The 144179-nt window shown below is 32.8% G+C and overlaps 1 protein-coding gene and 1 long non-coding RNA gene across 3 annotated transcripts in view; one reads left to right on the forward strand and one right to left on the reverse strand.

The window, feature by feature from the left end:
* Positions 1-26251: 26251 nt before the first annotated feature.
* On the reverse strand, positions 26252-87726 carry LOC143229216 (uncharacterized). Its single transcript, XM_076461219.1, has 2 exons — positions 86717-87726; positions 26252-28498 (listed from the first exon to the last, which is right to left on the reverse strand). Exons 1-2 carry the CDS (start codon positions 87336-87338, stop codon positions 27180-27182), a joined length of 1941 nt encoding a protein of 646 aa, XP_076317334.1. The 5' UTR covers positions 87339-87726; the 3' UTR covers positions 26252-27179.
* Positions 87727-124368: 36642 nt separating this feature from the next.
* Positions 124369-144179, forward strand: part of LOC143229218 (uncharacterized) — a 260314-nt gene continuing 240503 nt past the window's right edge. For both annotated transcript variants that reach the window (XR_013015752.1, XR_013015753.1), the window contains exon 1: positions 124369-124580. This is a non-coding gene — a long non-coding RNA (uncharacterized LOC143229218). The remainder of the gene's footprint in view (positions 124581-144179) is intronic.

A 144179-nucleotide genomic window follows, 5' to 3' on the forward strand; every position in this document is an offset into this window, starting at 1 on the left:
TCAATCAGACAATAGAATAAAATCTGTAAAGTGTTAATTATTTAAATATACTCTTCAGTTGTATACGCTCTTTACATCAAGTGACAACGTATAAAATAATATAGGAACCTGTCACTGTATCGTATAACCGCAGTTTAAATGTAAAAAGTGTTGTGTTTTCAAACAAAGGCGTTAAGAAGTTTAATATTTTTTGTCAAATTCACAACAATGTTTCATTCAGTAAAAAGTTAGACTAAAAACACGTTCAAAAAAGCTTATTTTTTAAAAATTAATCTTCTGTTTATTTTTTATAAATATTACTCTGATTGTTATGTTTACAGGGGAAATCGTTTTCAGACAAGATCCACCTAAACTAGAAATTCATGATAATATAAATGGCATCTAGTAAGTAATTTTGTAATCACGAGAAGTACTGAGTTAAGAAATTTAAAACCTAACAAAATAATAAGTAAAATACGATATTTATAGCTAACTGACAACTTAACTTCATGTGTTAAGCATTTCTATTTTAATGTTCAGCCACTGGGTAACTGAAAGTACCATGATCCAGAAGATATGTATTATTTTGATGTTTAGCTGAAACACCTTTGACTCTTTTTCTACAGACACTGCTTGGTTTCAAAAGTTTTACTAAGTCATAAAATAAAAATAATACCACTCTAGCTAAGTGTTACATTATTTAATATAAAAATATTAACTCAAACTAAAAAAAATCAAATATTGGAGGAAAAAGTGTACATTTGATAATATTAATATTAAAAACATCTCTCAATATAAAATAAATCATTTTATTTTCTAACCACAGTTATAAATAAATCAGATATAGTAAGACGAGTCAATTATTTTACGACGATTTATAAGAAAGTGGTCATGAAATTCCGTGAGTGCAAAAATTACTTTGCCTTCTGCGATTTATATTTATATGTTAAAAACGTTTCGAAAAACGAAAGAGAAAGTGAAAAAATGTGCAACTTCATATGTAGTGAAGAGACTTAAAAGCTACTAACAAGTAATATTGTATCTCAGATACGTTAAGATACAACAACTAGCTTTCCCTAATCTTCCACTAAGATTTATTATATGCGTTTTCATTGGTTCATTGCTATAATCATCTGTCGTGATTTGTTATTCCGTTCTCTCTGTTTATAATTATTTTTCAGAAAAATATATAATAATTAAATTTCCATAACTGTTGTTAGTGTTCGTATGTGTAAGAACACCAATCCATGAACGATCAAGAAGACAAAGAGAAAGATAAACAAATAAGAAACAATAAAAACTTTGACATTGAAACACACAGATAGAGATTTGGAGACAAACTGTTTATTGTTTGTTGAATTTTGATTAAAGTTATACCAAGGATTCTTACGCTAGCCGTCCCTAATGTTGAAATGATAGACTGGAGGGAAGGCTTCTAGTCAACGTTTTCCATCAACAATTCTCGGACTGCTATTTAAGAACGAAGAGTAAGATTAACCGTTACGACCCTTAACTTGTGAGCACTCTAACCGCCAGACCAGGTCTCATCGACAACTATATGCATCTGTATAGATAAAAAATAGATATACAGCTAAACACAGATAAAGAAATATATACAGGACGCAAAATCGAAGAACAAAGAATTACTATTGAATATTTCCCAGGTATACCCATTGTTTACGGTGTATATCTAAATAATTTTTAATTACGCTAAGTTGAAATACAATTTCAAATATTTCTTTACCCACTAAGCCTAATAATCATTCAAATTTTAATATTATGACAAATTACACTCAATCTGTATGTGAAAACTTTACTTGTCAATTTGTATTCAATGGTATACCTATAAAATAGATAAGATGGCATTGCTTTACATGTTTTTTATGTTGGTTCTATGGTTTTAAACTTCTCGTAAATCGAAATTTAACACGTTTTCAATATGAACAACTGGCCTTAACATTTTTCTTCAAGTGTAATTGAATGTGATAAAACAGACATAAAATAATTCAGAAAGTATCGTAAAAGATCTTGACGTACCAGATAAGGAATAGTAAAAAAAATACTGTTTACAATATAAAAATAATCCATTGCTCTAAGGTTTGTGCAGTGAGCCAGACGATTGTTTGTGGTATTTTCATCCCATTTCTATAAATTAAGGTTAAGTAGTTAGCATACAGAATCACCTACAAAAGAGAATATATATTTCATTACACTCATTAAACATAACCCTTTATTCTTCGAAACAAGAATAGTCAACTATTCGAAAGCGCTGAAGTTTTTCTCTCGTTTTGAAAATATGATCTTTCTATATATGCCCCCCGCTAGTACAGCGGTAAGTCTACGGACTTACAACGTTAAAATCAGGGATTCTATTCCCCTTGGTGGGCTCAGAAGATAGCCCAATGTGGTTTTGCTATGAGAAAATTGTTTGTTTGTTTTGAATTTCGCGCAAAGCTGCTCCAGGGCTATCTCCGCTATCAGTATAAGACTAGAGGGAAAGCAACTAGTCATCACCACCCACCGCCAACTCTTGGGTTACTCTTTTAACAACAAATAGTGGGATTGAACGTCACATTATAATGCCTCCACGGGTGAAAGGGCGAGCATATTCTGTGCGACGGGGATCCGAACCCGCAATCCTCAGGTTACGAGTCGAACGTCTTAAACCACCTGACCATGCCGAGCTAGGCTATAAGAAAAAACAAACATTTCTATATATACACTAACAATAAAAATAATTACTCATAAATTGTTGGGATTTAGAGATGGGAAAACGATTACAAATTAGAGGACATTTGGAATGAAAGGAAAAATTTTCCATCCCAAATTTTCTATATTTTCTGGTCTTTTACCATCGCAAATTCCCAACAATTTTATTGCGATTTTTTTTAATTTGATTTGCGCTTAGTATCTTATGTGGCGCCATCTACTGGTTACAATAATTGTATTGGTAAATATTAAATAGTCTGTATCATTATATACATTTTGGACTGTAACTAGCCTATCGTGGATCATTTAGGGCTCTAGTCGAGAAATCACATTTTAAGGAGTAGTGAAACGATCCGGTTTGCAGGCTTGAACTAGTTTACGAGTTACAGCTGACGGAAAGGAAGAAAGAAGAAAAACGAAAACCGAACTTATCCCTACATAAGCATCGCTATCACGCTGCTTGATATCTAAAGACAGGACGAGATGACCAGGAAGTGTAATATGTACCAGAGTTTCACTACTGGATTAGACTTAAATATCTATTACTACAAACTAGACCATTCTATACTACGTGTGATGTAATAATAAACGAGGTTATGAGTTGAGAATGTCATAGAAGGTTTTATAAACGTTTTATAGTTATTTAAACCTCTCTTTCTCTGTTAGTGTTACTTGTTTGTTTATTTTCTTTGTAAAACCACCTTTATTTATCGGTTTCATATAAGCTTCATTAGAAATATAAGACGGTTTGAAACTAAGACATAAGCTTATCTCAGCTTCGTTAAGAACCGTTCTTTGTTATAGCCATTTACATTCAGTAGAGAACAGTATTGTTTATCAGAAACAAAACTGAATAATTTCGGACTCAGACACCAGAAGAAGGGTTAAGTAGGCAACAACCTACCAAAAATCCCTTCCATCCACTATTCCCAACTCTTTGTACTATTCTTATGTTCATATTAAATCTTAAAACATGGTGTTCTATCGTATTAAGGAAGACGTAAACTACCTACTTAGTTGTGCTTCAATAAAAATGTCCATAACTTTGGTATACTCTGAACAACTGGTGATATCATAAAGAAGCAAATGCGCAAATACAGTGTTATATGTGTAAGTAATTATTCTATTGAATACAGTTTCAAAATAACTATCATTAGGAACCTGTTGAAACACTTCGATGTTTACGATAAATAAATTATTTCATGTATGGACTTGTCAAATTGAATCATGCATAAGACTGATTAAAAAGTTATTTAATGATAAACGTCTGAAACGTGTATTTGCACAAAGGAATTACAATAGAAATCCTGGTATTCTTAAAAATAAATTCTAAAGTTATGAAAACAATAGGGAGCTAAATTGAAACTATTCAAGAAATATATAGGCTCATGAGTAGGAGAATGGTAAGGTAAACCAGTCCAATAACAATCATAAGCTTTCATAACTGTGAAGTCTACATAATGTACCATTCCGTCGCTAGGATCTTTTAATCTCGTTGTCAGAATGAAAGCCAGATAATCATGTTCTATGAAAAGAAAATCTGATTAGTCTCATAAATATGAGTATTGTCAGGGAAACAGATTATATTGAGAAAAACACGTATAGTTCTGTAATCAAGTAGATAGCGAAATAAACCGGTATTACAAGAAAGTAATTTGTTATTATAGTCAAGAGAAATAAATAAGTATAATTCTAACAAGTAAGCACGTAGTTTGAAACACAGTAACATGTGGATAGTGAGATAAGTCACTCCTGTAAAAATTGTCTTGTTTCTTAGTCAAAACCATTCTACTTTTGATATACAAAGCAGAGCAATAAACAGAAAACAAATAACAAAACACGAGACTCAAATTATTAAAGCTCTTCATTAATATTTCCTCAGCTAGCTCTATATGGTGGGGCGGTGAGTGTTACACTATTCTTTCTCTTTACTAATTAAATTTCGCATTGTTTATAGGGTCAGCTTGAACTTGGTATAACTCTTTCTCTATATGATGATGTTCGTTACAGTCCAGCCTTCTTTGAGCTCCTTAAGAATTCTCTGTGGAAAAATAAAGATAAAATTAAGAACAGATGTCTAACTTTTATAATTATACCTAATAACAACATGTAAGTTTGGTCAAGTGGTTTATTTTTCTCTTTTAATTTGTATAACTTAACCTCCTCACTTTTGTTTGAAATATTTAAAAGAAAAATAGAATCTTCAATAATGATAATCGAGAAATTATTACACATATATTACTTAATCATAGCATTTCTTATCACTCCCTTTAATCGTTAGCATTTGAAAAATTGAATATCTCGTATATTATCAAATACACTTATGTATTTCGGTTCACATTATCTTGAAGTTATAATGACATAAATATATATATATATATATATATATGTTTTTTACTTTTGCAAAATGTCAAGGCATGTTTACTTATGTTATAAAAAATTTAGAACCCTTACAACAGCTTACATATAGTACTACGTTTTGGTCAAGTTTTAAATTAATAACTGTTTTACAATATATATATACACATCGTGTTGATACATTAATATTTACGTTGATTTATTTAGGGTAAAAAATGTGGGAGAAAAACATATATCAGAATCTCTGACGATTTTTTTATCTAGAAAAGATACATAAAAAATATCCAAAACCAATTTACAGAACGCTATTCCAAAAATAATTCATACGAATGTCTTCACTTTTTTCTTGATATCTATTTTTGTATTTATCCGTCATTATTATAATATTTAGTTTTACAGTTCAATATTTAGGACTAAATTCTTTACCAGCAAGCTTACTTCGCGTCATAATTGTTTCTTCCGTTATTAAATATAAATTACATAAATATAACATGGCTTTTCTGTTTACACTAAAATTATTTTTTTAAAGTTATCTGATTTATTTCAAGTTATGAAAAATGAAAATTTCAATAAAATACGAAACTATGAACTGCATACCTGGCAGACGCTTTAGGGGACGATTTTCCATATTATTTGTACAAGTAAAGTTTCCAACTAATATGAATTATAAGTTCAATCAAATCTTAAGATACGTATACTCTATTTCAATAAGCATGCTTTTTATTAACTTATTATATATTTTTCTTCTCTAGCCCGGCATGGCCAGGTGGGTTAAAGCGTTCGACTCCCGGTCGCACCAAACATGCTCGCCCTTTTAGCCGTGGGGGCGTTATAATTTACAGTTAATCCCACTATTCGTTGGTAAAAGAGTAGCCCAAGAGTTGGCGGTGGGTGGTGATGACTAGCTGCCTTCCCTCTAGTCTTATACTGCTAAATTAGGGACGGCTAGCACAGATAGCCCTCGAGTAGCTTTGTGCGAAATTAAAAACAAAGAAACAAATATTTCTTCTCCATAGACATCTATCTCGACATACAAGGTCACATGATTGCATTATTTCATTGAATAGGATTTGTTTTTCGTTTTTATAATCAATAATTAGCCTAAAAACAGCTACTTCTCAATGATAGGATGTTAGAAATTTACTCTTTTTCATGAATAAGAAAGTTAAACGTGTTTCGCTTTCTTTTATACAAGTAGTTAGATGTGTTAAAAAATTCTTGTTATACAATCTATAAAAGTCTTTGTTCAAACTTCGAGATTTGAAAAATTCGTCCTGGAAATATTGCATTTATGTTCTTTAATGAAAGAACAAAATAGCCAAGAATTTTTAAGAGGGTCAAAAATGAAATTTAACTTATCTTACTTTCCACAAAAAAAGCTTGACATCTGTCAATGTAAAGTCCCCAATTGGGACAGCGGTGAGTCTACGAACTTATTAAGCTAAAATCCGACATTCAGTTCCCAGTATTGGAAACAGCACAAAGCCAATGTGGTTTTGCATTAGGGTAATCAAGCAAAAAATAAGCCAGTGTAATTGTTACATTTTCATTCTGTTCCACCTTAAGTTTTAAATACGTTATATAGTTGCTCGTCCCATAAAAGTTTTCATTTGTACTTGAGCAATAGATAATAAGTAATGTTCTCAAACTTTAGTGTCGTAAACCTTGATGGATGCCTCTAAGTAACCAGAAGGCTTAAACATTTATAAATACAAATATTGCGTAAAATAATTTCATATTGATGAAAAACCTGTTTATCGTTTAAAATTTTTATTTATGTGCCTATTTTAATAAAAAGTTCTGATTGAAAAATGCCAAAAGTTTTACTCCTTATATATTTCCTAATAATTATATTTATAATATCTTTTATCTTCGATTACATTTTTATTTATGTTTAAATTATTAAACGCTGTTTCAATATTTTGTACGATATGCTTAATTCTCCCTTCTCAATTACGTTATATAAACTAAAGTTTACTTTATTACATTATATGAACTAAAGCTTAATTTATTACATTATATAAACTAAATTTTACTTTATTACATTATATAAACTAAAGTTTACTAAATTATATTATATAAACTAGAGTTTACTTTATTACATCACAAAAAAATCTGTGTAATTATAATTAGAATCCAAACTTTCCTAGGTGTGTTACTGTTTTTAAAACTTTGTATATCTATTTTAGTTCGTTTTCTGTAATTAGCTTCCCCAACTTCTATTTTATTTTAAATTTTATTACTGATATAAAGTACTAAATTCAGAATAATTGTCATATAAATTGACTTTCAAACCATATTATAGGTACAAAGACAATAGTCATTGCCTTATTTATAATGTTTATTTGAAAAATACATTTTATATTATCAACTTTATGGACTTAATTTCGATTATTTGTTTATTATTTATTCTACTTTCTCAATATCATTCAACAGCTTATCTAAATATAAGGTTTCTCCTTACTTCCTAATAATATTTATTAATTTAGTTATTGACTTCTTCGTACCTTGAAATTCTTTAATTATCTCTCGAATGATTTTTTAAAAATGTTGAATATGAGATTTTTCATTTTATCTTATATTTTCTGTTGATCTAAAATCGTCAATTTAAATCATTTCTTTCTTCTGCGACTTATAATTATTTAACACTATTTTAATATTTTCTTTAAACAAACGAGTATTTAAACATCCATAACTGTAAAGTTCTGTTATATATTACAGCTGAGTGACTTGTATTAATAACTGATATTGTATTGTATTACATCTCTTAATAAACGTTTAGACTATATCACGAATAACCACTTATAACCTACTTTTAATAATTCGATTTTATACGTGCATTATTTACGTCCAGATTTGGTTTCATAACAATAACTTCATATATTGATTATTCCTACTCATTTCTTATCCATCAAGTAGGACCTTCTATAAAAATAACTGGATCTTACACTTCCTCACAATCATATACATACATATTTCTACTCTATATTTCTTAACCTCCAAATAACTGTTTACAAAACGTATTTTCCTTTCTTCTAAAAATCATACCTTTATTACTCATCTTGTACAATATTGGAACGTTTGTGTTTCATTTAAGCATTTATTTCTTCTATTTCTTGATCATAGGCGAAATATAATAGTTCATTATTTTACAGAACTTTGTTTTCCAATTCAATAGCTATCTCAATATCCTTTATTTTCAGTTAGTCATTCTATGATATCCTTACCAAAGCTTCTTTCACACTCATTAAACTTAATTTATAAAAATCTCTTTCTTAATACTTTTCTATAGTTTTATAAATTTCCATTACTTGCAGTTCCACATGAATTGATTAATACTGTCTCTTTAAAATATCTACACTTCCAGTATCTGTATTCTCATTTTTGTTAAGTTACTTCTAACTACCTGACTCGTATTCCTTCACTACGTTATCAAACTTATTCATCAACCAAAACGTTCTACCCTCCACCTTTTCTTAAAATATTAAATTATTTACCTCTACGAGACCTTTATTAAGGTTTTTTAGTTTCCTTCACGTGTATCGTTTCCTACCCTTGAACTTCGCCTAAATCACTCGCTGTAGTACACGTTGAAGTACATTTGTTTTAAGATTTGTTTTTGCTTATGAATTTTGTCAGAGTTCTGACATTTCTACCTTGGAGTATTATATACTCTGCAATTACTTACTTGATGTAATATGGCAGCTTACACAAAGTAAAATATACTCATATATGAACTTAAGTAACGCATATCTTCACTAGACCATAAATAGTAATCTACTTTTTCTAAGGGACTTTTACAGCCATAATTTTCTAAAACAAAAATATATTTCAAAGTGAAAATGACTTTCCTTTCCCGAAATTAATGCCTTTCTTTGAATTTCAAAATTCAAAGTGGACCTTTAACGCCCTTATAATGCATTTTGAGATTTGAATCTGTGTGTTACTCATTTTACTCTTAAACATTCGATATTTATCGAACAGTATCGAAAAAATACCTAATGTATTTCTGATAGTGCAATCACCTACAGGGTTGCCCGTAAGTCCCTACCCATCCATATATCTTATGTAACCAGTGTATCTGTGTGCTGTCCCTCATTCTCGCTGCATGATATTATGCGACGCCATGTTCTGTGAAACAATGGGCTTACATCGGCCACATTTCTCTGAAAAAAAGAAACAAATTTATAATACATGCGTAATTGAATATAACATAATAACATATGGATGGGTAGGGACTTACGGGCCACCCTGTAGATAGTTGTGACAGGAAAAATAAGTGTTACTTTTCGACGTGGCCTCCAGCATGGCCAGGTGGTAAAGGCACTTGACTCGTAATCTGAGGGTCGCGGGTTCGAATCCTAGTCACACAAAACATACTCGCCCTTTCAGTCTTGAAGGCGTTATAATGGGACGTCCAATCCCACTATGTGTTGATAAAAGAGTAATATAAGAATTGGCGGTGGGTGGTGAAAATACCTGCCTTTCCTCTAGTCTTACACAGCTAAATAAGGTACGGCTAACGCAGATAGCCATCGTGTAGCTTTGCGCGAAATTCAAAACAAACTTGTCAACGTATCAGTGTAGTCTGAATGTCAGTGAAAATAACACACAGTTCGATGTTTGTGTAGTTTACTGGCGCTATTTAAAATAATACAAAATAATCGGATTTTTTCAGTATTTTCTACATTCAAACACAAATGAGGTTCTAGCTTTTTTCCTTTTTTTTCGAAGGAAATTTATGAACTATAGTGTTTATATTACTTATAAGCGATTTTTGGTTAATGTAATGCGTAATGAAATATTGTAAAACCAAACATGTGATTTTAAAAGCTTTGTTACTTTTGTGATATAATGAAAACATTAAAAATTATTTACTTCTCTGAGGCTCAAGAGCACGGAAAGTTACAAGTCTATCGACATTTATTTGATAATATAAGACTTCTCGTGTATGGTTATAATATATTTTATCTGAAAAAGACTGTTCTGTATTTTAATCTAATTAAAGTTTTAAAACCCGTACCAACCGTTTTGAGAATACATTTTTAGGTCTACAGATATTACCACGCGATGGCAGCACTTTACCTTAGAATATTATGCGCTTGCTATATTGCACTGTTTTGAACCTATCACGGCAGTTCAAGACTTTTTTTAAAGCCTGGTACTTAGGGGGGCGGGGGTTGCCTATTCGAATCTCAGTCGCACACACACACACACAATTCTGGCAGTTGTTTATAAATAAGATCAATGTTTCTATGAAAATATTAACCCCAGGGGTGCTCGAAGACTAAAAAGTCCTCCTTCAACCTCGCACTTGGTAGAAATTTAAAAAAAATTAACAAAAAAGTTGACTAAATAATTATTGATAATTTAGGCTAAATTGATTGATAAGATTAACACGGAACTTGTCAATACGAGTCTGGTAAGCGTGGCAGCTGACAAAGTGAAGGTGAAGTCAACGCCTGATTGAAGTAGAAGCTAGAAGAAACAGGTAGTCAGATAAAATATCAACAAAATATCAGATTCACATGGACCAATTCAGAGCCGGGCATGGATCGATGGACCAAAGTGCTCTAGTTGAGATCTACAGATTCAATGCCTAAGATTTAGATGTGGGGGAAAACGGGAGTACCCCGAGAAAACCCACTTTCACGACTTGGGTGAATCTTCGTCACCGAACGTGCTCGCCTTTTAAGCTGTAGGAATGTTATAGCGTCACAGTCAATCCCATTAGTTGTTGGCAAATGAGTAGCACACGACTTTGCGGTGGGTGTTGTTGATTAGCTGTTTTCCATCTAATATATCTCTGCTAAATAAGGGACAGATATCGTAGATAGCCCTCGAATCGCGTTGTACGAAATTCAAACCAAATCAAGAAAGTTCGAGTACAATATTTTGTTTTAAGAGAGAAGTAATACATGTACATGAATTTATTTCACATATGAATTTATACTTCCATTTTAAGTACCACTCAGAGAAATAATTATTAAGTATTCAACCATAAGTTTAAAAATATATTTGTAAACTTATAAAATCTGTTCACATTTTTTAAACATTTATTTTTGTTGATACTTGCTACCACAATTTAACAATAACATCGCTTTGAATAATTTTATTGTGTGTGTTAATCACTGAAGTTTTTATGAATATTTTTACACACATACATATTTATACATTGAACGTACTTATTTTATCTTTTAAAATTCTGAACTATTGTGTTGTCTCTAGAAACAGGCTTTGTTTTAGTTTTCATAACTGTGATTATACTTTCCAGAACAAAAGTGTATGTTGACTGAGTTAATTTGAGCTTTCACTTTTGCATTTGCCTGGAAACAAACCTGATTACTAATATTTTCACTACTTATCAGACGATGTTCTTAATTTTACGAACATAAAACACCCCCATGCAAGGCTTAGTAAACCTAAAAACTGGTTTTCCGTATTTATAGTGGGCACAGCATAGATTGCCCATTGTGTAGCTTTGCTTTATTAAAAACAAACAACAAAACTTACATCAACATCAGTTTTATGCTGTGCTGTCTTTAACACACTGTTACTGTACTTTACAACTAAAAAGTAATGTCTAGATATTAAGTTAATTTAAAGTGACTGTCATTCATTCACCACTAAACTTTAGTAGATTCGCACACATTTATATATTTCATACTGGTCTCGCTTTTTCAAAAATAAGGAACCTCCAACATTCTACATAATTAATAATAGTTTTCACATGTTTTATAAGTAACATCATATATTGTTCTTTCTTTAGCGGTAATTTGATTAATGGTATTGGTTATTATGTTTGATACATATCAAATATATTTATTTTTATTATTCTTCATTAATTTATTGAACCTCGTCAAATGGTATCTTGTATTAAGATCGAAAATGTTGATAAGCAAGGGTTCAGATTATATTTATTATAAGTGTTTTTTTTATGACTTTGCATGTTTCTACTTATACCAGTAGATTAACATAGCTACATCACTTATTAGGTTGATTCGTAGTTCTTATCTATGTGGCTAGCTTATTTTGATCAGAAGTTATTGAAGTTTTATTTCAGTTAGAAACGTACGTTACAAACAACGATAAGAAAAATTCAGCTGACGGTACAAGACACTAGCAATCTTCAAATACGTAACTCCCATGGAAAATATATTATCCAACATGTCTGCAAGAGATTCAAGTTCTAAAACAACAGTTCAACATTAGTTATCTTCAACTACCTTTATTTTGCCATAACAACTAGAGACAAATAGAACTGTTTGAATAATTAACCTTTCGTGTATTAATATTTTATTTTACATCCAAGGGAAAGACTAAGTGTCTTAGTTATTAATTTTGTGTAAGTATCAGTATGGTGGATGTACGTTTAACATTAAAGTTGTAACACTCCAGATAAACTAAGATGGCGGTTTTGCATCTGTGAGTTATTTAGATGTTCGCTTTAGTTTCACATACTTAATGTCCTTATGGAAATAACAATAACGTTCGAATTAATTCACTGAAGTTGAACTGTCTGTAAATCTATACATTTCTGTAGTTTTCTGATTAATAGACGTTAGTGAGAATTACAGTGTCCTAGGCATATGGCGTGCTGACTGCAGCTGTCCAATAATATTAATCTTGTCTCTCGGCATGTCAGTTTATATATATATCAATCACACGAAACTAGAACATTCACCAGAGCTCGAGACAATACTTCCAATCACTAATATTACATACGCATCTAGTACATTGTTAATTCTTACGCACACGATCGTTCTACAAATTTCGGGAGCAGGCGGAACTTGCACAATACAAAGTCAAGAATATACGTCACATGCAAAAAAAAATTATACTGAAACAAACGTAGGCGCTAAAATAAATGTATAATGGTGAATGCGTTACATAAATAATCACTAATACATAGTCGTTAATTAAGAAACAATATGATACGGTTTCTTTGAAGAAATCGTTCGTAGCGCTATATGTCATGTTTATTATGAATCTACATTAATTCATGTTAATGGGACCGTTCTAAAAGATAACTGTAAACCTAATTCCATAAGCAACGTTCATACCGCAGGAGCAGTGCATTAAGCCCAAACTCTCCTACCTACATTACCTAAAATACTCTTCACACAAAGTCTTGTTCCTTGGATAAAATATTTCGTGCTGTAAAAGTCATATTTCTTTTCTGGTTCTTTGGTGAATATCACACCTTACGTTTTGTTTTATAAGTTCATCATTAGGTCTTCGCTACAGTTTTTGTTGATAACAACCTGTAGTTTTAGCTTCCACACTGCTTTCTTCCTCTTTCTGTCTCTCTTCTTTCCATCCAAAACCTCAAGATGTTAGTGAATGTAACAGAAAAGACGATTCACTTTTCACAACTGTCTTGATAGCTTTTTTTGTTACATCTCCAACCCAATATTACCGGCTGGAAGTTTTAAAACTCGTCGGTCGTTTGTTTATACGATTTGGTTTTTCTATAAACTGCACCAAAATGGTCTCCAACTCGTAAAGACAAATATATTTTGCCAGCCAACGTGACTCTGCTGAAACGGAAGCCTCTTTTCTATGTACAGAAGTCTGTTGATTCAACGGGAGATTTCCATCAATCTGTTACCAAGCGCCAGTTAACACGATTACCTGTGCTTAAAAATATAGTTAAGAGTGCAAGAGTTTCTTGGCGGGTTATACATGATATTTAACCTTACAAAACACGTGTCACTTCAAAGAAGAAACTTTGATTCATGGCGAATGTTTCTTGTTATTTCTTAATTGAAGACTGTTATTCTTAAAATCATCTTCCTTCTCTTCATTATATTCAAATGTTACACATAGTGGTCTTGGTATTCCTGCGAAGGACCTTGTCGTGGTGGTAACTGGAAAAAAAAGTACTTGTTGAATGTGCGGCTACTGTAATAGACACTTAAAGCTATAGTACTGTAAACCTCCCTCTAGGTGTGGAGAAACATATAACTTATTAAGAACTATTAAATGTGAGCATTCGCTAAAGATTTTTTTCTTCCATAAATTGCCCCTCGGTGGACTCAGCAGAAAGCTCAATGTGGCTTTACTATAATAAAACACACACACTCTTTCATTAACACAGGTACCCAGACCCCACATGCTTCTGTATTTAAAACGTATTTCTGGCAAACATGTGTATATGGTTCAGTTCTTAATATTTAACCGTACGATGCTATGATACAACGTGCTTATAGTCAACACTCACTATCGAAGAAACATTTGTTAGTAAATCAGGAAAAAGAAAGCTTACGTAAAAGGTACATGTATTACCTCTTTTTTTTTAATATCATAAGCTCACAACTTTTAAGAGAAAATGTATCAGGGTTGAGGAAGAGGTAAAACTATATCATGTATGTTATAAACACGCCACCTAGTAGAACTACAGAGTCTGAGATTGGGCTTTATGTTAAAAAAATCGTATTATCGCAAAAATCTATCATAAAAATATCCTTCACGTCGTACACGAGTCACCATTATGTAGGCTTTAATTAAAGCTGCGCAACTTGGTAAGTTAGATAGAAATTTTCCTGCCTGTAAATATAATGAGCAACAGATGTAATGAGGTTTTTTAACGAGGACTTTCTATCACAAAGGAAATTATGATTAATAGTTGTAATAAAGCAAGTTTTTTTAGAACTTCATAATTACAGGAGTTTTGTTTCTAAATTACTAAACACTGTATTTTAACCTGAGATCAATAATGAAATGATAGGTACATAAACTATACATCAATACTGAAGGATAATGGAGGTTTGGGTAATTGTTAACACCGACCAAAGAGTTTAATCAACACGGAAACACTTCCATTACATACTTGTAGTATATAGATTTATATTTCATCAATACGTTTATAAGATTCACTTTTACAGTTCCCTATATTCACATGCATTTACAGTTTGAATTTTATCTTCTTATTTCAGTTAATAAACAACTTTCTATGATGTACAAGGCTATACTTAAAAGATACCTCCCACTGGCTCACTGGTATGTATGTGGACTTATATAACGCTGAAACCGAATTTCTACAATCGTGGTGGGGACAGTAGTAATAATTTATAATGTGTTTAACCATAAACAATGCCAAAAATATATTATTTAAACACTATAGCATTTTTTTAATTATAATAATTAAGGACAAAAGATATAAACCATAACAAGTTATAAATTTCAATGCAATAGTAAAAACTGTTTTTATTATATTTCTCAATCTTGCCTCTGGTTGGTTTGATTATATTCCACATCTTTCAAACATGACTTACCAATGCATTGTAAACACTCTTATTGGCTGCGGTACTTTCGTGTTTCCAATCGGTTGGCTCTATCAGTAACTGTTTAAATCGCGTTTTTGTTGTTTTTTTCTGTGTTTACTTGGGTCAGAAAATATGGTAAAAATAACGTGTTTTCTTCAAGTAAAATAATAGTTTACTTATCTAAACAACACCTTGCGCACATAATGGGTTGAACGATCAGATAAGAGACTCCAAAGTGTAGGTATTGACGTCCATAATTTTGAACTACGTGTCATAGGGAAGGCAACAGGTCGGCGACAATCGCCGACTGAAACGACTACCCCAATAATGGTTTGGTTTATTGAATTTCGACCAAAACTACAGGAGGGCTATCTGCGCTGGCAGTTCCTAATATAGCAGTGTAAGATCAGAGGGAAGGCAGCTAGTCATCCCCCCCACCGCCAACTCTTGGGTTACTTTTTTACCAACGAATTGTGGGATTGACCATGGCATATAACGACCCCACGGCTGAAAGGGCGAGCATGTTTGGTGTGACGGGGATGTGAGCCAGCGATCCTTGGATTACAAGTCGAGTACCTTAACCACTTAGCCATGCCGGGCCCCCAATAGTGGGACTGTTTTTATTTTTATTATGCAGCAGAGAGTATAAAAAGCGTTTCAAAACCACGATTCAAACTAGTGACTTTTAGACTCACAATCTTTTGCACTAAACATTAAGCCTTGTCCGGGTCAGTAAAATAATGAATATTACATTCAGAAGCATTGAATATAAAGTAGAATTGTCTCTTACCTTATTCAGCAAGTCTGTTTTTGGTTTTGCATTTTGAGACAGTGACTATTATAATTCTATTATATTATACTTTTAATATGCATGACGCTTAAATGGTAAGTAAAACTGAAAAGGGTGTTCATGTATGGGGTTCTCAAAGTAAAAATTAAAATCTGTATAATCGCATTTGGTTTTTGACTATATATAATTTACCGAATTGTAAAAACTTTCTTAATGTATAATTATTGAAGAAAAAAAAAGTGTCTTTATTCACATTTTGTAAGATGAAACATGTTTTTTATAGAAACTCTCATGACATTAAACTTAGCTAAACTTCAATCAATTATGATGAGATAAGCATTATTTGTGGTTCGTTTTATTAATTTTTTTATCATACATTGCGTGTTCCCCGCTGGTATAGCAGTAAGTCCATGGATTTACAACACTAAAATCAGGGATTTGATTCCCCTCGGTGAGCTCAGCAGATAGCTCGATCTGGCTTTGCTATCTGCAGAGTTTATCATACAGTTTTCACTTTTTATTTATTTAAGTAGGTTTCCTTTCAGGTTTGGCTTATATATCTAAGTATAAAGCAGGCCTATATTTTTGTTGTAATTCACGTTTAGTGAACGCTATCGTAACGTGATTGCCATAGTATAGGAACAGTATTTTTTTCAGTTTTACGAAGAATAAATAAAAACAAACTTAAGTAAAATAAATGCTATCATCATAGATACTCTTAGCATGAGAATAAAAGAATTCCGGTTACCAAGTTTATATCAGTTACTTGTTTTTTGGCAAACGTATCCACACATTGAAATTCATTAGGCTTACCAAATTTTTGTTATTCGGGTTATAAAGTGTAGTAACTAGGGGTACAACAATATCGACAGTAGTGGTTTAATTATTATAAACTCTTTAGCTCTGGACTGAATTTGTTTGTACCTAATAAAATGGAGTTATTAGAACTCTTATATATATAAATATTTTCTCAGTATTACTATACTTTACACCTCAAATTTAATTTTGTTTACAACTCTGATAATTTTTAATCCGAGTGACCCTTACATGATATGAGGACTAACAGAGGCCAGTTTGAGCGACTTCAAAGATCAGACCTAACTGAGCTGCTAACTAAAGAAAGGGCATCTGAGACAACTCGCACATACACAACCGATGTTAACTAAACCGTAGAACTAAATTGACTATATAGTTATAATGCATCCACTACATGTTAAAAATTTATATTAAAAAGTTGACAAAACGTTGCATGGTTAACACTCTTAAACGTTTAGCTATTTTAATATAAAAATGATAAATTTAATATTTTTGATCTTTTATTTAGTTTGTTCTCTTTTCATAGTCTTAAAATTCGCTGACAGATAAGAAGTAGAAATAATAAAAACATGGTAAACAATATCTTCTTAAATTTAAGAAAAAGCTAAAAATAGACTAAAGATGTGTTGTTGAAGGTACTTCAACTGAGGTAATCAAAACTGTATAAACTGACGCTTGTCTTTCGAGGACTGAAACTTCCATTTGTGCAGCACTTGAACGCCACCTTTCTATAAAGACTGATATAAAAACCAGTCAAAATTTACGGGTAACGATTTTTAAATGATTAATGTAAATTATAGAATTTAACTGAAACGAGTTTGTGTATAAGTCTTACACTGGTAAATTACGGACGGCTAGCGTGTAGCTTTGCGCGAAATTCTGAAAAAAAAACACACACTAAAACATGCCTGTAACTCAAAAATGCACCTGCTCTTTACTCGAAATAACTATTTAATCACCACGTATTTAGTAAAAACTTGACAGAAAAATGAAATGTTATCGTGAACAGAAGTACATGTACACTGTGAAAAATACTAAATAACAATCTTGAGTCTTTTCACTGTATTCTAGGTCAAAAAATAGAAAACATAATGTGACATTCCGTCAAAATCTTTCAACTCTTTCGACTGTACAAAGGATAAAAGATACTTAATAGTAATGAACGTCTACTTTTCTTAATGTTTTAGGTCTAAGTAGATAGTATATGTGATAAAATACCAAAATAATATTTATTAAAACTTTATAAACACTGACTCTACAGACGTATTTGTTGTATGATTTAAACATTGGGTCAAACACATAAACAGAAAGTAAAGCTTAGCTGAAACACTACTTGCTAATTTTATTTTGCTTTTGGCTACAACTCAATATCATAAAACTTCTGAATTAAACTATATTGCTGGTTTATCACCAATGTTATCAAAATGTAAAGAATGAAAACAAAATTTTCTTACAAATTAATGTGAATATTGAGTATTTAACATAAACATCATGGTCGGCCTAAGAACAATCAAGTAGCAGTTTTGTTGATAAGCGACAAGGTATATTGTAGAGCACTTAACCTGGGGGTCGTGACCCCCTCGGGGGTAGTTTGAAGTTTCTCGGAGGGTCACGGATGGTTTGAGAATTATTGGGGAAATCACAGAGCAGTTTGTAGTTTTTGTGGCAAGTGCCTGTAACTGCCCACGAGTGAGAAACACGCTGAAGTGTGGCAGTTGAACAGCGTATAGTTGCTTGTTGCGCAACCACCTGTCTAATTTTGAGTAAAAATTTTCATATATTACAACGTGTCGAATTACCTAAATTTTTTAACTATATAATATAAATACATCGAACTTAAAAGTTAAATATCAAAGTTTCCATTGTATTTAGTATATTTTCTCATTGTATATATATATTAACCCTCACACTGAGTGAATAAGTACGTTTTATATGATGTTCAGTAATTTCATGGATTTTGCATTTGCTTAGCACTTGTAGCATTTCTCAAGGTCATTTATTTGTAAAATTTTAATAAATTAGGATCTTTATATAGTTTTGTTTTATTCTACCTTTACGCAATGTTCACCATTACAAAAATTATTATAAGGGTCACGGTATTACCCTGGAGAGTCTCAGGGGGTAAGACGATGAAAAAGGTTAAGAACCACTGTTGTAGAGCTTTATCAAATAAAGAAGAAAGAATCGACAGGATGACAATTAGGATTAACCTTAATACTGTTATTCTACAAAAGATTAAATGTCAGAAATGTACTTCTCTTTTACACATATAACAGACTCCATTTTCAACTTTTTATGACATTTGTAATACTGAATGGAGCATAGTACACATGTGTGTTTTTCTTATAGCAAAGCCACATTGGGCTGAGACCACGGAGGGGAATCGATCCCCTGCTTTTAGCGTTGTAAATCAGTAGACTAACCGTTGTACTAGCGGGGGGCATAGTATACATAATTACAAACAAATAAAACGACAGTTAATCCCAGATAATCTCACGAGCTCCATTATTTGCTCAACCTTTCAGCCTTTCACCTCCATCATAGACAAACAGTTTGAGTGATAGAGTTCATTACATAAATTGTATGCTATTGGTAAATAAGTATTACATGAAGATTGAACAAATAAAATAACTTGTATCATTCTCTGGAGTTCACGGTCGTTTTATTAATTTGTTATCTTTGTGTTTACTTGTTGAGAAGAGTTAAATAATTACATAGAATAATGCGCCACTGATAACATTTCCTGTTTAGCTACATTTATATGTGTAACCAGCTACAAAGTTTTATTTATTGTTGTCATTATCGTTTCTTCATTCTTTCTGAATAGTCTACCTTTATACAAGTAACAATGACGGTTGAGAAAATACTTACTTCAGATTTTCTTATCTATTTTGTCCCCTGAACGAGAAAAAAAATATCTTGTATTTATTAACTGAAAATAATGTAAGACCTCAGAGTTTTTTATTTTTGTTTTTAGTATCGTCTTAGGCAAGTTTTGAAATAGTTTGTCTCTGGGACGGGGGGGGGGGGAATAAATACATAAGTAGATAGGTGTTATTATACTATTATTATTATACTATTTGCTTATTTGAGATTGAAAAGTTTATATTTTTTATGAAAAATACAAAATTTAGAAACTTGTGCCCCTTTCTGCCCCTGTATAGTTTATCATTTTAAAATTGTTTTTATTAGTATTATTTCGCGGTTAGGTGCACTCCAGAGAAAGCAATTTTACCTTTTCTCGATTATCTAATTTTTACACAAGTTGTTTGACCACCCACATAAGGAGATGAAAATATAGACTTTTTAGTTTTTCCTGTGTTTCGATACTTATTGTCCCTAGAATTACTGTGTGGTTTTAAAAAAGAACTGCTGACAAGTTGTTGCAGCGTGACGACCACGGCAATGCATCATCGTTAAGTCGACGGGAAAATCGTTTGAGTATTTTGAGTAGGAAATAGTTTCTACACTCGAGGGCGCTGCTTGCCACAATCATGATGTTACCAGTGGCGAAGCGATGTTAACTTTGTGAATAAAAGCAGACGAGTATCGATGCTGCAAGTACTTTTACTGGTCCAACTTTTTAACCTAACGTCATTACTTTAGCTTTTTTTTTTGTAATGCATGCCGTTTGTTAGTAAAAATGAAATGTATATACATTTCCTCAGGTTTCTATCCTTTCTATTTAGCAGCGTTTTCAAACTCTGTTTTCCTATTCCGTGTACAATATCTTATTGTTTGTTTTTGTGTTTTTTTAATTTCGCGCAAAGCTACTCGAGGGCTATACGCATTAGCCGTTCCTAATTTAGTAGTGTAAGACCAGACGGCAGACAGCTAGTCATCATCACCCACCGCCAACTCTTGGGCTATTTTTTTACCAACGAATAGTGGGATTGACCGTAACTTTATAACGCCCTCACGGCTGAAAGGACGAGCATGTTTGGTGCAACCGGGATTCGAACCCGTGACTCTCAGATTACGAGTTGAATGCCTTAACCCACCTGGCCATGCCGGGCCTAATATCTTATTAACCTTTTTTCCTTCTATACACACCGCCTATATAGACCTCTTAGAACCCAGCCATGTGAATTTGGAATTCTGTACCACCAAGAAAGAAAGAACCCCTGTTAAAAACTCCAAAACTTGTTAGTTAATTTTTTCGCACTAAGCTACTCTAGGGCTATTTATGCTAGCCGTCCCTAATTTACCAGTGTAAGACTAGAAGTAAGGCAGTTAATCACCACCACCCACCGCCAAATTTTGGTCTACTCTTTTACCAACGAATAGTGGGATTCACCGTCACATTATAATGCCCACACGACTGAACGAGCAAGCATGTTTGATGTGATTAGGATTCGAACCCGCGACCCTCAGATTAGGGGTCGAGTGCCTTAACCATTTGGCCATGCCGGGCCAACTTACTAGTAAAACCATATAAAAACGAAATCTGTATTTATTATTACATATCTGAAAATGAACCTGTAGTTGTGAGAGTTGTTTATTAGTAAATAAGACAGTAAGAGAATTAACAAAAATATAACAATTGGAAGTAATGAATTTTAAACTCCAGTAATTTAGGAAAAATCAAATGTTATGATCCGTTACATTGAGTAGATACATATACATACATATGCAATATAAACGATGTTGTATAAAATGTGATTTAAGCTGCCTACCAGTAATTGAAAACTAAGTACTTGGGTAATGGAGTTTTTTCTTGAAATGTTTCATGGAATGTTTACAAACTTGAAATTTATATTAACTGCTTTATTAAATAACATTCTTCGCTCTCTTTTACAATTTCGTGTAAAGCTGCACAGAGGTAATATATGTATATAGTTATTCTTAACTTTGAACTGACGGATTGAAAAGAAGGGAACAAGTCAACAACATCTAAGCAACAAATTTTGTACGCCCAAATAATAGGCTTTTACAGTCACTATTACAAAGCTCCCTAGGCTCTTAAGTGTACAACGTGTTTTTGCAGCAACGAGACCCAAACATTCAACCCTGTGATTCATAAGCCGATTATGATTCATTACTTATTACGTTTTCACTTCCAAGGCAACTATGGGTATGAATATGTTAAGAAAAGCAGATATTCAATATCTATAATAAAATAAAGATGACTTCTACCTTTCCAAACAACTAACATCGCAAATAAATTTATAATTTGAAGAGTAATTTTAATTATTAAAACATAAAAGTTTCAAAATTATTCTTTTTCATGGAGTATTTATATTCCCTTGAAACTTTATCAATAATTTTTATTATGCTTTGTTTCCAGTCACATGTATCGCAATATGTGACCAAGTTTCTTATTCGTTTGAACTCTTCAGTTTTAACTTTAATCAGTGGAAGATTATACTTTTTAGTTTAAAATTTAAACTTTAAATAAAGCTGTCCAAACATTTATCCAAAGACTTCAGTCAGTTTTCGAGTTTTTTATGAAACAAAAACTCTAAATAAGGTCACTGAACCAATAGTAGATCGTTCCGAAACGTTTTGTGTGTATGTGTGTGTGTTCTTGACGATTACCATTTATACTTCTGTGAAAGTTGAAGAAATGTACCAGGATTCTTTAGTACTAAAGTGATAATGAACTTAACTTGTATTACAAGTATGTTGTTTTACTTGATAATGCCTTTATTACTTCGATTTTAAGTTAGAAAAAATAATGTAACAATGAAAAATATGAATGTTAGTTAAATTTTTCAAGCTAGTCCTGTCAGATGTCCAATGAAAAAAGTATTTCTATGATTACTCTCTGCAAGTTTGTTTTGAATTTCGCGCAAAGCTACACGAAGGCTATCTGCGCTAGCCGTCCCTAATTTAGCAGTCTAAGAATAGAGGAAAGGCAGCTAGTCATCACCACACACTGTAAACTCTTGGACTACACTTTACCAACGAATAGTGGGATTGACCGTCATATTATAACGCCCCCACGGTTGAAAGGGCGACCATGTTTAGTGTAACGGGGATTCGATCACGTGACCGTCAGATTGCGAGTCGAGTGCCTTAACTATCTGTTCATGTTGGGCCTTCTCTTCGCGAGATGCAAGAGCTTTGAGTAGCACTTGACTGTGCTAAGCTGTAGTAGCGTTATAACATAACAGTTAATTCCACTATTCTTTGGTAAATGAGTAACTCAGAAACTGGCGGTGGGTGGTGGTGACTAGCTGCTTTCCCTTTAGTCTTTCATTGCTGAATTAGGAACGGCTAGCACAGATAGCCGTTGTGTAGCTTTGCGCCAAATTTAAAAGAGACCAAACCAAACTATATTCCAATAGTCACAACACAGGAGTTTTGTTTAACATTTAGTTCAAGAGAGCTATATTTATGTGAAAGAACTAAAAAACTAATGGAAGTTTTGGTGATATTTTACTGCAGTAAAAGTTGGTTTGCAATGTGAATTTTCGATGAGTTTTCGAAAATCGTTCGATGTATTACTAGTTCGTCTTAAAACGGAATAAAGACTTCTGAAGTTCTAGAAAGCAGTATATTTATACTTGTTTTTACAAAATGATGTGTGATTCTCAGTTTATTAATTTCGTGTTGAATAATTTGCATGTCTCATATTACAATGTTCATCAAACATGATGCTGAAATACACACAAACAGCTTAAAACATGAGAGTCAAACAACATTTTAATGAATTATGTGGTATATTACAACCAGTACTTTTATGGTATAGCAATGAGAACATAATTTCTCTTTACCCATCTACTTACTTTATAATTTTTTCTTCTTGAAAACATTGTATATAGAAAAAAAAATGAAAAATCCTTTTCCTCAAATGGTGTACAATTTAAATACAATGTTAACAAATATTACCAAAGTGTAAATATACAAACAAATTGTATAACTCTGAAAATATTCCATTTATAGCTATGTTTTGAGCACAATCAACACTTAATTGATGTATTTTACTTGTTTCTGTTCATTAACAAATACGTAACTTGTAGCTCGTATACTTGTATTTCGTATGTTTCTAAGTGCCCAAGAGATGTTCAAATAGAAGTGTAATTTTGCTTCCCAGACATTGAACATAGGTACATTCCGGCCAACAAATGGAATAGGTGAATATTTATTAGGTACTAGCGGCACCATATATTTTGTGTTTCCACTGCGAACGTGCGCGCGACACATTTATAAAATGACAAATTCAAGAGACATTGATTTCTAAGAACTTGTTGTAAGCAATATTGTAATGAATAGGTGAGAAAAGGCAAAGGCAGTCTGAAATAAACAAAACAAAATATATGCGCCAAAATAAATCTTTATCACAAATACATAAGTATGAGTGGGTCACAGTGGTGACCAAGTCACTAATTGCAGTGACTGAATGATGAGACGGTCACAAAAGTTGACAATACGACAAAAATATCGAGGAATCTGTGTCATTGTTCAGTCTACGTAAAACAGTACTGTGAAAGTTATTGTATGCAATTTGGTTCGTAACACCACACCTACATGTTGTCGAACCATTATGATGAAGCTCACGAAATCATGGAGGAAGACACGATAGACGATTTCCCGTATGCTCAACATTATTAATACGCATTTGGTGTTTGTAATCCAATATGACTGGCCTGTAAGGAATAAAACCTCGTCTCCTTCTGTACTTCTCCATTCCTTGTATCAACGCACACAATATATATTTAAAGAGAAAACAATACTTCGTTTCTTACCGCCTTTTGTACTTGTAAAACTTTAATTAGGCCATAACCTAAGTTATGAGAAGGTTTTTTACGGCTCCATAAAGAAATGTTTGCTTGAATGTTATTTCGAGCATATGATAAACATAAAGATAGTTTGACTTGTATAACATTCAGTTTTAAGTTTCTGTTCTTTTTCTAAAAGATTCCAGTAGAACGAATTTTGGCTAAAAATTATTTACGAAAACAATGTGAACTTTACAATTACGGTTTGATTTGTGCAATATTAGCACTATCATTTGTTTTTTTTACCTTATGAATATGCACGTCTACATTTTGTTACGTTGGAGGAGAGTATACGATGAAAACAAAAAGCAAACTGATTTTTGGAATCAGCATTGGTACCAACACTTGACAGCGAAAAATGTTTAATGGTGCAGAAGAACTCTGCGAAGTATCTACTTAGAGATACGGAAGCACCATCTATTAATATTTTCATGTCAAAAGCTGTAAATTCGCCCAAACTAAACACATTTCGTGAAGCTTAATACGTTTTCTTGTAGAAAGGAACACGGATGTATGGGCTACAGAAGTTTACAAGGTAAATGTTAGGCAAGTCTGATCAAGTTCTGATGATTTTTCACCTTTCACAATACTATATGTTTTCAGTGATAATTTTACAAGTGTATCGTTATCAGAAAAGTTGCTCAATTTTCATAAATCTAACGTATCAAGCAGTTTGTGGCACATATAAAAGGCTTTGAAAGTCTAAGTATCCCCAAAGAATGTTCTCTTACAGAGCATTATTCTCATTAACTCATAAATGTCATATTGTATAAGTAAAGAAATTGATAAAGTTGAAGAGATTGTATGAGTAAATTGAACAAAATTCATTTATTTAAAAGCGTGAACTAATTATACCAAACTCTATGACCTCCACACATAACAGAATAGCCTACCAAAACAAAAGATTCGAGCGTCCCCAAGGCAAACAAGTCTTATGATAAAGAAATTTTTCGATGACTGTCTTAATATAAGACAGGTCTTTTTTACGTATGCCTTGTGTTCGACACGGTTTATGTTAAATATGTGATCAACTTGTCTTATGTAAACATCCCTATCGTTATAATCTGTGATGACGAGAAACTCACTTGTAGAGAAAATTACATATTTAAAAACGGCTGGTATGGGTACAGAAAGCACTAGTAGAGGAGCAAACAACGTTTTGCTCCTCTACTAGTGCTTTCTCTACCTATACCAGCCTTTTTTAAATATATAATTTACTCCTTTCGTTAAGTAACTTACTTTAAGTCAAGTTTTATGCTAAATATGCCACTTGAAAACTGGTTCCTGTCAAATAAATATTCTGTCAATTATGACCTATGATCAGCCCGTTTTATGGTAATAACTTTTGTATCGATTATTTATTATATTTATTTTTTCTGTTTTAAAGCACATATGTTTCAAGTTAAACATGATTTTCGTGAAACAGGCCATATATTTGGCATCTTTTAAGCTAAACATTTCTTACCTCAAGCAAGATTTATGTGAAACATATTTCATATACTTTCTAATTCATTTGCATTACACAACGATTAATAGATGGCCTGATTTGGTTTGCTTTAACTTTTAAAAAAAGTCGTATCTAGTAATGCAAATTAAAATTGTATAAATTTTTGAAACTTTTAATATGGACTTGTAAATATCAACTATATTGTGGTAAATATACTATTGTGTATATATTTACAGAAAACAATTTTCTTCCAAAAGAAAAATAAAAACTAATCTCATGTACTAGAACATTTTCATCCAAATAGTTTAACTTTCAAAAGCAAACCATTAAACTTTAAGCACATAGATAGGTTGACGAATTCTAAAGATTAAAAGCATAAATTTATAAACAAGTCCTAATACCTTTAACATGGTTATATTGGAAGACAGGCATTAGATTTTGTATAGATATGGAACACAACAAAATACGAAATATCACTAAATTAGGTGTTGTTCTCAATTGAGTTTTTGATCAATTCCTTTTTGTCTTTTTGTTTCTTAAAAACATGATTTTTCTTTCAGGAATTGACAAGGTAATCTCATTAATCGTTATTAAAAATCTAGTCTTAATTTGAAACCAATATGAAATTACATTTTATTCATTCGGATATATTTTAATGTACTAATAGTTTTTAAAGTAATAATTGTCATTAAAACTATATAAACATTCCGAATGATCAATTAATTTGGAGTCTACTATACATTTAAAAATGATTTTCCATATTACAAACCCTTTGTGTTTTCAAACCAACACAAATCATGAAGTTTCTTTACTATCAAATGATTGCTTTATTAAAGGCACATGTCAAATTTTATCACTAATTTGCAATCTGATCTCCTATAATTTCGACTTTACGTCCTATGTGAGTAACAAATAAGGCACTTTTTTAAAATTTACAGCTAATAGTTATGGTTTAAGCTGGTTTTTTACTCCAGAAGAATTTTAATTCAGTACGTTGGTACTTTTAAGTGTCACATGATGGGAAATGTATTGGTATCATGGTGGAGTGATACAACAGAAATGTTCATAATACAAATCGGCCACGAATTTCACGAGAATATTTGTCGAGTTTCTTTCAGAGCCGCGATAACTCCACAGGTATCGTCTACACTGTCCTGTTGAGAAGAGTTGATGTCGGATCCTGGCTGGATGGAGCAAGAATCTTTGCTGGGAGGCAAACGGTTCTGCACTCTGTAACTACCGTTGAAAGAATCCGGCTGAGAATCTGGGTTAGTGAATGCTGGAGACGCCTGGCTATCATAGGATCGTTGAAAGTTGAAATCAAGATTATAATCATATGTCCCTTGGTACTCAGTTGGATATAAAGTCGAGCCCGAGGAACCCATATCCGGATAAGACAACATTAGGTTGTCTTTTAATCCTGTATCCATATCTATTATACCCGAGTCTATGCAGTCTTGTCGAGAAGAGTAGCCGCTGATGGGTGCAGAGTAACGGGGATAACGCGGTTGTGAAGTCTTTGGTCGGGAATCCAAAGCTTGCCCTTGTTGCAACGAAACATTCTCGAATGAGGAATAAGGTCCTTGGTTGCACATGGACAGGAAACTGGTTTGACGCTCCAATGCACACGATGGACGATGTGTGTCGTGAGACAACTTGATTATAGAGGAAGATGGACTTCTTGCAGAGAGTGAATAAAAACCTTGTTCAGCTGACTGCTGAGTAACTGAGCTACAATAATTAGAGTTGTCCATTATAACAGCAGAAAGATTAGAAGTGGGGCATGACATATCTAGCTCTCTGCCTTCGCAAATTCGGCTTTGAAAAGGAGGTTTAATTTCTTGTAAAAAAGAGGAGGAGTCACTAAATTTGGCCATTAGCTGACCCACTGGGTTCCTCTTCTTAAGATGTTCCTTCAGAGCATGATGAAAAGCAAAATTATCGACTTCCATTTCGACAGGAGACATTTCTGGTGTAGGTAAAGAACGGATAGTATCAAGACCTATACCACCTTTACTGGATGAATCAGTGTTAACTTTGATGCCAACCCTACGACTTGGAATCTCGGAACAAGGACTTCCACGAGGGGAGGAATCGGGTGTTTGCACACCATTTAATTCATTGGTTGCTGGAGGACGTGATCCTATTGAAACAGAGGTTATGCCAGTGGTAGCAGGATAGTATAAAGGATAAGTATTTTGGCAGCTTGATGTCCCTAATATGGATGGACTCTGAACTGATAAAAGAGGATTGGTTCCTTTTCTAGCTCCACGTTTAGAATGCTGTTTCCGTCGACGCGGCCGATACTTGTAGTTTGGAAAATCATGCATGTGTTGAACACGTAAACGTTCTGATTCTTCCACGAATGGTCGTCTTTCCTGGGGTGTTAGGTTGCGCCATTTCTTTCCTGTTACGAAAGAAAAGAAAAACAATAAATCAAGTTTATTAAATTTCTGGAGACAAATCATTTATCTTTTGCTGTTAGTAATAATATAGCATGCACTGAATTATAAGAAAAAGCCATATTTAGTACAACAATATTGAGTACATTTTAGCTTCTAAACAGTAATATTTGTTTACTGCTAAGCTGCAAAGCTATTTGTGTTATGCTCACCACAGATATCAAAACCCGGTTTCTTGCATTATAGGTCCGTAAACATAAGACATATCACTGTAACACATGGGGGCAAACAATAATAATACCAAACAGTTTAATTCATAGACTTATATTTGACATTAGTTTATGAACTATAAACTGAAATGCCCTGATGGGAAATGTTTAAACTTGACTGAAACAATGTAAGTTTAACAGCAATCATGTAATCAGTATTAACTTGAACATAAAGTATCTCAAATTTTAAAATTGTAACAAAGCCTCTATATAAACAACATTTACAGTTTGCTGTCCATTTACGAACAAATAAAGATTTTGAGATGATCCAACATTAAACACCATACATCTCATTGACTGTGAGAAAGGCATGATTGTTTACAAAACAGTCTAACAACTTTCATAGTCTGACCTTAAATCCTTTAGAACATTGTATGAAGGGTCAACCTGCCAAGATTGTTTGAGATTGGTTCAAAAGGATTGGAAAAATTAACCAACAGGCTTTATGAAACAGAATAGAGTTAAATTCAATATTAACCACCTGAGAGTATGTTCCAATAGTTCATAGTGTTTACGTGTAAATTTTGTTTGAAATTGGCTCAATTGGCTCTGAGGAGTTGGGATAAAAACATACATTTCGTATTTATATACATATGATAGATATTAACGATGAAAAGTTTAATAGAAAATGGAGAGGTAATGCTTGATAATAAAAGTTAGACGTTTTATCACAAGAAATTCTAAATGAAATCGTTTCATGAATGCTCATAACAAAACGTCGTTATAAGTGCCAAAGCTACTTGATGTGTGATAACACTTACCACATACTATATAGTTGAAGAATGCAAATCTTTATTGCTTTATAAAGAATAATAATTACACTTTTGGATAAAAGACTGAATAGACAGTGCCAATTAGGATTGTTTCAAACCTGCCTCGTATAAAGATGCATATTCAACTTTACTGTGTGATTATAATGGTTGTCTGTGTTAGTTTAACATTAATAATAATGGTTTTGTTTAATAAAATGATGTATAATTGATAAATATTGTTTCTTAGAACTTCTGTATCCATATAAATACAACATTACTTTCTGTAGGTCCTGCATGGCCAGGTAGTTAAGTCACTCGACTCGTAATCTGAGAGTCACTGGTTCGAATCCTCGTCACACTAAACATGCTCGCCCTTTCAGCCTTGGGAGCATTATAATGTGACGGTCAATCCCACTATTCGTTGGTAAAAGAGTAGCCCACGAGATGGCGGTGGGTGGTAATGACCAGTTGCCTTCCCTCTAGTATTACACTGCTAAATTAGGGACGGCTAGCACAGATAGCCCTCGAGTAGCTTTGCGCGAAATTCAAAACAAACAAGTACTGCCTGTTGTATGTCTACATAACTATTTCGCAGGGTGCGAATGGATCTTCATGAAAATAGTTGTGGGATTCATTATGTCCGTACAGGAATACATACAAATTCTTAGGTTTGCGTTTTGCAGTTTTTATGGACGATTTTGCGACTTTTACTACTACTTCGCCCCTGTTGATAAATCACCAGGAAATGTGGCACGAATATTTGTTGAATCCATGGGGAAATACACAGAAGTTTTCAATTTTACAATTTGTTTTTTGCTGTTTTTATCGGCGTTTTTGTTTTTTACCACTACTTCACCTCCTAATGGTGAATTTCTGGCATGAAGGTGTGTTGGACCAATGAAAACACACACTGCAGTTCCATATTTTGCATTTTGCTGTTTTAATAGGTGTGTTTTTTTTTTTGGGGGGTGTTTTAAGGGAAGTAACTTTTCATGTGCACGATACCTTTTCATTATTTATGAATTTACATAATTTCATCCAGAGGACGGGTACTCCAGCTTGTGCTAGAATAAGACATAGCACACAACATAAAACTAAATACACAAATAAAATGCCTCCCGCTAGTACAGCGGTAAGTCTACGGACTTACAACACTAAAATCAGGGGTTCGTGTTCCCTCGATTGGCTCAGCAGATAGCCCGATGTGGCTTTGCTATAAGAAAACACAAATAAAAACATTTTAATTAATTAATAAGAAATTGGCTCAACATGTTGACGATAGTTCATAAACGATACTAGGGCCCGGCATGGCCAATCGTGTTAAGGCGTGCTACTCGTAATCTGAGGGTCGCGGGTTCGCATCCCCGTCGCGCCAAACATGCTCGCTCTTTCAGCCGTGGGGGCGTTATAAAGTGACGGTCAATCCCACTATTCCTTGATAAAATAGTACTCCAAGAGTTGGGTGGTGATGACTAGCTGCTTTCCCTCTAGTCTTACACTGCTAAATTAGGGACGGCTAGCACAGATAGCCCTCGAGTAGCTTTGTGCGAAATTCGAAAAAAAAACACACAAAAAAACGATACTAGATAATTTAAGTAGACGGCACATTTTGTGCCATTGTGTTACAGAGTTCACATTACTTCAACTCACTTTGTTCGAGTCATTATGTAATGAATTATGTTGTACTTGAGTCTTAAGTAGCCAAAATCCTCAACTCGTAATCCATGTTATATTTACTGAGTTATTCTCAAAACATCAAAACAATAACACGTATTCTTCTCATTATACTATTTTCTAAGATATAAACATTTTGAAGTAACATATTCTAATATTGTATTTTCAAAGAGAAAAAAAAACGATTTTGGATTATAAAAAAATACTTTTTTATACATAATCAGTGTCAGCTTTATCTTCATAAAGGGAATAGCTCATTTGTTGAGAAGAGGAACAAAACAACACGAACAGAAATATACATTTTTATAATGTCCCAAAACAAGATGTTAACCGTACCCCTGAATATAGGTTCACTTTAAATAGTGGTACATGAGAATTGAATTCTATATTGATAATGTAATAAATATACTCATTTCTGGAATCACTGTTATAACTTGTACGTGTGTCTGAAATTTCCTTCAGTGGCTGAGTTGTTAGATTGTGTTCCTGGTGAACCAACAAAGAACTCATACTGAAAAACATTTAAACGAGTTACTTGTTATTCATATGCGAACCTGAAAAATAAGAATGGTGGCTATATTGTGCATCTTATGCTTTCGATCGTACGTTTTTCAAACACTTGAAACATGACACAATGAGTCACCTTTTAAAAAGGAAAAGTTGTAAACTTTCAAACTATCGAAGTTCCACCGATCAATAAGAACATGTATGAAACGACCTACTCTTGTGACTTTCACAAATGTGTAAGAGCTAATAATACTTTTTTTTATGAGCTATAACGATACAGTGAGAAAAGCAGATCGCAACGCCAAACAGCATTAACAAAGTATAATCATATAGCAATCTGTATTCCTTCGAAAATGTCGAGTGACAGCTGGCATCCCTGTTACCGTACAAGGCCAGGCCAAACACTCACCTCCAACCACATGTCCCAATATCTTCCATGGTTGACTACGTAGTTCTCTGATACTAGGTTATTTTATTTTATCCTATAAATGTACCATGTCTTATGATACAGCCAATAAATTGCAACGAATCTACAAGATGTCTAACTATAGGCCCTTCAATTTTGTATGCACATAAAATTACATATAATCTTCTTACGCTCCTACTCAGAAACGTACAGCACTTCCGGCTGACAAACCATCAATTATCTTGTGAAACAGTAGAAAAGCCAGAACTGGTCGTTACCTGCAATAAAAGGAGGAAAGAATTTCTCTGTGATAATAATAATTATTTTTCTGACCCTCAAGCGAATCTTAACTCTATCGTCGTGTCAGATTATTTATTTCAACTTCAATTAGTTTCCTAGGACAAGCAATGATCTTATTTATGTTCTTCTGTAATCTATTACGATACATAGATAGATAAAGTAGGTTTCTGTCATTTGAATAAGTGATTATTTTTTTTTAAATCTGTGAGAAAAGCGAGCGCTAATATAAAACCAAATTAACTTGAAATTTTATGAAATGAAGAGATGCTATTAAAATGTTGAGGGTACTTCAGTTGAAGTCATAAAGAAATTAATAAAAAAAAAGATTTATCATCACACATTTCATTATCTGGTCTTGGTTCGTGCTAACTCTTCGTCTTCATTACTACGTTCAAGAACTGTAGCCAGTACCAATTCTAGTTTTCTTTATTTTAGTGATGAATAAAATATGTATTATATAGAAACTTAAAACTATAGTGTGATAATCTTATCTGGGCTCAAACAAGGTCCCAACGACTTAAAATTTACAAAATCAAAGAAAATGTACGAGGAATAAGAATTTATACAAACATACGAAAATATAACGTTTAGGACTTCATGTTTACGTTGTTTATTACAATGGGAACAAGAAAAACTAAAAGAGAAAAATAATAGGAGCCAAGAAATTGCTGAAGTAGCTTGAGTCCTTGAAACCCATGACATGAGTGTAACTGTTCTCAACAACAGCAATCTATTTATGTTAATACTATTATCGTTATTGTAAGAATTATTTTAATATCATTATAAACTGTGGTTTTGACTGGTATATTTTTAGGCTTTCTGTAACACAATCAAGTTATAAGATATAACTCTCTCGAAGTAACCAGTACAAAATGATTGTTATACAAACAAACCGAATAAAACAGTTGAGGTTTAGTGACTAAACCTCAGTTTGTTTTATCATAATCAATATCTGGAGAGTGAAGGGCGTCCATACAAACTTAACTGTCAAACGTATTGAACAACTATAAATTGTTTCATTCACCTTCTACATCAGTAATGGCGTGGACAATTCTATCAGTAAATTATTAACAATATTTGTCTATCTCTATATATGTCTACTCTAATAATCACAGAAAATAATGGCAGTTTTGTTCAGGCATGACAATGATGTAGAGTATACAAGTAACTTTTATTTCAATTTCAACCATGAAATAATGGTTTGGTGATGTGGTGGTTTGACTGAAATAGAATATATGAATAACTTTTAGTTTAATTTAAACTAGTTATTATCTCTCATACGTCTAGGCACGCAAAACTTGTAAGATTATTAAGTGCTGTCTTCTCCGGGTATCTCTTCTAATTGATTTTTTTTATTATATGAGTAGTTTATAACATTTTATTTTCATTTTCGCCTAAACACAGTTTGCACAGGAAGAATATAGATTACTTATGGAACGTGAGATTGTCAGAGGACTTTAAAACGTTTTCACAAATACATCACTAGAGTTCCAAACATAGAATATATTTGGTTAATCTTTCGACGTACTTGATAAAGTAACATTTTAAATAAAACAACTGAGATAAAGGTGGTACGATAACTCTCAGCCAACATGACGTATTTGATACTTTAATTTTCAACCTAATGTATACAGAGAAATTTATAAGACTTGACCATAAAGGCAGATATTAAACCATAACTTTCAACCCAAAAGATAGAGATAAAACTATGACATTACCCCCTCCTTCCCTCACCCCTCTAAAAATAAACCCAACATGGATGGAACTATATCTTTAACCCATTAAGTATTTTGACGGTGCTATATCATTTAAACTCTGATCACAAATATCTTAAATATCACACTATATTTCTCGATCCGCCCTCTGCTCTGTCAGCTCATAAAATACATATTGTTCTGTAAACTGTAATGCGTAAAATACAACGTTAACTTTATACGTATTACATATACGATACACATGGGCTATATAACTCAACCAATGTAATCTTAATAATTTTAAAAAGACGTGAGCTAAATTTAAAATTTGGAAAAATAGAACAATAATAATATTGTAGGGCTATAAAAATTTTGTTCGCTGAAGACGAAAACTTTTATAAATGAGACAGCTTCTTGCCGTGGATCATGTTTATAAATGAGACAGCTTCTTGCCGTGGATCATGTTTATGTTTTAAACTAGAAAATACATTATTGTTTTAACTAACAGACTGTGGCTGTTCTAAATGCGCGTGGAATTTGTACAAGCCGTACGCTGTATACGGCACACTCGCATTCAGCTACCGTCGACGGATGGTACCCTATATGGCGAATCAGCAGCCAATGGATTAATTAAGTTAAAAGTAGAAAACTAATGAGCGCTATGTCGTAAATCTTTTGTTAACGTCAATCTTTAGGGAACGATTGGGGTACTACACATAAAACATAAATCTTTTCAAACGTTTAGGAGTATTATTAGCTTCATTCCACCCACCCTTCTAACGAACCCCGCTGTAAATTGGTAAGAGTCGCTTACCCCGTCTTAGGGACAATGGAGACAGCTGTAAAAATGTTATCGCTTAAGAATACGGTCACGTTTCACTGCCCTCTTTAGAACGTGCTTTCCATCACTATATTCTATTACTTGCCAAACATTTTGTGATGGTGATTACACCTTATGAACATCAGTCGATTGAATGTGACGTACTGAAACTACAATACGTGATTTACATATTAGACATACTTGCAAAACGAAAACACAAGAAAAGTTAACGTAACATGAGTAGCAGTGTGAGTTACATTTTTTGAAAACATAAACGTTCTTTTATTTTTTTTTGGACTGAATAACATTTATACAAAATATTGTTGTTATAAACTTTCCAAAACTATATAATGTTTCAAAAAGTTAACGCAGATCATCTCGTTGGATTTTATTAACTGCAAGCAGTTGTTTAGTCTTCTCATACACATAGGTGAGCACCTTAAGAAAACTTCCACTAGGTGTTTGCACTGCTGAGTACTTATAAAATGGTACATGAACGAAGCAAAGTGAAATCAATGTTTACTGATAAAATCAGTTCTAGAATATAAATCAAACTGCTAACCATATGATTATTTAAAGTTTTTATGTAACATCGGGATAGCACGTATAATAATTGGGTAAATCATCTTCTCAACTTTTTGTCATGAAATATAGCAATGCGTGTCTTTAAACCATTCACTTGCATTCAGTTAAGTCTCCCAGTTATGATAATAATTATGGAACATGTATGTCAGGTACCCTAAAAGTATTGTCATAAAAACTTATTACAACTGTCTAAAAGAGGCGTTATTTCTGAGGATAATTATCACGTGATAATTACCTTAACCTGCTCCTTAATTTGACGCTTCTAAATGTTCGTATTTCAATAATACTTTAGAATTCTTGTCTATCGCTCATTGAAAGTGGGGAGTGTATATGTGTTCCTACCACATAAAGGGCGATTCCATTAAGGTGAAACCAATAGCACAAACCACCCGGTCGCCATTATCACTATTTTGAATACCCGGATGCATCAAAAAACAAATTATTTATAAAGTTATTCGATGTGAATAACAAGGATATACGATAATAATTTATATGCAAACAAACATCAAGTTTTCAAGGTTTTGTATAAAAATCGTATCATTTTTGCTAATAGTAAATGTTATTCCATGAAGATACACAAATATTACATATTCTTATTACTACAAAATAGACAGTTATCATCATATCTGTGCAGTTATTGTGTTTCCTATTATGAAACACACCTGTAACTACACGACATCTGTGAATTGGTAAATAAGTATGACCTGTACTTCTTTTTATACAGTACTATCATTTGTTTTTAAGCACAAAGCTGCACAATGACTCTCTGCACTGTTCCGAATGCATTAATTTGATCTTCAATTTTAAGGTTATAAGTCCTCAAGTGTATCGCTCAGCAACTAAGGAAGTTACCTGCAGCATTAAAAATAGTTTGCAAGAAATGTAGTAGGATGTAAAAAATTCTTCATACCTTGAAGACTTACATTTTGACGGCGAAAACAAAACTCTACAGTTATGATTCTTACATGGCAAAGCCAAACTTGATTTAAAAAAAAAATCCTCATTAACTGATTCTAATTTCAACAAGAAATGCTAAGAAAATTTTAAAAAATGACGCTTTTAGACAATGGTGTGTCTAAGACTGTAAAAGATCTAACAAACAACTTACTGTATATTTGCAATAAGAATAAAAAATGGTGTTTTATTCTATAAAAGACCTGTGTGTGTTTTCTTATAGCAAAGCCACATCGGGCTATCTGCTGAGCCCACGGAATCAAACCCCTAATTTTAGCGTTGTAAATCCGGAGATATACCACTGTACTAGCGGGGAGCAATATAAAAGATCTAACCAATAACTTGTTCCCCTTTGGTACAGCGGTAAGTCTATGGATTTATAAAGCTAAAATGAGGGGTTCGATTCCCCTTGGTGGACTCATCAGATAGCCTCATCTGGGCTAGCTATATGAAAAACACAACACAAACACGAGCAACTTTACGTTTGCAAACAAACTTTCTAAAACGGTGTTTGTATAAAATAAATTTATTAAATGACGTAACTTAAGGGACTTAAAAACAATTACTCTAGAAACACAAAGGGCTAATAGTACTTTATTAGAACGGCCCTCATACAATGATGCAGTGTCGCGTTGTTAAAGATGTGAACTATAACGTCTCGGATAACATGTTTAGCATCTACCTCGAAAGTTATGAAAAACATTTTAAATTATGTGAACCCAAAAACAGGATGTTTTAAAGAAGGGGATTTTTCAACTGACTTTATGGAAGTTTACAAGATTTGTCTAGTATAGTGTTTACCACATCGACGAGTTCCAAAACCACATCATAACAAAATTAGAGCAACGCTCCAATCTTCAAAGTGAAGGATAATGCTAAGAAAGAAAGCCCTCCAACACAAAATGTTATTTTGAAGAAACTTCCCTTATCTTCTAGTGCAATTAAGATAAATAACATATGAAATTTGATAAAAGCTCACGAGATCGAAATTTACCATCTTCCAACTACTGTTGAAATCAACAACTGTTTTGTTTAGGAATACGGCCAAAGACAATTGTCTTGATGCAATTACAATAGACCTTTGTAGCTTTGGTATTTAAACATATTCTTAAAAAGTCAGTGTACTAATATTTAAATGAAGTTGGAAGATGAAGATGAAATTCTTCATGTGAAATAAGAAACCATACCCTTTCGCGATTTTTTTTTCGTCAGGCTGGATTTGCCGTATGAGAAATATGACTGGTGACATGTTATACGTGAACTTTACATTCCATGTAAGTGAATATGGCCGAACGCAAATAATGCGACAAAAGACAGACAAAGGTGAAATGGCATCGAATATCTTTTTACCGTAATGGTTCTCATTGTGCCAGAAGAAGAAAAAATATTATAACTACTTTATTCTTCCCTTATAATAACGTATAACACCGAATAAACTCAATACTCAATATGAAATAACATTTTAGAACCTACATATGAGAACATGTTTCATACAAGAGTTTAGTTTTCATTAAAACCTTAAAACTGGACTTATGTTTTGAAATACACGATTTACATGAAAATGTATACGATGCAGGAAGTAATAGTCTAACAATACCCACCAATCTCCATACATACTGTGTATAAATCCTTGCCAGTTCAGTTAGTTTTGGGTGATCGAAAACTATTTAAACGTTGTATCTTTTACCTTTTAAGTTATTTTTTTTTAAATCACCAACATTAAACTACAAAAAATATTATAGATATCTTATTTCCACTTCTTTTAATTCTGTTAGGAGAAAAAGTTTTCAGTTTCTAAAGGTAGTCCTAATATTTTTAAGTACAATCCATATAGGCGATATTAAGTTAGCAAACATTTAATGTGAGCGAACAAACTACAAATTTTGATGGAACACTTAGTATGTTCTCCCTAAATATAAATATCTTTACTATGTTTAGAAATCATTGTTTGCTAAAATATTATTATATTAGCATAATGTTCTTCCTCATTCAGTCCATATATGTAGTAAACTATACTAGATAGTAGTTAATTAACAATAATTTGGACATTTTTATAATGTGATATATCTATATATTAATTACTTAAAATATTTTTGATAAGAATGTAAATTACCGATAATATTTATTTCAGTATATATTACTAATATTTAAAGAATTCTGATCAAAGAGAGATGTGCAACAGTTGTATTTAAACTATTTTTTCTTATCTTACATATTTACAGGTTTAGTTTGTTTTGGTCTGTTTGTTTGTTTTTGAATTTCGCACAAAGCTACACAAGGGCTAACTGCGCTAGTCGTCCCTAATTTAGCAGTGTAAGACTAGAGGGAAGGCAGCTAGTCATCACCATCCACCGCCAACTCGTGGGCTACTCTTTCACCAACGAATAGTGGGATTGACCGCACATTATAAGGTCCTCACAGTTGAAATGGCAAGCATATTTGGAGCGACGGAAATTCAAACCCGCGACCCTCATATTACAAATCCAGTCCCTTAACCACCTGGTCATGTTGGGCCTTACAGGTTTAGTATACTTGAAATTATTATTCAAAAATATTTTTAAAAAACGAATATAAATAACTAGTTTCTGATATATGAAAATTTTACAATTGAGGGCCAGTTAGAGACGGATAAAATAATTTTGGTAAAAAGGAGTTTATATTTAAAACAAAATAATTATAGTTGTCAAAAATATGAACAGTTCCATAGATTATCTTCATTGAACTCAAACTGTTTATTTCAGTTCATATAAATACAAAATTATCTAACTTTACAAATTCTTTGCATGTCCTGTAAAATTTTGGGAACAAACAAACATCAAAAAGAATAGGTGTAACTAAAATAACTTACTGTAACGACATGACAACATATGTATAACGTTATTTGTTTCGTAAAAGAAATATAACCAACAGATTACAAGTTAGAAATCACAATACGTTATCACGCAGATAATATAGAAAATGTTGAAACAGTTTAAGCCACATGATTTTTTATTTTTCTGTTAATTATACTTGAAGAACAAAACTACTTGTGTCACGATGAATTTCTTTTATCTCAAGCACCGACCTTTGAATGTAATATGTAGCTGTTTAACAGATAATTATTGTCTTAAAAACAGCTGATAATCAGCACGTGCCTGCTAAATAAGATAACTTCTGATTAATGCGCGTACTGTGCCCCTTCACTTGTCAAAGAAATAGATATTTTCATTATGTCATATATCACAAATGAAGACAATAAGTGTATAGTAAGAGCATAAGAGAAAAACAAAAATATTTAGCGAATGTTGTTGTAAATTATCATTCAACCCTTATATTTACATTTTCTTTCAAGACACAATGTTTGTTTGTTTTAGAGCAAAAACACTTTGGTGTATCTACTGTGTTTATCGCAGGGAGTCAAACGTCGGACATTATCATTGTAAGTCCGTAAAGTTACCACTATCCCATCGAAAAACGATAGAACGTCCATCTTTAGTTTGAAAAACACCGATCTGAAAACAAACTGTTACGTTCAGTTAGGAATTTTTTATCGAGTAAACTTTACTGTCCAGTGTGATCAGAGATTTTTCAGATGTTTTAATAGCATATATTCATTGGAATTATTTCAGCTCCGACGAAGTTTTATTCGTTCACAACTAGAAACTGTAGATGTCAAATGAACAAAAGAATATCACAAGAAGTTATTTTGATACTGAATAACCAATACAAAAAATATACGCTTAGAAATATATACATTAAAAGAGTCAACGAATTTTTTGTGACAGTTTATAGCTGCATGTGAAGTAGAAAATTAAAACAACATTTATATTGCTTTTACAGATGAATAATCTTACTTTATATTGGAAATTTTCATAGGTAAGCCATTGTAGCCATATGAGCAGTTTGTAGTTGATTCATGGGCACATTCCTGATTAAAATGTCGCCACAAATAATATACAGTTGTATAAATTTCAGAGGAAAGATATTCAAATATCAAATCTGTAAAACAACCAAAGACCTCAACAGTTCGATGACAGAAGCTTTAAAAATTCTTCACATAAACATAAAAACCTGGACAACAGAGTCCCTAGGTTAGAAACTGGCTCCAAAACCTCACCATAAACTAACCTAGACCAACGCCCTTATCTACAAAGTCAAGTTTGTCGTTGGAAGAGCGACCTCTGTCAAACAAGCTCTTGTGATAAAACTCATATTTTCTTGTACTGATACTTAAGAAATTGAAGTTAATTGTCCCGGGTAAAACGTTCACAAACTTTCAACCACATCTTGATCAATAGCTGTTTTCATTCAAAGTTCGCGAAAAAGTGGAATCCCAGTTTATTTGTTTGTTTGCCGTATTTCACGCAAAACTACTTGAAAGCTAATTGCGTTACCCTTTTTTGATTTAGGAGCGATAGGGTAGAGAAAAAACAACTAGACACCGCCAACTCTTGGGCTACTCTGCACAAACGATAAAGTGAGATTGACTGTCACGTTATAACGCCACCACGGATGAAAATGCTACCAAATTTGGTGAAAGGATTCCATCCTACTACTTGCAAGTTTCAAGTCGAATCCTCTAGCAATCAGGGCCTAGGAATCACAGCAGTCCAACACGACAAATGCTTGTTACGTCTTCTGACTCATCTACAAAGAATTTTTTGTTTCTCTGATATGCTTAAACGAAGGCTTGGAAGTCGATGTCCATGTGCTATGTAAGGACTATGAAGAGTTATCAAGCTGATCTCCAAAGCCTTCACAAAAGGTCAAGCAATAGTGCCTAATCCAGGAGCAATTGAAAATGAGAGATGTAATTCCTAGAATAGCATAGGGCTCTTGCAATGTCCAACTAACTTTCAATAGTATCGCATTGGTGTTATAGAAAAATACATGTCGTGGCCAGGTAGTTAGAGCACTCGACTCGTAATCCGAGGGTCGCGGGTTCGAATCCCGTCACACCAAACATGCTTGTCCTTTCAGTAATAGTGACATCATAATGTGAAGGTCAATCATACTATTCGTTGTTATGAGAGTAGCTCAAGAGTTGGCTGTATGTGGTGACGACTAGGTGCCTTCTTATAATCTAAAACTGCTAGATTAGAGACGGCTAGCGAAGATATTCCTCGTGTAGCTTTGAGCGAAATTCAAAAACAAACAAAGAAAAATACATTTTCTTTATAATGCAAATATGAAATTTTGATTATTACTTTATCAAAGATGTATATCTTTCAAATGCGTTTTACATAATTAAGCGACAATTATTTTAAATGTTATTCGCTTCTCGGTACACAGCCACTTGAAACACAAGTATCGGTAGAAAGGATAAGCCCATTTTACTCGTGTTTTTTTCACTTAGTTTACAAAATATACAAACCACAGTGAACCATTATATCTTTACGGATGAGTAAAGTCGATTGAAGTTTTTGGTATATTCTATAAAATAAAAAAAAATTAACCGGATTCATTTATTGAGTTTATTTAAATCTGATAATGATTACCAAGAAATTACTCATGAGTAGAATAACAAAATACACAACAGTTACCTTATTCATTTCATCAAATAGAAGTTTCTATCGAATGACGTTTAACAGTTAAAAAATAAAACAAAAACACTCAGGGAACTGACCAATTATTAGCAGCTTCATAAGTCTGCAAGTCATAGTTTAAAACAAAATCATAACAAAATTGTATATTTTTATTATTTTATTCAAGTTACTTTAAGCTATAGTGTGTGATCAAACGTTCATTCTGTTACGTTTTAACTAACAGAAGCTCTCTACGTTTACAAGATAATATCAGTTACTTTTCACCTAATAAAATCCAAAGTAGCTTTAATAACCTCTTTGTTTTCTTTTTAAAGCTGAATATTTAACAAACAAATGTTAATAAAAACTCAAGACACTCCTAAAGTGTTCTTAGTTTTTCAATTAGTTCTACGCGATAGTACAACTTTTACAACACTTATTTTTGAAACTCACGACTACAGCTTTTTAATTTTTTTTTAAATACGGAAGTATTTTTATTTCTTATATTAAAGGCAAATTAAGAGCCATGCTTCTGTTGTCGATGTAAACTAAAGACCACCCGTAGAACTAATTATTCCCAACGAATACACACTAGAAACTACTGCTTGCGGGTGGCAGCAGCCGTTCAGGTATCACAGCCATTAGATGGGCTAAATACAACACAAAGGCGACCTTTGCGTGTCCATTTTCCTGGTTAAAAGGCGTCACAAAGGGAGTCGTGACTCTATGATATTAGAGATGTTTCTTAATTCTCTTGTAGTTATTGTTTCAAATTAAACAATAACAATAAAAACATACACACGAAAACTTACTGAAGGCGGAGAAAACAAGTTGTTCATGTTCTCCTGACGATTTTATTCATTTTCGCCTCCAAAATACGGTAATCACTATAATAATATTCTATTTCTTAACTGACTGAAAAGTTTTCGATTAGAAAGAAATATTTATCGAGAAACCGTAGACACTGTTTTTTAAAGATAGACAAGTCATAACACGTTATAATTTAGAAACAAGTAAGAACAGAATATTGTATAATACACTTTCTATATTGATCTTCTAATATCCAAGATATTTCAAATACTCATGATATTTAATACTGTTTCTTCTGCCTCTATGATGCAACGTAATGTAACCAGTTCTGCACATTAGAATAGCGTGTTTCTTTTAGTTTGGGCTTTTTAGCTACAGGTGGTATTACACACCTGGTCTTGGTCGTCTAGCAGGTGCTTGGATGTACAAGTATGATACAATTTAGTTTTCACTCAGAACTATCGCAAAGATCAAATATATATATATATATTGAAAAGTAATATAAAATTCCCATCGTAAACATTCAGACTTTACAAATATAAATAAACGCTTTCTTGCAAAAAAACTTAAGCAAGTTAACTGTCTAAAGTACCACTGAATAACCATAATCATTATCTGTAAGTTTTACTGGAAGAGTAGCTGCAAACACTTCAAACTGGAACAATTATATTGACCTTCAACTTTGGTCTTGCCTTTAATTTCTTCAAGGGCTTTTAAACACAAACGAATGCTTAAACATAACATGACGCTCAAAATAATCATGCATTTCCTCACAGAAAAAAATACTAATAACATTATATTTATTTAATTACAAAACTGATACTATAGAGGAACTATAAATCAAAACAAAAAGAGAAAATATGTTTTGTTTTTATTAGTTTTATGGTACTGTTTATTTAGGTATAAAGCTTTCAGGTCATGTTTAAAACAAACAATAAATATTTACATGAAAGGCATGGGTATTATATCACCAAGAAATAGATGTTATTTCCTCTTAATGTAATGTAATATAATCTTGCTTAGGAATATACTTTAAGAAGATATTTCATGAGAATACCATTTATCTGTTAAGTGTTGACCTCCGCTGAACTCTGGCCTATCGGTTTTTCCACAGATAACACACAGTAACTCTTCTGTTATTTGGAATTTTAACATAGATTTATGAAATATTGACAAGTTGAAACATTATTAAAAAGTAATTCTAGAAAACGTGCTGACGTCGGCTATACAAAATAAAAGAATAAAAAAATCACCTCGTCAAATTTTCCTTCCTTAGGTGTATTTAACCGGACTTGACCTAGAAGTTAATAGAGTCAGTTAATCCTTCCAGGTGTAAAACGTGGTGCCACCGAATACGCCCTGTATTTTTAGCTGCAAGTATGTTGTAGAAGTGTCAATCAATCCTTTTGTTTCATTCGCTTCATAGAATAAAAACTTTATAGCAGCGGGTACTGTTGATTTGCTGCCCACTCTGGTCAGTAGCTTAAAATTAGGGATAGCTAGAAGTCTCTACTTACCTGGTTAAAGTAACTCACATCTTCGTAAGGTGCCACTGAAGTTAAAAATTCATTTTCCTTGAGAACCATCACATTCCAAAGTTTTTCTTTTCGAGAAAGTGTTCAGTCAATCTTTTATCGGACGAAAATTTAGAATAAAATCTTCGTAAATTTTCCCAAAATGCCTTTCCCTTTGTCGGATAATTAATTACAAGAAAATCCTCTGGCAGCCTTTGACTTTTTGTCTATTATATTAATGATTTAGTATCTTAAACAATATTAACACATCCTGCAACAAAGCACAAGCGCCCGAGAACCAATGCTTATGTGTTACAACAAAAATAGGAAAGAAATATAAATATATTTATTTGGCTCTTTGCATATTTCACAAACTGTTGTAAGATATTTTTTGATTTTATGATTTTTTTTCCACTAGGGTGACTCTGTTTATCAGTTACGTACGACATAACCTATTCGAAGCATGATTTATGACTTTCTCATCCTTTTCATGTATGCTAAGTGCTGTTCATTTCAAGTATTCTAATTGCCTTGTGAATTTCCAGCTGTATCAGTTATTACTTGATTTATTTTGTCTTTGTTTGCTTTCACTTAACGAATACTATGATAAGTCATCGTTCATGAGTACCTCTAGTTCAGTTAAAGAAATATCAATCAACTTTCAATACATATTCGATACATATACTGGCCTTTATTGATATAGCATTCATATACGAATGAAAATGGTATACACGTGTAACAACCTCTATTTAAATAGATATGAATAAGTTTTTAATATGTATATATATACGAATATAGGCTGGTTATTACAAAGCGTTTTATTCAAATACAAAACTTTCAAGAAACTTTTAATACCTATATGAATGAAGTGTTTGCCGCGTGTAAGGTCTTTATTTAAATCAAGAATTATCAATAAATATTAAATACGTTTCCGATGAACAGTGTGTACAACCTATAAACCGTAAGTTTTGGATATAAGATATACCTCAATATTTTACGTTTTAGTGTAAAATGTTGTTTTTTCGAAATGTCCACATTCCTACAGTTAATTATATACTTTCTTTGTTCATATTTATTTCAATCCAAGTAAATTACTTCTATAAATTATAAAACTGATTATGAACCAATAAAGCTAATTCTTTAGTTATAATAATAAATTCCTGAGCCAAAGACTTAAAAATATAGTTAATCCACGTAACACATAATTTGAGCCTTGTTACTGCCTTTTACGATTTTAAACGTCTTTTCTTTTCCGTATAAAATCGAACTATTAAACTTTTGTTGTAAACTGGTCAGCCGCAAAAACAAGTTAAAACGTTATGAATTTAAACAATTCGACTATTTTTCATTAATTTTAACAAACCTCCAACTGTGTATTATTAAGTTTATTATTTCATTTTTAAGTTTTTGATGTCATAAATTCGGCTAAATTTTTGTTAGCAGTTATCAAAACTATGTTTGTTTTATTTTTTTGACTTGTGTTAAAATATTCTTTGTCAAGTTATTTTGATAAAAGTTGTCAAACAGGAAAAAAGGTATAATTTTAATAACACACAGTTATGTTATCTTTGATTCAAAAAATTATAATATGAACCTAGACTTTAATATTATTTTCAGCTACAACCATGTTATTTTGTCGACTTTAATATAATAATACTAGTTTAAATTTAACCAATGATATTTCTCGGATCAGTCCATGATATTGTGTGGTTGAATTTATAATCATCAAAGTGATTGGATAAATTTAATTACGTTCGGAGATAAATTTTACAAGGTTGATTTCAATAAATTAAGATATTGGTTTAATATAAAAAAAATGTACATGAATACTAATTAAACTAAAACTATGATAATTCATTCACAATATACAAATATTATTAACAAAACTTTTTTTACAGATTCATGAAATTGTTTATAATAAGCAATATTCTGACTGTAAATATATGTATATAGAAAATGTTAATACTGAGAAATACTCAGGACTGATTATAGGTGATATTTCAGTTGGTCTAAACATATAAGTATGATTTGCAATAAATGAAGAACTGTTACAGCAGAGTTATGGAGGATACAGAACATTTTACCAGTTAATGTAAAAAAAAAAAAAAAACATTATGTATTTTAGCCAAATCTGTTATACGTTAGGAATTGACAGTATATTTGATGTAAACACATTTTATAAATGCATAATAATTTTATATCCCTATTGTAGTTTAAATAATATATGCAATACTAGAACATTAGAAAATAGTTATTATGAGATTCCAAATAATAATAATAACTGTGGATCAAGACTAATAGAGTTTAAAATATAATGAATCAACTTTCCAAGAAGTTATGGTATATAAATACAATTGCGTAGTTTTAGAAAAATAAAAGATTGTTTATTAGCTGGTGTTTATAGACAAACTGACTAATATTTATTGAATGGTGTTCTATTCATATAAGATTGGCAGTAGCCAAACAGTTGGCGGTGGGTGATGATGACTAGCTGCCTTCCCTCTAGTGTTACACTGCTAAATTAGAGACGGCTAGCACAGATAGCTCTCGAGAAGCTTTGTACAAAATTCCAAAACAAACAAACAATCATATAAGATTAATATTATAATTAGTTTAACTCTTTTATTATCTATGTTACTGCCTGTTTCTTATAAGCTGAAACAGTATTACAGGATATTATGTCACTGTGTTATGTTTAATACGTTGCTGATTTCAGATATACGTTAATATAAAATTACGATTAAGATATACTTCTAATACCAGGTATTAGGTAATACCAGGTGAAATAGAGGTATGTCTGCTAAGAACTGGGTTTCGATAGTTGTAGTTGGCAGAGCACACATAGCCATTTCTGTAGTTTTGTGTTTAATAACAAATAATAACAACTTTTGTGTGTTTTATTTATTAATATTTCTTAATATATACAGTTTTGTCACAGTTATTAAGACGTTTTCACCAAATAGGGTGATAAAACTTCATTGAAACTTCTTTATTTTGATGTTTATTGTTTATTGACGTGTATATACTGTTTGTGAGGGAAAGAAATGTAAAGTATTATTCTTGTTTAAAAAAATCACACTATTGCTTGGATCAGCTTAACCATAATTTTACCTAACTGAATTATGACAATAATATTGCTTATATTAGTTTAACCATGATATTATTTGGTTGAGTTATAATCATGATATTACTTAATTGAATTTATAATCCTCAGTATTAGGTAACTATTTATCACCAAATATAATCATAAATGTTATGGTCATTGTAAAAAAATCACTGCAATCTTAAAAAAACATGCCGAAGAAAATATGTCTGGAGTGATCACATGACTGGGTCAGGCACCAGCAAGCAGTATTATTTGCTTATCGAAAAATCACACAAATGAGTACAATATTTTCACACTATGAGTAACTCTACGAAAGAACAGTACGATGTCCGACGCACACATTGGAAGAACTGCGTACAAGAGAAGAAGAGTCAGAAGTAAGAAACAGAAAGCAACACATGTTAGACTTCAGGAACCGAGTGCAGAAGACCTACCAACATTCTTGAGAGAGTTTGTATGCAGCTCAAGGCAGTCAGAAGCCCTTCTGTGGCATGAAAGTCAAGAACTAACGTTTCAAGGTCGGACACAAGGTCTTACTTCTACTACCCACAGACAATAAAAAACTCACCCTATTGTAGAAAGGACTTTTTGAAGTACACAAAGTACTCACAGAATTAATTATAAGGCGAAAATGAATTGAAAAACCAAGATCTACCATGCAGTTCTATTGAAAAGATAGTTTGAGAGGGAAGAAGACCTAATGGGTGCAGCATTTGAAGAACAGATGAGTGTCATACATACATAACAAAAATATGGTGATTTTTCATAGAAAGATCTATTGGTTCTAAGACCACACGTTGGAGATGAGGGATAAAAAGACGTCAACATTAGTGAAAAATTGGCTGGCAAGGATAAGAAAGACTTATAAGGTCTGCTGTGTCAGTATACAGATTCCTTCATAGATATACCAGGTTAAATAAACCTTTTACAACACAAGATCGACCAAAAACCAGGGATCCCGTCAAGGTGAAACCACACCAAATATCCTAGGATGAAACAGGAAGTCGAGGTAATGTTAAACGTCGGAATGAATGAGTTTTTAATTTCATCCTACTGTTCACCAGTGGTAATCGTGAAGAAGAGGAATTCTTCAAACCCATTGTGCATACAATTCCGGGAGTTGAACCTCGTAACGATGTTCATCTGCGAAAATGGGCAACCCAGAGACCATCATGGCAAAACTAGATGGTGCTAGGTTTCTCAAAGATAGGCATCACTAACGGTTATTGGCAAATCCCAATGAAGATGGGATCTAAAGAGAAGACAGCATTTGTGATACCATATGAATGTTACCAATTTTAGCAAATGCCATGTGGGTTAGTCAACTCAGTGGTAACATTCAGCAGCATGATGAGGAAAATGTTAAATAATACCATCAACATCAAGCATTATGTAGATGATATTCTTCCCCACCCAATCAGATGGAAAGCCTATCTGAAGAAACTCAGAAAACTGTTCAGGCAAGTGAAAGCAGCAGGTCTGATATTATCAGACTTTCTAAGTGTTACTTCAACTATTTTGTGCTGGACTTTGTTAATTAAGAACTGGGCGACTAACAGATGACCACGGAAGAAGAGAAGCTAACCTGTGTATAAGATGCGCCATCTTTGATGACCAAGCAGCAAGTCAGATCCTTACAAGGGTTAGCGTGATATTATAAGAAACTCATCTGAAACCATGCTGAAGTTGCTGCATCACTGACACCTGATCTAGAAAAGCCACCCGAACAGGGTGAACTTTGAAAACAACAGCAGATGGTATTCCAGAAGTTGAGATCATGTTAAGAAGCTCCCCAATCCTTAAAATGCCAGACTTCAGCAGACCATTTATCCCGCGGAGAGATATGTCATATGGTGGAATTGTAGTAGTACTTATGGAAGAACATGAAGACTATATACAGGGACGTACGACAGTAAAAATATGTAGAGTAGTGAGAAAAGATTTTCTGTGATTGATTAGAGTGTCTGGTTATCATATTTTCCACTTGAAAATTCTATAACCACTTCCACGGGAAAGAGTTTATCATCCAGCTAGACTATCAGACACTTGCATACATTAAACAAACCTGTGTTTATTTTGTACGAAAAGAGAAATATTTAAAGTTCTAGATAAACTGTGGTGATTAAATGTGAATTAACGTTTATATATATATACGTTTGACTTATTTTAATATATTATTTTAAAATAGATAGACTGTGTGCTCTTTGCTTATTGTTCAAATTTATTGCCAATAAGTCACAGACACCTACTGCGAAGAACCCTACCAATTCACACATACAGAAAAAAGTAACATCTACGCTCGTGCTTTTTCCATAACAGGCAATTTCTGCCCATTCCAGTGTATTCAACCTCCTATAGATGATATGTTGAAAATGTTTTATCATTACACACGATTTTTAATAAAAGTAAGTTTGAATATGTAATGGTTATTAGTAGCCATATTCGTTGCCATAATTCTGTCCGTGTAGTAATGTTCGTTACGATACTTCACAGTGAAACGCTGCTCAGAAGCGCAATAACATTTCTGAAGAACAAAATTTACAAACGAACATTTATGTTAGGGTTTCCTAACAAAATTTAACATTTTAAACTGAAAATTATACGGCGAAATAAAATACACCGAATTTTATGTCATTTTTTTGAAAATCACACACGGTCATCACAGAAAACTAGCCGATTACCCGGGCACTAGTGCATTAGATCCACGTATTCATTACGTCATATCTGCACCCTGAGAATGAAGAAAAATAAAGTACACCATGACGGGAAACGGAGGCGAAACGGGAAACATGCGACCGCTATTGAAAATCTACATGCACACAGGATAAAACTTTCGCGAAGTTTAGGGTTGTGCATCGCGTAATAAAAACGTTTTTCCAGTATCATTCATATAAGTAGAGTTCCATTATAGACAGACTAGTGTGGGTGTTAAAACTTTAATTATAATAATGTACAATACAATGTTTCTACCTTCTTATGTCATCTTCAGGTTAACTTTTAATTAATGTTGAGAACACATTTTTACTTCAAATGGATTTCTCGTCATCATGAATAGTTTGATAATGATTCTGTTGGTTTATTAACTAAAACAAAGCAGGAGTATGTATATGTATTGTTTTTTTGTTTTGAATATCGCGAAAAGCTACTCGAGTGCTATCTGCGCTAGCCATTCTTAATTTAGCAGTGTAAGGCTAGAGGGAAGGCTGTTAGTCATCACCACCCACCGCCGACTGTTGGGCTACTCTTTTACCAACGAATAGTGAGATTGACCTTCACATTATATCATAACGTTCCCATGGCTGAAAAGGCGAGCATGTTTAGTGTGACGGGGATTCGAATCCGCGACCCTCAGATTACAAGTCGAGTGTCTTAACCACCTGGCCATGTGTAGGATAAAACTTACTGTAATAATATTTTAACAAAGTATTACAGTGTATAACTGTAAAATAGAATAAATGTATATTTCTGTTTGGTATATTTATAACACCTTTATGACCTCGTTAGCATACTCTCAACACCTTTATGTTCTTCTTTAAAAGTTGTCAAAAAAGTTTGAAAAAAAACACCTTTCTATTCAATTCGGCACTTTTTCTACACATTTTTTACCCTCTTTGGCACACTCCCAGTAAAATTGTTTCTGTCTTTAGCAGATTCTCGAATACTTTATTTCGTATTTGGCACACCCTAAATAAATATTTTTTGTTTTTATCACCCTTTTAAAATTTCTTGCCTTCTTTAACTTATCTCGAACGATCCCCCACCCAAATACCCGCGATGTAGTAGTGGTAAGTTTACAGACGAACAATGGAAAAATTCGAGGGTTCAGGTCTCAATGGTTGACAAATCACAGATAACCCATTATATTGCTTTGCGCTAACATAAACAAACAAACGAAACTTTAGCTCATTTTTAAGATATTATGTTTTTATTTTCTTTAGTATATTTTCAAATCACTTTGTCCTTTTTTCACATATTCTTTTTAAATATATTGCTCTGTTTGACACATTTGTAACATTAATTTCTTCTGTATTGCACATTCAAAATACTTCTACATTCACTTTGGTGCATTCATAATAAATTTATGCGAAGACTAAACATCACCTTTGTGTTATTTTTGGCACGCTCATTTATTTCTTTTATATCATTCCTGACATCTTTTTACATCGTTAACACAACCATAACATTCCTGTGTTTTTATTTGACGCAATCGTAACTGTATGTTACTACAGCCACATACTGGTCTTAGAATAAAATAATGGCTTATAATAGTACTATCTTCTGACCCAATATAAGTTTCAAGGATATAACACAACAACAATTACACCTTGTTTCTTGTACACCACTGCCTTTCGTTTAGGAGTTTGTACTGTATTATTATTTTGCAATTATTACATATTAAGCTAAATTTTTAAGCAATGGTGTAATAATGGTATGTCAATAATCCTTTGGTAACATTTAGACACTTCATTGGTGTAACAGCTGGTGTCTGAAGTGACGCACAGGTAAGGTCACAACAAATCAAGTAAGTGAGAACCTGGCTTGCAGTAGGAATTGGTGAGAGCAGAAATATATATATATATACAGTTGTATATTGATTTAGTTCAAACTCGTGACGATCATACATTATAACTTTGACTATAGCTTCAAAACCGAAACTTTTATACTTTGTTTTAATTCTAACCTTGAATCAAAACTAACACAAAATTACACTCGCCAATGTACGAAGACGATGACCAGCAAGTGAGAAACACATCAAAGTAAAAAATTTGGAATATCAGACCATTAAAAGATTGACTTGTTTGGTACTGGCTTGAATTTTGCGCAAATCTGCTCGAGAACTATCTGTACTAGTCGTTCATAAATTAGCAATGATAGACTACATAAAAGACAGCTAGTTAACACCACTCACCGCCAACTTTTAACAACATCTTGAAATAAAAATTACAGAGAGGTGGGCTCTAAGATCACATTGATATGTACCGCATACAAGATACCATATGTTACGTTGTATCTTACCTGTGAAAATACTTTTACCAAAATAAAAATAAGTAACATCAATCTCAATCAGCGTATTCTACATGATGCTATATTAAACAATACGCTCTTTGTGGATTACAACAGAAGACATTATACGGAAAGTGAATATCTTAGTTTGAGATAGAAATCACATGCTCGTTAGTGGTTAGGCTGCAAGACTGAAGTTTAATAACTATAAAAAGCAAGTTTTGACACTCGTGGTTGTCACAGTACACATAACTCATTGTGTATCTTTGAGCTTGCCCCCAAGTGGCTCAGAGGCATGTCTGCGGACTTACAACGCTAAAAACCGGGTTTCGATACCCGTGGTGGGCAGAGCACAGATAGTCCATTGTGTAGCTTTGTGCTTATTTCAAAACAACAACAATCTTTGAGCTTATCAGCAAACCCATACAGACAACAAAAACCAAATATATTGCACTGGGTGATCAAATGTTGACAAAGCGCACGCATTCTGATATAAACCAACAATTCAAAACATATTTTAGTAGAAAAGACCAGGTCATGTCAAAATTATTAAGATCAGATTATTCAAACTTCCTTCACCTTAACTGACAATAATATATGTACAGTACTCGAAATAATTATGAAAAAATGCAAATTCTGCATTTGTTATGAGATTGCTGTCTTTATATTGGATGAAAATGGGTTGCATTAAAGCACACTCGCATAACTTGCATTATTATTGACTCTCATCCAATCAATGGCACACTAACATGGTGCTTATATAGGTACTGACAGCCATACTATTTACAACAACAGTACTGTGTATACATTCATAGCTGATGATGACTAGTTAACTCCAAACAACAACCCAAAGTGACGTACTTTCTTCTTTGATATTTCATTTACCAAGGATCGCCGTCTGTTACTCGTGCTGTGCTTCTACAGTCATATTTGTTCATTACCAGGCCTTGCTCAATTTCTTTTTCCGCCCATGTCTTCTTTGATCACATCCGTCCAACATTTTACTGATCTGCCATGTCTTCTCTTATCAATTACTAGTAGTTCTAATACTCTCCTTATTCCTTCTTCTCTTCACGTAACTGAACTATCTCAGATGCGTTCCTTTCGTCTTTTTCTCGATTTCACACACTCATGTTATTTGCTCAATTACTTTATTCGCTCTCTTCTCATTCAGCAACACTTCCCAAAAGACATTTGTACCATTCTCATTTCTGCTGTTATCAACAAGCTTTTTTTTTCTTCCTCAAGCTCCAGGACTTCGTTCCATAGAGTTGCATTGGTCTAATCATGAACTTATACAGTACCCTCAACAAGTTTTTGTCACAAATGACTATAGGTACATCCTTCTATTCCTTTCCACTCATCTGGATTCTATCTCTCGCTTCCTCCTTCCCTTTGGATTGTACTTTTCAATCACCTAAAGTTTTCTACCTGTTCCAGTGCCTTTCCATTTGCATCTAGGAATTACCTTATCCTTTCTACCCCTTCTGCTTACAATTACTTCATTTTGTCTAGCGTTATCTTTCAAGCCTCTCCTTTCCAAACTGTTCTACCACACTTAAACTTCCACTTATAGTTCCTTCTCACTTTCAACTGTCAGGAAAAGGTCTTCAGCGAATAACAGCTCCAACTTGGAACCATTGTGGTACTCATTGCTCAATACGTTGATGACAATGACGAACATCAGTGGACTAATGACTGATCCTTAGGGCAGCCCAACGTTTGCTCCACACTTTTTCATGCCTTTGTTTCATGACTGTTATCACTCCTTCGTAAATAGTTCTCACTAGTCTGACCAGTTTTTGAACACTCCTTTCTTTCTGAGGCAGCATTATATTAATTCTCGTGATACCCTGACATAAGCTTTCTCCAAATCTACAAATACATGGTACAACTTCTTCTTTCCTTCAAGGTACTTCTCCTAACACTGTCGAAAAGCGAAGATTGGATCTTGTTCATCTCCCAAGCCAAAACCCAAATTCTATTTCGTTTATGTCTACGGCTTCACTTATCTTCTTTTCCAGTACCTTTCTTTTCATTTTTAGCAGATGCTCAAGCAGTTTTATTTCTTTATGGTTTTCACAGTCAAAACATCTCCTTTCTGTTTGCAGATAGACATCAACAGACTACTCTACATCCTAAAGGTATCTCTTCTTCCCTTCAGACATTCTTGAACAGGAGTCCATAAATACTAACTTCTTCATCTCTAAGTGTCTTGGCCATCTCAGTGACAATCCTTGATGGACATCTCGCATTGCCTCTTTTTAATATTCTGATTGCTTCTTTGATCTCTGCTCTAATGCCAACCAGTACTTGGCTTGCAATTGAAAGTGTCTCCTCCAATTCTTCTTCCTCATTTTAGGTGTTAAGTAGTTAGTTTCTCATAGAACTTTTTCAATCTCTGTTTTACTGCTTTTTCATTCATCATGAGTTTTTATTCTTTGCTTTTTGTACTTAATTATTTTGATTTCTCCGATGTATTTCTCGTCCATTTCCCTTTGCTTGGTTTTTCTATATACCTTATTCTCCCCGTCTTGTGTCCCTACGTTATTATACCAATTTCTAGTTACCTCATTCTTCGCCACTGCTACTACTCTCTTCATTTCCTTTTTTGTGAGTTTGAACACCATTCTTGAATAACCGTCCTTCTTTATCTGCTATCTTTTAGGTTTCTTGGTTTGCTGTACTTCTTTGCTTCACCACCATGCTTCGTTTTGTTTCAATCCACGTTCTTTTGTTTTGCCGCAATTTTTTGCCTCTTAAGTCAGGCACTTCTTTAGCTCTTAACTATAATTTTACATCTCCATTAGTCTTTTGTACCCTGTGCGTCTTTCTTTCCACCGCCTTTCTATACTTCTATTAGTTTACTACTTTTAGATCTCACATGATCGGTTTCTTTCCTCTTCTTTCTATTCTTCTTATTAAGTCACCTTCCATTATCAATATTCTTTGTTCATGTGCCAATACTTTTTCTGATACTACCTCTACACGCAACAATACTTTTTATGATACTACCTCTACACGCAACAATACTTTTTTATGATACTACCTCTACACGCAACACTTTTTTATGTGTTCCTTCTCTGGACTAGAATGTAGTTAATGTACATTTTGTTCTGGTTGTTTTTATATGTGATGAGATGATCCTTTTTCTTTCGAAATCTAGTGTTTATCAGAAGCAAATCCATATTCTTAATAATTACTAGCAATATTCCTCCTTCTACGTTTCTTATTCCATAGCCTTTCTCCCCTGTGTATCCCTTCAAACCCGTCAGTGTTTTATCCTATATCTGAATTTAGGTCTGCTCCAACAATCAGTATTTCTCTAGCTGGCATCCCTTTAAGCATGTATTGTAGTTACTTTTCAAGTCTTCCTTCTTTTCGTTAGAGAATCCTATCTGTGGTCCATAACCTGACTCTATATTCAGCGATTCTTTCTCAGTTGTCACCTTCACGCTTATGAGTCAATCCGATTTTCTCTCTATTTAGACCACTCTCACCATGAATTCTTTATCTAATGTAATTCAAATTATTTTCCTTCCTTTTGACCCTTCTGACTAGAAAAGCTTGTAGCCCGCACCCACTTACGTTACACCCTATCTTTTACATTTGGTCTATTGAACACGCGAAATATTTACCCTTCTACTTTCAATTGAAATATTAGAGGTATAAATTCCAAGTTATTTAGAATTATTCTCGAACAATTCAAAGTATGATATCTACGTCATACATGACAATTCAGTAGAGATTTTGTAAATATTCTATCTGTAAGTTCAGGTGTAAATGTTACCTCCAGATCTGTAAAATACACATTAACACGAAATAGTCTCAGAAGACGTGTAGCTACTCAAAAATTACTGCATTGGAGAGATAGCTAAACAAAAGGCTAAAATTAGCTTCAGCGATAGTTTGTTTGATAGCAAGTTGAAGGAACTATTATAAGCTGGGGTTGTATCTCACCCAATAGAGTTGGTACTATACACAAGAACTGATGGCTTCCTGAGTGCTGATGGGTATAAACAGACTTTTTTATCTACAACGCCATTCTTTCAGGAACAAGACCTGCTGAGCAGGAATTCATCTTCCAGTATGCAATGAATATGATGAAGTAAGAGCCGATGGCACTGTAGGAAGAGATCGTTTGAACACTCGCAAACACAACTCAGATTACATAAAGTCCTGAGAGGAATATTATAATATTCCTACCAAAACTTTATAACAAAATTTTTACTTGTTCTTGTTCCTGAGCAGAAAGTGTTATTTCCCAATTACTTATGCCTAAAGTAAATGAAAAAGACCTATTTTTCTCATCAAACTTTTGATGACATGGGAGCGTATAATGAAAACATGATGGGAGACTATTTGGGGGCTGATACGTGAAAGTGATTTGCATTACATTCGCAAATCTCGAAAAACTACTCACTTCTAAACATTTTTGTATAACTTTAGAATAAATACATGTAAATCTTGATTTATATGTTGTTTTATTCAGACATTATGTAAATGAAAATGTGCAAATTTGCCCGTTTTTTCCATAGAAAATAGATTAATTTCTAAATTTCATTATCCAGGTCACAAAAGCAAGGTTTGAAGGAAATGATGGCCATTTTCTGTACTTTTACAACATAAGCAATAAAGAAATAACATATACTATCCAGGAACAAAATACGTGTTACATAGTGCTATTAAGGCTGTATGATGACCATATTGAAAATGAGAATTTCAAACGATGATCTAAGTTTAGCTGTATTCTGAGAAATAACATAGGACACTTGGAATAAGATACCCAATTATACAATGGTAAACTTATGGCAACCTAAAAACAATGTGTACTGTCCCGTTTAAAACAAATACTAAATTTCATCGTATGGTTACGATTATTGTTCTTTGTGTTTGTTTGTTTGTTTTGGTTTGTTTTTTTAAATTCGCGCCAACCTACTCGACGGCTACCTGCTCTAGCCGTCCCTAATTTAGCAGGGTAAGACTAGAAGAAAGGCAGCTAGTCATCACCACTCACCGCCAACTCTTGGACTACTCTTATATCAACGAATAATCGGATTGACGGTGACAAATAACGCCACCACAGCTGAAAGGGTGAATATGTTTAATGTGAAGGGAATTCGAACTCGAAAGCCTCAGATTACGTTGAACACCCTAATCATCTGGCCATGCCGAGTCAATTATGGAGTTTTATATAAAGTATCGAAGGTTTCAGATACTAATTATGTAAAGCCGTTCATCAAATAACTTAATCCTTTGAATCTTGTACTGTTTCACAAGTCCTCATGTCCCCCTTCACATTTTAATACAATTTTTCAATGACTTATATAATGTATATTCGAAACACTTTTAAGTTAGAAAAATAATATCTTGGTCAAAAACAATCTGTTCTAAAAAATTATTCAAAGGTTTTTCTTAAAATTTTATTTTGGTGAGTAGCACTAGAATATTTCATAGACGAAAAACATATATTCTATACGGATATATATTCTTGTTAGGGAATGTGTATTTATTTTCTTAGTTGTTGTGGAAGAGATAACTCAGTAACCTCTTTTTAATCCGCTGAAGAACAATCATGACAACCTTTTTTACAGTTAAATTAGTTACTGCGAGCAATACAGTAGCTCCAGCTTCACTATAAAGAGTTTCTACAGAGGTGAGAAAAATCCATTAAAAAACGCCATTCCATAGAGTCTGACGAGCCGAAAATGGTTTCAAAATCTGCCAAGTGTGTATTTCTGTGGCAATAAACTTTAGATGTTTTGAATACTTTGTGTCTGCTGCATCTATCTCCTTCACACATCAAGTACTCTGTTTTATCTTGGATTAGTCTTTCTTACAACGTATACAAATTTATATATGTTTAGAATTTGAACAACATTGACATTGATAAAAGCTCCGACATCAAACAAATAACACACTATCTTTATCTGCAAATGGATTCGATGCTTGAACACCAGGTACAACGATGAAAAAACAAACAAACACTATAAGTTTAAAAATGGGACAAAAAAGTGCTATTGTTTTGAATAGTCTTTTCTCTGCATCCATAAACCTTCAATCTCCTTAAAACTGCTCTCAGATCTGGCTTGTGATTTTTCGTAATGTTTGTTATTTAAAAATTTCATGTGTTTTTTTCCTCTACCAATTCCATATATTTTACAGATTACATACTAGGCCTGACATGGACAGGTAGCTACGGCGCTCGCCTTGCAATCTTTGGGTTCTAATCCTCTTTTCACTAAACATTTTCGCTTTTTCAGCCGTGAGACATTATACAATGAGATCAATTCCACTTTGCAAGAAATTCTGAAAAACTAGTTTATACGGCCTTTATAGCTTTTACAGATATATATTTTGTATAAGTGTATATATAAGTTTCATATTTAAACATATGGACTTTCTTTAACAGATACTAATAAAAATTAATTATTCCTTTGTTTCTTGAATGTCGCGCACTGCTAGACGCAGGCTATCTGTGTTAGCCATAACGTCGACCACAGCTACAGCAGAGTATCTGTATTAGCCATAATGTCACGCAGATCTACAAGCAGACTATCTGTGTTAGCTATAACGTCGCGCATAGCTACACACAAACTATCCACGTTAGCATTCTTTATTTTGAATTGATAGACAGGTGCAGTGGTTCGTAGTTCAGGTGGCCTGATGTGATGCTAGGGTTAACTTTTTGGAACAACTGGACAAGAGAAAAGGAAACTAGCCATAAGCAACTACCGCCAAATAGCAGAGATTAACCGTCACTCTTATAACGCACAGAATGCTCTGAAGTCCACGCCCAATTTATTTTTGCGGGATAATATGATACAAGCCACGGAACTTCACGTCCACAGTCTGGCGCGCCAACCCTTGGGCTAATCTTTACCAACGAACAGTGGGATTCACCCTCACATTATACGTCCCAACTGATGAAAGGGCGAGCATGTTTGGTGCGACAGAGATTCGAACCAGTGACCCTCAGTATGAGTCGAATGCCCTAACCAACTGATCATGCTGGGCCGTTGTTTGTGATTGCTGTATGTACAACACTCATGAGGTTCCATAATAATTTTCAATAATGAATGTTACATTATGTAAATCAGTGTGGAAAATGAGCATGAAACATTTAACATGAGTAAACAGTCGAATAAAAGCACTCAAGTGAACATAAAATAGATAGTGGTAAATCAAAAAAGCCATTTCATTTCCATATAATAAAGTTATGGGCTACATGCAGAAGCCCTAAAATATTTTATGAATCTAAGGAATGTGTTTTTCTAAGTATATGTTTCAAGTTATAATGTATATGTCATTGAAATTACATTAATGTAATTATATATCTGTCTCCAATACTTTGAGAACTATAACAATAAGCATGACTGACATGCCTTAATTTAGATCAGCAACTTTTAATAGGTTTGTTTTACAGAAAAGCCACGTAGGACTTTCTGATGTGTCCACCGAGGGAAATTGAGTCCAGAATTTTTTACATTGTAAGACACAAATATACTGTTGACTCATCAGAGGAGTGGATTAATCTTGACTGAAACCTCACCATAGATGGAAAAGTTGAAATATTTATCATACAGGATAAATAAGGTTTTATGATATTTTTAACGGAGTTATAATTTTCTCAATTGCTACGGTATATTTTTTCTTACGCTAAATAAAGTTACTAGTAACATTATCTATTGTTTAGGTAACAATAAACAAATTACAGACTACCAGTCATGCCAACTACTCTATCGCTGTGGGGTACTTAAAGAACATCAACTACATGTAGCGGGAAGTCAGCGCCTCTATTGACTTCCACTTATAAATAAAGCTTTTCCACAAAACCTTACTTACTTAAACAAAATGACAAGCAGATAGATACTGCTGACAAGATAAAAGTTCAAGTTCTCCACATATAGATATATATAAGCATCCGATTCTGTAAGAATAGCACAAGACTTATGCTGAAATGTAATATAGTAGTATTTCCTTGCCTTGGGTGATATTATATCTAAATTTTCATTCAAATAAGGCAAAACAAAAAGCGTTGCATAACAGTTAGACAAATGGAACTTAGAAAAAAAACAACTAGAATGTGTGAAAAGAAAAGTGCATCGTTGTGAAGCAGATATATGCATCAGTAAGCCCAAATTCAATATGCAAGTTTTGCTTACCACACACTTTCCCTGGGCAGTGTGTTTTACTAACCTGTTTCATTTTTGAAACAGCGGTAAGGTTGTGGACTTCTAATGATACAATTCAGGGTTTTATCCAGACATTGGACGCAGCACAAATAGTCCATGTGGTGTCTTAGTTCTTAACAAGACGATTTTGTTGCTTTTCTGTGTGCTGAAAATAAATGATAGTTTCAGATGTGATTGTGTTGTGTGCTTGAGCAGCCGTATTTACTCTTAAACATGTTTTAGTCCTAATTTTGTTTTTATATTATAAACAAAGACACATTTCACCTTTCCCACATTCTATTTTTGTCTAATTTTATGATTTTTTTCATTTAGGAGCAGCCATTGTTATTGTTGACCTAACTGTATGAAAATATATTTTTCACACTTAATCATTACTAACCAAGTTTGATACCATTGTCGAAAATTATAAAACATGGGAAAACCCGGAACTATTAACACATATTTATTAACCATCAGAGCTCACTGATGTGAATACTTCATTCAGCGGCTTAAATAAATTTAATAACCAGTTCAGTTGCAGTATTAGGTCTCTATTAATTCAGAATTATTCTCACGTGCTAGCTCTTGAACGACTGAACACCAAATATTAGCCCTTCTAGACACTCAAAAAGTGGTGGTTCTGTAATCCGTTAGAGTAAGAGTCTTAACATGATAAATAGCCTAATGATTTATATAATGTTATTTTTTCTTCCCTTACTAGCATATAACGCAACGTGTCGTGTTGCATAATAAAGAGTTTGGATGTCGAAACCCTCCTCCTACTAGAATATCGTGCTCGAAAAAAATGTGTGTGTACTGAATGATAAATAAAGTGAAATACAGGCTGTTAGTGGAAATATCCTGGTTTCTAGGCACTTCCCTGATGAACGTTCTTCCAATTCTCTGTCTTCTAATATATGGCCAAGAGAGACACACTTGAGATACTGACTTCTGTATTCAACTGACTCTCCTCTTCAGATCAAAATGAAGTTATTTTTAATAACTAACCTAAGAATAATGATGATACTATTTCCTTGAATACCTTTTGCTTTGAAGTTCAGCATATTTTGAGGTTCATAATGTGGTCCAAGTTAAAACCATGTATCACATAATTCTGATAATTCTTACCTTCCAGATTTGATTCTGAAATTCTAAATGTTCCACTTTTTGAAAAATATTATCCTGAAAGCTAGTAGGTATTCGCTTTAATTTTTAGTTTTGGTGGCAATCTTCAATCTCAACCTAATATTTATAATAGGTCTCTAATTTCAAACTTCTATCTAACGTTATTTAATCGTTTATCTTAAAATTCATTAGATCCACTCAACAATTATCAATCATTTACTATAAATTTAGTTAAGCATACTTTTAGTCCTCAAATCTTGATCCCAATATCCAGCGAGTCCTCTGCATGAATTATTCAAGAGACTTCTAACTGCCATAAAATCAGGGGTTCGATTCCCCTTGGTGGGCTCAGCAGATAGCCCGATGTGGCTTTGCTAAAAGAAAACACACACACACCTAACTGCCAAGACATAATTCTTACACGATATCTCACAACATACAAATATTTATTTTAACGGAAAAGATGCTATCATAGTTCTCTTGTTGGTCAACACAATTCAGTGGATCCTGTTTTTTAACCTTTTACCCTAAAGTGTACCATATCCCAGTTTTACTTGGAAATTCATAACATTCTTTAGAAGAATAGAAACTGTATATTAAATACTAATAGTATTTCTATTTATGACACTGAGCTTAGTCATATTAAGCATAATTTAATTACATCAGAAACTTAAAAAATACGCCTATGGTGATATACATTATATTTGTGAGATTTTCATAGTTATCGGCTTTAGTTATATCATTTATAACTTGTAAATTTATCGTGCTTTTAGAAATATTATCCAGTTTAATGTTGTAACAGTCGAAAGGAACAAAACATTATAAGCAAAACTCGAAAGTAAAAATAGCTCAAAACTCCACTGGATTTCCTATTCATATGTTTAACTGGGTTTGTTAATCTATGTAAAATGTACTCCACGTGAGTTCCTGGAATGGAGTTACCAAAAATACAAGGACAACTGTTTACGTTATTGATTATGTTTATTTAAAATAATTTGAATACGAGAAAATATTGTTAAAAGTATCACGTATAGTACGTTTGAACGCATAATATTGTTGCTTAACATTTTCTGTTAAAATTATTTTGATATTGTCGTATATTGTCTGTGTATACGTTTAGAAACGTTAACATAAACATTGTTGAAAACAGTAACAAATGATAATTAAATAATTTAGGCTTAAACCTGGTGTGAGTGCTGGTTACTAACACGTTGAGATGTTAGATTAAACAAATCAGTCACTAATGCCCTTGATTTTGTATTTAGTCTCTTACTTCAAAAATGACTGTGGTAAATCATGACGGCAGTTTAGAAATATGGTGACTACGGAAAGCCATCGTCACCTTTTTATAACCAAGCATACACGTAAAGCACGACTTGACGAGCTTTGTTTTTCAATGTTGATTTTGATTGTACTTTCAGCAAAACAACTTGCGCTTTCCAGTCTCAAAAACTGCATAGTTGCCAGTGCAAAAATAAACATACAACAATACTTTACTTGAAATGTTGGAAAATACACTCCATTTTGTAAAAATGTGCTCTGACTGTTCAAACAGTTGCAAACATTATTTTAACTTCTGGATATCGTTTAACAGCACCATAACCGTTATGAAAATGGTCCCAACATCCATTAACAAAACATAAGACTAAAAATACAAAAAAAAAAGAAAATTTAACAAAAGAGATAAGAACAAAGTTTATTCGTATCTCAAATTTAGTATTAATTAAAACACTGAATATGTTTTCTCTAAATATGACTAAACATTTGTTTTAATTATTGATTTATTTATTTATTTTCAGAAACAAAAACCTTTCTGGAAATCAAACATTTGAAAAAAGAAGAAAAGACATTCTGAAAATTAAACAGTGTTTCTCAGAAAAGTATCTCTATAAGTTTAACACTGAACTTAGAATTTACGGATGAGGACTTGGAATATAACATTTTACAGCACGTGAGCGAGTGCCAAGCAATTACTTTATCATGGACCATGAACCTTTTGCTTTTTTTAAATTATACTGGTTTTACTCCTAAATTAGTAAATCTTTGCTATTGTGCTCATTAAAGAAAATGTACTGCACAAAGTTACACTTCTACTATTACTAACAAGCTGCTCTATTCATTACTTGTGTTAAAATAACACAACCACGTACATTAAGGAAACTTTGTAGAGGTGTTCATAAATTGAATTACTGAAAACAATTTCAACTGAGGTATATAGATTATTATTTACCGATATAATAATGCATTTCTTACTAGAATTATATGTTTTCGCATGGTTTCAAAACCAACATTTATGTATTTAACCAATTTAGAAACCATTCCTCAGATTGCTGTTCTTGTCTTTAGAATAGAAATATATACATTTGTGGTTTATCTCCAACTTCAGCTTTAAATTGGTTCAGACGTTTGGGATAAACTTAAATAGAATCTGCACAGAAATACGTCTGCAAACTACGACATTCTGGACGATTATCAACCTTATGAATCAATGAACAAAATAAATAAAATGTCTCATGTTACCGCATATTCTTTGTAGACAAGCAACTGTACAGCTGAAGTCACGCAGGGCCAGAAAATGATAAAGTAAGATAAAATAGCAAATGAAAAAACTCGATTGTAGACTATATTACGTGATTTGAACAAGGGAATGTTTAAAAGTTTTTATAACTAAAAAGCCACTTTACAACTACGTTAAACTAACATATTATATATGACTAGGTGAATTTTTAAACCAAATCGAAATTTTGAAATATTGTACTTTTACGTTCTGTTAAACAGGTAATTTTTATGTCATTGATTCGATAAAATGTGAAACTAGTTTTGTATCTTACGTGTAATTTTGAATATAGATAAGCTTGAAATAGAGTTATTGCACGCTTCCTTGCGTTAGAACTTTAATTATTGTCACGTAAAACAGAAGTACACTACTTCTAATCACACTTCTCAAAACTTGTTTCTCCAGCATCACAGATAGGTTTAGTTTGTAACTTTGGAAACGTATAACGAAACTTAACTAAGTCTCATTATATCAAAAGATCGAAATAAAGTTGTTTTTGAATACCATTTAAAGACTTCCACGTACATCAAGGAGGAATTGCACATGCTAATAGGAATCGGGTAGAGCGTAGACTTGGCTATGACACAATCAGGCACAAGTTTTCATTGTTTGTGATCCATTTCGCTAAAGTTTATTTGATATTAAATGTTCTCAGTAATACGAACTCTGATAATAACATAAACACAAGAATAACTTTAAAATGTAGGCTAAATAAGAATCACACAAATATATTTTGCAGTTGGTCTACAATGTAAAGTGAACAATTTCCTGCAAAGAAATGCTTTGGTTTGTTTTGAATTTCGCACAAAACTACACGAGGGCTATCTGCGCTAGCCGTCCTTAATTTAGCAGTGTAAGACTAGAGAGAAGACAGCTAGTCATCACCACCCACCGTCAACTTTTGGGCTACTATTTTACTAAAGAATAGTGGGATCGACCGTCACTTTATAACGCCCCCACCGCTGAAAGGGGCGAGCATGTTTGGTGTGACGAGGATTCAAACCCGCAACCCTCGGATTACGAGTCGAGTGCCTTAACCACCTGGCCATGCTGGGCCCCTGCAAAGAAATATATTTAATGCACGTAAAACTACTTGAAATAATATGTATTGTTTGTTTGTTTTTTTTAATTTCGCGCAAAATTACTCGAGGGATATCTGCGTTAGCCGTCCCTAATTTAGCAGTGTAAGACTAGAAAGAAGATAGCTAGTCATCACCAGCCACCTCCAACTCTTGGGATACTCTTTTACTAAAGAATAGTGGGATTGATCGTAGCATTATAACGTCCTCACGGCTGAAAGGGTGAGCATGTTTGGTGTGAGGGGGATTCGAACCCGCGACCTTCGGATTACGCAATAATATGTAAGTGAGAAATTTGATTAAGATTTAAAAACATGTATAACGGTTTATGATTCTACAGCCTCAGGAAGTGAGAAAAAGTCAGAACGAAGGACAACCTGAAATAACATTTTGTAGTAATGAGGCGTTAAAACCTAATGTAATATTTGATAAAAAAAATTATAGCCAAAGGGTTAACTACAAAATACAACTAATGTATTAATTTTTAACTGAACAGATAACAAGATATATAAAGATCTTCTCGCGAATAGTCGTTTTAATCCATTATTTTTAATTATCATATATAGTAATTTTATCAAAATGTGCAAGTTTTAAATACCAATATTTAAATTCTAAATGCATCAAACAATATTGGGTGAAAAGTTGATTCAATCACACTTCATAACGGGAGTCAGTAAGGCAACATATACGTGTGTAAAAACGCACTAAATCTTTTGTTTTCCTCCAAATCAAATAATTAGTGCATGACTCTAGTTTCCTTCCATTTGCTCTCATCCTTTACACGTATAATTTCTCTTTGTTTTTTCTTATGTATTATTTCTATTTTGACACGAAGGTGGTTTTGTTAAATTCGTCTCCTTTGATTTTTCATTGTGCAAATAGAACAAAAAAAACCCTTAAGGCCATTTGTTTTACTCTCTCTTTTCTATTATCACTGAACACTTAATTTTAGAAACTGGTATTTATTAGTAAACATGGCGGAAGGTGATGATATTTATTTATATTATCTGCAAAGGTGTATCTTTGATATTTCGTTATGAGTTCGTATCGAGAATTTTGACTGTTCGAAACTGATCATTTGATTGCATGATACATTTTGACGTTGAATTTCTTCCATTACCCTTACTTGCTACGGGTCTTCCACTGGTACAACGGTAAGTCTACGCATTTACAACGCCAAAATCAAAGGTTCGGTTCTCTTTAGTGGACCCAGCAGATAGCCCGACGTGGCTTTGCTATAAGAAAACACACACACTTGTTACGGACAATTTCTCATTTATTTGTTATTCTGATGTTACTGTTTTTGTTGTCCCTGCTTCTCTTTATCTTTTAATTATTTTTTATCGTTGCGTGACATTGTTTTGCGTAACTTCAATACTTACAGTTTTTAAATCTGTTTTACTATACTTTACGCATACATTGTAATTTACAACTTTAAATGTGACTTTTTTTTGCTGCAACTATAATTTTGATTTTCTCAGCGTTGTATTTAAATTCTTCAGTTATTAAAAGATATAAACATGTTATTTTTCTAACCTTTAAATTGTTAACTATTCAAATCCTGTTCACCCAACAGGTCTATCTTTTTCCTATTCTATCTCACCATTAGTTTATTTGGTTTGGTTTCGCACAAAGATACACGAGGACTTTGCGCTAGCTGTCCCTAATCTAGCAGTGTAAAACTAGAGGGAGGGCAGTTAGTCATCACTACCCACAGCCAACTTTTGGGCTACTCTTTTACCAGCGAATAGTAGGATTGATCATAATGTTATAACGCCTCACGGCTGAAAGGGCAAACATATTCAGTGTGACGGGGATTCGAACCCAAAACCGTTAGATTACGAACCGAATGCCTTAACCATCTCGCCATGCCGGGCTTCATTAGTTTGTATCAGATAAAATAAAGTGTTTCCCTCTCACTTCGCTATTTAAAACAGCATATTCTATGAAATGTAATTAGTAACATGCGTAGAAAAAGCTTCAACTGGTAAACAAAATTTTTTAGATGAATTTGGTCACAAATTTTGCTTTCCTGTTCAAATACAGGGTTAAAGAAATACATATAATAATGAATTTCACTGAATGTACCACCTAGTTGTAATGAAAATATTATATAATAAAATGATATCAGTTGTTTACCTGGCATTCGGTAGATACTCAACACTTATTTAATATTAGTATTATTAGCAGTTAATACCTCAAAACCGTGTAAGACATGAAACTTCGATATTTCCGCAAGCCTGAACTCTAGTTACTTTTACCGAAAGGTAGTAGTTTCGCCTTATTTTACGTCCTCTAAGATAAAATTACATAAAATATGTAATTGAAACACGTAAGTAATAGAATTAAAGATCACACTATTTATTTCAGATCAGGAGGGCGGAAAATAAAGTGTTTGTGGTAACGGAAGTTTTGCAGTATACATAAATAAATATTTGAATGATATCCAACTGCAAAAGCATAAGATGAGAGTAACAGTCCAAAAATGACATAAAGTGGAAGATCTACATTTCGGTGTAATCGAACAACTAGAAGAAAAATTAATGTATAAAACGAGACATGCCCTTAGAAGCGGGTGACACACCACCGTAAATAAAAAGCAAAGAAAGATTTTAGACTTTTTTCTGAATAACTCTTAAAAAAAAAAAACTTGATTTATTTTCAACGTTAAAATCAGTGAGCATGTGGTAATCAGGATGTCAAGGCTCTATTAACAGGCTGTTTGCCCTAGTGTGGTGGTCCACACATTTCCAGCAGACATCCCAATCAGGTGTTTAGTTTCGGGTATTTTGTATGCACACGCACGTAGCCGATATATCATCCTCTTAAACTCAGAGTGTAACAGCTAAAGCGGAAACCTTCTGTCTGTCCCCTTAGAAAATCGTATATAATCCCCGTTTCACTCAAGCCGACAACGACAAATAAAAACGAATGATTAATTTCAATGTCCTTCTATTCTTTGACATCTAAGATCCAACGTTAGATGTAGGTGTCTCATTACAGGCGCCATGGTAACCTATACTATTTACGTTTTGAATAAACTATATGTTATCTTCGGCACGCGACTCTTGGTCGTCTAGAACTAACCGATTAGCTACAGTTACTCACCCCGGGAAAAATATTTTTTTTGTACGAGCAACTCCATCTAGATAATGTTACAGCCACCAATCCAGTTTAATAGTTATTACTTGTTATTTGAATTTATATAAAATCAACGTAATCACACCAGTAGTGATGCAGACCCGTCTAATCACTCATATGTCACTTTTAATCTAATCAGATTAATTGGAGAGAGTATCAAAGACGTTTAGGTGTAAAAGCTGTTTTTGTGAGCTTGTGTTTCTTGCAACTTTTGAAGTCCAGAAAGCAACCTACTTAATATTTGTGTGCACAATCTCCGGCTACTTTTGCGCCAAAGAAAATACCAGTCTGAAATCATTCTAAGTGCTAAGTTTAATCCAGAAAGAATTAATCTCGCTATATTCTTTGGTGGTGTTATATAGATTTTTCACTCAATGATAAACAAATGATAACTTTACATAGCCGTCCATAATTTTGAGCTGACAGCCCATAAATTTTGTTTTGTTGCAAATCCACCTTCGCTAGCCGTTTCTAATTTTGAAGTAATGTATTACAGGAAGAAAGCTAGTCAACACAACCCACAGCCAGCTTTTGGGCAACTCTAAGTTAGTGGGATTTGACCGTCTCTCTTATAACACACGCATGGCTCCAAAGTGCAGAGCGCGATTTGATTGCTCGCGGGAAGGGGAGGCGAGGCGAGGCAAATAATGGATCCATGTATCTATAGTTCGTCACGCTAACCACTTCGGAACGTTCGGCTCTTACTGAATAGAGTGGCGGTTTTTTGCATTATATGCCCACAGATTTATCGCTGAGCCAACTGGGGAAACGTATAATTAATTGTCACAAATATTTAGTTTAAACTGAGGCAACACAGCCAGGCCTAAAGTTTCTATTTTTACTTGTTATTTCTTAGCATTGATTTTCATTTTTCATTTTCTTAAAATTAAAGATTACGATACAATTTTATGTTTTATTGGCACAAAATATTAATATAAAAAATAAAAAAACTTCTACTTTAAGCTTCACATAGAAAAATCATCACATGCAACAAAAAAATTTAAATTTATTTACTTACGTTTTTCACAATAAATTTACGTACCAGCAATAATTTAAATGTCTTTGTGAATATTTGTGTATGTGTGTTTTTCTTATAGCAAAGCCACATCGGATTATCTGCTACGTCCACAAAGAGAAAACGAATCTTGGTTTTAGCATTCTAAATCCGTAGATTAACCCTCTGTCATAGTGGGAGATTTGTGAATGTCAAAAAAAATAACAAAATAATTTTTTGCTATTTGAAAATGAGGTAAACACGTTTAACAATACTGGTTTTATCATTCAGGAGAAACTATATAAATATTTCTATTTTAATGTCACTGTTTCGTCTTCGTGCACTGTTAAAGATTCTTCTGTGCTTCCTGTTAGTGCGCTATTTTCAAAAGCTAAATTTATATTTAATGTCAATGTACTATTTTAAACTATAAAACAGTAACTTGTGTTTTTACCCATACATGCATTATATTTTAAAAAAGAATCAAACGCTCGTGTTAATACGCTATTTTATAAGAATATCTAATGTCTGCAGTGTTCTAGAAGATTATTCCGAATCTTATTTCAATGCCTAATTTTTAAAAGACGTTTAAAAATTCTGTACTAGTACACTATGTTTAGATGGTAATTCGCAACATATCATTAAATAAACAATTCTTTAGATATTTATTTTTGCATAAGATTATGTTTATGTAAGATTGATAGCTGGTAAAACGTAACATATTAGATTAGTGGGTTATACTATCAAAGAACCCCCAAGTAACACAGCGGAATGTTCACACTGCGAAAAACCGGGTTTCGATACCCGTGGTTGGTAGAGTACACCTTTCTACCAAAGAAAGAGCAAAGCTAACATGATTGTGTCAACTTTTTGCTCCATTTTGAACTAAAATTACAATTAAAATACTTTAACTGCCTTACTTTGCACGTCAGTAATTTTTTAAATATACGTATATATTAACAAATATCTCAATAATTAATATAGAAATTCGGTACAAAATTTTATTTCAGTATAAGTAGGTGATAACGTCGGAGTTCCACCAAATCATCTGTTCTTTAGATGATTTAGGAATTTGCAAATGATTTCCTTGACGCTAAGTGTTCTTTAATTTTTTGTGTTTTAGTTTTTAGATTCTTCACCCTATGCCTTTTCTCCGATCACGTGCTTGGTACACTACTAAATGCGGTAGATGGAATCTTGTCTGAGATTCTTCGCATAGGGTGTTGGAAACTTGACAGACGACTTGTGGTTAATCTATGAATGTATTGCTCGATTACAAGAAAGTAAAAACACCAAAGAGACTTCTTTCAAAAACTAGGATTAAAATATAGTTTATGTTCCAAATTTTTATCAAACAATGCAGATCTTTCATATGTTAAGATCTCATGCGACTCCAATCTAACGTCTGTTCAATCTTCGCACTCGAAAATAAACACAAAAACGATTACGTCTGTTTCAGCTAGCGCTGTGCGCACCCATGCTAAAAATATGTTCTTCTGACCTAGAGAATTTAACGTGGGGAAACACTAGCACAGACTGAGACAAACATCGAGAGATTTCCGTCTCTCTCTCTTTCTCCTTTTTTTTTCATTCTATCCTGAACACTTTTTGTCTCAACGTACACTCGTGTTAGTGCAAAGTTTAAGAGCTACAGAATGAAAATCATTTTATCAAATGAAAATCCAAAACTGTCTTATAAATTATAAATCCGCGAATGTCCAAAGTTCTTTACATCTTATTGACAATAACTAGCATTTACAACTAATTTAAATACAATTCGTTTTCTTTTTTCTCTTCCTTATCCAGAAAAAAACAAGAGTGAAGAGTTTATGTTCTTGCGTCTATCTAGTGCACTATAACGTAAAAAGATAGGAATTATCCTTCGTGAAATAGACTGACGTGTCTATTGTTCTTTACGTATACAACGTGTATTTAAATATCGTGCTTTTAAAGTAAACGTATTAACATAGACAGTGAACAAAATCTACGGTTGCTTTTTTTGGGGACAATTTTCTAGAATAAAACTTACGATATCGTTCCATCAAAAGGATATACAGCGTGAACATATTTTAGTCATTATTTTCTTTTACTCTTGTTTTAAATCAAAAGCATCTATAATCTAATCTGTAGGGCTTTGTTGCTCATACCTTTTAAATGTCTTTAAAAAAGCTCTCAAACTGATAATAATTTAAATCACGCTAGTCTTTCCTGGCCCTTTATGATTTCTAATAAGAGGAGACTGTAACAACATTTAATCTGTATTTCTTATATGTCACTGCCAACAAGGCTTTTATTCAATTCCTATCTCAACATGTCATGCTGTGGTACATCATATATAACTTTGGTTGAAGCAAAATTTATATCACCATTCTATGCTATTATCTAGTCCTATACCTCAAGATTTTCATTCCAGCTTTCAACAATAAATCTCTGTTGTCATATTACGGATAAAATTCACTTCCAAAACAATCCCCAACAATTTAATACTACCCTATTTAAAGAACAGTTTCACCTATATTATGTTAACAGTATTGTTTATCACCCTTTTCATAATTGTCTTCCAAATAATTTATCCGATTTTAAAATTTAATTTTTTCTGTATAAAAATCCTTTGTCAACACACTGAACTTGCATATTTTTTACTTTTAATAAAGTACATTTTTAACAACCAAACCTAACCTTCCATACCTTAGTATACTAATTAATTCAGCAGACCCATCTTGCTTTTCTCTGCATGAATGTTCATTAGAAAATAAAGGCTTTATTTTCCTCGTATATACACGCACGTGTATATTATGTATAAAATGTGTGTACAATTGATAAGGAGATTTTTAACTCTCCCAGTTGTGAAGATATATTCTTGATTTTTTTTTCATTTTAAATATTTTAATTACACGAACACTTTCACTCTTCCATGTAGATAAATACGATAGGGTTTCTTCCTTTTTTGTGTAAAAACGAGCAGTTGAGGTTCGACTTGTAAGATCTTTTCCATAAATCAGTACTAATAAAAACATTATTCTCCACATATAATCAGTTACAATTAATCTTCGTTTCTTTGCATTTAACTAAATATCTAAGACCTGTTTATTTAAACCTTTATATTTGTTTGCATGTATAACTCCTCACAGTGAAAGGCAATAAAGATAAACATTTTCATTCTCTATATAGAACCAATATTTCAACATTGGTCGGGCGTTGTATACTGACTAGCATACTGTGACTGTGAATTTGAAAAATCAAGGTTCGTGGCCCGTTGCCGCAAAAATTCGCTTTCTGCAGTTGAAGGCCGTGTGTACATTGTAAGGGTGGTAGTTAAATACCTTTATTCGATTACGGTAGCCGATAGTTGGCAATGGATGCTGTTGACTAGCCGCCTTCCACCTGATCTTCCAGGTTAAAATTAAGGACAACAATGTGTAATAGCCTTCTGTGTATAACATTCTGATAGAATAAACAAAAATACATATAAACTACTTCATTCAGCCTATTGAAAGCTTCTTCGCTTTCATATATCAATATATTATAACACTCACTTCCCTTCAGTTCCTTGAGTATATAAATAAGCGTAGACAAACTTCTGTACTCCCTTCTATAGCTGCCCCCCACTAGTATAGCAGTATGTCTTCGGATTTACAACACAAAATCAGGGGTTCGATTCCCCTCGGTGGGCTCAGCAGATAGTACGACGGGGCTTTGTTATAAGAAAACACAAACACCCTTCTGTATCTATAACGCTATATATATATATATATATACTGCAGAAATTATTTGTCTTCGTAAATATTTACAAGGAGACTTTGTTCTCATTACAACATCCAGATTCTTCAATATTATATATCGTACACAAACAAATCTTTCAATATAAACTGTCCAGCCCCTCCCTATCTGTGCATATAGCTGATGACGAATCAGTTTAAAAAGAACACTGGGCTTCTACTCTTACGTTTACCATAATATTATTTCATTTCTGTTAATCATGGATTCTATAACGGTCACTCTGATAACTATGAATTAAAAACAAATTTATTTATATCTTTTGTTTTTAATACGTATTTTTTTTCTATTTTCTGGGTACTTGAGCCATGAGTTCTAAAAATAACTTATCCATGCTGTTCGTAAATATCAACTAAGCTTTGTCCTTCTTACCTTATTGTTTTGTGTTCTTTTGCTGATTGTGTGTGTGTGTGTAGCGTTGCTAAGTACAAACGACATAAATAAAGTGTTATATAAAGTGAAATAATTGTTTTCGATGGTTCCAGAGAGAGAAGATGTGCCCACTCGAAGATTTCTTTTTCTTTTGTTTACAAAGAATCTTCAAACGGCATAAACCAAATTTTATGTTATGTTACTTCTCTCCTCTTAGGTGATTCCCAAGGAATAGACAGGCTGTGTCTACTCGGGCATCTTTTGTCTATAAAGAATCTTCGAACGTTTCATCGTTTCGTGTGCCAAACAACGTTAGCCTATATTCGAATTACTACCACATTCTTCTTGGTAATTTGGCAAACATCCTTACGACCAGTGGTACGAGAAAATGAGAATCCACAACTACAAGTTAACAATATTGCAAATGTAATAGATACAAAAGGTACCTAGACATTGTGCACAGCCTTTACGACACGAAATGGTAGCCAAGGCATGCGTTTCGTTGGAACTAGTGTACTTAGGCGATCAACTCCCTCGTGGATAAAACGAAAACAACAAACAAAGGCATACAGAAGGGGGAAAAAGAGAGGATTTTTTTTGCCACAGTTCAGGTTTATTTTACGTATAGAAAAACAAACATACATGCTGTACTAAAAAGAGCTTCAGGCAACATCCTTTCTGTTTTGTTTTTGTTGTTTAGGATTTAGCTTTTTTCTTCCTTTGTAAAATAAAAATACACAACTTGCTAGAAAGAGCTTCAAGCAACATCGTATAAATTTTCCTTTTACGGAACCGTATTCGTTCCGGAGAGAAATTATTAACAACATCAAACAAAAGTTTCAGGAAGTATCGTTTTCTTATATCAGAAGGAAAGATCTGATTTGACCATTAGCTTAATTCTACTTTCTAGTCGCAAGTTTACCATGAATGATTAAAATCATCTGATGGTTAAAGAGAAAGGAAAATTGGTTAATAACTAAGAATATCGTTTTAAGTTTTGTGCAACCTCTTAGATCAATAAAACGAGTAACGTGATTTTTTTTAATTCGTGATGTCAAACTTAAGACTAAATAGTGTATTTTGATGAATTTTTTAGGCTTTCTAGTTTTTGAAAGCAGACGTAAAGTAAGCCATAAGTTACAAAAATGGTACTGACATTCTTGGAATTTATCCACTGAATGAATAAATGTATTGGAATACAAATAGCGCACACATAGTTGAAAGCCTGTGCAGCTTGTCCAAAGCCTGACCTTAATCAATCCAACCTCGATATAAAATTAATACCTAAGTACAATCTGAAATATGTTTTTATTTATGTCATAATTTAGCGTATTCTTTCACCTACCTAATATTAACAGAGCTGGGCTGTAAAAGGCAAAATGTTTGCCTCAAGTTTTATATAGGCCTATGTATGCTGCTGTAGATCACATTTTTATTCAAGAGTTTAGTAACTCTTTGTAGGAAGTTATTACACGACAGAAAGGTAAAATCCAATCCATCAAATCATATCAACTGTAATGTAATCAGTAGCACTGCTAGATATAAGAATTGTCATCCAACTCTATCGTATTCGACTTTTGGCGAGAAATTTGAGCATATGTAAAGTTTATTTATATACTCAATTTCAAACCTTTTTCATTACGAAAGAGCAAATAAATAAACTATATTGGTTATATCCAAATTAGGAGCGTTTTCTTTTCTAATATTAACAACATTAGTTTTACTTTTTCCTTTTATTTAGTAGCCGTCAGGTAAAATGTCGAAGGGGGAACCTTTTTTATTCCTCTTTCTGTTGCTTTCCCTTCTCTTCATCCTCGGGAAATTATTCCCTAATAGGTATATATCTCTTTCAAGCATAGGAGCTGAAACCGTATTGGTCAAAATATAAAGTAAAAAGACTATAGTTTCACAGTGTTCTGGAACAATCTAACTTGGTATTCTCAGTACCACTATATAAACAGAATGTTAAACACATGTATTAACCAGACAAAAACGAACTCAGCGTAGTTGTTTGTGAATAGTTAGTGTATGTGTATTATGGCAGTGAGAATATCAGTGCTAAATCTAAGTTTATTGTGACGCGATTAATTTGAAAAATGTTAACGACAATGATAGGCTTAGTAACAAGGTTAATTACCTGTCGTGAAATTGTTACATGCCAACTACCGTTTGTGTTGGTAAATTATAGTCTAGATGACTCGGTTGTGATTTTAACCATGATACACCCTTCCAGTTCCCAAGATCTCTCTCAAAGCACTGCTGTTATAAGGGAATTTAAAACACTGTGTTCAGTTATGTTCAAAAGAGAAACACTGATAGCACAATTTCTGTTGTGTACCATCACAAAGGAGTATAATCCTAGTTTGAAAACTTGTAAGAAACGCCTTAATGTGTAACAGCCAAAAAGCAGTATTTTCAGATGGTTGAGTAGCTTATTGATCAACAGTTCCTTTGTCCTTCAAATATGAAGACTTCAAAAGGACAATTATCCGCCACGAAAACCTAGATTCTGGACACCAAGGTTCAGGTCATATTTGGGAATAGTAATAACTCGCTCTTATTTCCATTATGATAGTTTTACGAACCATATTTCTTTTTTACTTGGGTGACCGGTGGGTCCCTGCGTGGCCGGGGTCCTAGGCTCGGATTTTAGGGGCCTATGCCCATTAAACCGTACTGCCTTTGCGGAAATATTGCGTTTTCAAAGAATTTTGTAGTAAAAATGCATATTGCCACGAACTGTTCAGGTAATATATCCATTCATCTATGCTGGTAACACTTAACGTTTTTGTAATTTTTATATAATTTTTGAAGCACAAATTTATCCAAACATAAAGACGAAAATCCAAAAACTATTGTTTTTCATTACTAATACCGTACCTTGTATCACAGTTTTGTTAGGCAATAATAACTCGTGAAATCAAAGCGAATTATTTTAAGACTATTAATAAAAACCAACCAAAGCATCAACATAACTTGAAAAAAAGGTAAAGTAATATTTTTTTTGTATTTCACTTGAAATTATTTTTAAATCTAACCATTTTCATTCCAATTTATACTTTATATAAACAATACCACTTCCGACAGCTTGAATTTATGAAGCCTAAAAGCTGAAAAAAAATTGTTATAATACTCTCTAACCCTAAACAATGTTACTTTCTTCTTTGGCATAAGATTAACAGTAGTAAAACATTTATTATTTCTAATGTGATGGAAATAATCCTATCGCACAGAGTTATAGGAAAAGCATACTTCCAAAAAGCCATTTTTTTAATGTTATAGAACTTGATGTGGTCTGAATTTCGCGTAAAGATACACGAGAGCTATCTGATCTATTCGTCCCTAATTTAGCAGTGAAAGACTAGAGGGAAAGCAGATAATAATCATCACCGCCGCCAACTCTTGAGCTACTCCTTTTACCAACGAATAGTGGGATTGACCTCATATGAAAGGACAAGCATGTTTGATTGGGACGGAGATTGGAACCCGCGACCCTCAGATTGCAGGTTTAAATCCCTAACCACTTGGTCATGCCGGGTCTACTTTGTGTGAAACAGCATTATGTAGTACTTTTTAATAAACCCAGTAAGGGGCTGTTTCACAATGAGTTGATTAACATTAAAGAATACCTTCGAAAACCATTGGCATTTTATTTAAGAAAGCCAATGCTCTATTGCAGAATATATATATATATTCTATCTTTGAACACTATTTTCTACTTTACTGTTTGTGGAGGTACATAAATCAGTTTTATATTGTGTATACGAAATAGTAATGATATAAATTTCATCATTTCTAAATCTTCCTCATGATCAGTGATTCCTCAAATACAGTGTAGATGACATATTTGTATTTCTGTTTGCTGATTTGTTACTAAACACAATAATACGCAACGGGCTATCAGCGCTGTGTCCATCGATAGTGTAATAAAACTTTTCACTTTATTGTGTTGTAAGCTCTAATACTTACCGATGGATCACTGATATGAGTGAGGAGTAAATATATAAATATAGATAAATTTCAGAGCAGGTTAATCCCCTTAGGAAACGTTAAAGTTTGTTAACTGCCCTCACACGCAAGTAGAAATCTCATAAACTTGATGAACTTTGAGAAAGAAATTCAACTAATGTTATAAATTTATGTATCCTCCTGGTAGCACCTTACCTTCTGCAGAACTTTTTTCTGTTTTGTATATCCACAAGAATACACAGACACAGGAATAAATACACTTGTATAATACTTAAATACTTGGCTGACATTTTAATTAAGTTCACTCGTGGTTAGCAGTGGTCTAGTAGTCGGCTGACAATCAGAATGAGACGATGATGCACACGTTTTTAGCTGTAGGTACTTTATATGGATGACTTTCAACCATATTAACTGTTCCAAACTGAACAGAGGCTTAAAATTAGACGGATACATCTAATCTTAGATGGTTCTTTTCTGTTTAACCCTTGTGTGCCCAAGACGTTGTTCTGGTGGAAAATAGTAAAATCATGAAAACCGACTCAAACAGTATTCACAGAGATGTTGATCTTGTACTAGGGTCAATATACAGCATTATCTGATGAAGAATACATGAGAAGCTCTAGAAAACCTTATAAGTGATTCAAGGAAACGGAAAAAGAAAATATTTAAAACTAAATGAATAAGAATTTATATTTTGAACAGTATGAGACTGAACGTTTAAATGAATATTTTATAGAACTATGTTGAGCCGTCCACATCAAAGCTAACTTTACAAAAATATACAAAGTTCTATACACACCTCAATACCTGAATGCTAAACCTCGTCGCACTTCGAACATCAGATATAATCTTGATACAAAACCTTGATTGACCTGACAAACGTCATCATTTATACTAGCTGAGCTAACCAAAATCAGGTCAAACCGGTTAATGACAGCTTCATCTTTCCACTTGACTGTCAAAAAGACAAACAAGTTCAACTTAGTGGTCACCATGGTACAACAGACCAATGAGAGCATTAGTCAAACTCGGGACACATCCAAGTTTGTCAGATTCTAATAACTTAAACATGCTGCAGTATACTTGTGCATTAAAAACAATAGGAGCTTTATCCCACCTTTTCGTCCCATTTTTTCCAGTTGGAACTAACATTTTCAAGACCTTTTACACTAGAGCTTCTAGTTGTATCTTTTTACACAATTCTAGTTGAATATTTTCTATTATGACAGTCACAGTTTCAGAATGAGAACGTAACATCTTGTGTACGTGAAGGATATTCGTCAGCAACTACAAAAAATGAACTGAAAATATATTAGAATGTAATGCAAAAGCGCGGGTAAGACTTGCCCCTCCCAACAAGAAACTACTTTTTGATAACTGTTATGTACATTTTTAATTATAGACATAGCTACAAATCACGAAATATTTGTTCCTTTGTCAAGTCGTAAACAAAGTGGTTATGAAGAAAAAGTACAAACTTATATCAGAATTGACTGTGTGGTTATGTGTGGTTCAATTTAACACAAAGTTAGTGTGATTACTATTCAACTCGTAGTCTTTAGATTAAACGAAATAAAATGAACAAAATTCCAAGAAAACTTTTATCATGTCCAGTTTTATTTTTATAAGCCCTGCGCTACAAACGGTGGCACAGTTGCTCGACAACGTCATTCCAGGCCAAGCGTGCACTTGCCCCACCCCATGGTCGTCACGACTTGCCAGTAATTAGCATCCCATGGTTTATCCAGTTGGTTGTCTGCCCTTTTCTAGCTACTATACATCAAACAGTAGTCTCTGGACCTGCCTTCTCGGCACTTTTAAAGTAGCTGCGCTATTGTTGGGTACTATTACAGCTTTCAATAGAAATCATGTACTGCATTACAATCACTCTTTAAATTGTACCATTCTCACTATCTCTTTTATCCATCGTATCATTTCTCTCTCTCGTTCTCTACAAGTAGAACGTCGATATAACTAGTATTAGCTTTACCTTGTCTGTACTTGTTTATATGTTTGTTAGCTCATATCAGAAGTTTAGTTTCTTTCTTGTCAGATAGTTACGAATGTCTGACTTTTTACGCATATATTTAATTAAGATTTTAATTCAGTGTAGTTCACCTTTCCAACCTGAGGATCCACAAAGCTGATTAACGCTCGAATCCATACTGACGACCGGAAATTTAAAAGCCCTCCAGTGGCTCAACGGTGAGCTTATGAGTTTATAAAGCTAAAATTCTGGGTTCGTATCCTGCGATGGGCACAAAGCTAGAGCAGCTTTATGGTGAATAACAAACACACAAATACTCAACCGATACTACCTATAGCAGATAATAGTATAGCCATGATTTGCCAGTATATTTAACTTAAGTGTATATTGTAGAAGAATTATTTGAGAGAATATGACAACTTATTACATTTCTTGCGATAACATAACGGCACTGGAAGAGAGATGCTATACAAATATTACCAGTTTAACGACTTCCGATTTAATGTCAGTAAAAACCCAAATAAGTTAGAACTGAAATCTGAACCGCTAAATTACCAATACAAATTAATACAAACAGCTTTAAAATGTTGTTTCCCGTTTCATAAGTCCATACATATAAGAGCATCTTAAAGTTTGTTGATCGTCTGTCTTAGAAGTCAAGAACTTTCGTGCAAAATTTAAAATATATTGTTGAAAATGCGGGTGGAAATTTAACAATCAAATAATTGTTTGTTTGTTTTTTATGTTTTTTAACTTCGCACAAAGCTACACGAAGGTTACCTGCGCTAGCCGTCCCTAATTTGCAGTGTAAGACTAGAGGGAAGGCAGCTAGTCATCACCACCCACCGCCAACTCTTGGGCTACTCTTTTACCAACGAATAGTGGGATTGACCGTCACATTATAACGCCTCCAAGGCTGAAAGGCCGAGCATGTTTGGTGTGACGGGGCTTGAAACCCGCGACCCTTGGATTATGAGTCGAACGCCTTAACCCACCTAGCCATGCCAGCCGCATCAAATAAATATAGACGTTAATAGGTACAACATAGAACTTATATGCGTATATACTCCGCGATAAATTTGCAATCGTTTTCAACTTTCAAATGCGTTAGCTATAAATGAATGACAGTGAAGTGTTTTTCAATAGACACACAAATTATTTATACTGTGAAACAAAGAAAAAATGAAAAGAAAAAAAAACAGTTGAAACATTTGCAAAATCCATTGACTGAAACTGTCGGTAATTTACTGTCAAATCTTGTTCCCCTGTTTGTGAGCCTTAAAACGAGTTTTCACAGCCAACGATATTTGCATGACAGTCAGCTACGGGAACACTTCAACTTCTTCTGACGATTTTACACGCGAAAAGTCTTAACTTCAATCAAATTGGACTTAGTGTCTTCATTTGTGAGAACATTGAGGACTGACACGATTTGATGTACGTTTTTTGGCTTGTTGTCAGCCGAAAGTAAAACTTAACATGCAGCTTTATTTATTAATACTAGAAATAAACGATCTTATAATATCACAATATTATTTTTATTTGCTGAACCATTCAACGTTTCGCTTTACAGCTTCTTGAGGAACGTTCACTAAAACACAAACCGAAGCTGACAGTACAGTTTCGTAATGCTTTGTACTCTCTCTTTCGGTTTGTGTTTAACTGAAAGTTCCTGAAGAAGACGTAAATCGAAACGTTGAGTGGTTAATTAAACATTTTGGTGTTATAAGATCGTTTATTTCTAGTACTTGTATATATAAATATGCATTAAAGAAGCTAAATAATGCAAATTTATTTAGCATTTTCACATATATAGAAAAAAGAAAACTAGCTAACGCCGTCAACTATTGGACTGCTTTAATCGAATAGTTGGATCTGACCTTCACTTTTATAACTCAATCACGGATCCAAAGAGCGAAACGCGATCTTGCCGCAAAAGTTAACAATTCGTGGACCTTAGGATTCACATTTCATTACGCTGACCACAAGAGCCACGCTCGACCCTCATGCTATGGTGCATTTCATGTAAAAAACTATTCTAAACTAGAGGAGTTAACCACATATAATGTAGGATTATTTTATTCACCTTGTTTGTAAAACTAAACAAACTGCTTTTTACATTGTTTATTAATTTCATATTTTAAGTCATATTATGTTTGCAAGGGTATGTTATAAAAATATTACTTGTCCTTCTTAAGAATAAAGTTGTATATCTTTGTTCTTTATGGATATCTCTATAAATTTCTGAGCAATCTGCCTGTTGAAACGGGTGCTGGAAAACCATCATCCTCGTAGACCATTTGAATTATGAAAAGCTCTCTTGGAGCAGTAGTGTGCTTTGAACACAATTGCCTTACGATGGAACATTTCGCAATGGAAACTGCGCTTTAAGATTATTGTCAGGAGGTACGTTCGTTATAGAAAGCATAACCGGACTTGAAGATATGGACTCAGAAGCTCCAAAAATCACTTTAATAAAACGTACTCAACCTCATATTCTTACCCAATCGGTATTATATACATTTCTATGCGTTGATTAGTAAACAGCACCAATACCCTTCACAACGTCATTAGTGAATCCAAGCTCTACTAGAACAACTTGTAAAGCTTGCTCACAATATATATATATATATGTTTAAATGAGCTTCAACTCTGAATTATTCTTTTAATAATTAAGCCTCACTTTTATAAATCATACATGTTGTTAGGTAAAACTATATATATATAAAGTTATGAATATCGACAAAACCGTATATACCAGAATAGAAAGAAAAGACAATTGCAAGTTCCACAAATGTGTCATTTATTACTACCATAGTTTCGCCGGTAATGACTTCATAATGTAAACAATAATATATCTGTCTAACAGCTATACCTTACGATGGCTTTACAAGAATATCCATAGTAATAATAAAAAAATATTTCTGAAATGCATAATTGCTTTCTTTTCCTCTGTTCTGTAATTATGGAGTTTTGGTTGGTTTTGAATTTCGCTCAAAGCTACAAGAGGGTTATCTGCGCTAGCCGTCCGTAATTTATCAGTGTAAGACTAGAGAAAAAAGCAGTTAGTCATCACTACCAACAGACAACTCTTGGGATACTCTTTTACCAATGAATAGTGGGATTGATCATAACAAATAACGCCCCCACAGCTGAAAGGGCTAGCATGTTTGATGTGACGGAAATTCAAACTCGAAATCTTCAGATTACGAGTCGAGCGCCATAATCATCCAGCCATGCCGCTAGAGTTTTGCAAATTATCAACGGTTTCAAATATTAATTATGTAAAACCGAACATCAACTAACTTGATCCTTTGAATCTTATACTGTTTCACAAGTCCTCATGTCTCCCTTCACATTTTAACACAATTTTTCAATGACTTATATAATGTATATTCGAAACATTTTTAATTTAGAAAAATAATATCTTGGTCAAAAATAATTTGTTTTAAAAAATTTATTCAGAGGTTTTTTTCTTAAAATTTTATTTTGGTGAGTAGCACTAGAATATTTCATAGACGAAAAACATATATTCTATACGGATATATATTCTTGTTAGGGAATGTGTATTTATTTTCTTAGTTGTTGTGGAAGAGATAACTCAGTAACCTCTTTTTAATCCGCTGAAGAACAATCATGACAACCTTTTTTACAGTTAAATTAGTTACTGCGAGCAATACAGTAGCTCCAGCTTCACTATAAAGAGTTTCTACAGAGGTGAGAAAAATCCATTAAAAAACGCCATTCCATAGAGTCTGACGAGCCGAAAATGGTTTCAAAATCTGCCAAGTGTGTATTTCTGTGGCAATAAACTTTAGATGTTTTGAATACTTTGTGTCTGCTGCATCTATCTCCTTCACACATCAAGTACTCTGTTTTATCTTGGATTAGTCTTTCTCACAACGTATACAAATTTATATATGTTTAGAATTTGAACAACATTGACATTGATAAAAGCTCCGACATCAAACAAATAACACACTATCTTTATCTGCAAATGGATTCGATGCTTAAACACCAGGTACAACGATAAAAAAACAAACAAACACTATAAGTTTAAAAATGGGACAAAAAAGTGCTATTGTTTTGAATAGTCTTTTCTCTGCATCCATAAACCTTCAATCTCCTTAAAACTGCTCTCAGATCTGGCTTGTGACTTTTCGTAATGTTTGTTATTTAAAAGTTTCATGTGTTTTTTTCCTCTACCAATTCCATATATTTTACAGATTACATACTAGGCCTGACATGGACATGTAGTTACGGCGCTCGCCTTGCAATCTTTGGGTTCTAATCCTCTTTTCACTAAACATTTTCGCTCTTTCAGCCGTGAGACATTATACAATGAGATCAATTCCACTTTGCAAGAAATTCTGAAAAACTAGTTTATACGGCCTTTATAGCTTTTACAGATATATATTTTGTATAACTGTATATATAAGTTTCATATTTAAACATATGGACTTTCTTTAACAGATACTAATAAAAATTAATTATTCTTTTGTTTCTTGAATGTCGCGCTCTGCTAGACGCAGAGTATCTGTATTAGCCATAATGTCACGCAGAGCTACAAACAAACTATCTGTGTTAGCCATAACGTCGAACACAGCTACAGCAGAGTATCTGTATTAGCCATAATGTCACGCAGAGCTACAAACAAACTATCTGTGTTAGCCATAACGTCGAACACAGCTACAGCAGAGTATCTGTATTAGCCATAATGTCACGCAGAGCTACAAACAAACTATCTGTGTTAGCCATAATGTCACGCAGAGCTACAAACAGAGTATCTGTGTTAGCCATAACGTCGCCCCTCAGCTACACACAAACTATCCATGTCAGTCATTCCTTATGTTGAATTAATAGCGTGGAGCAGTGGTCCCTAGTTCAGGTGGTCTGAAGTGGCGCTGTGGTTATCTATTGGGGATAACTATACAAGAGAGAAGAAAGCTAGCAATAAGCACCCACCGTCAACTCTTGAACTACTCTTCTCAGTCTGAATAACAGAGATTAACCGTCACTCTTATAATGCAGAATGCCCTAAAGTGCACATATCAATTTATTTTGGGGAGGTAACGTGATACAAACCACAAAACTTCAGATTCACAGTCTGACGCGCTAACTCGAACCACCCAAGAACTATTAAGTTGTTTAATAGAATATTACAAAAATGATGATGACCATTAGGCATATTTTAGTTGTACGTGTTTTAGAAATAAACTGTCGCAAGTTCCAAGATACGTTTTCATTGCTATAGTAGTTACTACGACCAATACATGAGAACACGTTGCATATAATTTTTCCTCTCATTGAAGAAATGATATGAACAACTTCATTGATCTGATAATAAACTATTCTATTTAAAGAATTTCCAGCGCCTCAACCGTTCTCTGGATCACCCAGGTCTGAAGTTCTTAAAATAGTAGATTAGTTTATTCAGCTCTTTATCTGATCAGGTTATATAAGGCAACCCCACATTCAACGTTCAAGCATTTTTTGGCAAATAAAGTGATGAATTCTCAGCTTTTGCACAAAGAATAGGAAGCCAGTAAACGCAAGAACAGACTAATTAATGATCATAATTCCACCTCTTACAGAGGCCAGAGTGAAAATCTCGGCTCTATTCTTCAGTAGGCAGGCTACGGTTACGTTTACGTGTGAAATATAGTCATGAAAACTGGTTAAATTGGTAGCCAGTTTGAAATGTATAATGTAAGCTAGTTATGTGTCCAATTTTTATTATATTATTATTCTTAACCTCGTTTAACGCAAACTTATATATAAACACTTATTACTTTTTTTACACGTTTAAACACCACATTAAAAGCAGATTTCATAAAACAACCAGATTTATTTAACATAATATTGATGGTTTGAAATGGAAAAACTAATTTGTTTGATCAGAGCTTCATCTGATCCTTTTTCTAAAATTGTGGTTTAGTGAAACCTAATTTTTCTCAGTCTTAAGCCTTGGTTTGTTTAACCCCAACAATTCCCAAATCATAAAACTTAATACTTCAATCTAATTTTTCTCAGTCTTAGTATACAATTTAATTTCCTATTTAACTCGAAAATACCTTGATCTACCTGCTATGTCCACCGTGGACTACCGAATCTCGGATTTTTGCTTAGTGTGTCAGTAAATTTACCACGAGGGACGATCTGATTCAATCAAAATTTAATGTTCATATGTTTTACAAAAAATGCTGAAATGTTATTTTACTTAAGTTCTAAAATTGCATTTCTATATATAAGCATTATTGTTTATCTAAATTAGCCTTATTCGATTGATTTATCTAACCCTAATTTTTCTGACATTCCAAACTATTGCTTACGAAAATTAAACTGAATCTTAAACCTAATCGATTGGTTTATCTAATCCTCGTATTGTTAGCCGTAATAATTTATATCATTAAGTTTATCTTTCCTTTCAATATATATATTTATATAAGTTTAAAAAATCACTGGTTTATCTGAATTGTTTTCGTCTTACTTTTAACATATTAAGGATTTTGAAGATCGTGTCTGACGAAGGGAAGATTGTTATCTACAGAATTAGAAATATATATATTTTTAAACGTATATTACTTATTACTTCTGAAAAACAAAAAGCTGTATTTAAAACAATAATAATATATTGATTTATCGAAACTTTAAACGTAATTTTTCAACCTGAGCACTGGAATTTCACCAAAATATTATTTTTCTCACTATAAAATAAAGTCGGTTTGTCAGAAGCTTGATCTTAGAGGCTGCTGATCCTTTGAAACTGTCCTCAAACAACTTTGTTGTTGTTGTTTATAAAAGCTGAATTTTCTCGTACCTTAAACATTCATTGATTTTTTTACATTCGTTTTTCTCATCCTCAATAAAGTTGGAGGTAATTATCGACAATATTTTATTTTTGAATAAATATAGATTATATTTTGATAATGTTTTTTTAATTGTTTTAATGTATTACATTTACACTTATATATTTATATATATATTTTTTTTCAAAATCATTGGCATTACTGTTCTAAAGACGTTTACGCATTTACGAAGCGTTTGTTTTATACGAATATTACAACTGTGCGCAAAATATTTTACCTACGCATTGGTAAAAGTGTACTAGAACACTTCTTTTATAAATCTCATGAACCATTCACCTACCTAACATTTTACTTAAGTCTGCATTGTGCAAGTCGGGATTCTCGTCGGCCAGACGTTTACGTTCTGATTTGGCCCACACCATGAAAGCGTTCATCGGTCGTCGAATCCTCTGTTCTTGGCTTCGGCCAGCTTTTACTTGCTGTGAATATTTATGGACGGCTAACATGTTCTGGTCAGTTCCAGTGTATGATGTGTCGTTGGTATCTTTATGAGAGTTGAACTCTGGGCATTCACTGCCTTCCCGCACAGTGGTTGCGAGAGAAGAGTTAGACTCGCAAGTTCCGTTAACTTCAACCCCTATAGTACCGTCAATGGATGGGATGCTACCTGTAGTTTCTTGGATAAGTCTCCTTCTTCCTATGCCGAAACCGTCCTCAGTCATGCCTTTGAGTCCGCAGAATGGTAATGGGAGAGTAGACCCGAAAGAAGAAGTCCAGATAGGAACCCCGTCGTCGCAGGCTTTGGAACTGTAGCAGTGTCCGACAGCCAGTCTAGTTGTCGCGTATGTCACAGGACTTTTACCGCAGTCTGTGGAGCTGCCTGTCGCTGATGGGCCACTTTTTAGCATTCCTTCTGCTGCACCCAGAAGCATTGGATCAGTCACAGACCCGTATCTTGCCATCGTAAAACAAACTTTTTATTATACGCAGGATTAAATATGTCAAGTAGTTAGTATTAAGCTCAGTGTAATTTGTGAAAATAACTACTTAAGCATTACAACCTTGACATTACAGTTCTAAAGACTTCTGCGCATTTACGAAGCGTTTGTTTTATACGAATATTACAACTATGCACAAAATATTCTACCTACGCATTAATCTTACGTCGTTTCTAAAAGTCCTTGATTTTAAAAACTGAACAACACTCGTGCAACAGGTAGCTGCTTTTATCACGGTATATGAGCACGCTCTCAACTCGCCGTGTCGACACCGCGGAGTGTTCTGTGCTCGACCTGCCAGTCTAACCGTCATCCAAACTCACTGCGGAAGGTTACAACAACAACGAACATCACGTGCATCCAATAGCCAGTCTACGTTCTTTGTGGCCCCTGAAATCTCAGTTACCTGTAGACGCGTGTTCCTTGCTTGGATATACAGACAAACGTTGAAAAGATAGAACCAAAAAGACCTAGAGCACAGAAATAGATAAAACAAAGCGTACTGATAAAACAAAGAGAGAGAGTCTAAAATTTTAGGATGAAAAAATGCTAATATCTTAGTTGTAAATAGTATTGACTTCGTCTCCCTATTTCCGTAAAGTATAACATTTCCATTTTCAAGTACATGTTTTGTTTTCATCTTACTAATCGCAATATTATGAATATTTTTCATAATACCACAGTAGAATGTATGTTTATATATTTTGTAGAAGGCGGTGTATGATTTGTAAGTAAACGTTTTTATAGGTAACAAATTAAGTATATTTTGTGTATATAGATTCCATCTTATTCAACATGATTTAACAGTTTAATCCATTTCTTTAACAAGTTTTTGCAGTGAAAAATGACTATTTTTTAACCAAATTGGATCAAACGTGCTGTCATAAGAAATATTTCCATCTTATATCAAAATATATCTGTTTTACTAGACATTTAAACACATTTGACGACCGAGAATTCTGAATGTCAAAATATATATAAATATATATATACACACACACACGTTTCTATAATCATAAGAAAGATTAACCTGATATCATTCTTTAAAAAAATCGTCTGATAATTTCGATAAATTAACTTTCTAATCATTCTGAAGATTTAAATTTCTTTTCATTCTGTGAAACTGATATCTGAATCTTTCGTTAAAATTAACCGATTTGCAGCCTAAATATCCTAATAAAAAAGACTGAATATATTTTCAGTGTATCACCTGTTATGCGCATGCGCAGCTGATTGACCTAGCTATTTAATGAATTGTAATAAGAAAGAGCTCTCGGCAGGAAGTCATTTTGCCACAAATCACTCTTATCGTCTTTGGAGTCGTTGGAGCAAGATAATAAGCCATTTTAGGTTTTATTGTATTTGATAGCGATCGATGAAGTACGTTGTAGAAAAGCCAGTTCTGATTTTGACACGTATACAAAACGGAATTAATTCAATATAACTGGTTTCTGAGGTCTGAATAACATTTGCTGAAAAATAGACACCCAACGCAGCAAACAATCTTCTATTCTGAACTAATACCTGCCTTTATTAAACGTACTATACGTAACTAATAATCTCCTATACATCTCGGATACCTATGTCATAAAGAAACTAATTTTCTTGATAGGTAATGCCCTATATATGTTAGTTGTCTTATACTCAGCATGTAATCTTCTTTACTTGATGCATAGTTTAACATAAATAACAAATCAACTTACTTTCTTGGCATGTAGTTTTGGATAACATCATTGATCCACTCAAAAAATTATATAATTCATTTACCAGTGATTAAACTAACATATAGCTCGAATAAAAAAAACTTCCAAAAAAATTAAAAATATACCTCCGTTGAAATTCAAGCTAACCAGAACAACTGCTATGTACGTGTTGCTGATTTTCTCAAATTAAAGCATAAACATTAAAATTATGTTAATCGATTTTGTTAGTTTCGTACAACTTTAACCTCAAACTTTATGAAAATTTTAATTACAATAAAATGTTAACTTATCTCTTTCGTGAAAATAAGATATAATATAAAATGATTTTTTTTCATAAAATGTTCCTATTTTATTATGATTACTTCGGCTAATCATTTATTCACGTTAAGAAGGAATGAGTAGTTCTTTATTTATATTAGCCAAATGTTTTTATATACCAAGATAGATATCATATTGAAGAAATGAATTTATATTTTATCAGTCTGTATTGATTATCGCAGTCTACTAAATTTCATTGTTGTTTGGGAAAAAGTGAATTTTAGAATAGTCTCTTTTAAGCGTTTTTTAGACTTTCACTGTGGAGGCCTAGGGTTAAGAATATTCAATTAAGATTCGAGTATTATCATTTTTCTGCTGTTAATATTTTGCGTTAACAAAATAAACGAAAAATCCTATATCTAATAAAACTGAATTAATAAGAAAAGATAATATTTATAGTCATTTGTTCGTACAGGCACTGCTAAGTGGCGCTCAAAAGTACAGAATACACAGGTGTTTTTGCTGAACGCAATATGCTATATAATTTATTATAATAAATACTAATTCGTTTCTCCATCAAAGATTGTATTCATACAGCTAACTATAATTAGATGTCAACAACACAATATATGCTATATCCTGTGTCAAATCAGGCGGTTAACCCAATACCATTACTCTGATAACGATTTTTTTAAGTGATACAATATTAAATAATGTTTAGTAAGAATACAATCGCACATCATCATATACGGTGTGACCAGTGGTAAACAATGAGTGACTCAAACGTTGAGGGTGTGCTCTGTTGGCTAGCTGTCTTCCCTCTAGAGGGTGAGTGCTTTTAGCTAGCTGTCTCCCCTCTAGAAGGTGAGTGCTGTTGGCTATGTTGGCTTACAGGATGGCTACGTGTCGATAAATAGTTTTTGTGAAAATTTTCGCAAAAATTCTGATAAATGCTGATATCGTGTACATCGCACTTTTAGGTTTATTTATGAGAGGTACGAACATGAACGTAAAAAACAAAACATTCGTGAATCAAGTTATAAACACAATAAATTTCTAGCCTTTTCGGCTGTGAGGGGGTTGTTTTTATCAAGATTATTTCTTTCAGGGGCTGTACATTCTGATGGTTAATCATATTTCATATAAACGATGTCTTGGTTTTATTATACATTTCATATAAAGATTATTCTTACAAATATATTTTTTACGTTAAACTTATATAGTTTCGCCCAAAAAGCTATGAAATGAACTGTGTTTTTTCTACAATTAATAATGATGTTGTTTATTCCTGCTCAGTGCGCATGATTGTATACATTTACCCGAGCTCAAAGCTAAGAACTGTAAAACATACAAACATCTACACGGATGAAGAACAGTCTGAATGTTTCGAAGAATCGCTTAGCAGCAGGTGTTCTGTGCTCCTATTAAAGACTGCACGAATAGGTCTGTGTTTCCGTTAACAAGATGGCGTTGAAGCTTGTAGTGGATGTTCAACCAACAAGTACCATTTTGATGTTGCTCCATTAATTACCACCTACAATTAATAAGTCTGTTAGTTCACTAGAGTTATTACCTTCAGGCCAAAACCTGCTAACACATCTTGCAATATAAAAATTTTATGTTCGCCTTTTAAATTGCTTAAAATCCATCCTTGTAAACTATTATGGAAAATTCTGATACCATAAAAACACAGTATAAGGAACTTACAATGAATCTAAAGTTAATAAAGTAATATATTTTTAAGTTGCCAATTTTATAACTCTCTTCTCACAGAAATTTCCTTTTTCATTGGTTTAATTAAACTAAGCTTATCTGTTGTTGTTTTTTTGAGAACCACTACAATTTTTCTTCTATTTATATCCTCCTTCCTCAGTGATACAGCGGTATGTCAGCGGACTCATACAGCTGAAAATCGGATTTCGATATCTGTTTAGGCAAAGCCCATTGTGTAGCCTTATGCCTAATTTTAAATGATCATTCAAAACAATCAACCTTCTACTTATAAATCCTATTACAAAAAAAAATCTAATTTGAAGCTAAGAGTGTGCATGTCTATGAAATATGTATCAGGTATTGTATATTGATAGTATTTTTGTTCTAAACGCTATGGCCATAACAATATAAGATATGTCAAAAGAGATAAGAAAAAGCAAAAATATGGATTCAAACTAAACAAAACCATAGATAGGGACTAAAATTGCTAGAAAAAAACAAACTCTCTATTAATCGCTAAGTACAAAACTATACAATAGACTAGTGAACCTCTATCCACAACAGGAATGGAACTCTGGATTTAAGTGTCTTCAGTCTATAGGTATACCGCTGACATACGGGGATATTTAAACTTTTTAGATCAAAAGAAACACAAGGGCATAATATTTTCAGGAAAAACGTTGTATGTAAAAGATCTTAAATACTGATTTCATTCCAAAATAAAAAAGAAAGCAATACATTTGTGTTACATAAAACTCAAAGATAAAATCTTTACACAGTATATGGAGCTTGAAAAAAACGTAATGTACTAAGACTATTGTTCATACTTGAATGCAATATATGTTGCTTTTTCCGTTACATTTTATAATGTACAGGATTTAGCGTTGTCTCAAATATTTTTATCATGAATTATACCGTAACGCAAGATATACAGAGGTATTTTGTTGTGGGTTATATTTTATTACGACATATATATTACTGTCTCCAATATCTTTATTACGTCTCAGGTTTTATTACAAAACGAATGTCTCTTTACCTGATATTTTTGTCCCAACTCGGGTTTTATTACTACATATTGTCGTCTCCTACGTTTATGTCACAACTCGAGTTTGTTTATAACATAAATATTGTTGTCCCCATTGTCCATTGTTTTTGCATACCTCAAGGTTTACTACAATATACATATCGTGGCTCACATTGAGTTTTCACGTCTCAAGTTTTGCTACGAAGCGTGAATTACTATCCTTTTGTTTCCAGTCATATATGGCTATATTGCAGCATGTATTACTTATTATTTTTGAGTTTGAGGGTTGTATTACAGCATACGTATTGCTGTCTCTGGTGTTTTTATTACGCATTAAATTTTATTACGACATTCCTTTTACTGTTGGTGGCGCTTTTGTCGTTTCCCAGGTTTTTAACATAAAATACATTTTAATGTCTGCAGTGACACGTCACTTATATGAAAACATAGTTATATAACTGTTCCTGGTGTCTTTATCAAATCTCAAGTTTTATTACAACATATACCTATTTTGTTGTCCCCAGTGTTTTTTATCATGTCTCAGGTACTATTACAACGAAAATATTACTGTCCCTGACGTATTTATCGTGTCCCAGATCATAACACTAGACCTTTTATCACCTTAATATTCAATTAGAATTTTTATAAAATATAATATTTTGCCTAAATTTTCTTTCATGTTCCATGTTTCAAGCAAAACACATGGCGTATCTCTTATTTCTCAAGTTTTATTACATGATAAATTGTTGGTTCTAGTGTTGTTGTACCATAAATTGTTATTGCATGATATGATGTTCACCAGATATTTCATTATTCTTCAAAGTTAAATAAAAGATTTTTTTTTTGTATTTTCACGATATTCCAAATTTTTCATGCACGATAATTTTATATTTCTGATTTCTGGCACGTTTACGTTTTTTTGGCTTCTTTTTGTAAGATATATAATTTTACCTTATAATTTCATCATACTCCAGGTTTTCATACATGATGTAAGACCATTCCCATTACATTACATTCTAAAAACAAACAAACTATCCCATCCCCTCACTCGCACCTCGCCTCACGCCTCAGAAACCTTGAAACATCTTATGCTAAAACTTCAGGTTCTATAGCTATAGTGAACACTATAAGAATAGCTCATTGTATAGGTCTACTTTTAAAGAACCAAAGTTATTTCTAAATTACAAATAGCCACGAACCATATCTCTTGTTTTACAGAATACTGAATTTCCTTAATCGTTTTCTAATTATTATCATCTGTCTGCTTGGATAGAAACTGACTGTTTATACGTATATATATACAGACATAATAGCCCAATGCCTGTCAGTTACGCTTTGTACCTCCTAAACAGTTAATCGTAGGATATATACACACTAAACCCTTTCTTATCAAGAGTACATTACAATAAAATTACTTATTGTATACAGTTCCTAAAATTTCACATCGATATAAATCTTTTAGTCTTTGTTTACACTGAACGATTAATATGATAGTAAAAAACAACTTATATAGAATAAATGTGTTTCTTTTTGTGAGAGAATTTTACGAAAAAATATTGGACTTTCTTCGTCGTCTAATTGAAAGAAGTATTTTGAAGATCGGAGCATGAACGAAAGAAAAAACAAAAAGACAGGAAAGAGTTTTACTGCATATTTGTTGTTGTTCAGTTTATACATATATTATTCTCTCATGTCACAACTAAATATATGCGTGATTTTATTGTTCCATATGGAATTAAATTTAATATATCTACTTTGAGTTTTTGACACTTCTTTTAGAAATGGAAACTCAAAAACGTCCACTTCTTTAGTGGTCTTTTCTGGCGCTCAATAAAAACAAGGAAAGGTGACATCTAGCGAGAAGAAATCCCCGAGGCTGCTTAGCAAACCTGAGCGTTTCATTGTGCCAGATGCATCTATTACATTGAAATCCGAACATTTTTTACCAACAGTGCTTTGTATATAGTCTCCTTTGTCTAAAGATAAACGGAATGCAATTTTTTAATTGAGTAACACATGGAGTAACAAGACATTGTTGTAAATGGCCTACTAGACAATCATATGCAATATAATACACATTGTTTTTATATATTCTTCACTGTTGTCAGAAGTTGAATTATATCAACAAGCATCTGCTTAGCTTTACAGAGTATATTGTGTACCATTATTTCTTATTTATGAATACATGTCAATTATTAAGCCAGCGGATTTTTATATCATTCGATGAAACCGAAGTGTTGATAGTTTTTTCACATATCTTAATTTTCTGGCATTTTAAGTCCCTGTTTTGTTTTTTCTTCTTATTTTCGTTTTCAATAGACACAAGTTAACATAGTAGTTTTTACTGGTATAATTTGGTATTTGATATGTCAGTAATCCTATTTAGTCTACAATTTCGCACAAGTTAACAAGTTCCAGTTTCTTCTTATATACTGATACTAAATAATCTCTATATCTTCATTAGTATGTTTTAATTTACTAGATTTTGTCATTGTCTTACTTACTGGCGTTCTTAACTATATTGATATTAATTTTGATGTTTTAGCTTCACTTAAATTATTCAGTAATTTTTTATTGATCCAAAATCAAACCTTTGCTTTTCTTATGAATTTAGACATTTTCCTTTCAAAGTATCTCAGAGTTTTACTTTTCTTACGCTACCTTAGACAAAAATGACCATTCGCTAACGTCCTTGACCTCCGTAAGTTATTAGATTTACTATATGCTGTTTTTTCTCTTCGTTTACTTTTCTTTCTAAGAGGTTCAATGCACCTATTATTCTTCCTTCTGTAATCTTATTTATCTCCTTTATTTGACACAAATTACGTCTATGGTTTTACTTATGTATTTGATACTTTAATAAGTCCAATATTTTGTTTATATGTAAATATCTATAGTTTTCGTATGGCATATAAAATGTTGTTGTTTTTTTTTAATCATAGTAAATATACATTTTAAATATTTAGTAATTTGCTTCAAGATTTAGTTTCTTTAAAACCTTAGTCTTTATTATGTACTTGAGTGATTAATGTCTCTGTTATTTTTAGGTGCTTTGTATTTTAAACCGTTTTCTTATTTTTTACTACATACTGTACTCGATGCTTCTTGTTTGCCATATTATGATTGTGATTTTTAGTAAAGAAACACAATGAACTGTAGCATGGCACGTGAAGGTGAAACATATTTTATAGTTTTGTAATTTATTCGCTCCAGGTGTCTTTTTTCTAATCGTAGAATTTATCGTGAGCGGAAAGCAAATTGTTCTTATTAAAAGTAGGCAAATGTATACGTATTTACAGTAATATTGCCCTTTTCTCAAGCTGAAGGTAAACTGATTATTTTCTTAAATAGGTAACACTTTATTTTTTCTCGATAATGGTATTTAAATGTTTCAAACTTTTAAAACAGTTCATTGTAACACTCCCAATTTCAAAGTTTTGTTTAAACTTCTTTTCGTATTGCTTTTTATTTCCATAGTTGTTATGATAATCAAACTAAACAAATAATAGCGAAATTTCGGGGAAAATGTTTCAAGTGAAACAGATATATCATACTCCAACAATCAAGATGTTTTAAATCAGTAAACACTATGGTAATATTAGTAAAAGCTTCTGATTAAAACTGAATGAGCCATGTAGTTCAAAACGCAAATAACAAAAATCAGAGAAAACATTGTGTATGAAAAACATACCAGATATACTTCATATCGTGAATCAGTATATCTCAAAATTAAAATCTATAATTAATGTTAAATATTGATTGCATTATCAGACGAAATTCCTACATGTTAAAAATATTTTCATCTGTGGTCTCTGTGATGATTCACAAAGCAAAATAAACTTCATAAATTTAATGTAAATTTTAATAAAATTTAAAAAAATTGTTTTAAAAATGTTATCCAAAAAGACAAAATAAAACTAACTATAATGAGAAATGTATAAGGTTACTAATCACAGTTCCATGTCATTTTGATGGATATTCAAAGCTGGCTTCTTGTGCTGAACCTAAAGTAGTGCTTCCTTTGTTCTTAGCAATGCCTCCTTCTCTACCTTTGATCTTGAATATATTTTATGAGACATTATCACATCACAATCAGCTCGCGAATGTTGAACAATACGTAAACTGTCTTTAGACCTCGGATTACTGTGACCTCCTATTCTCCAGTTCCACACGCAGTAATTTAAGGTATTTGAAAATCTCAGTATTTATTATTTATTGTGATTTTAAAAGTTATATAAATAATAACAATTTGCAAAGAAAAACACTCTATCCACGTTTACCTGTTCTCTCATTAATGTCTTAGATAATTATAATGTAGATATAAGCAAACCTTTATATATATAAACTTGCTCAACAAGCAACAAATGAAACTGATTTTCCTACAACCCAATATGTGACTTTAATTAGATTGACGTCATAGGTAAAGGCCTTTTTATATATTGAATTTATATATTTATATTAGTAATAACATTGATTCAACCAAATGTAAATTACAACACATATAATTAAATTATCCAAAGTAAAGTAATAAAGAGAAATTACACAAGCTGATATCAGATGAATGCTAAAAAAAATTATCAGACTTCAAAGCCACATCCTGTACATAAATGATCCAGTTGAATAAAGCAGCTGTACGTGTAAAATAATAACTACTGAAAACAATAAGTTTTGAATACGACATCAGAACATTTGTTATCCGTAGCTATTACGATAAAAATATGATTGGATAATGAAATAAGCCAATAACAAATCTATATACAGATTTGTTATTATTCATAAGTGTGTCATCTAGTTAAAAGAATAAAACTATATCCATTTTACAATGATATAATTTCACTGGCAGTTCCACCTGTTTATGTTGTTTTTTTGTTTTTTGCAATTTTCAGAAAGTTTTTAAGGTGATAAGACAGTTCATTGGTGTTCATGTCTGGAGAGAAATAATAGTAGCTATAAGTGAAATGAAAAATGGATGGTAAAATAAGAGAAAGATAAGTAACGGAAATATAGATGAAAACACGAACATTTAAAAGGTGTTGATATAAGGACATACATAGGAAAACAGCCAAAAGACAGATCCTCTTAAAACAAATATCTGTTGAAAAACTTTCACTTCGTCTTTGACATGTCCTAGTAACATTAACAATGTGTCAAACAAAGATATTTTGTGATTTTATAGGAAGAGTTTGTTCTCGAATCAATTTAACTACTGTATTAACTGTAAACATTGTCTGATAAGCAGATAATGTAACGTATGTTAAGATCAACAACAAAGAATGTACTCATCAAAGGAATGGCAATTACCAGAACACTTTTCTGTATAAAACTGAGAACATAAACCACTTAAAGCTCGTAATGTATAAGTATTGACAAACTCCCGAGTAATGTTTACCTATACTTGAACTTGTGGATAAAAGCCAGTGCTTCAGATAATGGACAAAGTCTGAATGCTGCAATGTTCAAGAAGTATTTATTCCACTCATGGATCGAAAAATGGAGCCGGACCCGCATTATCAAACTTAAGAGTTAACGAGTTGTCATTCCTTTAAAGTAGTAGTGTTATAGAACAAACGATTTATGTAAAACTTTCATGAAACCAAGTAGTCATTCTTTTCTCTAATAAACTCGAACTCCTGTCGCTCCGCTTACGCTTCTTTTATCTGACGAGGATATCAGTCATGGAAATCTCATCTTCAACCTTTAACCTTCTTGTAACTTGTATAAAACAGAAGTGCACCTTTATTATATTGCATTTACCAAATGTTGCTAGCAAGCTGCCTTTTAATTATTTAAAATTTGTGAATGAAATGAAACACAGTCACTAAAAACACATTTATCGATTTTTTTACTCTGTGTTTAAACTGCTAGAGGACTATCTATACAAGCCGTCCTTGACTTGAAAGTAATAGACTAGAAATAAGGCAGCTAGTCAATACCAGTCATCACTAATTATGTGACTACACTTTACCAATGAAAAGTCAGACTGAGCGTCTATAACAACGGACCTATATCTGAAATGGTAAGTATGTTCGGTTAAGGTACCGGAACACGCTACCCTCAGATTAATAGTCCTGTATCTTTAACCACGAGGCCAGGTTGATGTTTTTAAATACAATGTACCTAATTAATTCTAAGAAGCTTCGGCAGCATCAGTATAGTTTTTATTATTGTTTTAGAAATATAGAGACAAAAATCTCAGTACTTCAAGTTAAGTATTTTAAGATAGATAACGTCTAAGGTAAAATACTGATATTAAATGGTAGAGATAACGGAGAGCAGACAGATATCAAAATATATAAACTGATAAAATAACAATAACAAAAGCTACTTGGCAAATAGATATACAAATACCAATAATTCCTATGAAAACCATTGTACAATTTTTTTTTTCATTTGAAGACTGATCATCTCAATGAAAATGTTTGTTTGACATTGAGCACAAAACTACGCAATAGATTATTTGTACTCTGCCCACCACAAATATCAAAAGACAGATTCTAGCGTTTTAAGTCCTAAGACGTACCATTATGCCACTGGGGGCAGTGAAAGTGTAGGAAATTTTATATTTAACTAGGTGTATTTAAAGCATCATGAAAAATGTCGGTATTTGGTAACATTTTATTAATGGCTAGTTCACTTCACGGAAAACAAAATTATTTTACAAGACTGACATAATGAGCCGAAATTTCTTTCAAAAGTGACAGCTTGTCTAGATGGCGTTGTTTACGGTCTCGAAAATGTTGGTTTTAAAAGTTAATTCTATTTATTTGTCAGTGAAAGGGCTATTTTTCATGATATAAAAAATTAAACAGTATATATATATATGTGTATGTGTGTGTGTGTATCGTTGTAATTCAGTAAATCGTAAAACAAGTATGAAACCTATTCAAACTATTACCAGTATTAGTGGTGTGCGCCCGAGTCGCGCTAAACATGCTCGCCCTCCCAGCCGTGGGGGTGTATAATGTGACGGTCAATCCCACTATTCGTTGGTAAAAGAGTAGCCCAAGAGTTGGCGGTGGGTGGTGATGACTAGCTGCCTTCCCTCTAGTCTTACACTGCTAAATTAGGGACGGCTAGCACAGATAGCCCTCGAGTAGCTTTGTGCGAAATTCCCAAACAAACAAACAAACAAAATTAGTGGTGTGATTCTGTTCATGGCTTCATGTTTTCAAATACTGAGTAATAAAAACAAAAAAAATAGTATTTGCTGACCACGAAAACTTCAAGTGTGATGCTAAATATTCCAGGGTATGTTCTTTACGAGATAGTTTGCTTGTTTATTTTCGAATTTCAAGTAAAACTACACAAGGGCTATCTGCCCTAGCCGTCCCTAATTTAGCAGTGTAAGGCTAGAGGAAAGGCAGCTAGTCATCACCTCCCACCGCCAACTCTTGGGCTACTCTTTTACCAATAAATAGTGGGATTGAACGTCACATTATAACGCCCCCACTTTACGAGATAGACGACAGCCGAGTGAAGATTTTACCAAAGAACTGCTGTATATATAAGGATGTTATTATCTAGAAAATAGTAGATTCAGATTGGCAAGAAGTTGTTTCTATACACACGTAGCTACTGATAACATTAGAATGAAGTGTTGACTACAAACAGTGGAATTAGTGACACTGCAGATATAAATAAATTAACAAACGTTCAACGGCAGAGGAAGAAGAAAGATAACAGTGAGTGTAGAATATGTACAATGAAGCAAGTTTAGTTAGGGATTGGTGTAAGTTTGTAGCTACATCTCAGTCAACGGTGTTGGTGGTTTAAATACACTTATTAACACCTTTGTTGCTGAAAATGTTTGCAGCTTCTGATCCTTAATGATTCCTTAAGAAACATTAATCATTGGTCGAGATCGTCAAGGATTCATCTACCAAAAACATCATGATTTCAAACATGTATAAGGTGAAATTCTATATTGTTCTATAAGTCAAAGGATTGTTTACAAGCATGGTTTGACCTGCACCGAACTACTGTTACGGATATTTTTGAGTCTGCACGGGTTTACTTAATGGCCGAAAAGGTCAGAAGGCGACTAAACAAGTTGTGTGGAGACACGTAATTCGCAACCTTCATTGTTGAGACGTATGGAAACGTGAATTCAAGTGTAATGATCTGAGGAAAGCCAAACATTAATCATTGTATATCTTATTCACTTTTGTTAGTATTTGATGTGATAATACTTTATTCCATGACATACTGAGAATAAAGTTGTCGGTACGTGTTGTCTGTGATTACAGTATGAGTATTAGTTTTGATATAATTAAATATATAAACTCATATAATTATGAGTGTATTTTCATAATTACTTCCATTATACAATACATAACTACTTCCATTACATCTCTTGAAAATCAAATATAGGTCTTTTCTGACTATTGTACAGAAACTAGTAGATCATCGGCAAAGAAAGAATAAAATTTAAAACACATTTCTGTATTTTATCGAATTCTATTTATATTATAATTTTTTATTTAAAAGCAGTAATAAAACAACACAATATCGTTTGTAGTAAGCAATGAAAAACTACAATAAAATAGAACAACTTGTTAGAAGAGTTTATATTAGAGAGAGACTAGTTTCGATATACTTGTGTGTCCCCCTCACGTTATTATATGAAGAGGACACATAAATAAGTTGAAACTAATTTTTCTAACATGAAAACTTCTGACAGTTTGCTCATTTTATTGTGGTTTTCCGCCAACATGTAACAATGAATTATATATCAAATATAACCAACTCTCACATACAGTTAAACAATCATCCCTAACAAGTAGTAGTAACATGTACAGTGTGTGTGGTGTTTAGCCTAGAACTGTATAAGCACGTGACCATCAGGTAGATCAACTACTGGCTTGTAAGTTACATTGTTTAGTTTTCCTTTGTTTGCAGCAACACTGATACCAGACTAAAACTGACAGATGGTCAAGACAGGAAACTCAATGATGCATTAATATACATACAGGTTGAAAATGCACGTCATTTAACGTATCCATGCGTACATGTAAGAGTTAAACCATGCATAAAGAGAAACTGGTATGATAAGTTTTGTTAGGGACTTATCCTTCTTGACTCTAAATACTTATATTCATGTCATTCTCTTCCCCCCCCTCGCCAGTGGCACAATGGTATATCTGCGGACTTACAACGCTAGAAATCGGGTTTCGATACCTGTGGTGGACAAAGCAACTGACATCTTAGTCTTCTGTTTGTTGATTTCTATTAAGTTTTTCAGTCCGTCTATCTTTCTCTAAGATATTTTATAGTAGATCTGGTTATTTTTGCCACGAATGATAAGTATCCGAGATATATGAGTATGTAAGTGGCCTTTAGGTTTCAAAAACAATTTAAGGTTGCGATATTTGTACGCTTGTTTGATTTTATACCAAGCGCTTTAATATTTTCTTTTCTATTATTTTGTTCTTTGTGCTTATCGTTGTCTTTTGTTCAAGTTTCACAACGTAAAATCTTTGCAAAGTCATCTAATCGCTTCCAATACTGTCAAATTTAGAGTAGGTAAGCAATATTGTTGGAAAGCATGTGTTTTACGGTTTTAAATTGTTCTGTAATGCACTGCTGAGTATTTTATGGATTTTAATAAAATGATTTATTTTTCTTAAGTTGAAAGTGTTGGCAAGTCGAGATTAAATGTTTTAAAATGTAATCGAACTTCCTTTCTTATTTTACAATAGACTGGCAGCCATGTTCTGCAATAAGCTAAAACTTTTTAAGCAAAACCAAATAATTCTATACTCAAACCTCCATACTAATGTTACTTAAGTTAATCACTGAGGCTGTGTCATGAATAAACACCGTTTTTCTCCAGCGAAATTTAAATATATTCTTAGTCAAATGAGCAATATACATGTAAAAATCAATTTCACAAATGTCTCTTCCTCTCCAGTAAAAACCAAACTGCCCCATCCTGGTAGCACTGCGACAGCGGTATCTCTGTGGGCTCGGTTCCAAATATTGATATCCGTGGTAAGCATAACACAGATAGCCCATTGTGTTGCTTTGTGTTTAACTTCAAAGAAAACCAAACTTTAGACGTAGACTTTCTGGTATAATTATTTTATTTCCGCTTTCTTACTTCATGATACTTTTTTCCTCAAAAGTTGAAAACCAAAGGTCAAAATATTTGTAATCCAATGGTCTTAAACAGGTACACTTTTCTCTGTTCAAGTGCCACTCCTTCAAAATTAACATTATAAAACTTTACATACTGCTTTCGGATCAACTGCCTCACTAATTTCCATAGTGCTTAACGTATTTTATATTGTACATTTAACACAACACATGCATGTAGATACATTTAATTAACACTTAACTGTTTCTATCTATATTTGATTAATTGATCCACTATAAGTATACTTAAAGCTAACAATGAAACAGCAGATGTTTAATTATCTTCACACAGTATCATGCTTATCAAAAATTTGAAAAGTACAGATGCATATTTTGTGAGCTACGTCATTCTTTGAACATTTTATAACAATTTACGTTGATTAATTAAAAATGCTGAGAAACATATTGTGCTTTTAAAGCAGACTACTTCTCTGAATTAGAAATTCCATACAATACATAATTGTAGTCCACCTGGAAATCAGAATATATAAAGTTTGTTGATTTCTTAAAACCTAGTTTGCTAAAAGACAGTACAAAGTCTGCTGTTCTGTGTTATACAGAAGTCGTAGGCGCAGTCAATCATGTTAGCAGGTTCCGAAGTCAGAGGTAGTTTTCAGTTGTACTTTAGTGTAATTATATTTCAGAAGTATCAGGATATAAGAGAACAATGAAATGGTTTATATATGCAAAAACGGCTCGTTTGGGTTGAGAAAATATTTTACGTAGAAGAGCGAACAACGTTTCGACCTTCTTCGGTCATCGTCAGGTTCACAAAGAAAGAAAGAGGTAACTGACCGGAAGCTGACCACATGTTTGGAAGGGGTTGTGTAACTGAGTGTCGGAATGTAGAGGGCGGTGTTAGATGTTTGAATATATAATATTATTTTATTATATTTAATATAGGTATAAAGGCGTTCCTTTATATTGGTTTATTTTGGGTTTAAGTTGTTGTATAAGTAAGGCTTCTTTAACTTTGCGTTTGTTTATGTTTGTTTTTTTATTTAGTATTTGAGTGTTTTCTATGGTTATGTTGTGTTTATTTGATTTGCAGTGTTCGAAAATGTGTGAAGGTGACTTTTTGTGTTATTTGAATCTGGTTTCCATTTTTCTACTTGTTTCTCCAATATAGAAGTCGTGGCAGTTATCACATTGTATTTTATAAATAATGTTGGTGTGGTGTTTGTCAGTGTAGTTTTTACATTGTATAGACCTCAGTTTTGTGCCTGGTTTTTGAATAAATTTGGTATTAACTAAAATTTCATATTTTTTACTAGGTTATGTCAAATGCTGGTTATTTGTCTGCTGATGTCGGGAATATATGGTATGCAGCGGTATATGGTTTCGTGATTTTTTTATTCGTGAGATATATGTACTTTTGTTGGTTGATTTTGCTTTCTGTCTAGATGTGTGCGTATAATGTTTTCTACGGTTTGTGGAGGAAACTTATTGATGTTGATGAAGTATTGTTTTATTTTGTCTAATTCATCGTTAATTTCATCTGGTGAGTACAATTTTATGGCTGTGTTTATTTGGTTTCTTAGTATGTTGAATTTTTGTTTTGTTTCATGTGCTGAGTCCCAAGGAATGTATAGTCCAGTATGGGTGATTTTTCGGTGGATTTCTGTTTTGAATTGTGTGTCGGTTCTTGTACTTTTGAGTTTAAGAAATGATATTTGATTGCTTTCTTCCTGTTCACATGTGAAGTTAATGTTGGGATGTATAGAGTTAATTTAATTGAAAAAATTAAGTGTCTGTTCTGTAGATCTGAATCCCGCAACCGTGTCATCTACATATCTGTACCAGTATAGTGGTGGATGTAATGCTGTGTTAATTGCTTGTGTTTCAAGTTGTGTCACAAAAATATTGGCTAGAACTGATGATACTGGGTTGCCCACGCTTAGGCCATTTGTTTGTATATAGTTGTGGTTGTTGAACATGAAGTTTGTCTTTACCGTGGTGAATTCTACGAGGGTTGCTAATTGATTGCTGGGAATGTCTATAGTTGGGTTAGGGTCTCGGATATAGAGTTCTAAGGCTATCTTGCAGGCTTCAGTGGTTGGAACTTCTGTAACGAGGGATATAATATCGAAACTGGCCATTAAAACTTTATGATTAAGTTGATTTAGATTAGACTTGAAATTAAAAGAGTCTTTGATGAATGAGCTGGCGGATGTTACATATTTGGAGAATGCCCATGATATGTATTTACCAAGATTGTAATTAAACGATTCATATGTGGACATTATTGGTCGTAATGGACAATCTGGTTTATGAGGTTTGGGGATGCCGTATATTTGTGGTGTGCGGGAGTCGGTTTTACGTAGGTAGGAATAAAGTGTTCTTGATATTGTGTTGGCTTTTTTTTCATTTGTAGTAGTAATTTGTTTAGTTGCGTTTCGTGTGTCTTTGTTAGATTTGTGTGTATTGGTTTAAATTTGTTAGTGTCTGATAGGATGTTCTTCATTTTTTGGATGTATTCATTTGTATTCATTATGACTATAGCGTTACCTTTATCTGCTTTTAGAATTTTTGTCTTGTTTTAGGTTTTTAATGGAATTAATGTTTCTTTTTGTAAGATTGTTTTTTCGTTTTCTGTTTTGTGAAATTGTGTTGATGGTTTTGTGAGAAAATTCTTTGAAAAATCGTTTAAGATGTTGTTTTTAGGTGTTTCTGGAAAATATAAATTTTTAATTTTTACCTGGGAAGTTTAGCTGTTGGATGTCAATAAAATTATCTAAGTTGTCTTCTTTCTGTTGGTTGTTTTCTTGTTTCTGTTTTCTGTAGAATGTATCACAAGTCTCCTGGCTAGATCTTCTAAACATGTTTTGATTTCTATGGTTGGAATGTACCTAGGTGCTATTGCGAAGTTGAGTCCTTTGTTAAGTAGATGTATCTCGTCTGTGTTTAATTGTCGGTCGGATCTGTTAATTATGAGGTTAGTCAACGGTTTGTCATGTTGGTGTCTTTTTTGTTGTTTGCATCTTAGTTTTTCTAGTTTTTTTGTTGTGGCAGATCTTTTTGTCTCTGTCGTTCTTAGTATTGATTTGGTTTATGTTTCGTTGTTTGTTTTTGTTTTGTTTTTTGGAATTTCGCACAAAGCTACTCGAGGGCTATCTGTGCTAGCCGTCCCTAATTTAGCAGTGTAAGACTAGAGGGAAGGCAACTAGTCATCACCACCCACCGCCAACTCTTGGGCTACTCTTTTACCAACGAATAGTGGGATTGACCGTCACATTATACGCCCCCACGGCTGGGAGGGCGAGAATGTTTAGCGCGACTCGGGCGCGAACCCGCGACCCTCGGATTACGAGTCGCACGCCTTACGCGCTTGGCCATGCCAGTCCATGTTTCGTTGTATAAGTCCGTAAATCTCTGGTTTAATGCAGCATGTCAGTTGATGGTCTAGGTAGAAAGGAACAACTAACCCCTAATTTTGTAAAGGTAAAACTTTCAAAAAAAATTAATAAATACACAAACATTATCCAAAATTTACATAAAAAACTACTTAAAGCCATGTTGAACACAAAATACAAAGAACTACATGACTTACAAAAACAAAAAATGAGCCTAGATAACTGCCACGACTTCTATATTGGAGAAACAAGTAGAAAAATGGAAATCAGATTCAAAGAACATAAAAAGTCACCTTCACACGTTTTCGAACACCGCAAGTCAAATAAACACAACATAACCATAGAAAACATTTCAATACTAAATAAAAAACAAACACAAACAAACGCAAAATTAAACAAGCCCAAAATAAACCAATCACGAAACCATATACTGCTGTATACCATATATTCCTGACATCAGCAGACAAATAACCAACATTTGGCAAAAACTAGTAACAAAATATGACATTCCAGTTAATACCAAATTTATTCAAAAACCAGGCACAAAACTGAGGTCTATACTATGTAAAAACTACACTGACAAACACCACATCAACATTATTTATAAAATACAATGTGATAACTGCCACGACTTCTATATTGGAGAAACAAGTAGAGAAATGGAAACCAGATTCAAATAACATAAAAAGTCACCTTCACACATTTTCGAACACTGCAAGTCAAATAAACACAACATAACCATAGTAAACACTCAAATACTAAATAAAGAAACAAACATAAACAAACCCAAAATAAAGGAACGCCTTTATACCTATATTAAATAAAATAAAATAAAATTATATATTCAAACATCTAACACCGCCCTCCTCATTCCGACACTCAGTTACACAACCCCCTTTCAAACATGTGGTCAGCTTGCGGTCAGTTACCTCTTTCTTTCTTTGTGAACCTGATGATGACCGAAGAAGGTCGAAACGTTGTTCGCTCTTCTACGTAAAATATTTTCTCAACCCAAACGAGCCGTTTTTGCATATATATTTCTCTACAAGTGGGTTTTTTCGACATCACTGAATGAAATGGTTTAAAACCATAATATACAAGTAAGATCTGTTAAGAGAATTTGAATAGTTTATTATTATCATATTATTATTTACTTATTACAAATTCTACACCTACCTTACCTGTCATTCCACCTCATTAACTAAAGTATTTCAATTACTGGTTTAGAATTTTGCCAAAATCGTCCATAATTTAGCAAAGATAAACTACATGTAAGTCGCTTGTCAACACAATCCAACGCTAACTCTTTGGGTACTCTTTTTACCAACGAATAGTGGGATTGGATCTCACTTAATATCATCCCATAGCGGAAAGGGCAAGTATATTCGGTGATGGCAATTCAATTCCACATATTACGAATCGAGAGTTCTAACCATCAGGTTGTACCAGACCGCTATTTAAAAATTGGAGAAATGAAATTATTAAAACATATAATTTACTTCGGTAATTTCACCGTCTACAAGTATATTGTATTTAAATATCAGGTTGAGAAAAGAACGTAAGTTAAATATCTTACTCCTTAATTAGAAGAGGTTTATCCATTTGACAAAGGAAGTTACAAGAAAAATCTAATTTCTTATAGTGAATAAGCATATTTATTCAGACGTTGGAGAATTAAAGTATGCTGGAGTATTGTTAAGAATGATATAAAATAAACTGAAAAATCCATGGTTATTATTTCTTGCTACTTGTGTATAATGTTAAAATAACAAATAACATTCAATGTTAAAATAGGTACACATAAACATTTTAATTTAGTCTATAAAACGTGACTCTACGTGTTTTGATATTGTGTTATTTATTATTTTATTGAAAAATGCATCTAAATAGCTTTTATTAGAATGATATAAATGTATATTATGAGTAAAATTTGCTAGATAGATCGATTTTAAATGTTTACAAACATAAAATGCAAAATGTGTTTTTTTATTTTTAAAGGTAAAGTTACACCATGAAATTTCCGCGTTATGCCCTCCATGTATAGAAACCAGATTCTTAACATGGGTCCTCATGTTTGCCATTGAACTACTGATGTGTGAGAAAGTAGGGATATAAAGAAAAGTGGCAATTTTTTTCTTAAACTTCGAATTTTGTTCTTCTGCCACAGGTATCAACACTGTTTGTTGTTGGGTTTTTTCCATCTAGCACTAACATTTGGTTAATGACGTTAAAATCCTCAATGCCAGACTTTACCGCACGTTGACCCTATTCCTTTTTCAATTTAAAAATATTACTGATTTGTTTGCATACTTTTCCTTCCTATCAGACTTTCACTAACTAATTAGTAATTACTTTTGCCCACGTTTCCCAATCAGTGATGCGTATTGAAAAATTAGTTCTCCACCCCATGACGGTTATCTGTGAAATCAATCTCCGACAACTGATAGTTTCTTTATACTCAAAGGACTAGTCCTGTCAACAAGTCTGAGATAAATGTGAGGCGTAATTAATTAGAAAAATGACCCAATAACAAGGGTGAAACAAAATAAGCGAAAGGCTATAGTTACTCAGTTACCTTAAGAAAGAGTAATTTGTGATTAAATGGTTTCATATCTTTATACACGTATCGAAAACAGCGCTGGCATCATTTTATAGCAATAGTAAAGGCACAGCACAAGCGAAGTCTTTGTCAAATTTTAGTAATCACAAGCAAATATTGAAACTTTCACTGTTAAATTATGTTTGTTAACTATGTGGCTTCTATTGGCAGTACGGTCTCTTTACAAAGACCTCTATGTTACCTTCTTAATACAAACAATGCCGTCTCAATATTCTTGATGTTAGTTTAACAGTAATCTCAGCTTTCAGCCCTCTGTGTTTAAACCTATTAGTAAACACACGTCTTGATAGCTTCCGTCTTAGTTTAATAATAGATTCATTTCTGAAACATCTTGTTGATATCTCAAAAAAAATATTTCAAAAACGTCTCTGTGTTAGATTAACAACACATTCAAATCTGGAGATACTTTTTACTAGCTTCACAATACATTTACATCTAGAACTTCTCAGTGTTCGTTTACCAATATATTCACATCTGCAACTATTCCGTGTTATTTTAACAATACGCTCACATCTGGAACTACTCTGTGTTAGTTTAACAGTATACTGATATCTGGAACTCTTTCTTATTAACTCAACAAAACACAAGACTCTGATCTGAAACTAACTCTGCTATTATCTTGGTAACAAACTTAAAATATTAACTCTAAAAAAATATTGTTCCTGATACGTATAGTTTTAAGATTATACTGTGTGTTGTTATTGTTGTTTTTTTTAATTGTATTCACGTCTCATAGTCTCTTGAATGCTAACTTTTTAATACATCAAGGTGTGTGCTTCACTCATTTTGAGTTGTAAGTTACGTTTACGTCTGTTTGATGAATATAGCCATATCTTCATAATTTTTATAACAATAAATTAATTGCTGAGCTTGCTTCATAGCGTTGTGATCTCCATTTATTAAATAAAATAGTTTCTTTCATATATTATCATAATTATGCTTTCTCTCGCATGGCCAGCTGGTTAAGGCAGTCGACTCGTAATCCGAGGATCGCGGGTTCGAATCACCGTCACACCAAACATGCTCGCCCTTTCAGCCGTGGGGGCCTTAATAATGTGACAGTCAATCCCACTATCCATTGGTAAAAGAGTAGCCCAAAAGGTGGCGGTGGGTGATGATGACTAGTTCTCTTCCCTCTAGTCTTACATTGCTAAATTAGGGGCAGCTAGCTCAGATAGCCCTCGAGTAGCTTTGCACGAAATTCAAAATAAACCAAACTTTACTTTGCAAAATCTTAAATAAACCGTAATGTGTTGCTACTTAACGTTCTCCGAGTGCGGAATTACGTATACTTGTTTTATAATTATATGTCATAAAGTTTGCCCTTTATTTTATACATACTTGTATTCACCCAGTGGTTGACCCAATATATCCATAATCACATCAGTGGATCATGGACACCTAAATTCATATATTATGCAAGATGTTCTCAAACACAATATCTTATCTTTGAACCTGATAGACTATCGTAAACTACTATTTAGATCAAAGATAACTCCTAAATCATCGCGTAAGTTCTGTAAAAAGTTTATATAATTGATTTCATTTGATACAGATTTTTCGAGTATATTGCAATATTACTGACAAAGATTGTTATGTAGAAAATTATATTTGAACTGTTTAAAACTACTGACTTCACCCAAATAGTCGTGTGTAATATTATCATCGGAAATGTTATTTTGAGCCAAAACTATTTCATGTTTTAAAACTTTTTTGAAGGCATTCATACGTTCTGTCGATTTTATAAACATACAAATTAATATTATAAACAAATTTCTTTTTAAAAAAACATGAAGTAAAGGATTTAAAGTTTAGATATAAACCAAAAATGTGTTTAAAACGAGCTATATCTTCAGTAATGACAACCCTAAAAACATAATATCCCAACTAATCTTAATTAAAACATGTCCAACTCCAAACTTCAGTTATAAATATAATGGATGAACACCTTTATACTCTAGAATTTCATTTTACTTCTTACATTCTTTTTGTTTGGTAAGTTGACTACATTTATAAAAAGTGTCCACAATGTAATGTGAGCTAAACCTTAAGCCTATTATTTTAAAATATTTTTTTTTGTTTTGAGTTATAAGCTTGAACAGAATTTAACGGAATGTAAGCCTGAGAAAAAGCTTTATTTTTATTAAAACATCCTTGTTTCACAATGTTCTTACACTTATAGCACTATTGAAACAGTTCTAACAATATTTGAATGTCTGGAATGTTAATGTTCGGAAATGTTCCGATGTTTCTGGGGTCATTAATTAAATGTTTGATACAATAACTAGACAATATACTTATATCTTTGTGGCAGTGGGGAATAAACACAGTAGCAACATTCGTATATTTTAAAGTACACTAGGATATCTTATAAATGTCTTCGAAACACTGTTCACTGTTTTTAAAAAAAAAATCTCAGTTAAACAATAAAAATGGTTAAAATGTTTTTGGAATGATGCCTGATGCCATCCTATGAATAGCGCTCTGCAAATCGAAAATATAAAATGTAGAACATTATTTAGGTCAACATTCAAGCTACAATTATCTAAATATATAATAATGATAATAATTGCATTTATAGTTTTCGATAAATAGCTTTAATAAATCTTTTATACTGAAATGTTTGTTAAGGTTCGTAAAATAAGTCACAAACTTCCTACTCAACAAATATCTGTATATGTATGTATATATATATATGTATATGTATCTGGTTGAAATAAATGTTTTGGCCAAAACGGTTACGAAATGTTTAACTTTCTTATACATGTATCATAGAAAGAAGAAAAATACGTTTGTATAACGATATCTAATCAACATACAGATAGCAAAAGAATACGACCCCAGGACCCATAGTGTCATTGTCATAATAAACTTAGATGTTAAGTACAAAAACAACTTATCACATATTATGTACGAATACACAAATTCAATAAAAAATTATCAAACAATGATGTGTTGTGTGTTTTTTCAATGTTTGTTTTAACAAATAATAGCACCACGAATGGATCAGTGTAAGAAGATTACAATACAACTTTAGTCCGAAAAAACAGCTCTTTATCATCTTTTGGTTTTACTTTACGTTTCTGTGCACGAGTTTAATCAACAGAGGTGTTTCATCTTTTAGAAATTATTTTGCTCTTCATTTAGGCTATTTTACTTGTACTGTTGGACAGCATCACTCATAATTTTTCAGAAATGATTTGTCCATAAAAGTTATATAACCCTCTATCAGTCCATTTTCTTCCTATTTTGACCATTGATTTTAAAATTAATTTCATATATTTCATAGGAATATCTGCTAACAGAGAATTTAATAAATCAGACCAGACTTTCAAGTATAATGAATAGTATACTAGTTTGAAAAATTCGTAGGACGCCATAATACGTAAAGGTAGTTTCAGTAAACTCGAATACAAAAACAAAATACAACGTGAAATGTACTTTGTGAACGTGTGCTGAAAATAGATATGACACCTAAGATTATTCGAAATAAGTGATGTTTTCTTTTTATTATTTACTATGTATAAAATAGATTAAAATTACCTCACAATACACTTCGTTTATCCCTCTTCTGTTTTTCTCCTATTTTATTTAAAGCACGTGGTTAGGCTTAGCCTTTCTATCATTTCAAGCGCTATACATTGACTACAGATGTTATCTACCTCCTTTACAAGATAAGTCCCTGTCTTACGAAGCGAAGAAAAACCAGTTGTAGAGAAGATGACAAGTTAAGAAAGTTAGGTGTTACTCGAGTTCTACTAATAACCATCATCAACTGCGCCCTTGAGAACGACAGTTTTATTTGGCATTACCATAACAAGCATATGGGAGAACGTTACAATTTTCCCAAGTGACTGACAGCACAAGAAACAGAAAAAGCACACTACATCTTATAATATTGGTTTGGCAGTATTTAGGTTACAGCAAAGGCAGTTGTGAGTTGGGTGGGCACCCGTCTCCCAGATCGTATAGAAAGTAAAACATATTCGATACTCCACAGGACTTGGAAATCAATTATAAGCAGAACTGATGATCATTAATCAATCTGTCACTAGTGCTACGTGGATAAATGTATTGGCATTAGTTAGAGTGTCAGTGAATGTTATATGAAAGCCTATTTAAAAAAGAACCACAAATACACACTCATACATATGTATTTTCAATTTTCTACTGATTATATGAAAGATAAAAAAAGATTTCAACCAAGATATGTAAAATTTAGACTAATCACTCAGATTCATAGTTTTGATTGTGAATGTGTATTCGGATATATAGAGTGTATACTAAGTACCTGTAACATACACGGAAAACGCTTTGATCGATGTGTATTCACAAAGTCGACCATCAGTAGGTGTGTACTATATTCATCTTGTATTGAAAATACGTAAATTTCTCTCCTATAGTGATCAACACTTGCACTGCTCACAAGGTCATACAGTAAAGAATAAGATTCTAGAATTTAAACATAATGAATGTAGCTATAGGATTGAGAACTTTATAAAATGCCTTCCTGCTTTCAATCTTGTCTCACGTCAGAGCATTAAGAAGTACATAAAAAAGTGTTGAGTTTCTAATTTCAGGAAAGTTTCATGACAGATCTGAATAAACAGGTTTCTTTACTTCTTTGGAATGTTTGCGAAAAGGAACACAAAAAATATTTCAGCTAGCTATCTCCAATTTTGACCCGAAAGAACGCAAATAACAAATAATACCAACTGCTAAGTGTTGGGCTACTCTTATCTAATCGAATAGTGGGATATGATCGCCATTCTTATCCACGGCCCAAAAAGTGGGGAGTGTGATTTTGTGGCAACAAAACGCAAATCGTTTAACGATCCCTATTCATTGTCTGTTAAAGTATCATGAGGTCACTTCCGGCGTCATATGAGTAATATCGTTTTAAGTCACTTGACGAAAACCCTATAGCGTTGGAATGATTCTTTACGACGTGACTGTATAATCACCGTCTTTGTGTGTAATTATGATCGAAAGCCTTGCGAATTGAAGTACTGAATACAAATACTGATAGAAACACGCTGCCAAATTCATATAACTATTTGAATCGAAACCAAAATATTATAGTAATTTGTCAACTTGGGTAGTTTCGAATTTTCATTTCTGCCTAATTTCAGTTTTATATAGAAATTCAAATCAATGTCTGAAAATGCAGGTACAACAAAAAAATGCTAGAAAAATATTTTTGCTACTTAAAGAGCTGACAACGTTTAAAACCACCTGAACATTTCAACAAAGTTTGAAACTCTTTACTAATGTATATTTTCGAATTAACTTTAGTTTTAGTTACTTGTGAATTTTGAAGGTACAGTCACATACTCACATCCGTAGATATTCAAATTCCGTTATAAGGCAGTATATACTTTGACTTACGGTAAAAGTAAATTGAGTGTTAGTTCTACAAGTAAGTAGATTTGATATACACAGATGTACCATACACAAGAAGGACTATATATAAATATAAGATAAGCTATGTTTAATGTTGAAATTATTTGCAACTGTTTAGTATTATATGTTTAAAATACGACCTGCTCAGATTGCAATACAAAATTTAAGCTGGTAAAAAGAGAGAGAGAAATAGCTAATTTTCCTTTGAGTGTGTTCTTAATTAAATGATTGTTTCAGAATTTTCGCACAAAGCTATAAAAAGGACTATCTGCGCATAAACGTCTTTAAATTTTAACTGCTAGACAAGCGGATGGACAGATAGTTATTAGCGTCCACTGCCAACTCTTGGGTTACTACGATCTGGTTCAATAACACAATTTGACCGTGACTATTCTAGTTCACCCGCTTCTCTAGTGTGCTGGGTGAGTATTTGTGGAACGCGTATGAAAAACCACCGGCTTCACAATCCTGGAACGATAACCACTAGAGGACGGCCACTCTCCATGAAATGAACCTAATTGTGTGTGCTGATTCGGTATAAAAAAGGTGCACTTGTTTAATAACACTACAGGTTATGCATTAAATATATAAACCGATGTGTAGCAAGATACATATATTTATTTATTTAACGTAGAAACTATTATATGTAGCTACTGTTACAATTGTATTGTCATAACAAATGACGTTCGTATCCTATGTTATATGCAGTGGCTTTAAAAATTGCTATACATGTAATACTTGTAATAATTATTATAATAATGTATGAAAAATGTAATAATTACGTGCTTAATGTCACAGTTAGTAGTCGTATTATTCTACAGTGAGAAATAGTAGAAAATCTTGTGTTGCAATTCTTTCTTTGACAGTTTCAAATATACCTAAGACACTATTTATTGACAATAACAATTTATAGCTGAGCCTATTTTACATTTCTAATTAGTTGATGAAAGAGCTACTTGTGAAATAGACACTTAACACTAAGTTTTAATATTCTAATACCAGATTGCGAATTGAAGAAAATTAATATAACTAACAATAATTACCTTTACTTCTATTACCATTAATACGTGGTTAACTTTAGAAAAGGTTACTAGATTACCATTGCTACAAGTTACAATAATACTAACTTTCCTTTCGAACGTATTTGTTTTCTACACGTTTAACGAGACATAGCAAGCTTCAGTCTTACATTAAATGGAATGTTTTAGTTTAGGTTAATCCTTAGTAGAAGTTTTTACATGAGATTTAGATCAACAGTTCCTTCTACTTACTATATTCGTGCTTCACAATTTGACCTAATTTTCATTAAAGCATGCTTTACAATTACAGAAGAAAAGAAAGAGCTGAAGTTAATCCTCGAGGTCACAATATGCACGTTCTTAAATGAGGTCTTGTAATCGTGCGTGTTCTAATTGTTGGGACCACCAAAAAACAAAGCAAGTTTAGCAATAATACAGAGGTTCTTCATTGCGACTTTTTCGCTGTTGAAATGTGTTTACTTATGTGTGTTTTTGTGTATTTATCCAAGCGTGAATCCATGTTAACATTTTTGTCCGTAACTGACATGTGTCTATATGGGTGCCATACTGATATTCCTCTCGGTAACAATGTATCTATCTATCTATGCGTGTGTATGGATATATGCATCTAAGAGTGTAAACTTGTTTATTATATATCTATATGTTGGTAATTATAAATGTGTCTATGTGTTTGTGTGAGTGTAACTTCAGTGGAATAAAATTATTTTGGCATCGGGGAGACTGATGAACGACCAGGAACCATGTCTCAGACTTGTTGTTAGAGTCACGCACAATGTAAATATTTATTCTTGATATAGGGACTCTAACGTGAGTAGCATGATTAATTATACTATTGGAACAGAAACACAGCGATGAAGTAAAATTTACATCATTAAGAAGGAAAATGTTAAAAATAGTACTTACAATCCTGTAATACATATTAAAAATAGTACTTACAATCCTGTAATACATATTAAAAATAGTACTTACAATCCTAATACATAATAAAAATAGTACTTACAATCCTAATACATATTAAAAATAGTACTTACAATCCTGTAATACATATTAAAAATAGTACTTACAATCCTAATACATATTAAAAATAGTACTTACAATCCTGCAATACATATTAAAAATAGTACTTACAATCCTGTAATATATATTAAAAATAGTACTTACAATCCTAATACATATTTAAAATAGTACTTACAATCCTGTAATACATATTAAAAATAGTACTTACAATCCTGTAATACATATTAAAAATAGTACTTACAATCCTGTAATACATATTAAAAATAGTACTTACAATCCTAATACATATTAAAAATAGTACTTACAATCCTGTAATACATATTAAAAATAGTACTTACAATCCTGTAATATATATTAAAAATAGTACTTACAATCCTAATACATATTTAAAATAGTACTTACAATCCTGTAATACATATTAAAAATAGTACTTACAATCCTGTAATACATATTAAAAATAGTACTTACAATCCTGTAAAACATATTAAAATACCAAACCATAAAAAACAATAGAGTAACAAAGGCAAAACAAATAACATCACTGCACAGGCTATAAAGTATCCTGTTTTCAGATAAATCTAGCAAACTGGATTGGAAAAGAGAAAGAAAGGAAAATGTAAGCAGGTGTGAGTACTCACGCCAACAACGTCTCGCATATTTACCTTATTTCATTGTGCAGACAGTTATGGGAAGATAGTCGCTCGAATGATATAATACATACGGAAGACACTGCAGGATGATAATAAAATATTTGATATTCCAGCGTTCAGAGCTGTTAATATAGTAATTTAACAGAGTCGTAAAAGTTCACCCTTTTCACAAAAAAGATGTAATTATGATGGCTGCTTAGAAGAGGAAATCCCGTGCTCGAGCGTTTTCTGGGCACGGATTTTCCGTCTTCGTAGTAAATTAAATGGTAAATGATGAACGAGATCGTGTTTCGAGGTTTCTCTTTTCATTATCTCATATCTTATGATCCAAGCTGCTCTTTTATAAAAGAAAATTCCTGTGTTAGTGTTATTATAATTTATCTTTAATTACGTAAAATTCGTTTGAGACACCTAAATGTTTTATTCTGTTTATTTTTACGTTTTATGTTTTAAATCTCTTAAATTTATTTGATAAAACAAAGAACTTCCGTTTAAATTATTGAAAAATATCTGTTAGACTTGAAACACGGACTAACAGTAAAGTCAAATTAGAAGAAATACGACAAGTTGTAACATGACTACAGTAACATGAAAGTCTATGGTACACTAATTATAACATAATATGTGAATCTGAAAGTTTACGTTTAAAAATAAAACTTATTTTGCGCTGTTCAATGATACTACATAAATCACAAGATTATAGTAGCAAAGACTCAGCTTACATTATTAATGCCTTGTATATAATTGTATTTGTAACTACGTAGATCAAAATAATAACAATAATGTAAAAATTATAAGCTTTGTTTACTTGTTGAATTTCGCGCAAAGCTATTCGACGATTCTCCCCGCCTACCGTCCCTAATTTAGAAATAATAGATAGACTAGACGGAAGTTAGCTATTAAACATCACCAAATACTCGTTCTTGGGTTACTTTTTATCAACGAAAGTGGAATTGATAGTCACTTATAACACCCCACAATTGAAAGACGAATGCGTTTGGTGCTAGGAGTCGAATCCACGACCTTTAGACTACATGTTGAGTGCTAGGCATGGTCAGGTAGTTAGAGTGTTCAATTTGTAATCTGAGGGTCGCGAGTTCGAATCCTAGTCGCACCACACATGGTCGCCCTTTCAACCATGAGGGTGTTATAATGTGACAGTCCGTCCCATATCCGCTGGTAAAACAGTAGCCCAAAAGATGGAAGTGAGTAGTGATGAATAATTGCTTTCCCACTGGTCTTAAAACTGCTAAATTAGCTCTCGTGCACCTATGCGTGAAATTCAAAAACAAACAAACAAATGAAATTGAACGAATGTCAAACCGAAGAAGCGAAGTGTTAAAAGGGAAGTAATTTTTTTTAACAAACAACTGCTACCCAGATTTAGTTTTCTACATAGAATAAATATGTACAAGTTCCCCATTTTACACATTAACTTATCTTAATAAATATGTACAAGTTCCCCATTTTACACATTAACTTATCTTAATCGAGCCCTCTTATCATTGTCCTTCCTGATAACGAGAAACCCACTTGAAATAAAAATGTATCTCAGAACAGCTGGTATGGGTATTAATACTTTTATTGATAAGCAGAGGACAACGTTTCGACCTTCCTAAGGTCCCCCGCTAGTACAGCGGTAAGTCTACGGATTTACAACGCTAAAATCAGGGGTTCGATTACCGTTGGTGGGCTCAGCAGATAGCTCGATGTGGTTCTGCTGTAAGAAAACACATACCTTCCTAGGTCATCTTCAGGTTATCAAAATTAACACCACCCAGGAAGATCGAAACGTTGTTCTCTGCTTATCAATAAACGTGTTAATACCCTTACCAGCTGTTCTGAGTTACGCCTTCCTATTATGTTTTTCCTTATCCTACATCTCGATAACTACAATCAGTTGAGATCTTAGTGATTCTGACTTAGTGATTGATAATCTATTTCTTTTTCTCAAGGGACAGAAAACATACTAAGAAAAAATACTGAAGTTGAAATAAATTTCAGTTGAATAAGCTGAAAATTTGATGAAGAAAAAACGTTCACGAAGGATGTTTACAGAATTCTTTTTCAGTTTTAACTTTGTATCTTTCAGTGTAGAATAATAAAAGTACAACTTATTTTTAAACTTACCTTAAATAACGTATTAAACTTTGGAACACACTGTATAGCTTTGTTTTAGACTCTTTCTTTCTGTGTAGATAAAGTTAGCTCTCCAATGGCGCAGCGTTATGTCTGCGGATTCTTATCGCTGTATAGAGGTTTTCGAATCCCGTGGTGAACAGAGTACGACTAGCTCATGGTGTAGCTTTGTGTTTAATTCCAGAAAAAAAAAGATTAAATAAACATAAACATTGAAAAACAAAAATTCTTGTTACGTTGCATTTTCATAGTAAAGCGATGTTACAACAAAGGAAAATATAAATTTTTAGATACTTAAGAAAAACATAAATAGTTTTACGTTTAACTACTAATGACGTCACTAGGTTAGTTTTGTAACCTGAGACGTTCATAGACCCTTGAAAAAGGCATAAGCCAAAATGTCGTTAGAATAAAAAATATATCTGAAATTGTTTCTCGTCTTCTTTACAAAAACTGCTTTATGTTATTATTGTTTAGAATATCCACTAGAAAACAGAATAATAACAGAAAAGAAGTAAACTAATATTCAAGCTAACAAGACAAGATCTAACGTTCACATCTCGTAATATATCAATAGATAAAATGAAGAAGTCAAAACGATAACGTATTGTGTACTACCTTTCTTTATGTGTGTTCCGTGTCTGGATATACTGATACTAAACGTGAATACAGTTGTAATAACAGTACATTTTTAAACGTAACGTTTTATTTTAGAATTCGGTCTTCTCTTGCAAACTGTCTCTCTCTGGAATTGTGGTAAGTTGACAAACTTAAAGCTCTAAAATACGGGGTTAGATTCCCCGAGATAGACGCAGCGTAGATACAAGGGTGGATTTGTTCTACAAAAAACAAAATATTCTAAAAATAAAAAAGTGATATGATAGTTGAACAATTTTGATTCGAATGTTTATGTTCTGTCATTATTGCTCACTATAAAGAAGCCATGTCAAGAATAACGTTTCCAACTTCATAATCGTAGATCATGAAAATATTTTATTATTAAGAAAATATTATAATTCAGACTCAAAAACTAGATCATGTTACAGTATAAAGCAATAAATAAAATATAAACTTTAGAGATATAATTCCGTGTTTTCTAGTCTTGTGTTGCATCAGTTGAGTTACTGGTTCAAGCCCGGTGTAACAAATTACCCCTGTTTTCAAGTTACCCCCCGGTAATATGAAATCGTTTTCAGAGTACCGAGGGAGTAACATGAAATCGATTTTAAATTACCCCCTTGATTTCAAATTACCCCCTCTTCTAACGCCAAAATGACAATGATTGCTTTTAATACTTGTAGTGCGTGTCGAGTACATATCTATGTACATGATAATAGGCAAAAGGCCTATTATTTCTTTTATTACAATTGATGATATATATAAGATAAAAGGTATTTTAAGGGATCGTCCTCGCCAGACTACAAGGACTACATACTGTCTTCCTTCAGTATATTGTAATTTATACATATTATTTTTTTATATTTCTTTATGCGCACTGAAATAAAATGAATGATTAATAGCATGAGATATAGAACATGATAAATATTCGAATGTTTACATTATTATTAACTTGTTGATTTCATTTACACACAGTGAGTGCAATAAAAAACGTCTAGCATCTTAACAAACCGTTAAAACGAGTCTATCCGGAAGGGGGTAGTTTGAAATCAAAGAGGGCAAGATGAAATCAATTTCAGACTACCCCTGGGGGTAACCTGAAATCGATTTTGTCCTAACCTCCGGTAATATGAAAACGAATTCAAATTACTGGGGAATAAAATTTACAGGGATAGTTTGAAATCGGTACACCGGCATAGCCAGGTGTACTCAACTCGTAATCTGAGGGTCGCGGGTTCGAATCCCCATCACACCAAACATGCTCACCCTTTCAGCCGTGGGAGCGTTATATTGTGACGACCAATCCCACTATTCGTTGGTAAAAAAGTAGCCCAAAAGTTGGCGATGGTTAATGACGACTAGCTACCTTCCCTCTAGCCTTACACTGCTAAATTAGGGACGGCTAGCGCAGATAGCCCTCGTGTAGCTTTGCGTGAAATACAAACCAGACCTTGTTACTCAACTATTTTTATTTTTCATTGTTATTTTAGTTACACCTTTTTTCTTGAACTTTGGGTTTAAATCAGGTTTATCTGATTACAAGTAATCGAGCCCTGTGTTGGAAGACAGCTTCTCTGACAAAAATAATCGAATCTTGTTTTGGAATACAGTTCTTCTGGTTACAAGTAAACGTTTGATTTGTTTGGAAATTCTCGCAAAGCTACATGAGGACTATCTGCGCTAGTCCTCCCTAATTTAGCAGTGTAACACTAAAGGGAAGGCAGCTAGTCACGAGGGATGAGGATTCGAACCAGCGATCCACAAATTGCAAGTCGAGCGCCCTAACCACCTGTCCGTATCACAAATAATCGAGCATTGCTTTGGAATAATCACCTTATTCATTCATTATTTAATTTTTTTTAGTCAGGTAAACCAGGTGACAATAAGGAAGTGAAATCCTACCAATTGTTACACATATATAAAAGTTTTTTATAAAAATGCTAGAAAATAAAAGTCATTTTTTCATTAAGTAAGTAAACAGGCTAAAACAATAGTATGGAAACATATTCTCTCCCGTTTAACCAATGATATTATTATTTTGTATGAGTTAAAAATTTATTTAGCTTTTAATTATTACAAGTTTCGAATAAAATGTTGTTGTTTTATCTGAAATTCATTTGCAATAAGAGTAGGAAACTTGAGAACTGCGTTAATCAGCTATGCAGAGATGCATTTTTTCTTCTCTTTGTCTGCGCACAACAACACTATTTAAACAGAAACAGTAGAGGAAAAGCAACTAGTCAGTAGCAATCACCGCCAGCTCTTGTACTATTTTTATATGACCGAATGGTGAGGCTTAACCCTCGCTCTTATAGCACACCCACTGCGCTAAAACATCCTTGCATTAATTATGAACCCTTAAATTCAAGATTCTAGCCGCTTACCAACGAGGCCAAAACCATCCCTTTCGCTGGAATATTCATAATATTTCATGTAATTACTTAATAGTTATAGTTTTCACGATTTATAGTTTTAAAAACTGACTTGTAGTAAGTAGGAAATAATATATGTCTTTATCAGTCTCGTTGCATTACACTAAACTCCCTCAAAGGAAAGCTTCAAAAAATGGTAATCATTGTGGAAGGTATCGTACTTGAAGTAAAAGTACCCTAAAAATAAGAATTATGATCTGTCTTAAAATTAAATTTACTAAGCATAGTTTTAAAATATTAGTTTTATTTTACTTATGTTTTAAACTTAAAATTATTCTAGTTCGACACAAACATCCCTCCCAACAATAGCAAAAACATATATTATTAAGTGAATAAACGAATAGACTGGTAAGGACATCAAACATACCGCAGTGCCTCGCCCCATTTGACCTTCAATTTTTTTTTTGATGAACAAAGTCCATTCTCTGTCAAATCGCCAATTAAAATATAAACTTGGATTGTAATACAAACTTTATCACTCCTCATTACACGAAGACGGATTGTTTGTTAAAATTTTCTACAGTATCATAAAACAACAGTGCTGATGGTTTATGCGTATTTCTTTTCACATAAATATATCCAACGATTTTATCGTCTAACATTTAATTCTACAACCATAGTTGGTTCGTATCCATTAAAAACAATTAAAAGTAGATTTTATAAACAAAACTTCTACATAGACACAGATATCCACCTAACAAAGTATTAGTGGAGGAGAGTGTAGTAACATTGGTATTTTCAGTAGTAAATCTCGTTAATATATAATTTATGTAAGATGGTGAAGCGTGGGTTACAGCTATTTTTGACAGTACTTCTAGAACATAAAATTTTCTAATAAATAAATAACAAAACGTGTATATTTTATGTCCCCAATTATAGCTCTATATATGTTTGTACTTGTTTATGAATCTCCATCTATTTTGCACGTCGTTTGCAGACATGAATTACTTTATCAATTTTAAGCAGTTTCTCATTCTTGCTTACCTTCAAACAAAATAAATTGTGTTTTTTATTAGGTTTTTTCTAAACTTAAATATGGCACTATCGCGAATAAAGTTTGTTTGATTTTGAATTTCGCGCAAAGTTACTCGAGGGCTATCTGCGCTAGCTGTCCCTAATTTAGCAGTGTAAGACTAGAGGGAAGGCAGCTAATCATCACTACTCACCGACAATTCTTGGGCTACTCTTTTACCAACGAATAGTAGGTTTGACCGTCACATATAACGCCCCCACGGATGAAAGAGCGAGCATGTTTGGCGCGAGGGGAATGCGAACCCGCGACCCTCAGATTACGAGTCGAACGCCTTAACCCACCTGACCATGCCTGGCCCGTGAATAAAGTACCCATCCAAGGTTTTCATTTACAAACTGCTGAAAAGGCTTGCGATCAAATGAGTTTCATAATATGAACTAGCACTGAGAAAGTAGAATGAGTAAAAGCAACATGATAGCTTCATTATAGTTTTCCTTCAAAGAACGACAGACAACAAATCAAAAACTAAACCATGGGTAAATTTTATGTTGTTATCTTTCTGTGACAAATTTTGAAACACATGAATCTTGTGTATCAATTAAAATAAAACATTTTTCGAATCTGCTATGTTAATTCGTAGAAAAAAAATGATTACGCGTTTTGCACATACTCAGTAAAACTAATCTGTTTGGAATCAGTATACCACTTATACGTTGATTACTATCGGGAATAAAAACAAAATTTATAACTTCATTACTAATATAGATGTAACTAGAGTTAACGCATTCATTAAATCTGTTGGCATCAATAGATTTAACGTATTCATTAGTGTCGTGGGTACCACCAGGACTAACGCATTCATTCTTCTCATTGTTATTAGAGCGAATGTTTTACTCACAGTTTCCAGGTTTAGGGGTGAACGTATTTAGTATGAAATAAGGATATCGTTTCTTTGTCTTTTTTTTAATTTCAAATAATACAAATAAAGTAATTTTTATGCAATTTCTTAATCATTCCAGGTAATATTTTTACATAAAAAACTTTGCAGTGCTGTGTACATTGCAAGAAGCTAGAACACGCTTGAATGCAAAGGACGGTAGTTCCCGTTGTAGTTCTTCCATATCCAATAACTTTCTTTTTTAATTTTCGCATAATAACATATACAAATGTTTATAAACGATTTGATCAGGAAGAGAAATGAAACATAAAAAATAAAGGGAAGTTAGAATTGTTTTGCAACAAAAAATACGATATTGTATGTAATGATTCAGAGAATAGATGGTAGAGTATTCTTATAACAAAGCCACATCGGGCTATCTGCTGAGTCCACCGAGGGGAAATCGAACCCCTGATTTTAGAGTTGTAAATCTATAGACTTATAGTTGTACCAGCGGGTGACAGAGAATAGATGAAAGAGGAAGACTTCAGAGCAAGGCAATATTTGATTCTGTAAAATAAAAAAGAGAGAGAGAGAGAGAACGTTACATTCAAGTGAGATAACAAAATCACTGGTCAAAACGATAAAATCAAAATATGCACAAAAGAAGTGTAACTGATCAGTAGGTTTTTCAGTTTCCGCATATTTGGACTATTCAGAAAATTTTAAAAACATTGTACTTGGCACTTTATGGTCTCGAGAATTAATTTATGAGTCTCTTTCCTTGTGGGTTCAGCATTCCACAGGTCACTGGATGCATATTGCAAGAAATTCTGTTCTTCACTATCTATTATATGCATAATTACTATCTGTAACCATTACAACCAGTTCTATTAACTACCATATCTTTCTTTCTCACCACAGCATCAATTTTTACTGTTTCCTCCCCCCCTCTCATACATCGTACCAGGATTCTAAGGTTGTTTTTAAAAGAAGCAGTTGGGTAAAAAAAAACATAATAATTGATACGTTTCATTGACGTCACTAATTTGAACAAAAGCCAACATTCATGTTTTGACTGAGTCCCAATGCATTAATAGTTCAACATTCTTTCTTCGGATAGACAATGGGTCTATATGCCAGCTTTTTCACCAGCAGAGACTTCCTGGTCCAGTAGTCCATTGCTCTACAAACGAAAATGTCCCTTTTTATCTTGAACCTAGTCATACAGTCTGTAGGATAAATACCTGAGGTAAATTATGCTTATATTATAATTAGATTCCTCGGTTAGAAGGCTTATTCTTTGGCTGAGACGTTGTACGATTATTCTAATTTAAATATTTCTTCACTGGTATGTTTAATCCAGCTTACTAATCTTTCAACTTTCGACTTTTTTCTTCAATTTCTAACTCGTTCTAAGGAACATTTGAATTTTCTAAACGACAACAGACAGTTTTGTTTACCAACTACTTGATATTTATTAAAATAGATACATACTCTATCTAAATATGGTATCTCTGGGTATCATTTTGGAAACTCAAATATGTCTTGTACTTTTTCAAGAATTTCTGAGGCCTTCATAAAGCATTTCCATAATGTTTGCCAGCAGTATACTGATGTTATTTAAGAGTCATTGCGTAGAAAAATTGATGTGTACAATTATATACGGACTTTTCTCTACGTTAAAATACTTTTCCTGGCCTTATTTTAAAGCAGTGTTCCACAGCTAAAGGAAATTTTATATCTTAATATATCGAGTAAAATGAAGGCTTTGATAGGAGGGCCAAAAACTCGCAAATAAAAAACTTTTAGCGTAGAGAAAATTTCGTGTATAATTCTACAATTTTACTGATCTTATTAATGCAAACTTTGTTCTCCTGCCTCTTTCTCTGTGTAATTACTGTTTTCAGTCTCTCAAATATTCTCAATGAATATGTGTTGTATTCTTTTTCCACACACAAACCAAAGGGTAAGTCACATCTATTTTTTCTCTGTGTTTACGAGTGAATTAAAGACAAATTAACGAACATATAGCTTTCATCCGACGTACATCAAGATAATTTGTTATATAACTGCCCCATTGGCTCAGTGGTAAACTCGAGGGCTTATAACAGTAATTATTAAGACTCAATACTTGCTATGAGCTTAAAAACAAACAAATAAAATCACATAATTACAGAGTATTGGTTAATTGCAGTATGATAATTTATCTATTATATATACAAATACATTCTAGTTTCATATCCTCAACAAAGAAAACGTTCTTGAGATGTTAAGATATACAACACGCAATATACAGATAGGGAAACTAAGTTCTGCCAAACGTAAGATAAGTAATATAGTTTCCTTCTGTTAGTCAACCATGAATATGAAAGGTACAGAAAGAAAATATCTTCAAGTAGACGTAGTTTATTTTCAAAAGTATAAAACTGTCTTTTTGTTGTTTTTCTTTTGTGAACTGCACTGATAAACTCTTACTGTTTAACGCCACTTTGTCCGTTCTGGTGATAATAAAGCTATTTCTTTAACTTATATCATTAAACCGAGGAAATTCTAACTAGAAAAGAGTGATAATACAAGTTGACAAGGGCCAGTATCCTATACGGTTAGTATTTCATTCGAAAAAGCACTCTGAAAAGAAGCGTTTTGGACGTTCTCCAAATCTTTCTTCCGCGTCAGTAGTTCAGCGGCAAATAACTAAAAAAAAAATAAATAAATACCAAGGAATAATTTGGCCGCTTTCGAAATTCCCTTTACTCGACCACAAAATGTTTTTGCCTCGCCATGCAGGCGTCTTTCATTTTCGTGTGGAGTCGTTAATGTCAATAATTAATTAGTTGCCTACTCGTTGTGTGACAAATATCTATACACTTATCATTTGAGAGGTAAGCTAAACACAGCTCATACCAGCGGATCAAAAAGCGCTTGTTTAGAATGTGTATCATTCAATCCATCCCTCTAAGACGTTTTATCTGGTTATTCGGCTTTGTAAGTCGTAATACTATATTGATAAACTATATAGTCAACTTATTTAACACCCATGTTGCCATACATACTTATTAATTCAGTTTGTTTTAGAACTTTAGGGTAAAGCTACACAAGGAATATTTGTGCATAACCAACCCTAATTTTAAACTGAAAAATTAGAGTTGACACAGACAGTGAAAAACACCCGCTGCCCACTATTGGGATACTCATGTCTGAATTAATAGTGTGACTTGATCATCATTGTTACAACCCATATGTATATACGGCCCAAGGCGCGGGGAACATTTTACTACTAACCAAACAGAATCACGCACAAGCCATTATACTCAAAGTCCGGGCATGTTAACTTCTCGGTTACGTCTAACGCTCATGTATTTATATACGTATATAAATAAACAAAAAATATACAAATAAGTGTACCTTATATAAAATGTACTATACAGTACTTTTGATAGTTCTTGTAACAATCATCTTTATTATATTTCGAGAAATTCTTTATGATGTGTTTAAACTTTAACCAAATGTTATTGACATTTAAAAAACAAATGTTACGTAAGCAAGACAGTTTAAAGTGTAATTGAATTCTAGTTTTAGAGTAGTTTCAAAGATACAGGATGACTAGAGAACTCTAGCTTTATTGTTAATATTTACTTATTTTGTTCATACTGAGGCACTGTGACTTTAGAAATTGTTCACAAATCAACCAAACATATAATTATTCAGAAGCAATGCCCCTTGCAAGCAAACTGGTCTTTCTCACAAGTCCAAGGAGATCTGTGTTATTCACCTAGCACGACACAAGTTAACAGTGCTTATAATACAGAAGCACAACGACTTTAAATAACAGGAAATACACATGGAAAATATCTGACAGTACGAGGTTTCCATAAAGCAAACATTAAAATATTCATGAATATATCAACTTCATAAGTGAAGTACAAATGAAGGATACTTTTACATGTTATCTGCAAACATAAAAATTTTAACATCAGATACAAACGTCAGAAAGAAATTATACGAAAGTCGGTACATAACCATCAAAAAAGAACTAGTTCAACTCTTATATGAGGTGTGAAACGCTAACCTTTTATGTACAGTACCTGAGAATACGACAGCCACTAAAATAAAGTGTAAAAATGGAATTATTTATGTATAACAACTAATAATATGATAACAACTAATATGAGGTATAAATTAGGAAAATTGTTCTGTACTGTAACTAAAAATGTGAGAACGAATAAGATGACATGCGAACGAGAAACCTTTTATGTAGAGTAACTGATAATATGAGAACTATTAAAATGAGAAGTGAATAAGAAAATTTGGATGTACAATAGTTGAGAATGTGACAAGTATTGTCATGAGGTGTGAAGTGGACATTTTTATATATAGTAGTTGAAAATGGACAGCTGCTAACACAAAGGGTGAATAGTAAACCATTTATGTACAATAACTAAAAATGTGACAACTGCTAACGTGAGATTGTAAATGAGAACCTTTTATGCACAGTAACTGGGCATGGAAACTGCAACAGGAAATGTGAATGACGAATATTTTATGTTGGTCAACTGAGAATGTTACAACTTGTTTCGAGAAATATAAATTGGAAAACTTATGTGCAAAGTAATTGGAAAAGTGAAAACAACTAACATCGGGGGCGAAAGAGAAAATATTTGCTCACAGTAACTGAGGTGTAAATGATATTGTAACAAATTATAACATGAAACGTAAATGAGAAACATTTTATCTACACTTATTGCGAATGCACAACTACTAACATGAACTGTAACTAAGAAACCTATTGTCTACGATAACTGAGAATGGGCAACTGTTAACATGATGTGTGAAGTTGAAGCTTTTTATCTACAGTAACTGAGAATATGACAACTGTTAACATGAGGTGTGAATTGAAAATATTTTATGTAAAATTACAGAGAATGTGAAAACTAATAACATGACGTGTGGATGAGAAACCTACTGTGTATAGGAACTGACAATGTTACAATCAATATGAAGCATGAATGGATTTTTTTTACCTACATTAACTGATAAAGTATTTTCTAGTAACACTGAATGTGAATGGGAAACTTTATATATTGTAAAAGTGAATAAATGAGACACCTTTTATGTAAAGAAACTAAGAACTGCTAAAATAAGATATGAATTAGAAACTGTCCAGAGTATCTGAGAATGTGGCTACTAATATGAGGTGCATGCGATATTTAAAATATAAAAATGTTATGTAAATGAATAATACGAGTATATATATATGTATGAAATGTTTTTATTAGCCATAGATACAGAGCAACAATAGTACATATAAATAAAGATGGCGTTTTAGAAGGATGCACATATGATCATTTTTTAATCAGAGTTAAAATACAGATCTTGTATTATACGGCAATAACATTAATACCACTGCCACGTTTACACAACCAAATACGTAGAAATTTATTTCATTGGAAACATATGATCTATAGTGTGAGTATTATCAGGCAAGGGGACCATAAAGTTAGTCACCCCCACATATTTAAATATAATTTGTGTAGATAACATTTAAATATAGTAGTAAATCGAGTTGGTGTTTTGTTAATCTGTGGTATTATTCACATACTGTTGCACGTTCATTTAACATAGAATGAAGTGTAAAAGACTTAGTGTCTTATCTTGGACCATCGTGTATTAAACTCAACAAAGCATTTGATGCTAAACAGATTACATTTGGTAACAAAATTTTTACTTTTTTTTTGTTTCTGAGCAGAAAGTGTTATTTTCCAATTGCTTATCCCTAAAGTAAATGGAAAAGACTTATTTTTCTCTTCAAACTTTGCTATTGTGACCTGGGTAATGAAATTTCCAGATTTACCCATTTTCCAGAACATTCCAGGTAGATTCAGTGCTTAGTAGCTGATAGACTTTTCTCAAACTTATAATACTTTTCAAGAACTTTCTAGAATGTTGTAGACTTACGAGAATTTTCGAGAACTTTCTAGAATTTTCGAGAACTTTCCACAGTAATGTCTATATAGGGTCTCATCACTTCAGTTTTGTTCTAGCTATCTAAGTGAACACATAGACCTATCTGATTTTATCAGAGATGGGATCAAGAAGCTGCAGCATTCGCCAGACGCGTTCTGCTATGTATGTGGCCAATTTATAAAAACAAGAGCGAAAATGTACTCTATGAAAGAAGAATACAACAGCGTCAAGACCTTGCTAGAAGTATGATGAGTATGGCTGGGTTATCGGAGACTTCAAAATGGTGACATTCCTGATGGGTCTCCAAGGAGGCTTTACCAAGTTGCCCTGTTATATTTGTCTTTGGACATCAGGAACACTGCATTGCACTACAAAAGGAAGCACTGGTCCCAGCAGACCGAGTTCTCTGTCGTGAGACACAATGTCAAGTATGAGCCACTAGTGGACCTCCAGAAGGTGTTGTTCTTACCATTACACATAAAATTGTGTCTTATGAAACAATTTGTCACAGCTCTTGATAAGGAGTCCGCAGCCTTCAAGTACCTTCGAGACCTCTTCCCTAAGCTGTCTGAGTCGGAGTTCAAAGATGGTGTCTTCGTTGGACCAAAAATAAAGAAGATCCTGGAGTGCACAGAATTCCCCAAGAAGCTAAATACGAAGATAAAAAAATCTTGGGGCAGCTTTGTCGCAGTGGTTTAGGGCTTCTTGGGCAATCACAAGGCCGAAAATTATGGGGAACTGGTTGGGACTCTGGTGAAGAACTACGGTAAAATGTGCTGCAGGATGTCTCTGAAAGTCCATATCATTTACGCTCATCTTGATAAATTCAAGGAAAACATGGGAGCATACTCAGAGGAGCAAGGCGAGCGCTTCCACTAAGATAGGATGGACTTTGAACACCGCTATCAAAGGGCGTATAACGAAAGCATGATGGGAGACTATCTTTGGGGGCTGATACGTAAAAGTGATTTACATTACAGTCGCAAATCTCGACAAACTACTCACTTCTAAAATTTTTCTGTAGCTTTAGTATAAATACATGTACATCTTTGTTCATATGCTGTTTTATTCAGACCTTATGTAAATGAAAATGTGCAAATTTGCCCATTTTTACATAGAAAATAGGTTAATTTCTAAATTTCATTATCCATGTCCCAAAAGCATAGGTTGAAGGAAATAATAGCCATTTTATGTACTTTTAGAATACAAGCAATTAAGAAATAACACATACTATCCAGGAACAAAATTTGTATTACACATTGTTATAGAGAGGAAAATAATCAAAATGTAAGTCAGTGTTACTATTACTAAATATGAATACTTGAATTTATCTTTCAGTCTGATAATATAACCTAACATGAATACAATACTAATACTAAACGTAATAACTCAATATGGGTATAAAAGTGATATAATAAGTTGGGTGAACAAACTAGAACCCCTGCATAAGCAATTTTGGTGTAGATCAATCCGCACCCTGCGAAGTAGTTACATGGACATATATCAGACACCTTTATTATACCTATTTAGAATACAACTAAATGTATTCATCGTCAAATTGGTTTTACATGTTTGTCATTCAGTTCTTGTGTTAATTATAATACCTTATTAAAGTATTTTATTTCTCTAATGTCAAGTTATTTTACTTTATCATTCTTAATCTTTAAGTTATTCTCATGTTATTTTACTGTCACATGTGAGAATAAGTGGATTTTATTAAGCTGAACATCCTATCCAATAAACTTAACTATTTCTACAGGTGAGACTCACTTGGTCTATAAATAAAATTATGATTTTTCCTACAAGTGAAACTCACTTGGTCTATGAATAAAATATTTTAATAATGTCAAATCATCTATGTATCTACTTTTAGCCCTATTTTTGAAAAAAGGAATTTCTGGTTTTTCTTCTACTGATGTTATTTAACTTATATTTATTTGAATTTTGGTAAACGTAATGCAATTTCCCTATTAAGCACGCAACTTCTTAACTGTCGGCTTCTTTGATTCCTTTAAAGTATCCTTGGTAATCTTTATGTTTAATCAACAACCCGTTGTACTCGATTATTAGCTAGATTATCTAGGTTTCTAGCATGACTTGTCTTTACCTTGGCTTACTCTGTATATCATTAATATTGTTTAAAATATTGCTTATACCTACACTTATTCTTTACATAATATTACATATTTCTTGGGTTTTCGTGTCTTGTAACATTTTTATAATCTTTATCTTCATGATAGCTAGAAATGACTTTATTTTTCTTATTTCTGTGTCTTATCGGACTAAGGTAGTTACGTAAAACTGGAACATGAAGATATAAGAATCTACAACAAAAAAAGTAACTAAAATCATGAAAAGTTCGGGTGTTTACGAAAGCCAGTGTTTAAATTAGGAGTTTAGGTGGTATTTGAGCGGATCTCGTCGAATGCGATATAACAAATTAACAACACTTTTAACAAATTAACACTTTTGTTTTGTCCACCTCCTGTATACCTATGTATAAATACAAGCATTCAAATGTCTTATTTTATATATGATGTTGTGGTTCCTTTGCGCTAGTCAAATACTTTATTTTGAATAATAAGGTTATGTAATAAACGATGCACCTAACTAAAGTAGATACTGAACTTTTATCAGGTTATTTTGACAGATGATTTATCCCAGTTTTTTTCTAAGATTGTACTTACTCAAGGATCTTGTGATCTATAACAGATGTATTTTTATGATTGAAAGTATATCACATATGTTGTATAGACTCTACCTAAGAAGAGTTTTTTACAACCTTTTCTTTTTTATTATAACTTTCTTTGGACGTTCAAAGGTGATTTTTTTCGTGTAGCTTCAGCTTTCTGTTTGTGGTTGTTTATGTTCCTGATTTTGGCTGTACAATCTATAATACCTTTCCTTGTCTCTCTTGCAACGCGAACGGGCTTATAAGATATTCAAGAAACATAAAAAGCGCAAATTATTTTTGCCAGCTTCAAGTTTTATAAGTGTCTCTATGTAATATACAATTATTGTAGTGGTTAAGGTCGCCTAAAAAAATTAATAATCTTTTTTATGGTTAATATTTTAAAACATTAATCCAAATTGCCTATACAAAGTTATACGTCCTCTTTGAATAGGATGAATCCAGCCAGCTGTGAAATAAATACTGTTTAAAGACAGTGACATATGACTAAGATGTGTTTGTCTCTCCATGGATAACCATTATACAAGATTTCTTTATTCGATATTTGGGGTGTTGGGCGTATCTACAAATAGGGACACTGGAAACATTGGTCTCCGTTTGTGAATAATGAGATTGGTCTCCGTTTGTGAATAATGAGATTGGTCTCCGTTTGAGAATATTGAGATTGGTCTCCGTTTGTGAATAATGAGATTGGTCTCCGTTTGTGAATAATGAGATTGGTATCCTGGCGAGACATTCTAGGAAACCTGGGTAGAGCTTGCACTTCAATACAGTTTCTAGGGAACTTCTTAATCAGAGCCAGTCTGATGCTCGTACTGCGAACAACGCATTTAAGCCTAGCTGAAGTTCAGAAATGGAAGTTATCATATGCTACTTTTGGTAGTTCCTTTGAGCGAAATAGAGAGTTTTTTATCAAAAGTGAAAAAAATTGTATCTAGCCATTGTTTCGTTTCTCACGTTCTGTTTACAAGTTTTCCGTACCTCCAAATTTTGTGGTCTTAATTAAATTCCATATTAGTCTACAGTTTACTAACGAATACTGCATTTCTACAAGTTAGGTGAAGTAAGATTTTTCTTATTTTAGTTTAATAAATATTTATTAAATATTAAGTTTGTTTTTTGAATTTCGCACAAAGCTACTCGAGGGCTATCAGTGCTAGCCGTCCCTAATTTAGTAGTGTAAGACTAGAGGGAAGGCTGCTAGTCATCACCACCCACCGCCAACTCTTGGGCTACTTTTTTACCACCGAATAGTGGGATTCACCGTCACACCCCCACGGCTGAAAGGGCGAGCATGTTTGGTGCGATGGAGATGCGAACCCGCGACCCTCAGATTACGAGTCGCACGCCTTAACACGCTTGGCCATGCCGGGCCTTATGTAAGACCAACAGTTCATTGTCAGTCGTTTCATATGAAAGAACACCTAAAACTCCGTATCACCATACTCAGTCTTACAAAATACCAGTAACTCACTCATGCATCTGCCAATTCAACGGTTAACCAACAAACAAATCATTTTAGAAATGATGTTAGCACTTCAGATGTTCCGAGCTTTGTGTTAGTTTGTTAATGAACCAACTGTTTAACCTCCAAATATCGTTGAAATTTTAGAACCTTTTCTAAAAAATGTTTCTCAAACGAATTCTTTATGATTAAATTCCAAAACCGAGTTACTATTATTTGCTGCAATTTTAAAATAATAGTCGAGTATACTGACTGTATAAATATAAAATAAATGCCGTAATAAAATATATATTAACACACACGTTAATATTATGACTGTGATTAATATCTACGCTTGCGTAAAGTTTGTAACATCAAAACCTACCCTATAAATCTGCAGCTAAGTTAGATTTGTAATATGAAACTTTCTCAAAAGACCTGTAGCTAAGTGTTTGTAATGCGAAACACTACTATATAATATTTTCAGTTAATACAGGTATGCAATATGAAACGTTGTCTTATATGACATATTAGACTTATAAATAAATTGTTTACATGATTAAAATTGTTAGTTTTAGTAATTCTAAAATTTGGAATATATTAAGGAACATTCATTTATACATGAAATGTCATCTAGTTAATTTGTTTACATCTCATTTTAATTTTAAACTTTTCCATTTTTATATATTTTCAAAGTTTAGCATTATTACATTTCAATATCATTCTCGTCCAAGATGAACTATTGATATATATAGTTAAAATAAGACATAAAGCGAAAGTTAATTTTTGTTTTCGGTTGTTTTTCTTTAGCCCCCAGTAGTTCAGCGGTATGTCTGTGGACTTACAACGCTAAAAACCTGGTTTTGATACCTGTGGTGGGCAGAGCACAGATAGCCCATTGTGTAGCTTTGTGCTTAATTCTAAACAATAAGTTTTTCTTTATTCCACGTAAACCCACAACTAAGAAAAAATTATCCATTTGCTTCAATTGCAAAAATAAAAATAGTAAATTGACTGATGTTATCTTAGGATTACCCCTTACAATTTTTCTAGACACTAGATAAAAAAATATTTAACACGAAATATGAAGGTTCTACGCAATAAAAGCAATTCCCTTTCTTTAGTAATTTTTCATGTAAAAATGAGACAGACGAAAAATAAAACTGTTTAACTAAAAAGAACTATTGTGCTAATAGAGGCGTGCGTTGAAACAGTTTGCAAAGAAATTTTGAAACAATTCAGAAAACGGGATTTATAGTTAAAGTTTCGTCCAACTGATTTAAAAAATATATATACAATCAGTATTTCGTCGAAATGTTATCTTATTTTACTCTGTTAGTAGCCTTTTTATACTTTGCTTAAAATGTAAATATTTTTGATTTTTTCTACATATTTCGATCATGAAATAAATATTTTATGTTAACTTTGAAAGGAGAGACAATAAACGTCAAGAAAGCAATGATATATATAAAGTATGAATAACAAAGTTAACCCGTTTGTTTCTCATAGTGTCAAATACCCTGAACGTATCGAAAAGATAACGGTATATTTAATACTTAATCAGAACATTTTCACATATGTCGCAGGTTTTATTAACTATATATACTTAATTATAGAGACATTAGCTTAGATGTTCTAAAATTCAAAAATGTAAGCGATTCTCTTTCAGTTTACAATCAGAAACTTGCTGGCAAATATCATGAGAGCTATTGGTTTCCCTTTCATTGTAACAGTACAGATTATCTAACGACTTTGTTTGTTTGCTTATTTTGAAATTCAGTACAAAGCTACTTAATGGGCTATCTGTGCTATGCCCACCACGGTTATCGAGAAACCGGTTCGTAGCTTTGTAAATCAGTAGACATATCGCTATGCTAAAGGGAAGTTACAATTTTGAATAGTAGATTTTAAGATTATTAAATAAAACTCTGAGTTAATGATGAGGCAAAATATTTTACTATATTTCAAGAACCATAAACAACTTTCATTATTAATAAGCTCTCACATCTCAAATAAACTTTTTCTTTGCAAAACATTTGTTATTAACAAGAATAATTAATGTTTAAAAATATTTAAAACATACAGAGCAAATACACTGTAATATATAATCGGTGGTTTTTATGAGGGTGATGACTAAAACAGATAACAATCAGTCAAGATTATTTTTTTTTTAATGTGGAAAAAATGTTACTTGTTAGTGTGGACAATGAATTTCTGAATGAATAAGTGACAGTACTTTTAGAGAAAAGGGAAACAAGTAACCTATTTATTTTGACTAGCCAAATGCACGCTCTGCTGTCACTTTCTAGTTGTGTGGTATAATAAATATACACAAATTAATATAAAAAATAAAATAAAAAGGGGGAGAACATTTTATTTCATAGTGAAAAATATCTTTATCCTATTTTTTATGTGTTTATGGATGAAATATAAGTAACACTGAGAATATAAAATCTTTTCTCTCTCACTCTTTCTTAAAAACTCAAATTATGGACCATTTTTTGTTTCTAACTTTATCTTTATTGAAATATTGTATAGTCCCCGAGATCGTTAAACAAAATGCCGTTGTCATTATTGCAGTGGTGTTTGCATACGTTTCTTGTAAGTACGATAAGAAACTCGTGAATACACACCCACATAAAACAAATGTGTATTAATTAACGAGTGTGTACAGAACAATTTCTATGGACGTCATTTCGACAAATATATCGTCTGTACGTTTGCTAACACGAGTAGCCTAAAAAATAGGAATACGGTTTTCAATCTAATTCTATATTTTGTTAAAATAATCGACACTGTTTAAGCCACAAATTAATGAGGTCTTTTTTTATGCGAATCTAATTTTACATAATTTACTGAGTTAAATATTATTGTATTCTGGAAATGGAAGAACTTCGATTGGAATACTAATCAGTACTTGTATGCTCAATTGACGATGTTCCTCTAAACAGCAAAAAATTTGGCTAACATCTATCACTATGTCTGCATATTTGTCTACAAATATTTTAAGTACACAAAATTTATCATTTCTTCTTTCCTTCCTTCTCTTTGCATTTTGAAATTGCATTTAAAACACGTTACAGTTGCTTTTGGAAAATCTAAGGTCTAGGTTTTAACATTCAAGAGCCCATGTTAACAATAGTATTACTGAAATATGAATTCCGTCATATAAAAAAAAACACGCATCGTCTCTTAGAAACAAAACTATCAAATGATTGTTCTTAGGTCGACTATGGTGTTTAGTGCTGAATGATCAGTATTCGTGCTGGTTTGCCTTTACTATTTTCTTTTATAATTTAGGTGATATAACAGCAAAATATTTTAATACAGAATTTTTATAACATTGAATTGTAGCCAAAAACAAAGTAAAATTTATTAAGTAGTGTTTTAGCTAAACGACACTACAAATAATCCTACTATTAGTAACGTTATAGAATCAGTGTTAAAAAGTTTTGCGTGGTGAATAAATGTTAATTAATACATATTTGTTTGGTATTGTAACACATATATTACCTACTTGGCCTTTAAACATAAATAAAATTAATGTTGTTGTGTTTATTTTTGCTCCCAAATACATTTATTGTTTTGTACAGTCGAACGAGTTAAAATGTTTGACGAAATCTCCACACTATCTTTTCTACTTCAGTGAAAATGTTCAAGTGTGTTATTTAAGTTTCTTTTACAGTGTACACGTACCTTTGTCCACAATAACATTTCATTTTATCTGTAGTTTTTATTAAGAACATAGTGATTAAAGAATTACTTCGAGAATGGTGAAATACGTGAAGAGTAGGGGCATTTTGGAGGTACAGATAAACTCGTTTTAGTTCAAGTCTATAATTTTTTTTAACCATTCAACAATAATTTCGTGTTATTTTTAACGGGCTTTTAATTGAATATGTTACAACACTACAAAGGACTTAGTGAGTGTGTTATAACACTACAACAAAGGACATATTGAGTATGTTATAACACCGTTAAAGTATATCTTACCTTGTTCCGAGGGTTAGACTGCGTTTTATATACGTAGTTGTGTAGTTTTAAACAACTAGTAGATGCTATTATGTAACTGAAAAAGTAATGTAATATTTTATGTGAAACTTAACGCAAATAGTTCAAACTGAAGTTTTCCGGATTTATAGTTTGTTGTTAAGTATAAAACTTTACAGTGGGCTATATGCTCTTATGATTGCAGGTATCTAGATTAGCTTTTGTGTTATAAGCCTACAGAATTACCACTTAGCCATTTTGGATCAGGCTTAAAGCCAAACTGGTGCAATTGTTTAATTTTAATAGATTAATTTTTAACGTTTTAAAGATTTAATCTTAGAAAATATAAAACAGCCTGTGCATAGGAAGGTAGGACTGTTTCCTTGTATTCTTGATGACGAGAAATCCCCTTCAAATAAAAATATATCTCAGAACGGTTATTTTAACTTGATTAAACAAAGGTTAACCTAAAGACGGCCTAGGAAGACCGAAACGCTGTTCTCTGCTTATCAATAAAAGTGTTAATACTAGCCGTTCTGAGATACATGTTTCCTTCTATATAATATGACGAATGTTGTTAAATCTCCTATTATTACGAATTTTAATCATTTAATTCTCATTATTTTGAATCTATTTGTAAAATGTATATAAAAACTGAAATACTATTGAATAATTCTTATGACACACTAAACAGAAATAAATGCCAGAAAAAACAGCTTTACAGAATGCATTTCAAAAGATAGCATAATCTACAAGTTGATTGATTCAAGAATGTTAAAGCTCAAATTTCGAGTTTAATATATATCAGACAGAAAGAGAGAAAGATCTTGATATATGACAGATTCTGACTTCATGTCACGAAACTCCACTTCTATAGTTTTGTGATATGGTGGTTAATGTATATATGCGTATATCGGAGGAGATAAGGGAAAGAATGGGATGGGCAAATATAAATATTTATTTAATTATAATTCTTTATACACAAAAATGAATTTTTTTTAATGTTGTTATAACGGTTATAAATGTCTTTTATCATATACCTATGAATGCACATATTTATGCATATACAAACAAACATGTAAGCCGGTTAAAATATAAAAGTGATCTCAAAAGAAAATAAATTAGGTTTAATATAATTAAACAAAAATTATGTCAAAATGCAAATTATTGAAGAAATATTCTGCTAAACAAAAATTTTTGAACATTAATAAAAAGGCAAATATTTCGAAAATTAACTGTGTGGTACGTGTGAGGGCAATTGTTACAACTATTGACTAGCTCATTAACTGTTCAAAACTGCATATATAAAATCAGATACAAAAAAACAACCCATAAAGTACTAATTATTATGTTTAAAGTATCTTTGAGTAAAAGCCATTTTTGAACTCCAAAAATAGATGTTTAATTACATTAGTCTTAATTCGTTTACACATTAGCTGTTAAATGTGAAAACTGTTTAATATATTTCTCTTTCGATCGATTAAGTTAAACTTCCTTTTTATTAAAGACTAAAACGTTTATTGTCAATTGTTATAAATCAGGTTATTCATGGCCACTTTAGTCGGTCACTTCATTCTCCAGTGAAGTCTGTAAACTATTTGTTGACCCGGCGTTGTTCATGTGTGTGACACGTATTCCAAGAGTTAATATTACCAAAAGACTTTGTTTGTTTGTTTATTTTGGAATTTCGCACAAAACTACTCGAGGGCTATCTGTGCTAGCCGTCCCTAATTTAGCAGTGTAAGACTAAAGGGAAGGCAGCTAGTCATCACCACCCACCGCCAATTCTTGGGCTACTCTTTCACCACCGAATAGTGAGACTGACCGTCACTTTATAATGCCCCCACGGCTGAAAGGGCGAGCATGTTTGGCGCGATGGGGATGCGAACCCGCGACCCTGAGATTACGATTCGCACGCCTTAACACGCTTGGCCATGCCAGGCCCTACCAAAAGACGATTCAAAAGATATCGCTTACAATGTACGTTCTAGACATCACAGGCAGCATTGCATTCATAAATTAAGGTTTAACTGCAATTCGTAAATGATGAGCAATACGCTTTCGAGACACAGTTTCTTCCCCTGATATGCAACTAAATATTACTTTCCGTCCATTGAAATGGCTCTAAATATGTATAATTCCTTCGCCTGATGCAGAAAAGTTGTAATTTCCTTTCTTATAGCGTGAAATTGGTCATTATATTCCTTGAGAAACATAAAAGCAGAGATTCGTTTTGCTCTATAAAAAATATTTAAAAGTACTCTTGCGGTGTGTATTTCGGTGCCCGAGTTTGAAGTAGTAAAGCCTTAATAAGTGGCCAGTATATATGTCATCAGAAAGTTCTTAGTACAAATTTAAAACTTAATGTTTATTAAATTTATGCTAAGCCTTGGTAACACTTACTTCAAATATGTTCCCTAACTAAACGTGCTTTGATTTCTATAATGCTAAAAATGTTCTTTTTTTATTACTATTATATAAATAGGAGCTCCCAAGGACATCAATTAAACAGAGAAGAATGAATTGGCTGCAGTTAACTTAATTAAGTTCCCGTTTGCCTTTGAATTATTGTGTAACTCTGGAAGATATCACGTAGGTGATTAAAAGCTTCGGTGGTAATTTGTGGTAGTGTAGTAAATTAAGTTAAGTATTGTGCTGCAGGCTAGGGGTAGGGACATGTTAAGAGCAGCTTGTTTGCTTTATTGCAGATTTTAATAAAGAGAACGTCCAGATATTCATTGTCTAATTCTTTTAGAATATAAGCATCTATTTTGCAAAAAAACTACAGAAAATAACAAGAAATTTACCTCACCAAGGGTATGTTCCAACACGCACAATTATTCAAGTGCTTAACGATCTTTGATTTTTATCTATTGTTTCTTACTTTATTGTTTTAATTTTTCGTACTGTACTGGTAACCAGGATTAATAAATGATGTTTAGAAACAAAACAACTGTTTTCTCAAAAAACCAGACTTGTAGGTTAAATAACACTAAAAAGTACAGGGCAATCGTTTCGAGCCTGATAGACTGGTGTGTCAGAAACCTCACTTTGTGCAAATTCTAACGAAAATCCTTTCAAGATACAATTAAACACAAGAAAAAACTATGTAGGTGTAATGAGCGCGTGACCGTCGAAAAAAAAAAAACTAGAAACATTTTAGAGGTCCGATCAAATACTGGGGAATGTGCGATTCAGCGAACAACAGAAAAAACATAGTTGAGAAATGAATTTACAAATTGCCTTCCAAGTTATAGATAAAATGTAGACAAAGTGTGGGTAAGTAGATAGTTTCGAGAGTAACACGTCGTATGTTTTCACCATCGTGTTACTGAAAGTCGCGAGTTCGAATCCACGTCGCACCAAACATGCTCGCCGTGGGGTCGTTGTAATTGCACGGTCAATCTCACTATTCGTTGGTAAAAGAGTAGCACAAGAGTTAGAGGTGGATAGTAATAACAGTGGGTAGTCTTAAACTGCTAAATTACGGACGGCTAGCGCAAATAGCACTCGTGTACCTTTGCGCGAAATTTAAAACAAAGAAACATATTTAATATTCTGCTGATAATGGTTTAATTTAAAAAAAAACAATATTTCAAATGACAGCTACTGCTTCGGTCTGCACCTTCAGTTGTTAAGTATCTCTAACGATCTACAAATAATGTTTTATTTACAATCCTGCAACCCAAGTTTGATTTTATGTTGATAGAAGATTTATTACGATCAAGAAACACAGTACTAACAGAATCTTAACGAAAATACAACGATTCACACTTGATCTCCTGTTGTACAGGTTTTAATTTAATCACAAAATATTTCTCTAAATTTGTTTGATCCTCAATTGATCTTGTACTGAGAAATGTTTTGTACTAAACCAATAACCAGATTTTTATTTAGAATTTACTGAAGTACATATCATGTTATGTTGATATGGATTATCGATCGATCAACACAGAAGGTGTTTCATAGAATCATCATAGATTTACATTTAACCTTCTACAACAGAGATTCTATTCTAACTAACAAATAAGCTCATATGAAAAAAATCAAACGATTCACATTTTATCTTCTGCTGATATAGATTTGTGTTTCAGTAATATACACCATACCATTTAGCATTTATTATTTAACATCTTCTATTTTCTGTGATAAATATTTTATTTTCATAATCGTACGTGATTGAAAAATATTTTTATAAAATGCATTTATTTTAATTATGTTCCATTGAAATATGATTGACACGTCTCCAACGTCGGTTTCCTTTGTTGTGCAAAATTAACAAAAACATAACCGATTAGTCACGCAACATTTGTGATGTAAAGTTAAGATAATATTAATATTTTCTTTTAAATTAAGGACAACAAAGAAAACTCCACGTCTGTCTAGAACTATATACCTAGAAGTAGTTTGTTTGTTTGGAAATTTCGCACAAAGCTACTCGAGGGCTATCTGTGCTAGCCGTCCCTAATTTAGCAGTGTAAGACTAGAGGGAAGGCAGCTAGTCATCACCACCCACCGCTAACTCTTGGGCTACTCTTTACCAACGAATAGTGGGATTGACCGTCACATTATACACCCCCACGGCTGGGAGGGCGAGCATGTTTAGCGCGACGCGGGCGCGAACCCGCGACCCTCGGATTACGAGTCGCACGCCTTACGCGCTAGGCCATGCCGGGCCACCTAGAAGTTAAACAAGAGACTATATTAACCGATTAACTTTTCTTTGTGGGTTATTTTTTCCAATGTATGGGAGAAAAACAAGAGAGAGAGAGAGCTCATTCATAAATGGGTCTAAATACTGAAAATGTACGAATGTACGGAGTGTGATCTTGCAGTAACGGGACTTGAACCATGGACATTTGGAATCAGGATGAAGCACATTAATCACTAAACTACGTCTGGGCCACAAACTATGGAAAATATTGTTAAAGATAACTCCATCTACTTAGATTAGTGTTTTCAGAATACGATAAAACCAATTAAACTGATGAGTTTCAAATAATGAAAATGTCTATCATTGAAATACATACAAAAATGTTGTTAATATTTTTTGCGGCTAATTTATAAATAGTAGGAATGCCAGAAAAATTATAGCAATTTGTACTTTAATACTGGATTAAAATACAGTTAACGTAAAAACTATTAGTAATACAAAATAACCATTTCTCTGTATTTCGTGAATTATGATTTTTGCCGGATGCCACCTACTTATCCGTTCAGGCGATAGCAAAAGGGCTTCGTCCAGTCACGATGTGTGTCACCAACAGTGAGTGTTTGTAGAACGATTTTAAATTAAATTTTTAGAACGCAAGACAGTATTACTGGGTGAAATAAACTTAGGGTATGGGGAACGATGTTATTTATATCAAATACTAATATCTAAATATATAGTTCTTATATTTGGTGCTTTAATTAGACATAAAACCCGACTTGATTATTTGCAGTCCTGAGCGAAAAGAGAAAAGAAGGGAAAAAAGAGATTATTTTAAAGCAAGAGTTTCTAAAACAACAAAACGTTTGTTGCTTGAATACTTTTCTTTGAAACAAAAGCTACGCAAGGGGCTGTTTCTTCTCTGCACATAGCGGGTATTAAAACCTGAATTTTAGACTTGTAAGCTCTCAGATTTATTACTGAGCCATTAGGAAGGGATTTTTTTTTATCTAGTCTGCCTTCCAAATAAAAGTATAAGTTATATGTAAACCAGGATATGGATACTTATCTAAATGGATAGAGAAATGGATATTGAACCCCAAAAAGTTTGTTTAGACTATGTAAACTGATTGGGAGAAAATTAGCATGGAATCACATTTTTGTACTTTTTAATAATAGGAATAATCATTATAGAATATTTTCAATTATATGCTGGTTTTTTTATATATGACAAGAGATATCATTTATATGAAATTTTACGAAGTTGTTTTTCAGTTGTTATTGGGTTTTAAGACTAATAACGAATGTGAAATAATATTTAAAATTATACAGGGTCAATGTAAAATTATAATTTTACCATTTGTTTTGATTCTTAGAAAGTTAAATAATGTAAAGTTTAATTAGTGTGCGTTTGAAATATATGTAGATCAGTGGAAGAAAAACCAACGATGAACTGTATAACATTTAAATTAATTCTATGTAGCCAGACAGTAGAATTACCAGAGATACAGTTCATTAAGTTATGTTCTTATTTTCTTGAACAAAATATAGAAAAATTATTATAAATTAATTTTAAAACAGTTTTTTTTAATTCCACTTTGACCAAAAGAGGGAGACTATGGATGTTGAATTGTATAATCCACCAATCATAAATTTTTGTTTTGCTTGAAAATTTGTGTGTAAATTCCTTTGTTCACTACAAATAACCTAACGTACTTTATCTTGAGTTTATTTGTGTCCTAACACACTGTAGTTCGTTGAAATGTCCATCACATTTCAGTTTTTGTGGAGAACTATTAACTTTGTATTTCATACGTTTTATTATATTTCCATGTGGACCGATGGAAGGTCTACCAGAGTTAAATCGTATAAGTAATACTGTACCTACTAATAATGGGTTGTATATTCAGTTTTATGGCCTCTCATAGTCTTATGTAAAACTGATTGTTAGTGACAATATCAACGTTGGATTTCTCCAAATTGTAAATTAATTTTATGTAGTTCAGTAAAGCTATCACCTTTTAGTTTCATCAACTTCTCTTTAAATTCTGCGTAGACTAGTTGTATTATGTCATTTTTTGCTTAATTCTGTGTACGTTCGTAACGG

This window comes from Tachypleus tridentatus, chromosome 10 (genome assembly GCF_004210375.1).
Source record: "Tachypleus tridentatus isolate NWPU-2018 chromosome 10, ASM421037v1, whole genome shotgun sequence".
NCBI classification, from domain to species: domain Eukaryota; kingdom Metazoa; phylum Arthropoda; class Merostomata; order Xiphosura; family Limulidae; genus Tachypleus; species Tachypleus tridentatus.

Bases quoted from the DNA above. Each gene is read 5' to 3' on its own strand.
- LOC143229216 (XM_076461219.1), bottom strand. From the start codon at position 87,338: ATGGCAAGATACGGGTCTGTGACTGATCCAATGCTTCTGGGTGCAGCA. The intron at 28,499-86,716 runs GTAGGTGAATGG...CTTTCGTAACAG, and splicing joins AGACTTAAGTAAAATGTTAG to GAAAGAAATGGCGCAACCTA.